At 39.2% G+C, this 144,179-nt stretch overlaps 8 protein-coding genes across 22 annotated transcripts; 5 read left to right on the top strand and 3 right to left on the bottom strand.

Annotated features, from left to right (window-relative positions):
* The first annotated feature begins 50,694 nt into the window (after positions 1-50,694).
* penkb (proenkephalin b) lies at positions 50,695-54,454 on the top strand. Its single transcript, XM_079438320.1, has 3 exons — positions 50,695-50,788; positions 50,948-51,088; positions 53,291-54,454. Exons 1-3 carry the CDS (start codon positions 50,783-50,785, stop codon positions 53,924-53,926), a joined length of 783 nt encoding a protein of 260 aa, XP_079294446.1. The 5' UTR covers positions 50,695-50,782; the 3' UTR covers positions 53,927-54,454.
* An 889-nt stretch (positions 54,455-55,343) lies between these two features.
* LOC306882608 (epidermal retinol dehydrogenase 2-like) lies at positions 55,344-61,219 on the top strand. 2 transcript variants are annotated; one of them, XM_079437336.1, is made up of 7 exons: positions 55,344-55,755; positions 56,384-56,725; positions 57,078-57,209; positions 57,407-57,506; positions 57,597-57,741; positions 59,494-59,619; positions 60,150-61,219. In XM_079437336.1, the coding sequence occupies exons 1-7, from the start codon at positions 55,702-55,704 to the stop codon at positions 60,244-60,246; spliced, it is 996 nt and encodes a 331-aa protein (XP_079293462.1). In that variant the 5' UTR covers positions 55,344-55,701; the 3' UTR covers positions 60,247-61,219. The 2 variants fall into 2 exon arrangements, with proteins under 2 accessions (XP_079293462.1, XP_079293463.1); XM_079437337.1 differs by having other exon boundaries at positions 55,344-56,257.
* Positions 61,220-67,023: 5,804 nt separating this feature from the next.
* On the bottom strand, positions 67,024-74,342 carry LOC306887584 (coiled-coil-helix-coiled-coil-helix domain-containing protein 7-like). Of its 14 annotated transcripts, XM_079445426.1 has the most exons (8): positions 74,220-74,329; positions 72,143-72,241; positions 71,921-71,963; positions 71,587-71,628; positions 71,230-71,312; positions 70,519-70,602; positions 69,875-69,973; positions 68,352-68,729 (listed from the first exon to the last, which is right to left on the bottom strand). In XM_079445426.1, the coding sequence occupies exons 6-8, from the start codon at positions 70,576-70,578 to the stop codon at positions 68,625-68,627; spliced, it is 264 nt and encodes an 87-aa protein (XP_079301552.1). In that variant the 5' UTR covers positions 70,579-70,602; positions 71,230-71,312; positions 71,587-71,628; positions 71,921-71,963; positions 72,143-72,241; positions 74,220-74,329; the 3' UTR covers positions 68,352-68,624. The 14 variants fall into 14 exon arrangements, with proteins under 14 accessions (XP_079301560.1, XP_079301562.1, XP_079301557.1 ...); XM_079445434.1 differs by having other exon boundaries at positions 67,024-68,729; positions 71,921-72,241; XM_079445437.1 differs by lacking the exon at positions 71,921-71,963 and having other exon boundaries at positions 74,220-74,342.
* Positions 74,343-74,631: 289 nt separating this feature from the next.
* LOC306880141 (zinc finger protein PLAG1-like) lies at positions 74,632-83,817 on the top strand. Its single transcript, XM_079433470.1, has 3 exons — positions 74,632-74,782; positions 78,299-78,634; positions 80,067-83,817. Exons 2-3 carry the CDS (start codon positions 78,402-78,404, stop codon positions 81,013-81,015), a joined length of 1,182 nt encoding a protein of 393 aa, XP_079289596.1. The 5' UTR covers positions 74,632-74,782; positions 78,299-78,401; the 3' UTR covers positions 81,016-83,817.
* An 807-nt stretch (positions 83,818-84,624) lies between these two features.
* LOC306880664 (small ribosomal subunit protein uS10) lies at positions 84,625-86,314 on the top strand. The gene is made up of 4 exons (XM_079434353.1): positions 84,625-84,767; positions 85,505-85,604; positions 85,793-85,866; positions 86,071-86,314. Exons 1-4 carry the CDS (start codon positions 84,765-84,767, stop codon positions 86,251-86,253), a joined length of 360 nt encoding a protein of 119 aa, XP_079290479.1. The 5' UTR covers positions 84,625-84,764; the 3' UTR covers positions 86,254-86,314.
* A 1,326-nt stretch (positions 86,315-87,640) lies between these two features.
* LOC306878466 (kinesin-like protein KIF20A) lies at positions 87,641-92,221 on the top strand (the record flags this gene model as incomplete). Its single annotated transcript, XM_079430856.1, is given in 18 exon segments — positions 87,641-87,763; positions 87,874-87,969; positions 88,266-88,385; positions 88,488-88,626; positions 88,707-88,891; positions 89,046-89,136; positions 89,217-89,393; positions 89,482-89,593; positions 89,748-89,810; positions 89,883-90,029; positions 90,117-90,282; positions 90,467-90,643; positions 90,756-90,895; positions 90,989-91,154; positions 91,388-91,519; positions 91,664-91,726; positions 91,800-91,919; positions 91,988-92,221. Coding segments are annotated over 18 exon segments (2,451 nt in total).
* A 14,248-nt stretch (positions 92,222-106,469) lies between these two features.
* Positions 106,470-119,078, bottom strand: LOC306887285 (uncharacterized protein). The gene is made up of 4 exons (XM_079444911.1): positions 118,965-119,078; positions 117,403-118,072; positions 112,845-112,995; positions 106,470-112,420 (listed from the first exon to the last, which is right to left on the bottom strand). Exons 2-4 carry the CDS (start codon positions 118,057-118,059, stop codon positions 107,454-107,456), a joined length of 5,775 nt encoding a protein of 1,924 aa, XP_079301037.1. The 5' UTR covers positions 118,060-118,072; positions 118,965-119,078; the 3' UTR covers positions 106,470-107,453.
* Positions 119,079-138,241: 19,163 nt separating this feature from the next.
* LOC306885117 (transcription factor Sox-17-alpha-A-like) lies at positions 138,242-140,942 on the bottom strand. Its single transcript, XM_079441461.1, has 2 exons — positions 140,543-140,942; positions 138,242-139,483 (listed from the first exon to the last, which is right to left on the bottom strand). The coding sequence occupies exons 1-2, from the start codon at positions 140,832-140,834 to the stop codon at positions 138,471-138,473; spliced, it is 1,305 nt and encodes a 434-aa protein (XP_079297587.1). The 5' UTR covers positions 140,835-140,942; the 3' UTR covers positions 138,242-138,470.
* Positions 140,943-144,179: the final 3,237 nt, after the last annotated feature.

The raw sequence follows: 144,179 nt of genomic DNA, 5'->3' as shown, positions 1-144,179 counted from the left end.
ATCTGCAAGCCACTCGAAACTGAATGGGAGCCAGAGAGCTCCATGCATGATAGGTCTCAGAATTCAGCAATCTCAGAATTCAATCATCAGAGTAGAAAAATAAATAAATAATTAGAACAACAATTTCCAGACTGAACCAAACTATATTGAATGTGCTAAGCTATATTGAATAAATTAACTTAGCCAGTAGCAAAAGAACCTAATGACCTTGTAGGGACAACCCGTTAACCCTCTGGGGTCTGAGGTAAAGGTCTTCTCGAGTCCTAAAATCCATACCAGAGCCAAATCGACTCGAATCACTTCTTACCCGAACCCGACGTGCATAAATAATTTTTTTTTAAAAAATAAACCTGACCCGAAACGGACCTGATGAAATTAGACTCGAGTCCGACCCAACTGCATTTATTTTCAAACCCGGCTGGATCCGAACGTAAATGGCATTGATGTGTGCACAGCTTGCAGCCCCGCATCGGTTGGGAAAAATCCCAGGGTCCTGCTGACTGATTTGGCCGCTGCTCCATTACTTTCAATTTTTATTTACTTATTTATTCAAATTTTATTTACTTATTTATTGGCCTATTACTTTATATTTTTGCCTGCCTGATGGATACATGTTATTTCAGAGTTTGGCTTTCAATTGTAACCACTTAACATGAAAGCACAAGTAGGCTAATCAGGGTCTAATCAGGTCCATTTGGGAAAAGCCCATTTATTTTAATTACCCAAAACCCGAGGCAGCTAATACCGAACCCGACCCCTGTCCGAGTAGGAGTTTTGGACCTCGGGTTTTTGGATCCAAGTGGACCCGTATAGACCTCTAGTCTGAGGGGGTTTTGGGGCCAAGTTTTGACATGCCCTGACATTTGTGCTTTTTTCAGTATCTTAAAAACATATTAATGCCTAAACTCTGATCACACTGTATTCAGCACAAATGTCTTGGGTTACTTATGTAAGCCCAGTTCCTCGAGGGAACGAGACGCTGCGTCAAACGACGCTTTGGGGAATGCCTACAGCGTAACCGGCTCTGAATACCAATCAAATCTGTCCAGAAATGGGAAGGGACGTCACAGGCGAGGTGACGTAATGACCAGCTGGTATAAAAGCATGTGTGGTGAAACCGGCATTAGCTTCTAGAATGAAGCAAGCGCTGGCAGGAATGCCGGAAGTGTGGCCCCGTGACGCAGCGTATCGTTCCCTCGAGGAACTGGGGTTACATAAGTAACCCAAGACGTTCCTCTTCAGGAGCTCGAGCTGCGTCAAACGACGCTTTGGGGAACAAGATACCAATGGCTCCAGACTTCCGCACCCCTGCCCTGTGTGTCCAAAAGAGGCGCACAGCTAGGGCAAGAGAACAGAAGAACCTGGAGTGGCTCGCATGTCCAGGCCAAGAATCTGATGAAGGTCAGAGGCGTGGACCAACCCGCAGCGTTGCAGATGTCCTGAATAGGGACACCAGCGAGAAAGGCCTTGGAAGCCCCCACACTCCTAGTGGAATGAGCCCTGACTCCCATCAGCGAGGGGAGGTCAGAAGACTCATAAGCCATGTGAATGGCATCCACAATCCACCGACCACCTCAGTGCACCACGGCGGAAACATGTAACTAGGGGTTGTGCGCCCACTGTCAATCCACCAAGAGGGGTGTGGTAAGCAGAAATTGCCGCCACATAGACCTTCAAGGTGGAGTGGGCTAACCCTGCAGAGAGTCGAGCCTGCAGGAACTCCAGCACTGTACCTACTGGGTTGTTAACTGGGTCGAGCTGGCGATCTCCGCACCATGAAGTGAAGAGTCTCCACTTCAGGGCGTACAGTTTCCTCGTAGAGGGAGCTCTGGACTGGAGAATGGTCTCAACAACCTCGGTTGAGAGACCGGAAGCTATCAGCTGTGCCCCCTCGGAGCTGGATGACGTAGAGAGTACCAGAGGGGACATTGCGCTGCCTGAGTAGCGAAGAGGTCCACCTGAGCCTGGCCAACACTCTCTAGATCTGCTTCACCACCTCGGTGTGAAGCATTCATTCCCCGGATAACAGCCCCTGCCTCGACAGGGTGTCTGCTCCCCATTGAGATACTAACTCAGATGCTCAGAAGGGAGCGGCATGCTCAAGGTGACCCTCAAAGTTGAGGGGAACAGTGCCAGCTCGACCAACAGGAGAGCCGGGAGGGAGCAGCATGCTCGTAGGTGACCTCATAGTGAGGAGAGCAATGCTAGCTCTACCAAGGCAGAGCTCTGGAGAGCGGAGCACTTAACTCTCTGCATGAGAGGGAACTCAGATGCTCAGAAGGGAGCGGCATGCTCAAGGTGACCCTCAAAGTTGAGGGAGCAATGCCAGCTCGGCCAACCAGGAGAGCTCGGCCTCATAGCCCACACAAGGATCTGGTGCGCCAGCCTGTACAGGGGGCGCGAACCGCAGACCTCCTTGGTGGTTGCTATAAGAGACCACCGATGTGTTGTCGGTGCGAACTAACACATGGCAACCTCTTAGGTCTGGGAGAAAGTATTTCAGAGCCCGGCCAGCATCTCGAGCCTGTTGATATGCCAGGCGAGATGATGACCCCTCCACCGACCGTGGGCAGGGTGGCCACTCATGACCGCTCCCCAACCGGTGAGGGATGCGTCCGTCGCTAGCGTACGCGGCGACAAGGAGCTCCCAACACCAGGCCCTGGGACAAGAACCAAGGCTGTCTCCACATGTCCAAGGCACGTAGGCACCGCCGCGTGACCTTGATCATGCGAAGCGGGTTTCCCCTCGGGGAGAACCCCTTGGTCTTGAGCCACCCCTGTAGGGGTCTCATTTACAGCAGGCCAAAAGGTATCCCGTTGGATGCAGCTGCCACCAGACCCAGCAGTATCTAAAACTGCTTGACAGTGAGTGACTGGCCTTCTTTCACCCTCCTGACTTTCGTGAGGATTGACTCGAACCGAGCAGGAGACATACGTGCCTGCAACGTGGTCAAATCCCCACCACCCCCAGATAAGTGGTTCTCTGTAATGGAGAAAGCACACTTTCCTTGGGGATCAGTCTTAACCCCAACACTTTTAAGTGAACGAGAACAACACCTCAATGTTGAGCCGCCCTCCGCTCTGATAGAGCAAGAATCAACCAAAGGTCGATGTAATTGAGTATGCGGGCGCCCCGTAGCTAACGCGGCGCCCACACACTCGTAAAAGTGTGGGGTGAGAGTGCTAGGCCGAAGGGAAGTACCCGATATTGGTAAGCTTTTGCCCCCAAAAGCAAACCTCAGGAACTTCCTGTGAGTGGGAAGGATGGAGACATGGAAGTATGCATCTTTTAGATCTACATGTCAAACCAGTCCTCAGACTTGATCGGAGATACTTACCTGCTATCAGACCAGTCCTCGGACTTGATCTGAGTACTTACCTGAGCATCTTGAACTTCAGTCTTGCAGACTGAGCGGTTCAATTGATGCAGATCTAAAAAGGGACGCAAACCTCCATCCTCCTTGGAACTATGAAGTACCGGCTGTAGTACCCGGACTCTCTTCGTAAGGAAGACCCACCTCGATGGCATCTTTCCTTAAGAGAGTATCTACCTCTTGTTCCAGTACCAGAGCCTGCTCGGGGCCCACAACCTGGAATTCACCCCATTGAATTGAGGCGGACGAGAATCTAACTGGATTCTGTAGCCTCTCTCTACAGTGCGCAGGACCCATCGAGACACATTTGGCAGTAGTATCCACGCTGCGAAATAGTCTACTAAGGGAACCAGTCTCTCGAGACTGGCCTCTGGTGTAACCCAGAGCGGCTAGTTCGGTGCCCGAAGGGGTGGCGAGCATCTCAGCTCCACTACGATACCGGGCGGAAGAGACTGAGATATGCGCTCGCTGGAGACCGCTGCGCCCTGAAGCACCATAGGTGGCAGGGTTGGCAGAACGATCTCCTGAGGGCGCTGGGGGGCTGTACCCCAGCGGGGGCTACCCTCATAAGCCCTGATCCCACTCACATCAGGGCTTCTTGGCCGAAGACCTCTTCGCCTGCTTGGCTGGGAGGTCTTTGACCGCACACCCTTCTTACCGCCCCAACCCGCTCCCGCGGGGGCAAGCTTGCCTATACGAGGAGCCAGCACACGGCAGGGGCTGCTCTCACCCAGCAGCCCCGTGAGCTAGAGAGCGGCGAGGGATGTGCTCCGCACTAATCCCCTGCCCTCATCCAACTCCTTGAGCAGGTCAGCCTGGCATGCCACCATGATGTGCAAACATAAGCCAGCCCGACCTGCTGTCGCGTACCCCTTGCCTTCAGAGACGACATAGCGTCAGGGGACAGATAGCTCGCAAGCGTCTGTTCCACCCGCGGCATCGCTCTGTAACCGCGCTCACTCGTCCCCATCACACTACCGAAGTAATAGAATGAGGGGATGAAGAGGCGGGCCGAAATATTTTCCCTACAACCTCGACACCTCAATATGGAGGTCGGGGAAAAAAAGGCAGGCTCAGATGTTGAGGTGAGTCTGAAACCGCAGAGAACGCTAGTATAACCCTCTCTGCGGTTCGACAAGACACTCCACAGGCTCCTCATATGGGGCGACAGAGTGGGTGCAACATGCTCGACGCCTCCCATGTCAACCTCCTCGGAGGAAGACGCGAGAAGCGCCAATGCCGATGCCGCTGCCCGAGGGGAAGAATCCGCCACGCGTGCTTCCGGACTCGGGGAGCGGTTGCGGGATCCGGCAGGTGCGGATGGAGAAAGAGACTCGCTCGTCTCCGATCCCTCTGCCAGATCCCGTTGCGAACCCCACGAACGCCGTCTCCGCTCCGCCTCACCGGAAGCGGGTCCAGTGGCGTAGGTAACGCTAGTGAAAGAGCCCTCACTGGAGAAAAGAGCCTTTCGGGAGCGAAGCAGTGCGGACAGAAAACCCTCGCAGTGCAGACAGTCAGCCCCCTCGAGGGGTGCCTCTGCATGCCTCGCTCCCAAGCAAGGCACACACAGACTGTGTGTATCCTCCTCACACAAATAACGTTTGCATGGAGGAACACACAGCCCGCATTGCGCCTCAATCCTTTTCCCACTTCGCTTTGACATGTTTACAAACAGACAGACAACGGTAAATAGGACTCACAAGACACAGAGCGCTTAGCTGAATGACAGAAAGCTGATGCCGGTTTCACCGCACGTGCTTTTATACCAGCTGGTCATTACGTCACCTCGCCCGTGGCGTCCCTTCCCATTTCTGGACAGATTTGATTGGTATTCAGAGCCGGTTACGCTGTAGGCGTTCCCCAAAGCGTCGTTTGAAGCAGCTCGAGTTCCTGAAGAGGAACTGGGCTATGTATGAAATGTACAAGTTTTTGTTTTTGAGAAAACAATGTTTATGTGTGGTTAGTGAAAGACAAAAACATTTAAAATCACTGAAATAAGGCCATAAAACACATACAGAACATTTGTTCACAAGACTTTTGAGAACTGGATATGCGGTTTTACAATAAAATGTGAAAATCATCCTGCTTTTTCACAGAAACAATATATTGGTTTAGCTTTTGAAAGACATGCTTTGTGTTAGAAACGCCGTATGCAAGGGAGAGACAATTACCCTGAATATTTAGTGAGTCACACCTGAGAGACAAAGGGCCCTCCCCTAATGGGCCATCAGTGATTATGACTGTGAAGCAAGTAAGAAAGTATATGAGGATATTAAAATAATGGGGTTTTTGATTATTTGTATTTTGTGCCATTCCTGAAAACAGATCCTGTTCAACGGTTAAAACAAGTAAACCATCAGGATATCATTAGCAACTATATTATTACATTAGCAATCACTAATATTACCCCCTCATGACTATTAAAAAACATGATGTTGTAGTCATAAACACAAGCATGCTTTGTATGTGTTAAATTATATCATGCTCTCTGCCAAATGTTTCTTCGAGTTTACCTCAGTCTGCAGTCCCTCCTCCCTTCTCACTCCTTTTCTTCTGTCTCGCTCCCTCCTCCCTTCGGTGTTCTCTCTCTATTTTCTCGATGTCTGTGCTCTCTTATAAATGTGTAAGGTCCACACATTTGGCCCAAAGAAGGTATCCAATGGTGGCTGAAGATTTCCTGCATGTTTGGTCTTTTCAATGCGCAAAGTTCTTTAATTTAAGTTAAACTCTGACTCCATTTTATTATGACCTTGAATTTAGGTTGAAATGCAAATTGGTTGTTTGTCTATTTCTAGTTAGTATTCTTCTGATATTTGATTATTCTGGTTAACTCTTTACTTTATATTTACTCGTTCATTTGGGTGCTCATTTCTCTAACAAGGATACAATGTAATCTACTAGAGTCAATAATTACAGAGTAAAACAGAATAAGATCAAATGTAACCATTTATTATCAGTCAGGTAAATACTGTATATATTATGCCAATTACATAGCCAATTCAGAGATATTAAATCATATCAATACAAAACATAAAATTCACAAAGATAAATCTACGAGTAAAAGATGCATACCTGACTTTATAGAAATACATAGTGTGAAGTATAGAGACACACCACACTACAGTCTTCTGGCTACAGAATCGCCCCGATCCTCTTGTAACTTTCCTTAAGTAATTCAGCCCAAGACCCAACACCCCCCGAGATGGAGACAGGAGCTAACAATTGGAATTTGCATTGATCGAGTTAACACCTTTTGGGACAAAAGGTAATTTTGCATGAAAACCACTGGGAACTGACCCGCCCTCTACAGTGTGCAAAATATCACTGAACTCTTAGGATCTGTATTACCTTTTAGTTTACTTCTTATAAGAATGAGTCCATTGTACCAGTCGCCCTGAGGCAATTCAAATGATACCAAACATGACTGTAAATATCACTTGCATTAATGTAGAACATTACATTCTGCTATTGACCATTCTGAGTGAGTTGAGTGAGGGGAAGGAAGGGGATAAAAAGGAACCGATGTATATGTGAGAGAGGCATTTTCCCGCATTTTCTCTCAGTGGGATGTAGAGACAGATGTCAGTATGTTAATACACTGTGTGTGTGTTGTCCATCTCAGAAGTTCAACGTGTCTGAGGTTCTGCAATTCTTACAAATGTATATCTCCAAATGGTGAAATAGTGGAGGGGGTCTGAAGTGCTACAGGTTATTGAATTTAGACTGCCCGAACTGTATAGTTCAGTTGAGAAAAGGTATCCTTGGCCAAGTGTACGCCTAATATGTCCAGAACGTCTTGGCCATAATTCCATTTTATATAACGTATATTTCTTGGCCTGTGTACCACACAGATGTAATGGATATTCTCATTGGATATACCACTGCACCACCCCTTGCAATGCAACTATATAATGTATGGATGGACTTTGAAGAAGTTTGTGAACCGACAATTGGCTTCATGTTCATAACTCTTTCCATGGGCCCATGTCTTCATGAATGATAAGGAACTGAGTATGTTTAGGTGGCGACGAAATATAACAGGGTTAATTAATTAACAGTATGTATTATACAATACAAAAACCTTTTATATCTGAGAAACTAAATTATTATTGTTAAGCACAATATGAACATCTACATATATTCGTAAACAGAATATTTCACAGTAAACATTGGTCTAAACATTCTTAGACTCTAACATTCATAGTGTTACAGTGCAAACACTCATATTACTTTTACGTATATTGTATTGTTTTATATTTTATAGGACATTAAAAAGTGAAAAGGGCATGAAAAGTCATGCCACTATAACACAATAACAACAAATGCAAGCAATAAAAAATGACTTGCTGTCGGCGCTGATGGCCTTGTGGGCAGCGCGCCGACATGTAACGCCATTGTGCTTCGGGCATCCTGAGTTCGAGTCCTGGCTTGCGGACCTTTCCCGATCCCACCCCCCTCTCGCTCACCCACTTCGCTTCCTGTCGACCTACTGTCCTATCTAAATAAAAGGCATAAAATGCCCCCAAAAAATAAATTATTTGCTCATCAGAATGGTATCCTTCAAGCCTTCTCTTTTTCTACAACTTGCAAATGTGTGAGTGTGTGTGCGTCTATGTGTTAGATTAGTTTATGTGCATCTACCATTCCACCCAGTCTCTTATTCTTCTGGTTTCACCCTAGTCTAATTTGCCACTGCCTCCATCATCTGTATTATAACTCACGTTCAACTGTTGCAATCTTCAAAGAAGACACCAGCATCTACAGTTAGGTCCATATATATTTGGACACTGACACAATCTTCATAATTTCGGCTCTGTATGTGTCACAGAATGGCCCGTCTTCCCCGTCACTCATCACTATCACCTGTGTATCTCCAATCATCACCGGCACCTGCACCTCGTTATCACCAGCCACATAAAAGCACTTCCCTCAGCTCACTTCATTGTCCGATCTTGATGTAACAGGATTACTCCATGGACCATCTCTGCTGCTTTACAAAGCTGAAGTAGCGACACCTCAAGGACCGACGCTCTCAACTAGCTCTACAGTCTGAGTATCCTACCTGAAGTTACTTACCTGTTGTTTTGCTCCTTGTCATCCTCTCAGCTCCTGAAATATTTCTGTGAAGAATCCCGGGACGCTCTCCTTCGCCTCTTGGACCCAGGAACCTTGGAGACCTGTGAGAAGGAGAAGCATAGGATCAGTCCTTTGTGCACGGAGCACTATTGTCACGAATGAACTGTTCCTCACCTGTCTTCAAGACGATCCTTCACCTGACACCTTGCACGAGCTTGAATAAACTCTTTATCTTTTACTCCCCTTCCGTGTCTGACTAGTTCCGTTACAGTATGTCACCAGAACAGAATTAATAATAAAACAATCAAGATGAAATTGAACTGCAGACTATAAGTTTTAATTCAAGGGGTTGAACAAAAATATACCATAAAATGCTTAGGAATTACAACCATTTTTATACACGGTCCTCCCATTTTCAGAGACTCAAATATAATTGGACAAATAAATCTAATCATAAATAAAATGTTCATTTTTAACATTTTGTTGAGAATCCTTTGCAGGCAATGACTGCCTTAAGCCTGAAACTCATGGTTTCGTCTGTGATGCTTTGGCATGCCTTTACTGCAGCTGACTTCAGTTGTTATTTGTTTGTGGGTCTTTCTGCCTTTAGTTTTTGTCTTCAGCAAGTGAAATGCCTGCTCAATCGAGTTGAAATCAGTAGACTGACTTGGCCGTTGCAGAATATTCCACTTGTTTACCTTCAAAAACTCCTGGGTTGCTTTTGCTGTATGTTTTGGGTCATCTTCCATTTGTACTATGAAGCGCTGCCCAATCAACTTTGCTGCATTTGGCTGAATCTGGGCAGAGAATATCCTTATACACTTCAGAATTCTTCCAGCTGCTTCTGTCTTCTGTCACGTCATCAATAAACACCAGTAAGCCAGTGCTACTGAAAGCCATGCAGCTCATGCCATCACACTCCTCCACCATGTTTCACAGATGATGTTATTTGCTTTGGATCATGAGCTATAGTAGACAAAGGTTTGCTACATTTTGATTGCTGATGTTAGTCCGCCAAGATCCAAACTGTCCAACGGCATCAGATAAAGATGCCAGGACAATGGCCAGACACCTCTGATGGGGCAAGAAGACCTTTGGTACAAAGCCCCAGAAGGACAGGACTTCTCATTGGTCAAAATGCAGTTTCTGCCCTTCACCCACCAATAGACTGATTCCTAAGGTTTTGGCCTGTGACCGCCATAACAATTCCTTAGGACCTCTGGATGCAGCAGCAGTGGGTGAAACAAAGAGCTCACAGAGATTCATCCAAATCCATTAATAACTATGTTCTCAAACCTTAAACTGATGCAAACTACAACACACACATCATATACTTATTCAGAGAAATAAGTATTCTCAGTGACAGCGACATGTAGTACAACATCTTATACAAACTCAGCTGTTAATGGACAAATGAATGGATGTATGACAGTTCAATCATCTTCCATCATGTTTGGACTTAATGTGTTCGTAACATTGCCAAAGACATTCTGGTTGTGGTTTGGTAAGTGGTATGATGCATTGGTAAAACTTTACTGACACTTTTCTGAATGTGTGTTTGGACTGCCACACCGTGTCCCCCCACTCTGATGGAAACAGCCAGTCACACCCTGGAAATGGAGAAGCGCCAGATTGCAATCTCCTCCTCATCGGAAAGAGATAAAGGTACCTTCCCAAAAGACACTCCTTGTTCGGAGTCTCCGGCCTGCAAGGATGAGACACGAACAGATAAACCATTTCGGAGTCTGAGCCCTGCAAGGGTGAGACAATAGCAGATCAACCTCCGTCCTGTTACTGGGAAGGCAGCAACAGAAACAACCTGTTCTGAGACTGAGTCCTGAAAGGGAGAGACACTAACAGAAACACCAAAACCTCTGGCCGTGAGGGAAGAGGCAGCAACAGATATGACCAAGTTCTGAGCCTCCAGCCTGCGAAGAAAGAGATAATCTATGTTCAGACTTCAGAGTCTTCGTCCAGCGATACAACAACAGATGCAGCACGTCCCGAGTCTCCATCCTAGAGAGACAAAGAGGATTGACCAGATTCTGACATTTGCAACAAGGTTAAGCTCTGGCGAGCAAACCTTCACTCCAAGGTACCCTTTGCTTGCGTGTTCCAGGCTAAGGACCTTCTGCACCTACTCAAGGGCCACCTAAATCTGCATGTTCCAGATTTTAGGACCCTTTGGTGCTCCAGGTGATCAGCATCCTCCAGCCTTCGTGTTCAAGGCTGTCGAAACGGATTCCTGCTCCTTTCCCACTGCATTGTTACCAGCACAACCAGTGGATGAAGTCACCGCCACCGGACTGCTCACTCAACCACAGAGAACATAGCTATCACCTATCCAAACCTCTTCCAGAGACCTTGGCATTGTTGTGTATTATCAGTATATGATTTTTCTAATTGACATTAGATGTTATATAGCTGATTGCGGTTGATAACAAATAATCTTTCAGGTATTTGTTTGATGCAAAATAAGGTTCTTCACCTTGTTTCAGAGTAGCAGCAGTTTATCTTTCCAGATAACATAGCTCTGACATAGCCAACACAATCACTTGCATTTTATGTATCTTATGCACTTTACTCATTTCCTCTCATGGTATTCATTTAGTAGTTGTTGATTACTCTTGTCTATCTTTTGTTAATAAAATCTATTTTATTAAACTTGTCTTCCTTGTGTTGATAATGCAGTAAAGGTTCTACAAGTTAGGTATCCCACCAATCTTTCTTATATGATATACTCATAACCACACCTTAAGTGACACGTGATCCAAAATCATAACGTCACTACACTATTTAGCCTCCTTAGGTTGGCGAAAGCAAAATTCACTACATATATTACTGCAATATTAATATTATTATTTAATATCTTTTAAACAATGTACAGAAGTCAACATTTGAAGCGGATCAAAACCTTTGATCAAAGTTGTGCTAAAACCAAAATGTGTTCTTGTCTTAGGACAACTTTGATTAACTTTTTTGATCCACTTCAAATGTTGACTACTATATAAAGCACTATAGAGATAAAGGTGACGTCGATTGACTTTATGTGCCATAGAGATTCAAGTACAATTTATGTCCTACTAATGATATTGTTTTTAGATGCACAGCGATAGTTTGTAGTTTACATGCATATATATATATACGTACATATACAAGTCTTACATTTATAATAATAATACATTTTATTTATAAAGAACTTTACGTTTTGAAAAAAAAAAAATCTCAAAGGGCTACAAAAGGGTCATAATAAAATGAAATTGTTTCAACAATTAAGAAACTCAGTTAAAAACAACTACCAACTAAGATTAACACAATTTAAGCACTAAAAAAACTAAAATTGAAAGACCCTTTTTTTAAAAACCATCAGTCATTTGTGAAGCCCTCAAATCTTCAGGGAGGGCATTCCACAAACAAGGGGCGCCGACACAAAAGACTCTGTCCCCAATTGTGCAGGTCTTGGTCCTTGGAGGAAGGAGCCGGTGAGTGTTCGTAGAACGGAGAGAACGTGCTGCGATCTGTGGAGTAAGGAGTTCTTTAAGGTAGAAGGGTGCATTTCCATGGATACAATGATGTGTGAGGAGAAAGACTTTATATTCGATCCGGGCAGAAATGTGAAGCCAATGTAGAGATTGAAGAATTGGAGTGATGTGTTACGCACCCTCATCAGGATCCTGGTGGCATTGTTCTGTATATGCTGGAGCTTCTGGATGCTCTTGTCAGGAATCCCAATGAGAAGAGCATTGCAGTAGTCCAGTCTGGAGGAGACAAAGGTGTGGACGAGTTTTTCAGCATCATGTATGGTCAGTGAGGGACGGAGTCTGGCTATATTCCTAAGGTGATGAAAAGATGTTTTGCAGAGATGTTTGATATGGGCCTCAAAGTTTAGATGAGGGTCAAACCTGACACCGAGATTTGTGACTAACGTTGATAGGGGAATGTCCTGCCCTGGAAATGTAATACAGTTTATGGTGGATGTTCTGGTCTGGTGAGGGGAACCAATGAGAATAGCTTCTGTTTTTGAACTGTTCAACTGGAGAAAGTTTTGATTCATCCACTCCCTTATCTCCTCCAGACAGGCAGTGAGTGTGGTTAGAATTGTTGAAGATGATGACGACGATGATGGATGAATATCAGTTTTCATGTATAATTGTGTATCATCAGCGTAACAATGAAAAGAAATTCCCAAGCGGCTGATGACTTTACCAAGGGGAAGCATGTAGAGAATAAATAAAATAGGTCCAAGAAATGACCCTTGTGGAACCCCGCAATCAACAGCATATGAACGGGACCTTGAGCTTCCCATCGCCACAGATTCAGATCTTTCTGTGAGGTATGACTCAAACCAGCGCAGAACGGTGTTATTAAGTCCAATAGAATGGTGTAGCCATTTGAGAAGTATACCGTGGTCAAAGGTGTCGAACGCTGCAGAAAGGTCCAAAAGGACAAGGAGGGATGGTGAACCAGCATCAGCTGTCATCAGCAGGTCATTTGTAACTCTCACTAAGGCTGTTTCCATGCTATGGGCGGAGTGGAAACCAGACTGAAACTTTTCAAAAATGTTGTTGTATTTGAGATGGTCCTGAAGGTGCCTGGTAACAACTTTCTCCAGAACCTTGGAAAGAAATGGCAGGTTGGGTATGGGCCTATAATTAGCAAGGGTTTGAGGATCAAGGGTAGGTTTCTTGAGTAGTGGTCTGATTATTGGCATTTTTAAGGCAGATGGTACATGACCAGATTGAAGAGATTGGTTTATTATCATGGTAATGTGGGGATTGATGGCAGAAATATATTTCACCAAAGCTGTAGGAAAGGGGTCGAGGGCACAAGAAGAGGATCCCCCTGATAGTATCTTCAACCTCAAGTTGAGTGACTTCTGGAAAATAGCAGAGCAGCCTCGAAATACCAGACTGCGGATCAGCAGTTGGGACAGAGGAGGAGGGGGGGACAGAAAGGGAGGAGCAAATTTTTGCAATTTTTGTTCTAAAAAAAGTCGTAAAATTATTACATTGTTCTTCCGTGGCTCCTGTGAGCAGAGCAACTTGAGGTTTAAGCAGGTGATTTATAGTGGAGAACAACCGTTTAGAATTGCCAGGACTAATTACCATGCATGTACGACTGTTAAGTACAGCCGTGTTTCTTATTTGTTGCCATGTACATACACTTCAGGTAAGTACCTTGTGTTATCACTCATTTGCCTGTAGGTACAAGATATTTACCATGTATGTACCAGGGAAATACACGTACTGTAAAATAAAGTGCTACCCAAACTCGTATCGGCAGCTCATCAGTTTTTCGCAAGCATGTCGAAGTCCAAACTGTTTTCTTAGTTCAGTGTACTGGTGACTTGAAAACTGTAACCATTAACCAGCTAAAGACGATGTTATATAGATAAAGACAGGTGATATATTTCAAATTTTTTTGTTGTACTTCATGCTTTAACATAAGTACATCAGAAATGTACATTTTACCCCCTTTATGAAATTGTCACTAGTCAGTTCTTAGCATGTTGGTTCTGTTCTCAGTTTAGAGAACTGTTGGAGTGACTGGAGCGCTGAATGAGTTGGCAAAAATGTGCATCATATTATATATGTGGGTATATTGGCTTGAGTTGGAGTGACCGTTGGGCACATCCAAAAGTGAGTTCTGACTGAGCAACTTTTTGATCTGTACTGATTTGAGTCACAAACTATTTCAGCCACAAACTGGTTCAGTCCAATTTGGTGAACTTGTTCATCCAGTCCACTGAAAAGAACTGGTTCTGAATATGCTCAGGGCTGTTTGCCTGAAGCTATATTAATAATGTTCAGTTTCTTTTTCAGTTTTGCTTTGTAAGGCCTTAATTGAGTCTGAATACCAGAGGCATTATATCACAGATGATTATAGTCATATGGCTCAGTGAGAACATTACTGTTTTATCAGCATGCTCTATTCAAACACATAATGCCATAGCTTTGTCATATATTCACCACACATTATGATAACACACTAGAAACATACTATTGCAAACAGTTGCATAAGTTACTGATTATTTATTATAATAACTAAGTTGAAAGAAGTTCACGCTACTGTGTTTTGGTGATTAAGCCAAATGTTCTCATTACATCAAAATTATAATGTGTTTTCAAACAATGCTTATGTGACAGGAAACATACGACTAAAACTAATTCATTAAAAAAAACCTCTGACATGGCATTTTCCTTTAACAAAAGCATGTTTGTTCTGAAGGTAAATTTGTTATCACTGTGGAAAGAAACATTACCTCAAACCTTTTATATTTTATTGTCTGCTATTGGCCACGATGTACACACACCTTAAAATGTTTTTATTTATTTTTTATTTTTTGTAATGTTCAATTTGTTAAGGGAATGGCTTTTCAAAACCAATATGTGCTTTCTATTGACAGCTGTTATTTCAACCTTTATGTTTTCAGTCTTCTTTAGGGACAATGTTTACTGCAATCATTTTCTGAAAGAAGTACTTTCAGGTTCTATACCCTAATTTTACCCCACAACACTTAGACTTAAAAACGGTTTCCAATAAAACAGCCATTCAACATACTCAAACACACAATTAAACTGTGCAACTTCAGCGAACCGTATATGACAGAAGTGAATTCATGATATCACAAAAACTTACATTTAGGAATGTTCTCAACAATTGGAATTGGCTGCATTAAAGGCTGGGAAAAGTATTTCAAAGGATGAGACCAAGAGTCTGGTGATGTCTATGGGTCAAAGACTCACTGCTGTGATTGTGCGCAAGGGATCTGCAATTAAATAATAGCTTTTAATCTTTTATATCTGCCTTATGTTCAACTGTCCCAATACTTATGCTCACATCAATGAGTGGGATGAACTCTAAAAGTGCTGTTCTTCTTATTTGGTAAAACACGTATGTGTTGAAACAGCTAATAATAAAATGTGACATTTGTAGATTTGTCTCATATTCATCTTTTAATCATATTTGCAAATGTCTTGACTCCACAGCCAACAGAGCAATTTTGTCTTTATTGTTCCTATACTTATGGAGGGCACTGTATATATATATATATATACAGTGCCCAGGGCCATCTTAGGCATGTTCTAATTCATGCAGCGCTGCAAAGACCGGCTGCTGCCTGACAAAAGCAATGCATTCTGGTTAGAAAATTTGTCCAACTTTGATCAACGCTGCAGCCGCCTTTTGAGCCGCCTTATGATCACACGTGCCATCAAAGTATTGCGAGAGCAAAAGGAGACCAGCCGCCAAGGTCAGGTGCTGGAGTTGCTCAAAATCGGCTGCGAAAGCCTTGATGATGACACACTTTATTCTCATTGGTTAGATTCTGCGATGACAAGCACGACATGTGTTGTGCGTTTATTCTACCAATTCAATTCCAATGATGCTCACGAATCTGTATTATATAACAGTAAAAACTTTTTATTGTAGTCACACTGTTATTTTGAGTCATGTTTATAAAAAAAAAACCCACTGATAAAAGCATATATACCCCCTAAGCGATTTCTAGAAGCCAATGTTGATATTTGAAATCACCAAAACAAACATGCCCCTACCCCAAAAGTGTCTCGCCCCTATTTTGATAGCTCCGCCCCACACATACGGAATATACGCAACCTAGGCAACGATTAGTTCTGTGAAACAAAGCAAAAGGATGTGTTTAAAGAGAATAAAAAATAATATAAAAAAGATCGGTCCTGTCTGTTGTTTATTAATTTAAGCGGCGATGTTCTACAATGTAGTCAATTGACGCTGTACGTAATCATGTCACTGAAATTCGAGGGATCACTGTCCCAACGAGCAGTGAGTCAGGAAACTTACCAGTGACCGAATTCGTGTATACGATCAACTGAGTCATGAGATCGGGAGCTAGGGAGCTGAATGAGACGCACCCCCATGTCTACACTGGATGCTGTGCGGCATGACAAATCTCCGACAGAGAACTGCTGCTGCATTCTGTTTATGACATACTGACACAAATTTCAAATGATTTTCAGCGGTCGCTTTTTCGCGTCCAGTGTAGGCAGACTTTAGCTGTTTTGTCGCGGCGTGTCCGGTGTAGACACAGTGTTACTCACCTATCGAGAAGAACCAAAGCAACCTCAGCATCCGATCGCAGGCCTTCTGCTCCTTGACTTCTCTCCAGTGCTGGAAAGCTGATCCGGTATTTACATGGGTCCTACTTCTTGCCTTATTGTTCTGCAGACATTTTCCACTTTTGTTTTTTATCCACCATCTCTATCTTTCTGGGGCAGTCATGGCCTAATGGATAGAGAGTTGGACTTGTAACCCGAAGGTCATGGTTTCGAGTCTCAGGTCCGGCAGGGATTGTAGATGGGGGGAGTGAATAACCAATACTCTCTCCACCCTCAATACCACGACTGAGGTGAGACCCTTGAGACCCTGCTCCCCGGGTGCTGCAACAATGGCTGCCCACTGCTCCGGATGTATGTTTGCAACTGTGTGTACACTTGGATGGGTTAAATGCAGAGAACAAATTCCGAGCATGGGTCACCATACTTGGCCACACACCACTTCCCTTCCCTTTCTGTCACTCGGCTTGGCTGTTCACTGAACACTCTCTCCTTCATATCATGAATAGACTGCTTACTGCAGATTGGCAACAAGTTTGTTTTGGTACTCGGCCCCGACTCAGTTTTCTAACTCATGTTGAACTTTAATCATGTACAGATGGCGCTGTGTTAAGCAGTATATAAAACGTGTTTCTCTTGCTCATGAAAACGTTTGTGAAACGTCTGTGTATTTGACAAATATTGCATTTAATTCACTTTGTCTGTGATGGATTTTTATTATTATAATTATTATTATCTGTGATTCACTGGTACTTTACAGTGGAAAACACCTAAGACTCACATAATTATCATCATATTGATCAGTCTGTTAATTATTGTTATAGACATACTGTCAGTCCTTGTCTTGTGTTTCCCCTCCTTCCGTGCCCATATTTGGCCTTCCTGTTCCTGTCCTCGTTTGTCTTCATTAGTTTAATTAGTCCCTAGCCCTGTGTTTTGATTAGTCCACACCTGTTCCTTATTTCCCTGTGTTTATAAGCCCTGTGTTTCCTAGCCCCTGTGTCCGGTCTATCGTCAGTGATGTTCGTCTCTCCCCAAGCTCCTCGTCTCAGTGTTTGTTCAATAAATGTGATTATTGGAACTCCTACGTCTCCTCGCTCCTTGTATCCCGAGAGGGAACGTGACAGAAGACCGGACCTACAACAACACTATGGCTGAAGACAGGCTTTGGTGTCTGCGGCAGGATGGTCGGGAGTTGGTAGAGTATGTTGAGGAGTTTCTTGAGCTTTCCAACGAGGTGAGCTGGATTGACGCCTCGCTCGGTGTGTGTTTTCGGTTTGGGTTGGACAAAGATGTCATCAGCTGCGATATCCCCACGTCCAGTTTTTCCCTTATCGGGCTGATAAATTATGTCCTCAATGTACATGGCATTGATTTCGAAGTCGAAGAATGTCAAACCGATCTTCGTCCAACCCAACCCGAGAACAACCCGGCCTCACCAGCTCACCGCTCGCCAGGACCCTCCACATGCCCTGCCAAATGTTCCGTCCACCCAACTCTTCCCAGCACTGCTGCTGTCCTCAGCCCAGAGCACCCCCGCAACCCCGCGCTTCAAGAGCGCCCTCCTGAGTTCCCGCTGGTTCCGTCCAGCCCTCCTGAGTTCCCGCTGGTTCCGTCCAGCCCTCCTGAGTTCCCGCTGGTTCCGTCCAGCCCTCCTGAGTTCCCGCTGGTTCCGTCCGGCCCTCCTGAGTTCCCGCTGGTTCCGTCCGGCCCTCCTGAGTTCCCGCTGGTTCCGTCCGGCCCTCCTGAGTTCCCGCTGGTTCCGTCCGGCCCTCCTGAGTTCCCGCTGGTTCCGTCCGGCCCTCCTGAGTTCCCGCTGGTTCCGTCCGGCCCTCCTGAGTCTCCGCTGGTTCCGTCCGGCCCTCCTGAGTTCCCGCTGGTTCCGTCCAGCCCTCCTGAGTTCCCGCTGGTTCCGTCCAGCCCTCCTGAGTTCCCGCTGGTTCCGTCCAGCCCTCCTGAGTTCCCGCTGGTTCCGTCCAGCCCTCCTGAGTTCCCGCTGGTTCCGTCCAGCCCTCCTGAGTTCCCGCTGGTTCCGTCCAGCCCTCCTGAGTTCCCGCTGGTTCCGTCCAGCCCTCCTGAGTTCCCGCTGGTTCCGTCCAGCCCTCCTGAGTTCCCGCTGGTTCCGTCCAGCCCTCCTGAGTTCCCGCTGGTTCCGTCCGGCTCTCCTTCGTCTCCGCTGGTTCCATCCAGCCCCGCGCCTCCCGAGCGCCCCCAAGTGTCCGCGCCTCCCGAGCGCCCCCAAGTGTCCGCGCTTCCCGAGCGCCCCCAAGTGTCCGCGCTTCCCGAGCGCCCCCCAGTGCCGGCTCCACGCACGTGCCCTCCAGTGCCGGCTCCACGCACGTGCCCTCCAGTGCCGGCTCCACGCACGTGCCCTCCAGTGCCGGCTCCACGCACGTGCCCTCCCGTGCCGGCTCCACGCACGTGCCCTCCTGAGTTCCCGCTGGTTCCGTCCAGCCCTCCTGAGTTCCCGCTGGTTCCGTCCAGCCCTCCTGAGTTCCCGCTGGTTCCGTCCAGCCCTCCTGAGTTCCCGCTGGTTCCGTCCAGCCCTCCTGAGTTCCCGCTGGTTCCGTCCAGCCCCGCGCTGCAAGAGCGCCCGACAGAGTCCGCGCTGCAAGAGCGCCCGACAGAGTCCGCGCTGCAAGAGCGCCCGACAGAGTCCGCGCTGCAAGAGCGCCCGACAGAGTCCGCGCTGCAAGAGCGCCCGACAGAGTCCGCGCTGCAAGAGCGCCCGACAGAGTCCGCGCTGCAAGAGCGCCCGACAGAGTCCGCGCTGCAAGAGCGCCCGACAGAGTCCGCGCTGCAAGAGCGCCCGACAGAGTCCGCGCTGCAAGAGCGCCCGACAGAGTCCGCTCCTCTGTGGCTCCCAGGGGGGAGCTTCCCCAAGAAAATTTTGGGGGGGGGGTAAGAGGGCCAAGGCCACACGACCCGAAAAAAATAGGCCGTGGCTTCCCGAGTCCCCTGACCCGCCCTGGCCTCCCGAGTCCCCTGACCCGCCCTGGCCTCCCGAGTCCCCTGACCCGCCCTGGCCTCCCGAGTCCCCTGACCCGCCCTGGCCTCCCGAGTCCCCTGACCCGCCATGGCCTCCCGAGTCTCCAGATCCGCCATGGCCTCCCGAGTCTCCTGACCCGCCATGGCCTCCCGAGTCCCCTGACCTGCCATGGCCCCTGGAACGGGCACCGCCCTGGAGGCCTCCAGAGCGCCCACCCCCCCTCCCCATTGGATGGTGTTAGGCGTGAGGACACGCCTTCCGGAGGGGGGCGTAATGTCAGTCCTTGTCTTGTGTTTCCCCTCCTCCCGTGCCCATATTTGGCCTTCCTGTTCCTGTCCTCGTTTGTCTTCATTAGTTTAATTAGTCCCTAGCCCTGTGTTTTGATTAGTCCACACCTGTTCCTTATTTCCCTGTGTTTATAAGCCCTGTGTTTCCTAGCCCCTGTGTCCGGTCTATCGTCAGTGATGTTCGTCTCTCCCCAAGCTCCTCGTCTCAGTGTTTGTTCAATAAATGTGATTATTGGAACTCCTACGTCTCCTCGCTCCTTGTATCCCGAGAGGGAACGTGACACATACATTTTGAGTAAAATATCACAGCAAAACCTGTTTCAAATTACCATAATATTAATGAATACTGGCTGAACATTTAAACTGATGAAGCAGAATCAACAAGTGATGTCTTGCAGTATGGTATTCATCAGACACTGGAATGTAGCTGTGACATTTTTAGCCCAAAAGGAAGAATAAAATCATATTGGACCCTTTTCATGACAAAAGCAGTCTTTGCAATGTTGTCCTCATCCACACACAATTGTCCATATCATGTCCACAAATCCAATGTACTAAACAGTGTTGCTCCATGCTGAATCCGATTTTACCAAGTGCGACATGTTCCTGGATCAACATCTTTGTTGACCCTGGAACAACATTGTGATTAACCAATCATATTTGAAGAACCAGTTTATAGTTTTTGTGAAGTTTAGGTTTACAATCAGTGTTTGGTGCTTGTACATCATTCCCTCTGATTTTAGAGATTGCTCATGGTTAAGGTTAGGTTTAGGTGTAGGGATATGGTCAATACAAAATTTTTGGATTAAAATGTTGTTCCAGGGTTAGCAAAATATTTTGACCTAGGAATACATCTAACTCAGGAAAATCATGACGTGCATTGAATCGTAGTGGGATTGTAAGAATATATTGGACTTGTGACATTGGGAATCCATCAAGTAGGGTCTTTGTGTTTAAAGTTCTATAATCAACACAAAATCTTAGACTCTGTAGCATTTGGACCAATCAGACACACAATTTTTCATTTGATTTAACAAATCAATTAGTTATTAGATTAACATATAATCACAGACACCTCACCCAATATACATACTGGGTGCCCGAATGTCTATGGATGACTCCAGGCCCCCGGTTCCTTGGCAACCCGTCTGATAACACTAGTTTATTGCTCAAAGGAATGCGGGCAGAGCAACTCACTTCATTTCCCCTTAGGAAAGAGACATTATGCCATAAAAATGGACTCTTCTCTAATTAATTAATTGAAAAACTTTCTTTGAATGAACACACATATCTTCAGGTCATTGTGAATATTATTACTGTTCTTATATATGTTCTTGTGTATTGTATACGGTTTTATGCATGCTTACGATAGATCACTAGTTAATATCACCCCACTTATCCCATGTTTGGTCTCTATCAATTCATCTTCGGATGATCTAATTGAGAGTGAACATTACATGTTGATACCTATGCAACATATTAGTGTCCTAAGAATCTTTATTAGTTTGTGCATAACCCCAGGCAAATTATCTATGCTAATTATCATGTTCAGAGACAAAGTGTCATAAAAGTTTCCCTCCAAAAGTACAAGACATCATTGGCTCTTTGACACCCCAGAGGTGTGACCTCTATAACAGATAAAGCTCTCACATCGGTGACACCCTGCCAGTATGCGGTTTTGTTAGATCCTAAGAGGATGAGGAGGATATAAGCTAGAACTCTTCTGGACCCTTACGTTTTTGTGCCAGGCCTTGCAGCCTTAACCAAGGATCCTCGGATCTAAGCAGATCACTTTCTTAGCTCTTTTTCCCTTTCTACCTGGGAAGAAACTCCCAATGACCACCGAGCCAGAATAACATCTTTTGGAGTTCATCAACCTTCAAACCCGGAAGAACGTAAAGAACTCCAACACCACCAAACCTTCAAGCCATCAGAACTTTCATCCGAGACTGCATCCGGACACTCGTTCAACGACCAAAAGGCAATGCAAATATCGTACATTTAACTAAACGAAACAGAGGTTTAGTATAAGTTATGGTTTTAGCTGATGGTTTTATTGATTTTATGGTTTTTATACTCTTTTCATAGCTTCATTCTCTGGTTTCCTGATGGTTTCATCCATCAACTCTCATTTGCCCTTTCCCCATGTATGAGTGATTGTGTGTTTGTTTGTTAGTTAGACTAGTTTGCGTTAGTGTTTAGTTAATAGTAAAACTCTTGTACACAAATTACATGAGTTTCTGATTCTGATAATGTCCCTTTACGATTTTTGATCCTTACTACATGCTCTAATGTATTAATACTTAGGAAAGTATTTTCTGTGGCCAAGAAAATATCCTTTCTTAAAGTTGATATGAACTTACACTGAATGTTTGCTGGACGAACAGTTTAGTTGACAGCAATTTATTTCTGCTAAAGTTTTTTTTTTTTCATTTATATGTTTACTATTGAAATGTTGTATGCATTTGTCAATTTTATTTACTTTCTGTATTTTCTTAAATGTGTGTGTATAGAGTATTTACAGAGTGTTAACTTTTAGTTTTAGTTACTTTTTCTTATTTGTAAGTTGCTTTGGATAAAAGCGTCTGCTAAATGACTAAAAGTAAAGAGTGTAAAGACCATCAACTCTACCGTGCGACTCCACCGGGCTGGGACACCAGCAAAGGATATAAGTATTGCTTTTTATTTTTATTTTATTTTTATTTATTTATTTTAATTTTTTCATTTATATGTTTACTATTAAAATGTTGTTGTATGTATTTGTCAATTTTATTTAATTTCTGTATTTTCTTAAATGTGTGTGTATAGAGTATTTACAGAGTGTTAACTTTTAGTTTTAGTTACTTTTTCTTATTTGTAAGTCGCTTTGGATAAAAGCGTCTGCTAAATGACTAAAAGTAAAAAGTAAAGAGTGTAAAGACCATCAACTCTACCGTGCGACTCCACCGGGCTGGGACACCAGCAAAGGATATAAGTATCGCTTTTTATTTTATATATATATATTTTTTTCATTTATATGATTACTATTGAAATGTTGCTGTATGCATTTGTCAATTTTATTTAATTTCTGTATTTTCTTAAATGTGTGTGTATAGAGCATTTACAGTGTTAACTTTTAGTTTTAGTTACTCTTTCTTATTTGTAAGTCGCTTTGGATAAAAGCGTCTGCTAAATGACTAAAAGTAAAAGTAAGTAAAAAGTACAGTTATTACTGTCAGCCCGATATAAATAATTGTAATTAATCATAATTAATTGTAATTATTTATATTCAATTCCGTTTTGAGCTAATTTGCTACAACTCCCATCCTTTTTTGGTGTAGGACAACAGGTGCAGTCCATGGAGTTGCAGATGGCTGAATAATGGCCTTTCTAGCATTTTTACAACTTCACTATCTGCCTGCTGTTTGTGCACAGGTGTTTATAAGCTTTCTGTTTTACCTAATCACTGGTGCTAATGCAATGATAGTTAATAATGGCAGTTTTCTCTCAAGTCTCAATAGCAAACTCTCAAGTTGATGCTCAAGTCAGAATCAGAATCAGAAAGAGCTTTGTTGCCAAGTGTGTACACAAGGAATTTGTCTTGGTGTTAGGAGCATCCGGTACACAAGTACAAACATAGTGCAGACAAAATATAATTAAGGTAATAAAAACAATAATAAAGAAGAGAATAGCCAATAAATTATAAATAACAATAATAATAATAAAAATAAAAATAAACAGAGAAGAAAAAATGTCCTTAGACAGAACTGTGAATGTGCATATGTCCTATGTACGGATGAAGGTTTGATGAGTTATTTACAGATGTACAGTACTGGGGTTTGTTACAGTATGTGTTGTTCAGGTGGGATATGGCCTGGGGGAAAAACTGTTCTTGTGTCTGGCTGTTTTGGTGCTCATTGATCTGTAGAGGGCAACAGTTCAAAGAGAAAGTGAGCTGGGTGTGAGGGGTCCAGAGTGACTTTCTTAGCCCTTTTCCTCACTCTGGAGATATAAAGATCTTGGAGGTTGGGTAGAGGGGCACCGATAATCCTCTCAGCAGTCCGGACTGTCCATTGTAATCTTCTGATATCTGTTTTGGTAGCTGAGCCAAACCAAACCATTATAGATGAACACAGAACAGACTCGATGATGGCAGAGTAGAACTGTTTCAGCAGCTCCTGTGGCAGGTTGAACTTCCTTAGCTGGCGGAGGAAATACAGCCTCTGCTGGGCCTTTTTCACAATAGAGTCAATGTGAATATCCCAGTTCAGGTCCTGGGAGATGGTGGTGCCCAGGAACCTGAATGACTCTACTGCAGCCACAGTGCTGTCCATGATGGTGAGTGGGGGAAGTGCAGGGGGGTTCCTCCTGAAGTCTATTATCATCTCCACTGTTTTGAGCGTGTTGAGCTCCAAGTTGTTGTGACTGCACCAGACAGCCAGCTGCTCAACCTTCTGTCTGTAAGCAGATTCGTCTCTATCCTTGATGAGGCCGATTACTGTAGTGTCATCTGCAAATTTTAGGAGCTTGGTATCAGCCAGGCTGACCTATTCTTTTATTTTTACTCTAGTGGATTCTAGTGGATATTTGAATAGTTAGTAGTCCTAAATGTAACCTTGTGACAAATGAATTGATATTGGCTACCTTAGAGTTGGATGAGACAGGAAAATGTTATTTTAACCCTCCCTCTTCAGGTCAGGCATCAACGCATTCTAACTCTCAACTCGTCACATATTGATACTTGGTCAGGACCCTTTGGAGTCACTTTTTGACGTCCCTTTGACATGCAGGGTGTTTAATTGCTTTAAATAACAAACCTTTGGTGTCAATATGCAGACGCAAAAGCACTGGGATGTTTTTATTGTCGTGATTAAATGATATATATTGGGTAATAATTTTGCCATTATTGCATATATGTTGGGGTGTGATTTTTTTCAATGTAAACAGTCACAACAATGTTATTTACATTACACTATTTACACATTTCAGTGCATAACTCAACCCCTGCCCCTAAACTTAACATTTGTCTATAAGGCAGATAAAATTACAGTCATAATTTATTTTAAAAATATTAATATTCCAAGTCTTCTGAGGCTAAACAATTGATTTGTGAGACGAATAAGCATGGTTACCGTCTCCATCCATCGTAAAGCTCAGATCCTATGTGCAGTCTGTGCACAAATTAAAAAATTGCCACCAGAAGAAGCCTTATATCAGCTTTGGTTGTGAAATGCCATTGGCTTTTGTGTGTCTTGTGACCGATTGCATCATGCTAATATTTGGGAGTACCTTTTTGAATGAAATGTGAATGCTTTGAGGGAGCGGGATCATTTTCAGCAATTAAAACTTTGTGATTTACTCTTTTCTTCACGTAAAGTTATCATATGGCTTCAGAAGACTTGGAATGTAGCAGAAAACTGTTTGTAATACTTTTATAGTGCTTTTTTTGTGGTCAAGTTTTTCAATAAATTATGTGTTTTATATTGTTCAGAAGTGGGTAGGTTTAGGGTAGGGGTGGGTTACATTCTCCAAATTAATATATACATTTATATAAAATGATTTCTAATTTTACAAATGCATGCAAACCATGCATACATTAAGGCAAATAACTTAAAGCAATGGAGTAGCCAGCATGTTGAAAAGGGACGCTAAAGGTGTACCCTGTGACTTAAAAGAAATATGCTAAAGGGTCAAAAAGCAACACCAAGGGGTCATGGGAATGAAGTCCAGCTTAATTCTTGAAGAGTTCAAAAACTCAAGTCACAGAATTACTGGAAATTCAGATCACAATCTCTCATTACACAGGCTCTGAACAATTAAACATAGTGTTTATTACACAATAAGCGCTTATGTTCAGTCAATGAAGATCGAATGTAATTCTTTCTTTGTGAACGGGGAAGTGTTCCATTAATAGGCTCTGGTGTCATGGCCATATTACCACTTCGGGTATGCATTATTCCTCTAATAGGCCTAATTTTAACGGCCTGGAGTCACAACCACCTCAAGACATTGTTCAGATGATTTATTTCTGTCATCTTTCCATCCTGAAATCTCGTGTGTGTTGAAGTAATTTCTTAAGTTTCTCATCCCAAACCTTCCATTGCAAATTCCAGAACATCACTTGACTTGCGCTATTGATGTGCAGGCTAATGCAGTTATTAGAGAGAGAGAGACAGAGAGAGAGAGAGATTAAGTGGGTGTAAATACCTGCATCTGTGCGTCTCTCAGCTGTGTTCAGCAGCAGTGTCTACTAATAGCGAATCTTTAAGTTGAACTGCTTCAAGAACCTCGCTAAGAAATGTCATGTGGCTTTTCAGCTGCAAAATTATTTTATTGATCAGTTTGCAGGGCAGCGCTGACAACAAATCTCTGTCTGCGTCTCCTCATGTCTACGTCTGTGTGTGTGCATCTAAGAATAAGAACAGGAGAAAGAAAGCGCAATTTCCGTGTGTAAAAAGGTGGAAAACATGGAAATACTTTGTCATTTTTACCCTATTGTTTGTTATATTTGTGTTCTAGGGTTTTTGTTCTTTACTGTTGCAGATTTCACTGCTGGTTATACTCTGTATAATTGTGTATGTGACAAATAAAATCTTGAATCTTGAATAGTTTAAAAAAATATATTATATATCTCTCTTCATTGTGTTTGGGCCCCCTCTGGACGAGTGAGCATAGGCATGTGCCTAGAATGCCTATGCATAAATCTGGCCCTGGAGTGACCGAAGGAAGACAATTGGTCCGCGTTTTTACTTGCCAAAAGCACAGCAGCACTATATGCCGGTGCACTGCCCACGAGGCTATCGGCACCAAGCCATACACTTTCCTGAGTGGGTCCTCCCCATCAAGGCTGACGAATTTTGGAAATTCTTATTTGACAGGAGCTTTAAAATGTACTGGTTAAGAAAAGTTAAGAGGGGTTAAGAGGGGTTGAATCTAATGTTTGAGTTTCGAGATGACAATATGTGACGTTCTACTAGGTGCTGTTCACACCCTTGGACCTTTCAGAACTATAGCACTATCAATGCCTAAACATAACACTTAATGAATCTGAGGCAGTCAAGTGGTACAGAAAATTCCCAGTTCACAAGTTGTAAGTCCGAGTTCTACAAGGATGTGAACAATTTTTACAAGTTGGTATCTTGTAATCACAGTAATTATGATTATGGTGTGAATGCACCTTAATAGTAGTAGCCATATTTGGCATGGAATGAAACATAGTCTTTAATTGGTCATCCCACTGTTTCATACAATCCATCAGTCTACTCTAGAGTTTGAATGTTTTCATCTAACTCTCTCTTGAATTTTTGATATTCACTTCAATAATAGTTATACAATAGAGTTTCTGCTAGCTTTTGCTGAGCTGCTTTGGGCTTTGATGACATTGTAATGTGTGTAATTTTACATTTCTAACTCACCCACCTTATTTTATATTTAATTTACTCCCACTAAGTCAGATAATGAGGAAGAACCAAATTGCCTATCACAGCTATGCTGATGATACCCAGATTTACCTAGCCTTATCTCCAAATGACTACAGCCCCATTGACTCCCTCTGCCAATGCATTGATGAAATTAACAGTTGGATGTGCCAGAACGTTCTTCAGTTAAACAAGGAGAAAACTGAAGTCATTGCATTTGGAAACAAAGATGAAGTTCTCAAGGTGAATGCATACCTTGACTCTAGGGGTCAAACAACTAAAAATCAAGTCAGAAATCTTGGGGTGATTCTGGAGACAGACCTTAGTTTCAGTAGTCATGTCAAAGCAGTAACTAAATCAGCATACTATCATCTCAAAAACATTGCAAGAATTAGATGTTTTGTTTCCAGTCAAGACTTGGAGAAACTTGTTCATGCCTTTATCACCAGCAGGGTGGATTACTGTAATGGTCTCCTCACCGGCCTTCCCAATAAGACCATTAGACAGCTGCAGCTCATCCAGAATGCTGCTGCCAGGATTCTGACTAGAACCAGAAAATCTAAGCATATCACACCAGTCCTCAGGTCCTTACACTGGCTTCCAGTTACATTTAGGATTGATTTTAAAGTACTTTTACTTGTTTATAAGTCACTCAATGGCCCAGGACCTAAATATATTGCTGATATGCTCACTGAATATAAACCTAACAGACCACTCAGATCATTAGGATCGAGTCAGTTAGAAATACCAAGGGTTCACACAAAACAAGGGCAGTCTGCTTTTAGCTATTATGCAGCCCGCAGTTGGAACCAGCTTCCAGAAGAGATCAGATGTGCTAAAACATTAGCCACATTTAAATCAAGACTCAAAACTCATCTGTTTAACTGTGCATTTGTTGAATGAGCACTGTGCTATATGTCCGAACTGACTGCAATGAATTTTAAGTATAATCATTTTCTTTAAATTTATTTTAAATCAATTTCTATATCATTTTAAAATTCCTTGTTTTTATTATTTTTATTTCCATGTTTTTATTGATTTTTAATGTCTATTTCACTTTATTTTATGTAAAGCACTTTGAATTACCACTGTGTATGAAATGTGCTATATAAATAAACTTGCCTTGCCTTGCCTTGCCTTACTCTAGTGGTAATAACCATGGAATTCAAACTTTTGATTTCCTCAGGTAGTGACAGAGGTCTCTTGGCCAGCCTCTTCATCTTCTACTTCTGATTCCAAGTATAGTCTATTGAGTGGTTGGATCGACCTTTGCATGGGCTCACAGCGAAGAAGAAACGCTTTAGAATTAAAGTTTGACTCTCCTGGGTACTCTCTCACTGTACATAAATGAATGGGAGGGTCATCTTCCCAAACTTATTTGGATGTGTTATTGAATACCCATAGGAAAGAGAAATCAAAAGTGAGATCTCTTTAACATCTCAAATATTTATCCTAGACAGAAATGAGGCTACTTAAAGATCGAATGAAGAGTCTCTCACAACACTCACAATGGTCTCCTTTAAAGCTTTAAAAGAGATCTCAACAACATCACACGCTTTGCTCAAATATTTCTCCTAGTCTAAAGACTCTGATGGTCTCACATTTATCTCCTTTAAAGCTTTAAAAGAGATCTCAACAACATTACACACTGTCTCAGATTTTTCTCCTTAGCTAGAGACTCTGGATCTCTCACATTTTTCTCCTCAAAAGTTTATAAAAGTGTGCACCAAGTACTTGAAAGGCACTAAATAAAGGGGGAGGGGGGTCATACATTCAGATTTAAAGGCTATATTGAGAGAATTTTTTTTGCAGAAATAAGGATACTGTTACTTTTTGTAGGGCAATGTACTTAGGAACATAATTTGTTGTTGGAAATAGTAATGTACCGGATGCCTTAATTAAAACTGATTTACAGAAACTGTAACCCTGGAGCTTGTAACGGTGGTGGCCGTCCTAGCTTAGATAAGCTCTAAAGGAAATGTTCGGGTTCCAGTCAGGATTAATCCTGACAAAATTTAAATTAACCCAGGATAGCAAAAAACAAAGACCACCTGTTACAATATTAATTTACAAAAAACAGCCAAAGAAAGAACACTGTTTACAAGGTGAAGATTTATTCCACGATGTACATGAGAGAAAAAAAAAAAAACAAGAAAAAAAACAAACAAAAAAAACAGTTCAGCACTTCGGATCATTTTTCAACTTTGAAATCCATGCAGAAATTGTGTCACGCTAATTCAAATTCCCAACACAGGCAGATTCGCGTCCACAAAGTGTGTATTGGCGGCTTAGAGGTACTGACCAAGTTTAAAGTCATAAAGGAAACTGGGGAGTGTTGCGGGTTTTGTCAGACACCAGGACAGGTATGGCAAGCCGTTTTGACTTTTATTCCTTCTCAGGATATGAATTCTTGATATCAACAATTCAGTTTTTTATTACGGGATTTAGTGGTTGTAGTAACAATAAATAAAGGATCACGAGAACGAAGTTCCCTCACTGCATTCAAGCATTTCAGTGGGCTTAAACAGATCACCCTTTACAGCAGATGTAGTTCACATACAACTGACAATTTTGACCTAAATATGATTTTCAGTTATAATAATTAATCTTTAAATTCGACATTAGTAACTTACTTTTTGTCAGTTTGTTCGTGAATCAGACACCGCTTCTGCGTCTCAGAGCACGTGATATATTATAAGGAGTAATGACGTGTTTTATTAAATGTACTGAAAGTAAAAAGTTTGGATCTTATGCTTTGGAATGTAGTGAAGTAAAAGTAAAAGTTACTCAAAATAAAACTCAAAAATATACTTGAAAAATGTACTTAAGTACAGTAACGAATAAAGCTACTTCATTACTGACCCCCACTGTCAGCGCTTGCTTACCATTTTGAGTATCAGTAATGTTGATAACTTTAATCATTTTAAGCGGCTCATGTTGTTATGAAAACATTCGCATATTAGAAGAATTGGGAAAGATCGCGTAACATTTATACAGCCTTCTGTCTTTAGAGCATTCATTTATGTGCTTGTTTTCATCACTTTCGCTGTAATTCTTGGGCACTGACTAAACTAAACATCCAATCAGAGTTCTCCCTCTTGCCGACGGCCCCGATGGCCCCGATGTTGAATCGGGCAAACTGCCACCAACTTGGGCCTGACAAGAGCCAACGAGTGGAACACACCAAACAAACTAGCCCAACCGTCGCTCGCCGTCAGCCCAACGTTGGTGTGTCCTGGCCTTTAGAGTTTTTGTCTCAGGAGACAAGTTTGAAGACTCAAACAAAAGTTTCCATTCAATCTTAAAGTAACCTTATTTCTGTCTTGGATAAATATTTGAAATGTTAAAGAGATCTCTTTTTATTTAGTTTTTCCTCCCTTTGGTTAGCTTCAATGTCATGTATCCACACCATTTCAATCAAAGACACATGCATTGTATGCATGTCATATCTGAAGTTGTTTTATGTAGACAGTGTTTTATTGCACAATGATTTAACAGAGGAAACCATTGCCTATATTTACATAAATGCAAAAATGGGCTGTACAAGACAAAATTTTAATGCTAAACAAAGCAAAAAAAAAAAGGTATTGCTCATATACTAAACATCTTGCACTTGTAAGTCCTTTCTAGTGTGTTTGGAAAATGTGGTGTATATATATATAATGCTGGAGATTGAAGATAAATGTAAACATTTAAAAGTAGAAATATAATACAATTTATACATTTAAAATTTTAATGAAATCAATAATTAAACAATAAATAAACAATAATATGGTGGCCAGAGGAGAACTGGCCCCCCCGACTGAGCCTGGTTTCTCCCAAGGTTTTTTTCCCCATTCTGTCACAGGGAGTTTTGGTTCCTTGCTACTGTCGCCTCTGGCTTGTTCAGTTGTGGATACTTGATTTCTAGCGCTTATCGTCAATTTGATTTCACAGATACTATTTAAACTAAACTGAGCTAGACAATGACATCACTGAATTCAATAATGAAATGCCTTTAACTGAAAATTGAGTGTTTAATCTTATTATTATACATTACTGACACTCTATCCTCCAATTTGATACTGTTAAGTCCTTTGACACAATCTGTATTGTTAAAATATATAAATAAAGGTGACTTGACTTGACATTTAAACTAGTAACCTAGTAACTAGTAAAGTTTTAGTATTTACGATATTAGTAAAGGTTTTGTTAGGGTGCGCGGGGAACGAAGGAGCGAGGAGCCGTAGGAATTCTTTAGAAACACAAATCTTTAATATCAAACGTAGAAAACATTCAAGGAAGACATTTAACAGCAGACAGGGAACAAAGGAAGAACACAGGACTTATAAACAGGGAACGTAATCAGGAAGAACAGAAACAGGTGGAGTAATTAATCAGAAACCATGGAAACTAATAATCAAAATGGGGACAGGAACTAACCAAATAAGGGCAAAACAGAACAAACTCGTGACAGATCACCCCCCTCCCAGTAGGCACGTGCCACGCCGTAACAGTTCTACCGGGGAGGGCGCCCTGGAGGCCGGTGCAGGACAGGGTACTGGAGAGGTCTCCAGGGCGGATCAGGGGGTTTGGGCGGCCATGGCAGAGCAGGGAGTTCCGTGACCTTGGCCCTTGGCCCGGCCACTATGGCCATGACTGTATGCCCCCCCAAAAAAAATTTATTGGGGAAGTTCACCTCAGGGGGCGTTCTGAAGGCACGAGCTCTGTAGGGGACTCTTGGGGACGCTCTAGAAGCGCGGACTCTTGGGGGCGCTCTGGAAGCGCGGACTCTTGGAGGCGCTCTGGAAGCGCAGAACTGGACGGGACCAGCGGAGACGTAGGAGACAAAGGAGAGCTGGACGGGACCAGTGGAGACATAGGAGGCGACGGAGAGCTGGACGAGAACAGCGGAGACGTAGGAGGAGACTGAGAGCTGGACAGGACCAGCGGAGATGAAGGAGGGCTAGATGGGACCAGCGGAGACATAGGAGGGCTCTTGCTAGGAGCTGGCACTGGAGGGCATTTGCGAGGAGCAGGCACTGGAGGGCAAGACATCCCTTCATATATCACAAATAATCCAATAGGCACCCTTGTGGCTGTCATTTCGGGAAGGGATTCTGGCAGGTTTGCCATATTCTCTGCAGGTGGGCTTGCCATACTCTGCAGGCGTGCTAGGGTGAGCCGCGGACGGCGGCATCGATCTCCCGCGAATGGCGGGCTTGGGAGAGCTGCGGATGGTGGCGTCGATCTCCCACGAACGGCAGATTTGGGTGAGCCGCTAATGGCGGCCGGGATTTCCCCGCGAACGGTGGGCTTGGGTGAGCGAGAGTGACGACTTCCATGTCGCGGAGAGGGCAAAAAGGCAAACAAAAAACTTGAAAACAACGGCGAAAACAAAACGGGGGAAGGGCGCCACTCACTTCTTTTGTAGGTCTGCTGTTCTCTCAGGGTGTGCGGGGAACAAAGGAGCGAGGAGACGTAGGAATTCTTTAGAAACACAAATCTTTAATATCAAACGTAGAAGAAATTCAAGGCAGACATTTAACAGCAGACAGGGAACCAAGGAAGAATACAGGAATTATAAACAGGGAACGTAATCAGGAAGAACAGAAACAGGTGGAGTAATTAATCAGAAACCATGGAAACTAATAATCAAAATGGGGACAGGAACTAACCAAATAAGGGCAAAATAGGACAGGTGACAGGTTTAACCTTTCTCCTAAAATAAAATTGAAGACATCTAAAGACAAAGCTGATATCTCTATGGCCACGTACACACTACAAGTTTCAAGAGTGACAACCGCATTTAAATGCGGGGGTGAGTCCCGCAAATTATCGTTCCATGTGTGTACGGAACAACAGTCACTCCTGCATTTGTAACCATAGCAACATTCTGTCATCTTGTGGGAGTGAATAAAAGTTTAACCGTTTGTTATGTGCCATTTTTTTGACTAAAGACTCTTTTTGTCCGTTGATTTTAACTAAACTACCGCTGATAGACGTGCAGTGTTGTGTTTATGCTCTGGAGGCTTAGAGAGCTCTGTCTTGCAGTTGTCATGTCCTGATATTTACAAGCGCTTTTAGGCATGTTGTTTGGTCTCATCTCATAAAGATACTACCTGTATTTTTTGGGAGTTAATGCGGTTGTGGAATGCGGTTGTCACTCCCGTATTTTAGTGAATTATGTGTGTACAGAACGCGATTAAGGAGTAAAAGGTGAACTGACAACCGAATTTAGCTGCAGTGTGTACGTGGCCATTGAGACATATAAGATAATCATTCCTTAGTGTCCTGAACGTAGACTAACCTCTGTCAGAGCCATAGCCTTGTGGGCAGCACATCAACGTGAAGGCACAGCAGTACTTCACACAGCTTGGGTTTGAATCCCAGTTAAATGTACTTTCCCCCTCCTGTCCAATTGACCTATCGGTAAGCCCCGCTCCCCTTAGTTACTGTTGCTCCCTCAGACAAACAAACAGAGTTGCTCACTGTCTTACAATGACAGTTGCACTGTGTTTCCCTTGTCCCACAATTTTGGACACAGAAGGCCACCAAATAGAAATTAAATATTCTATGGAGGGATTTATAAAATATTTAAAAATAAATATGATGGGTAACTCGAAGCGAGGGTTTACAGATCACAATGCAAGTGGGAAAAGTCTCATATTATGGTCGGTCATCACGATCGTGGATGACAACATGCAGGATCAACACTGTTCACGTATCGCAGGGTACGATTAAATTAATGTACATTTAACTAGTTTAATATGGAGAGGCACTGAAATGTAGACCTTCTGTAGGTCAAAAACACTGAAAGGTGTTTTTGACCTACACTGTACAAGACGCGAGAACAGTCCGCTATTTAGGTTTATACATTAGCATGGACTCACTAACTTTAACGTTAGCTAGTTTTAGCCAGAGATACCTTGCTAAAGCACAAGATAACATTAACGTTCTGCTTGAGCAGATGAAAATTGTAACTTAATGAGTGTATTACAACCAGAAAATGAAAGATTTTGTCTTCATTTGTATTGTGGTTGAATACTTAGGGACATTTTGCTCTGTTTTGTTTGGATTCAGGAAATGTAATAAAATAAATTATATTGCCCATCCTCTCAGGATACCTGGAATCAGTGTTACAAGTACTCCAGGCACATCGTTTTTCCATTTTTGAAGCATAAACCCCATACAACTGATGCAAGTGTCAGATCTTCCAATGTTTCTCTATGGCGCTGAAACCTAAATATGTCACTCCCCATTGGCTAGTCTGTGTTCGAGGGGAGGGGCTTACCGATAGGTCAGTTGTTTCCTGTCTCCCACTTCCCTGACCATTAAAGGTGAAAAACCCCATTGCAATAAAAAGCAACCTTTTTGGGAGAAACATCTAAGACACTGTTCAGACCAAAATAAGAAATACATGAGAATCTCATCTAAGTCTCCTGAGTTTAGGAAGAGAAACCACTGAGCAGTAAATTTTTCCTATGGGTAGCAAAGTTATGATGCAATATATGTAAAATCAAGCATATTAAGTTTTCTCCCTGCCCCTCTCCCCACAACATTACATAATACTCAATCTCAACAAAGTAAGCAAGACAAAACAGCTGGGGAATAACAATTAAAACCCATGGACCAGGTATGATGAACAAAGACCAGGAGTCATAGATGCAATTAATTAAAGAAAAATTTACTGAAGAAAATAGTTTGCAGTTTCATCAGCAGAAGACCGCTTCAACACTCCGTAGGACGCTCTGCTTTACAATACAAAAATCACCACAGTTATACCCTGACAGAGGTTGCTAATTGCATCGATGCATAAGTCAGCAAAATTCTGATTGGTTCCAAAACCTAGATAAATTTAGACAATTTCTATGGACGCAAGCTTGAAGCATATCTTCTGATGACTATTTTGGTGACAAGTGATGAGAGGTCAGACGCAGTACGTCTCTCCAAAGACATATATCTGATACGCTGGACATTAGCAGTTGAACGTTTGTCCTGGGACTGTCTGAGCTTCTCCCTGTACAGACAGATACTAACACAAATACGCAGAGAAACAGTTATCTTACTTCAAGGTTGCCTCAGCCCTAAACCTTATCGGGCATGGTCTCCCACACAATGAGATCAGCTTCTTAGAGAGTAAAAAGGCAGACTAAAGCCATATTCACCTTATTCTCTAACATGCATAAATGTAACTTTGATTAATAATTATTCAAGAAATATTATAATTAATATTATTATGAAGGCCATTGTAGATCTGTGATCCACGCCTTCAAAACTCAACAGCAAAACTCAAAATGGAACCTATAATACATGATTTGTGTGCTTAGTGTCCAACTTTCGTTGCCCACAATGTCCATCAAATAAATACACTGGTATTGATGTTTAGTCCCAATGACTGAAAAACAAATAATCCATAATAGTTTATGTATAATCCAATATAGACCCCAGTCGAATGACGGTCATTTGAATAATCAATAAGTAATCCACATGCAGAACAGGTCGGAATCCATTAATACAGTCCATGGGGAATCAGCATGATTCAGGACTGCACACAAACTAACTATGGTCAATGAGCCCAGAGAAACACAGGTGAGAAAAAAAAAAAAACACAGTGTTCTACCTCACTTTATTTCGATAGTCCACTTTAGACACTCTGCTAACAGTAAGTAATGTTGCAACTACATGTCAACTAGCAGTCATTAGATTATTATTAGACTGTCTGCTTAATATCTTCTAACACTTTATTTCGATGGGTCCACAACATACGACATGCTGGCTATGAGAAACTTTGCAAGTATATGGCAACATATTCTACTAACCCTAAACCAACCCTAACAGTCTACTCTGAGAGTTAGTAGACATGTAGTTTCAAATTACTTTCCTCCTCCTGTTCAATCCTCACCTGTCCAATTCACCTATTGGTAAGCCCCGCCCACCTTAGTTACTGTTGCTCCCTCGGACACAGTTGCTCACTGTCCTACAATGTCAGCTGCAGTGTGGAAATCTTATCCCACAGTGTTTTTGCACAATTTTGGACACAGAAGGCCACCAAATGGGAATTAAATATTCCATGGAGGGATTTATAAAATATTTAAAAATAAACACAATGGGTAACTTGAATCAGAATCAGAATCAGAATCAGAAACTTTATTGCCATTGTCTGCAAACACAATTCACAAACTAGGAACTTGCTTCGGTGACAGAGTGCAACATAAAAACACTGAATAATAATAATAATAATAATTTACGAAGTAGAAATTTTCCTATTTTAAAAAGCATATAAAAAATGTAAAAAATTACTTATTTAAAGTGACTAATGTTATAAAAGTGACCAACTGATGCAAATGTTATAAAATGTCCAGCTCAGTACAGATGTTATGTAGTGTCCAGCTCAATACAATTGTTATAAAGTGTTCATGAGACCAACGGCAGAGGGGAAGAAACTGTTCTTATGGCGAGAGGTTCTGGTCCGAATGGACCGTAACCTTCTGCCAGAGGGAAGTGGCTCAAATAGTCCATGTCCAGGGTGAGAAGAGTCAGCTGCTATCCGGCCTGCTCGCCCCCGAGTCCTGGAGACGTACAGGTCCTTGAGAGATGGAAGGCTGCAGCCGATTACCTTCTCAGCAGAGCGCACAATGCGCTGCAGTCTCTGTTTGTCCCTGGCAGTGGCCCCAGCATACCACACGGTGATGGAAGAGGTGAGGATGGACTCAATGATGGCCGTGTAGAACTGCACCATCATCTGGACTGGCAGCTTGGCTTTCCTCAGCTGCCGCAGGAAGTACATCCTCTGCTGGGCCTTCTTGATAAGGGAGTTGATGGTCAGCTCCCACTTGAGGTCATGGGTGATGTGGGTGCCCAGGAAGCAGAAAGAGACCATAGTGGTGATGGGGGTGTCTGTCAGGGCAAGGGGAGGCAGGGGGGCTGTGACTTTCCTGAAGTCCACAATCATCTCCACTGTTTTTTGGGCATTAAGCTCCAGGTTGTTGCTGTTACACCAGGACACCAGCCGCTCCACCTCTCTCCTGTAGGCAGACTCATCACCATCCGAGATGAGCCCGATAAGAGTGGTGTCATCCGCAAACTTAACCAACTTCACGGAGTCATGGCTGGAGGTGCAGCAGTTGGTGTACAAGGAGAAGAGCAGAGGAGAAAGTACACAGCCCTGTGGAGAACCTGTGCTGATAGTTTGAATGTCCGAGACATTCTTCCCCAGCCGCACGCACTGCCTCCGGTCCGTTAGGAAGTCAGTGATCCACCTACAGGTGGAATCAGGCACGTTGAGCTGAGCGAGCTTGTCCTGGAGCAGAACCGGAAGGATGGTATTGAATGCAGAGCTGAAGTCCACAAACAGGATCCTGGCATAGGTTCCTGGAGAGTCCAGATGCTGAAGGATGAAGTGGAGGGCCAGGTTGATGGCGTCGTCTACAGACCGATTAGCTCTGTATGCAAACTGCAGAGGGTCCAGGAAGGGGAAGATGAAAGACTTGAGGTGGGCAAAACCAGGCGCTCAAATGACTTCATGACTACAGACGTGAGCGCCACAGGCCTGTAGTCATTTAGTCGAGTAATCCTGGGCTTCTTGGGTACGGGAACGATAGTAGACAGCTTGAAACAGGCTGGGACGTGGTATAACTCCAGGGAGGTGTTAAAGATGTCTGTGAAGACAGGAGCCAGTTCGTTAGCACAGTGTCTCAGGGTGGAAGGAGAGACACCGTCCGGGCCTGGGGCTTTTCGAGGGTTTTGCATTTTAAAAGTGTTAGTCACATCCTGCATGGAGAGTGTGAGGGCAGTGGGGGAGGAGGAGGGGTCCGGGGTGAGCTTAGCTGCAATGTCCATTGTAAACAGTGGGGTGGGGGAGTGGTGTGAGGCCTCAAACCTTGCATAAAAGGTGTTGAGCCTTTCCGCTAATTGTCGGTCGTCCACAGCAGGGGGGGCTTTGGGCCTGTAGTTTGTGATCTCCCTCAAACCTCTCCAGACAGAGACAGAGTCATTGGACCAAAATTGTTCCTTCAGACGTGTATTGTACTTCAACTTAGCCTTCTCCACTTCCTTGCTAAATGTGTACTTACTCTGTCTGTACGAGTGAGGGTCTTTACTTCTGTGCGCTATTTCTTTCTCCTTCCTTAGCTGCCTCAGTCTGGGTGTGAACCAGGGTTTATCGTTATTAAAAGTCACCCTGGTGCGAGATGGAATAATGCTGTCCTCACAGAATTGAATGTATGACGTCACGGTGTCCGTATACTCATCCAGACTATCTGTGGTAGCTTTGAACACATCCCAGTCAGTCATGTCCAAACATGTGCGAAGCTCCTCCACAGCCTCGCTGGTCCACTTTTTAGAAGTCCTCACAGTAGGTTTTGAGAGCTTCAGCCGTTGTTTATATGCAGGGATGAGGTGAACCATGACATGATCAGAAAAACCGAGAGCAGCGCGGGACACGCTTCTATAAGCTCCACTAACTGTTGTGTAACAATGATCCAGCGTGTTCTGCTCTCTCGTCGGGCATTTAATGAACTGTTTGTACTTTGGCAGTTCCTGGCTCAAGTTCCTTTTGTTAAAATCGCCAAGGATAATAAGTAAAGAGTCCGGGAAGGTCTGTTCCACATCCAGTATCTGTTCAGCGAGTGCGCGTTGAGCCTCATGCGCGTCCGCGCATGGCGGAATGTAAACAGCAGCCAGAATGAATGAAGCAAACTGAAGTGAGGGTTAGATTAAATTATCATTAGATTATTAGTAGACTGTCTGCTTAATATCTTCTAACACTTTATTTCGAGAGTTAGTAGACATGTAGTTGCAAATTAATGAGAATTAGTTGACATGTAGTAACTTATAGTTAATAGAAATGTCTTAAGTAGAATGTCATAATACAGAGTAATTACCTAGTTAAGTACTTAGTAGTAGCCCTTGTTATTACATTAAATAAAATGTACTTACCATGTAACTAAGTTTTGAAACAGCCTGTAATTACAGTTTGTAATTATGTACATGTAATAGGCAGCTACAGTTACACATATGTAACAGACCGAGTCTGTACTGTATGTACATAAGCTACATAAAATAAAGTGTATCAAGCTTGTACTTAAGTGTACTTCATGTGTATCTATAATGTACACCTTATTCAGCTGCACCTTAGTTTGATTTAACTCACCAGTACAACGCTTAAAACATGTAATTCATTTCTAATTACATAATATTACACAGGCATAAGCTACTTAAAATAAAGTGTATCAAGATTGTACTTAAGTGTACTTCATGTGTATCTATACTGTAAACCTTATCCATCAGCACTTTAGTTTGATTTAACCCACCAGTATACAGCTTAAATACACGTAATACCTTTCCAATTACATTAAAATTAGAGAATATTACACAGGCATAAGCTACTTAAAATAGAGTGTATCAAGATTGAATTTAAAGCTGCAGTCCGAAAAATTGTCCTCTTTGTCGCCATCTATGTTTGAAAACCTGGAATTGCAGTTACTTGCGGAATTACCTTGCTTGCGTGGGGTTGTACTCTGGCACAGCTCCAGCGTGCATGAATCTAATGTTTTGAGGTGACTGTGTAGCTGTCAATCACCACATCGGTATGGATATTTACTTTACTTCTCAATCACAGATTAGTCTACATCTTGGAATATAGCAGAAGCACAAAACTGGAATATAATTTAATATAGTTTCATAAACACATAATACTTTCTGGATTGCAATCCGCCATCAAAATGCTAAATTTAATTATTCCAGCTGCTGTGATAAAATGTTGTGGTGACATATAGTGGAACGAAATGTCGTGCCTTGCAGGACCACAGTGCTACATAAATACAGACATACAACAATGAAGTAAAAAACACTGTAAATTGGGGGTCCATGTTACAGGAGGTAGGGGTTTGCATGGGGTTTCAGAGGGTGGCGGGGTGATTTGAGTTCAGGGCTCTCACAGCCTGGGGGAAAAAGCTGTTGAGCAGTCTGGCGGAGCGGGCTCTGATGCTCCGATACCGTCTTCCTGATGGTAGGAGCTGGAAGAGACTGTGGGAGGGATGGGTGGAGTCCTTCACGATGCTGTTGGTTTTGCTGGAGCATCGTGTAAGGAAAATGTCCAGGATGGAGGGGAGAGGGGCACCGATGATCTTAGCAGCTGTGTTCACTGTCCGCTGGAGGGTCTTGCGGTCAGCAGCACTGCAGTTCCCGAACCAGACAGTGATGCAGCTGGTCAGCACACTCTCAATGGTGCCTCTGTAGAATGTGGTGAGGATGGGTGCAGGGAGACTTGCTCTTTGACATGGTGTTGGTGGTCCAGGTGAGATCCTCTGTGATGTGCACCCCCAGGAATTTAGTGCTGCTGACTCTCTCCACAGTCGAGCTGTCGATGGTCAGTGGGGGGTGGTCAACGGAGTTTCTCCTGAAGTCCATCACAACCTCCTTTGTCTTCTCCACATTGAGGGACAGATTGTTTGTGCCACACCAATCAACCAGCTGTGCCACTTCCTCTCTGTAGTGCGTTTCATCATTGTTGCTGATGAGACCTACCACTGTTGTGTCATCAGCAAACTTGATGATGTGGTTGGAGCTGAACTTGGCAGTGCAGTCGTGGGTCAGCAGTGTGAAGAGCAGCAGGCTGAGCACACAGCCTTGTGGGGACTGACTGAGGTCTTCCAGTTAGAAAGTCCAGGATCCAGTTACACAGGGAATTGTTAAGGCCCAGCAGGTTTAGTTTATTTATGAGCTGTTGTGGGATTATTGTGTTGAATGCCGAGCTGAAGTCAATGAACAGCATTCTAACATAGGAGTCTTTGTTTACTAGGTGGGTAAGAGCCAGGTGGAGGGTGGAGGAAATTGCATCGTCCGTAGAGCGGTTTGGACGGTATGCAAACTGGAGCGGGTCGAGTGTGTTGGGGTTTTGATGTTAGGCATTACTAGCCTCTCAAAGCACTTCATCATGATTGGAGTCAGTGCTATGGGACGGTAGTCATGGAGACAGGACACAGGTGATTTCTTTGGTACCGGTATGATTGTTGTGGATTTGAGACATGTGGGGACGACTGTCTGGCTCAGCGAGGTGTTGAAGATATCTGTTAGCACATCTGTCAGCTGTGCAGCACAGTCTCTCAGAACACGGGCAGGTATGTTGTCAGGACCCGCAGCCTTGCGTGGGTTAATCCTAGATAGGGTCTTCCTTACATCGGCTGAAGACAGACAGAGCGCCCGGTCGTTGGGAGGTGTGGGCAGTTTTTGTGCAGGTGTGTCATTCTGCATTTTAAACCGTGAATAAAAGTGGTTGAGTGCATCGGGGAGGGATGTGTCCTCATCACAGGCCTGTGGCGGGGGCTTGTAGTCAGTGATGGTCTGAATGGCTTGCCACAGGCTCCATGTGTCTCTGCTGTCTGTGAAGTGGTTGTTATTTTTTGAGCATATGACCGTTTTGCATTTTTGATGCCACAGGACAGATTGGCTCTTGCTGTTTTGAGGGCTGCTTTATCTCCTGATCTGAATGCTTCATCTCTGGTCTTTAGCAGCCCATGAACCTCTGCTGTCATCCATGGCTTCTGGTTGGCACGTGTGGTGATGGTCTTGGTGACTGTGACATTATCAGTGCACTTTTTGATGTAAGCAGTCACGGTTTCAGTGTACTCATTCAGGTCTGTGTGGTTGTTGTAGGTGGCTGCCTCTTTAAACATGTTCCAGTCTATGTCCTGGAAGCAGTCCTGTAGTGCTGAGGTGGCATTGTCTGGCCATACTGTGATCTGCTTTTGAACCGGTTTGGTGAGTTTGAGAAGTGGTCTATATGCTGGGATTAGCATAAAAGAGATGTGGTCTGAGTACCCGAGGTGGGGGCGGGGTTCAGCCTTGTAAGCGTTCTTTACTGTTGTGTAAACAAAGTCCAGTGTGTTGTTTCCCCTTGTTGCAAAGTTCACATGTTGGTAGAACTTTGGCAAAACTTTCTTTAAGTTTGCGTGGTTGAAGTCACCGGCTATGATGAAAAAGCCGTCGGGGTTTTTTGTTTGTTGTTCACTGATGGTGCTATACAGTTCACGAAGCGCGTCTTTAGCGTTTGCACACGGGGGGGATGTAAACCGCTACAATAACAATGTCCGTGAACTCCCGCGGCAGATAGAACGGTCGACACTTCACAAACATAAACTCCTCCAGCGATGAACAGTGTTTTGAAATGCAGTGTATGCGATGATCCGCACGTGCTATAGCCTAATAGCTGGGAAAACTTCTTTATGTTTACAGACGTGACGTAATGACGCAGTGCCATGCTTGAATTTCCCGCGAAAACCTACCAGTACCACTCAAATTAGAAAACATTATTATAAGCTAACCATCGTAAGAACATTTTGGTTCATATAAGTACAACGGCTACTACTAAGTACTTAATTAGATAATAACTCTGTATTATCACACCTTAAAATAAAGTGATACCGAATGTCTAAAGTGGACTATCAAAATAAAGTGTAACCGGGTTTTTAAATTCTGTTCAAGTGTTTAGAAAATACACAAAGTCAAAGTTGGTATCAGCTTTATTATTATTATTATTATTTGGTTCACATATTTTCATAAGGGACACCAGTTGAGACTGTTTTGCAGAATGAACTGGATGATTTTTGGTGGATTTTTCGAGGACTACATGTAAATTTTTCAGTGAATGTGCACCCCTTATCATTGATGGATTAATACAGTACCCAAGAGCATAATTGCATATTGCACTTTTTATACTCCATAGTTATATGAAATAGTTTGTAGTTATTGCTGTCAGACCGACAAAAACTAATCTCTGATTTTTCTTTCTAAATGGACAGCGTGTGAATGTCAGTGAGTGTGCACATGTCTGCGTGTCAGTAATATTACTGAAGAGCTTTCATAAGCTTTAAGAGGAGCACCAGTCACTCACTGTTCATCTGTCTGCTGATCATCATGCATAAATAAATGCAAAAACATGAATTATGCAGCTGTTTAAAAGAGCACCACTTCATATGACAAACAAAGAATGAACAAACAAATAACACTGTCACAGAGAAACAATGAAAAATGAGTCAGAGTTGGGGGGATGGGGAGCGTAATAGGGTATCTGTGTGTATAGTATGCCTGCTGGAAAATCCAGCTGAAACCAGCTTTTTACTGTAGTTTTCATAATAATTATATCTGGTCCAAGCTGAATGGGGATTAGCTGATTCAAGCTAGACTAGATGGTTGGACTGCAAACTGGTGGGGCTGAGATTGACGTGTTAGAACCTCTTGGTCAAACTATTTAGGGATGGAAGTTCATTCCAAGAATATTGCAAAAATCCTTTGAGTATGGTGAGTTCACACCATTCTCTCTAATCCACATTAAATGGCTAAAGGTTGTGAAGTCTCTGTACTGATTAGTCACTGTAGCAGTTCAGATGTAGCCAACTGTACTAGGAGAAGGATTAGGGAGGAGTCTGCACTCTCAAAGTCAGGATGTGGTAGTTGTCACATTGCATCATTATGCATTTGCATAAAGTTGAACTCTGCTTAACTGTATTATATCATCAAGACTCTGCTACTCATGTCGCCATCTGTCATACAAAAGAAAGAAGTAATGAAAGAAGTGACACAGAAAAGAACAAACTTTCAGTCTTTAATCAATGTAACACTTACAAATCTATTAAGGAGGTCATCCATTTTATTTTTATTTGTCCTATACACCCAGTCATCTTCCAAACACATACTGCAACATGCCACTCCATAACTTTTTTATTTCTTTATTTGTCCCCATCACTCAAATGTCCACATATTGCATATACTCCACTCACCCTCCTCTCAGCTGCAAACCTGCAAAGTCTATATTCCCTATCTTTAGCGAAAAACAGACTGCCGTTGCATCAAATATGATCATCTAAATTTTTTGAATTTCAGTCTGAGATCATTCCAAGAATATTACAACAATCCTTTGTGTATGGTGAGTTTCCACAATGTTAGGGTGTTGTGGGTTGTTGCAGGAGCTTTGTCTGGCTGTTCTGAGTGGATGCTAGGGCATTTGCTAGGGTGTTTTGAGGCGGGTGTATGATTATTTAATATACATAGAATTATTTCAAATGTATTTTGTACTTGATTAATTATGTAATGCTGACCCACTAATTTCAGAAACAGACAGTTCCACACATGTTATTCTCTGAGGTCTATTTGCAAGAGACAGGACAACATTCCCTTGAGCAAAACTGCACATTAATATCAAAATAAACATAATACATCAGAAGCCCTCAGTGTAATGAGCACTAGAATGAAATTAAATTATGTCCACCCCCGACTCATCACACACACACGTGCACAAACACACAGTTAGGATGACATGCTTTGAAGATTAAATTTTAGTGTGTCCCACACACCAAGGCTGTATCCGAAATCGCCCCCTATACCCTCATTCACTATTCCCTACATTAGTCCACTCATATAGTTCACTTGAAGGAGTGAATGAAAACGAGTGAGTGAATTCGGACACTAAGTGCACCGGAAGGACTGCCGCTTTTGCATAGTTTGCTTCCTGTTAAATAATAATTTGATACGGGCAGCTCCAATAGTAAGATTGAAGGATTTATCTAGAACTCAGTCACGGAAATTATGTATAAACCCTAATAGTCAATTTACAATTAATTTGTACCTGTGTTGTATTACGCCGTGGACGAGCGCTTCTAAAATTAATGGATGGATGATTCAGCTGTGGGCGCCATCTTCTGGTGAGACGCGGGAATTCATTCGGCGCGCGACTCTCTCAATGCATTCCGGGGATTCTCTAGCCGTTGAGTGTACATCGCTTGTACACTCGTTTTTGCGGTGCATTGTGGGATTGAATGAGTGCACTCGAGAACATCCACTATGGTTTCGAACACCACTTAAAATGGCTGTCCCCTCAAATAGTGCACTATTTGAGGGTATAGGGGGCGATTTCGGATACAGCTCATGTCATTGGCAATGCTCTAATCCAGGGGTAGCAAACTCCAGTCCTGAAGAGCCACAGCCCTGCAGAGTTCAGCTCCAACCCTAATTAAAACTCACCTGCCTGTAGCTTTCTAGTAACCCTTCAGACCTTGATTATCTTGTTCAGGTGTGTTTGATTAAGGTTGAAGCAAAACTCTGCAGGGCTGCGGCTCTCTAGGACCAATGTTCACCACCCCTGCTCTAATCAGTTATTAAACAACAGAGAATTAGCATGTTTCCAGAATACAATACGTGATCTGACTGGCATCGTCATTTTACCTACAGATGCACAGGATGTGTCATGAGCTGGGTTTGACTCTAGTTTTGAATTATGGGGATTTTCCTTTTCCTTTTATTTCTTGCGCTGCTTTCCTAGACTCAGCTGTTCGCAATCACAATCAGCGCTCACGCGGACGGCACCTGTTTCTTTTTGACACTGATTTGCTCCTCTATTTCTCTCTGCGTGTTACTAGGCGTCTTTGCCAGATTATTGTGCTTCGTGGCCAGTCTGCCAGCTCTCTTTCTAATACTTCTGTAGCTCTGTTGTGTCAAGTCAAGTACTGTCCTGTCTAGTCAAGTCGAATCCTGTCAAGTCTTTTACCAGATTTCTGCCCAGTCTCCTAGTTACCTGCTGCCAGTGGTTCATTCGCCTCCGGGCATAGCCCTCCAGACTGTACAGCCTTCTGTGATAGTCGCCACTCGCCTTTCTGGCCGGGACTGCACTCCCTCACGCACAAGTCAAGTCTACTTCTACGTTCCAGTTTCTCCTGAGTTATTTTCCAGCATATGCCTGATCCGGCTAGCGAACAGCAGACTGCCTGAGTTCGTTTTGTGGACAATAAATTCTCTGTTTGACTTGCCTTTGGGTCCCTTTTGTTGTGACAGAATAATCTGGCCAAAGCATGTATCCGGCAAAGGAGACTCCCATTCGATCTGCAGTGGAAGTGCAGGGCGCAATGCTGGGCCGACATGAAGAGGAGCGCGCTGCCGCCAAGTACGCCATGGAGAGCCTGTCCGCCCAGGTTACGGAGTTAACCAGTCAGCTACAGAATCTGCGTCCTGCCCAATCTGCTATGCCTCAGCCACATAGTCTTCCCGAACCAAGTATTAACAACCCTCCTTGTTATTCCGGACAGCCTACTGAATTCCGAGCCTTTTTGACGCAGTGTGAAGTGTTTTTTTTTTTTTTTTACTGCAACCCACAACCTATGCCGAGGACCGCTCCAAGGTAGCTTTTGTGCTTTCTCTCCTGACTGGGCGGGCACGTGACTGGGGAGCAGCAGTGTGGGAATTGGAGGCCAGGTGCTGTGAACAGTTTTCTTTATTTAAGGAGGAGATGATTAAGATTTTCGACCGCTCTGTCTATAGACATGAGGCATCTCGGCAACTTGTGACACTTCGCCAGGGGAGGTGGTCTGCTGCTGATTATGCAATGGAGTTCCGCACCTTAGCGGCCACTTGTGAATGGAACGAGCTGGCTCTGACTGCTCAATTTTTGGAGGCTCTCTCTGGGGAGATCAAGTAGGAGATCTGCCAACCCGCTTGGACCAACTGGTAGAACTGGCCATCCGCCTCGACAAGCGTTTTGAGTTGTGCCATCGTGCTCGCACCTCCATGCCCGAGCTACCTCCAGGCTCGTTGCACATCCTTTTAATTGTTATTAAAGTGAAATTACTGAACCTAAACATAACAACCTGAAATGATTTTAAAATAAAAAAAAATGTCAGATGGACAGAGGTATTTGCATCTGACATGTATGGGGTAGAGTTGCTGGACTAGTGCTTCCCCGTTTCTGCTTTCTCTTAATGAACAATTCAGTAGAGCAATTTTCAAACTGTTCACTATGTCCATTAGGAGTTAAACTTTTTTTGGAACGGTTTTCTCAGTGGCTGCTGGTTGACTGCTTACTGAAATTTGTGTGTACCTGAATTTATCTTTGTGTTTTTATGTGCTACATTGAAATCTATCTTTAAGAGATAGTTGGTGAGTTGGTGTCAATAGAATGTTGTTGGCAGTAGTAATGTCAGTAAAATCAATAGCCTTTGCTAGGGGGAAGAGTGGTCAATAATTACCACTGAAAAGACACATAAAAGCAGTGCAAATCCAGTTGAAAAGAATGAATAACCAGCATTCTATCAATACCCCTCTCACTCGCTCTCTGTCTGTGTGTGTGTATGAAGCAGGGCAGCTGTAACAGGGGGAAGGTCAGGATGATTCCAAGGGCTTTGATCAGAAAAGGGGCTAATCATGATAAAAGAGGGACCCAATCAAATCTGGTCCATTCCAGAACTGAACCAAAACAGTATCTTGTGTAGTTATATGTATTCTGTAAAGAGCTGATGGCCCTTAAGTGGCCCATTTGTGGCTGTTAGGGCAAGGTATTATTCAACCATACAGACCAATTTGGAGTAGACATCACATTTACATCACTTGCAGCTGTGTGCACATTGTGGTGTCAGAAAAACACTGGGAACGAATGGAGGGAAACGGTTAAAATCCATGGAATAAGAGAAAAAATGTATTGCTGTGCCTTTGGATGACAGAATCGGAATACAAATCCGAAGAACAATTTTTAAAGAATACTATCGTCAAAGACTCCATTTGAAGCTAAAGGCAGGCGTTTAAAAGGACAGACTATGGATGAAACCTGCTATGATGATTTTACTTTTAAAGCATAAATTTGATTTAAACAATAGGTCTACATAATATTCACATATGCAGATAGGGGACATATTTCATTAGTCCTGCAGTTACAGCATGAAATACTATTTAAACCTATAACATTTCACATAACATTTACCTATTTATCTCACAATTCTGACTATTTTTTTTTTTAAATGCAAGTTTATATCTCCTAGTTCTGAATTTATAACTCAACAATAGTGAGTTTGTCAATTCTGAGGAAAAAAGCCAGAAGTGTGGGATATTAACTCATCATTCTGAGCCGAGGAGAAAAGAGAGAATGACGAGTTGGTTTTTCTTATCAGAATTGTGATATACAAATTTACCTTTTTTAATTATGTTGCTTAATTATATGGCTTCCACATACTGCTGCTTAAAAACTGTTCCTTTCTGCCATCAGACTCTGCCTACAAAAACGTCATCACGTTTGCAAACACCAATATTGGTCTATTTACACCACACTATGCTGAGGTGCCCCTCTCGATTTCAACTGAGAAATAACTGCCCTACCCCCAGTGATTTCAGCCACTGCCCACCCCCCTAGTTTTGTTCACTGAGAAAATGTTCCTCTTTTGACGGACTCCTCTCAAAGACTGAAAAATAAAGGCAGTTCATTATACAGATTATCAGAGAGAAACACAATCTGTTTCTAGTTTCTGTGGCTGAAGCACATGTTGAATTGTCATCGTGATCTAGATCAGATCGCAATTTTTCAAAGATTGGTTCTCATCAGCAGCATTGTAATGTAACTTTTATACATTTATTTACTGCATTTATTTTTTGGCGTTTTATGCCTTTATTTTCGATTGGACATTAAGTGGACAGGAAGCGAAGCAGGAGAGAGAGAAGGGGACGGGATCGGGAAGGGTCTGCGAGCCGAGACCTGAACTTGGGACACCTGAAACCCAACGGTGCTACATGTGAGCGGGCTGCCCGCAAGGCTATTGGCACAATTAAACATAGTTTAACATTTTAAGACTAACAACACTGTTCTGTGTTCTCGTTTTTAACCTAATTCACAGTTTACTAATGGTTTTGTATAATTATTAATTACATGCTGTTATGGTCATTAAGACTTCGATTTCAACTTTGTTGAGCACACGCCAAACGTAGTCCAATCTCAGCAAAATTTGGTTTGTTTCCATTTCTCATTAAGGAGAGTTGACTGGGAGGGTGAGAGCAGAAGATTTCAAAAGTCCAAAAATAAGGGTCACCCTAACCTGGGCCCATTACAGTTTGTATACCGGTACAGCAAGTTCACAGATGATGCCATCAACCATACCCTACACACTGCCCTCTCTCACCTGGATTTGAGGAAAGGGAAATATGTGTGAATTCTGTTTGTGGATTATATCTTCACCTTTCAACAGCATCTTCTCTTCACATCAAAAATTTCCAGAACATAAGGCTGAAGCCTTTCATCTGCCACCCTCAGCTTTACTCCCACTATGGCGACTACACAGCCAAAAACAGCTGCAAAAAACTGATGTAGTTTGCTGACAACACAGTGGTGGTAGGCCTTGTATGTACTTAGAGAAACTGGACATCCTCTATGGTGTCGCATTAACAGTCACTCCCTGAATGTTACCATCTCACAGAAGATCTCGCCTAAAAAACATCTATACTCAGCCATGCAGGATCAGGCATTCAACACCCACGACAAAATTGCTTCTGAGTGCTCTCATCAGGTAAGTTCTGCTGGATCCTGAAGACAAATAAAGACTAAGGAGGAGTTCGTAACCTCAGGCAATCCGGTTACTGAACAATGACAATTGAAGAGTCTGCATACACAGACACATACAGAAATTGCACTAAATATATACAATTCAGCTTCTGTATACATTGTAGAGTTTTTATACATTTTGAAGAAAAAAAAATTATACTGTATTCTTATTTCTACCATATTCTATTTTCCACTTGACAGACAGACACATGCAGAAACTGCACTATACTGTAGGACTACAGCTTTTGTTTACACTGTATAGTGTTTTGAGGGGGGTGTGTATATATATATATATATATATATATATACTTCTTCTATCTACTATCTTCCATATATTCTGTTTTCTTTTTATTGTTTTCTTCTTTCTTTTACTTTTACATTTTATTATTATTTTTATCATCATCATCATGTATGTGAATGTCCTTAATTCATTGTTGTTTCTATTTGTTGTTGCACTGTCAGATGAGGAATTAAGGAAAAAAAAAATAACCACATAAGACATCTATGTAATATATATATGACCATTTAAGAATTCTTCATATTTCCCCAACTGAAACATTTGGTGCAGGATTTGCTGCTAAAAGGAGGATAGAAGTCACTAAATTCAAGGGTTCGATTAATGTGAAAAGTATAAAATAATAATATGAAAATGTTTGTATTATTAGTGGAGTCTAATTATATTTGTTTATTTGTGAGCTTAATTGAACACATTTTATTAGTAATCAATGCAGAAATATTGAGGATATTTTCACAACCACCAAGAACAATCTGACCTGCAGACATAAATGTGCTTTATGAAGATAAATAAACCGTTGTCAAACAATGCACATTGTGCATGCATAATCTTGAGAAAAAAATGCCATAAGGGTTTAGTTCAGCATTTGCACATCAGTTAACAATAAATTTAATGCGGTTGTACACTATAACAGTCGAAAAAACATAAAACATTACTGCGTAACTCCCACAGTCAATTGTTGTTTTCACGCATAATATTGTTTTGTCAGGAACTATATCTTCTAGTGTAAGAATTTCACTGAATAAATTGTCTTATTTTTGTGTAGTGCTTATATTGGGTTTGTGAGCTGATTCAGTATCCTGATTCATATGCCGCTATACTCTCTCTCTCTCTCTCTCTCTCTCTCTCTCCAAACACGCACTCTAGGGAGTAACGCGCACTTGTACATTTAGTATTGACGACATTTTACATGCACCAAACAGACTGGACTAACTTGCGCCGTCATGAAGGTTAGTAAACCTGCTTAAATACAAAATGCTTTTTGGTATTTCCAGTTATATGAATTGGGAAACATTGTTAATTGTTGTTTGTTTTCATGGCACTAATTTGAATACATTTTTAGGAAGCATTACACTGAGTGCAATCTGTTATGATCTTTTCCGATACAGATACTAACAGTTCCCGTAAGCTCCAGATGGACACTGTTGCTGAGCGCGTATCTGACGCTGACTGCGAGCGCGAACTGTGGCGAAGACTGCGCGTACTGCTCACAGCAACTGCCTCTTCAACTCATAAAAATACACTCAATAGTAAGTCTACTGTTTAATGTACGTACAAACAGTAAATAAAACCACGCATATGTGAAGAAAACGGGATGAAAGTAAGCTACTTGTTTGGAATTCAATCCCGTAAAAATACAAAATTATATAGGCTATTCAAAATATCCATGTCTGATATTTTGCTGAAGTATTACCTACTATTAATTTTTATTTAAGCTATTTGCATACATGTTATCATAAGTCTTTTTTATATTTGTTTAATTAAAACAAACAAACTGTGATTTCATTAATTATTGCAACACTCTGGAGAAGCTAAATTAACAGATTGTAAACCATTATTAAATTAGCTAATTTATTAAGTAATTCGTCTATAATGACTTATTCGAAAAAAAGCTGGAAGATGATACGCATCAACTCTTGCTTAGAAAAAGTCGAATAAACATTTTAAAATATATATTTTTTCTAAGAACAGTTCATATAGGTACTGTAGGGTCTATGATTATTTATTTTCAGAAGTGGCAACAAATATTGTGAATATAAAATTATGATTTACATGGCCAGGATAGAAATTTCTGGATTTTACAGCCATGTAGGCTATTAAAGTGATCAAGAACTGATCTGAGAAATAAAAAGTCTGAAATCGTGAAACGCACCAGACTGTTTGTGAGACAGACCACCACTAGGCTGCGCTAATTTACCCCAAAGCCTACCTTAAAGAACAGCGAGCTGAGTCAAAATTGCGTAGTCGGAACAGAAAGATATTCTCCGCTGTTAATATTAATCACCCAATGGCTCAAACGAATAATGGCGTGATCAAGTAATTTAAATTTTATAGCAGAATCTTATACATCTTAAAAGAGCTATAGACCTACAACAGTTCATAAGATCTTACACTTTCTGTTAATAATTTTCATCTAAATAATTCTGGAACTCTGACATTCATGCAGAACAATTAAGTGTTAAATGCTCAAATAAATATCAGCAATTGTAACATTTTGCCAAAATAAATTAATATAAAACTCTGACATCATCTTTAGGCTGTTTTTATTGAGTGATGCGCACACGCATGCACACACACACAAACACATTTACATTTACATTTATACATTTAGCAGACGCTTTTATCCAAAGCGACTTACATTGCATTCAAGTTATAGTTTTTACATTTTATCAGCTCTTGCTTTCCCTGGGAACACAAAGATTTTAGAAAAAAAAATGCATGAGGGAGTGAAAATAACATATTTTCAATTTTGGTTGAACATCATGGATGTGTTCTTGTCAATGTGTGAAAATGTAATGTAAACAAAGTCATACATGTGTTGTCCTGTTTTTTGTGCTTGTGTTATGGACATTTAGTGTTTAGTTTCATCATTCATAATTGGAAGACCTGACCAATAATGAATGCAGCAGATGAACTCATGAGCTTTCGAGAAGGTATGAACACCATCGTGGCCTACACTGAATCGTTCTGTGGTCTGGCAGGCTATGTGAACTTGCCATGGTGGTCTCTGGCTTTGCTGTGGTGTTCTGGTCTCCTGCTCCCCTGTGGTCTCCAGTTCCTCCACTGCCGTAGAGCCCAGGCCCACGTTCACCTCAAAATCCCGGACCATCGTCTTGTCATCCATTGGCTGAAATTTGATTGTTGTTTTGTTGTCCTTTGGCATGACAAGTGCTATCCCTGGTATATACAGTATATGCTTTATATAAGCCCTTGTGTTTACTTTGTTTCTGTGTCAGGACTTGTTCTTACGTGGAGGTTAAGTTTTGGCTCTGTTTTGTTTTATACGTTTCCTGGTTCCAGTCTTTTGTATACTTTTGTTATTTTATTATAACATTAAATAATGGGCAACTGGATCCTGCTCTCTCCATGTTTCTGAGTTCACTAAATGTTCTATCATTTAAAAATTGATGTTTGTGTGTTGGAGAGTCTAGGGTATTGGTGTATTTTGTTCAAATTCAGTATGTCACTCTGTATTAGTGTTTCCATGGTTTCCCACAAGCTTAGCACACACTCTACACCTACTCATCCCCATATCACCCAAAACACACTCACTCATTTGCATATTGCCCAGTTATGAATTGGGAGATGAAGGCTGAGGGAGGAAAAAAAAGTATGTTTGAGCAATTGTTTCATATCCTCTTTTAACGTTAGTGTCTGGGCAAAAGAGACATCCATTATTTTATAAGAATTTTCTGTATGTCTCATTGACTATATTTTCACGTTTTTCACAGGAATGCGTGGCGGAGTGTGAGGAGCATCTGAGTGCAGGCAGCTCTTGGAGTTTGTGCAAACGTTTTATGCAGAATGCTGATAACACTCCTGAGGGTAACCGAGCATCCACAGAAATGGAACACTTGGACACCCAACAGCACCCAGTAGACAAAAAATATGGTGGCTTCATGAAGCGGTATGGGGGTTTTATGAAGCGTTATGGAGGCTTCATGAAGCGTTATGGAGGATTCATGAAGAAGACTGCTGAGCTCTATGGACTGGAGCCAGAGGACGTTGACCATGGCAGAGAGATCCTGACTAATCATGATGTTGAAATGTTGGCCAATCAAGTTGAGTCTGATGGCAAGAGGGAGGAGGAGGCTCTGACAGACGTCCTTGATTCAAATGGAGAAGCACAGGGTGTAAAGGGTATGGCAAAACGTTATGGGGGCTTTATGAAGAGGGGACAACTTTATGACTTGGAAAGTGGGGTTAAGGCACTACAAAAACGATATGGGGGCTTCATGAGACGTGTAGGTCGACCACAGTGGTGGCAGGAGTCTAAACGCTATGGAGGCTTCTTAAAACGCTCCCAAGAGGAAGATGAAAATTCATCAGAGATACAAAAGAGGTATGGTGGATTCATGGGATATTAAGATGGTCTTTTCTCCTGTGCCCTAGTCCACTTCCTCTTTAGCCCTTTAGATACCACCTGAGATCCGAAAGAGGAGACACGCTTTAAATGTTGCTCATAAGTTTTAATGTGTTAATGTCTTTATTGTGGTGATATGATTTCATGTGAATAAGACCTATTAAAGACCTCAAATACCATGAATATATTGTCTTAACATTACATATTGAATTTGAATTCAAAATTAGATTTACAAGTTGTGTAGCAGATTTTAGTAATCAGGATGACCTACTACAAATGCTGTATCACAACCATTTTCCTTTTATAATCAACACTACAATTCTGGTTTGCATGAGACTTTCATTCAGTCTTAAAAGAAGAACATTTTAGAGAAAACAAGAATGACATTTACTTCTCCATTATATGGTGATTATTTCTTCATGACACTTGTCTTTTACACAGATGTATATTTTTTTGGGTACCAGTCTGAATATTGTCATTTGCTGTATAGCTTGAATAAACTGCTCGGAACTGCACTAGAATGTGCGTCTTGAATAGAAATGCCTCTTTTTTTTGTGCACAAGACATCAGCATTTTCTGTCTGAGGTTTGTGCCTCAGCAGCCTTTTGTTAGTGAGTAAAAGCAAGTTGCATTACCTTTTCTGAATTGTGCTGAGCTTATTATTCGGACCAAACACGCTTATTTGAAGTGGTAGTGTAATTGCATGTTTTATGATGTGAGTTAGAAGTGAAAAGCACTTCTACCAATGGCATGACTATCATGGAGCTCATACAATCAAGACAAAAGTTAGTACACTTTCAGGGGGATTTGAATTTGTGAAGCAGTTTTCAAAAATAGTATCCTGTATGGAAAATTCACCATGCAAGGTCTTTATTATACAGATTAATCACCAGTGTGAAGAAGCAATAAATACAGCATGTTATCACTATCTCTAGCCTATTTGAATGTGTTTTACACGTGGCATATCTAAGCCAGATGTCTCTTACCTTTGATCCTTAGCATAACCGTGTGATTGCTAAACAAGAGTTCTGCCATGCATTAATTAAAAGTCTTATGCATTTTGGGTATCTTAAACGGCATATAAAATCAAAGGGTTATCAAGAACACTGTAGGCTATAGGTTCTCCAATAGTTCACTCAGTAATATCAGTAATAATTATTATTATTATTATATCAGTAATGGGAATTCATAGTAGATGTATTCTTCCCAAATCCCACTTTAATTGCATTGATAGTCACTTAAGGTCCGTTCACACCAAGCACGACAACTATAAAGATAACTATATTAGCGTCCACACCAGCGAACGATATCATCTGTTTATCGCACGCGCGTCTGCCGCTTTAAATTCTGGAGCTCTTTATAGCAGGATGGATTCTGATTGGATATCAACGTTTGTATCGTTCATCAGCTGGAAAAAAATCATTCAGAGAGTGATTCCAACGGTATCGTTTCACTGTGCCTTTATCGTTAGTCGTGGTGTGGACTCTGCTATTCTTTATTGAGAACGCTTTTTAGAACTATATCTTTATCGTTATCTTTGTAGTTATCGGGCCTTTAAGGGCTATGCAAGGAAATGGTTTCAAGACAAGATCTAACCTTTGTTCTGTGAATGTGAGAAGTCTCATGCTATTCACAAGTATCTTTTTTTCATACACTGTTTATTTGGAGTGCAACCTAATAACTAAATGGTTGTTCAAACCAAGGATGATAGCCTAACTGTAACGAAATAACTAGCCTATATTAACATCCACATAACAGACGAAAACATTCAGTTTATTTATGTGCTGCAGTTCTGTTTTTAGCCAATCATTCATCAGCTGGACAAAATTCACAGTAAGTGATCTCGATTATATTGTTAGGCTACTAGTGATATCGTCTGCTCTCTCTTTCTCTCTCTGGTAAACTATATGGTTATTGTTATGATTATGGCTATCAATGTTTTCTTGAGCAGACCTTAGAACAAGATTTAGAAAAGATTGGTAAATGTCGCATAGCTTAATTCCATCATCATAATAAAATGAGCTGTAATTCACTTCATGAATTTATTCAAGGCAAATGATAAAGGTTTAATTCAATAGTCAGCCAGTTTATTTTCTCATATGCGCGTTAAGGAAACTCGGGGCCGTCAAATGGTTAAACATATGCCGCGCCCATCACATCCTGTCCCGTTAGGCTTCTCTTGCTACACAAATACAGAACTTTGTCTTTCGGCAAACACGAAGTGTAATAATTGGACAGCCAGAGCGAAGGTCGATCATCCATCCACTCGGTTAGATTCTAAATGAATGGAACAAACCTGCTGTTTTATTAGTGAGCGCTAATCGAAAAGAGTGAGGTAAGACAAAGAGTAAATACGACTACATGATCATTTTCGCTAAATTATTAATTTGTGATGCCATCGTAAATTTACTATTGTTAAAAATGTCAATAAACTTGCTAAACGTATAACCATTGTCTCTAGGATCTATTCATCATCATCATCATGAACTTTCTCTTGGAGACTCTCCAGGTGCTTTTGATGTCACTGGTCTACAGCTTAGAAGCATTCGTTAGGTTTTTTATACCGCCTCGAAAGAAGAATGTGACCGAGGAGATCGTGTTGCTGACCGGGGCGGGCAGCGGCATAGGTCGCCTCATGGCCCTGGAGTTCGCGCGCCTGGGCGCTCGCCTTGTGCTGTGGGATATTAATGAGGACGGTAATAAAGAGACTTCTCGTATGATTAAAGAAACGCACGGAGCGCGAGCGTACACATATACCTGTGACTGCAGCGACCGCGAGGAAGTGTACAGAATCGCAAACCAGGTAGAATACCTGGAAAAGAATGTCATTGTGTGCAACAGGACCAACACAAGTGCCAAATTTGTAATGACCATAAACATTATGACTATAAACATCCACTCTTTTGCTTAAACGTTTATTTTCAATACACTGTGTAAAACGTTTATCATTATAACAGTGTCTATTAATCATTTTTAATGGTTTCAGATTGATTTTCTTAATTAGTATGTATAATCAAAATGAACTGCTGTAACTAGTTCAACTTTGGCACCTCTTTGATACTTTCAACTTTAGGACAGGAATTTTAGTCAGTTTACATTTTGACAGTCTAATAAGATCTTGCGTAATTCACGTTCAATCCCTTTGTTTTATTAAGGTAAAACGTGAGGTTGGTGATATCACAATTTTGATAAATAATGCAGGAATCGTTACTGGGAAGAAGTTCATGGAATCTCCTGATTCACTCATAGAGAAGTCTATGGAGGTCAATAGTCTGGCACATTTCTGGGTATGTATACTATCTATCTATCTATCTATCTATCTATCTATCTATCTATCTATCTATCTATCTATCTATCTATCTATCTATCTATCTATCTATCTATCTGTCTGTCTGTCTGTCTGTCTGTCTGTCTGTCTGTCTGTCTATTTGCCTCTAAATGATGCTAAAACAAAGCATGCATGATAGCCTATATCTCCTCTTAGATGTACAAGGCATTTCTGCCAGCAATGATTGCTGCTAATCATGGCCATTTGGTCAGTATTGCAAGCTCCGCTGGACTTATTGGAGTAAATGGACTGGCAGGTAGATGTTCTCAGTTAACAATGTAAATATCTCACTTAGAAATAAGTACACATTTCATGTGACAATTGTGCTTTTGAATGTTTTGTACAGATTATTGTGCAAGTAAGTTTGCTGCAGTTGGCTTTGCTGAGTCTATGGCACTAGAGCTGCTGGCCATGGGCTGTGATGGAGTGAAGACCACCATAGTCTGCCCATTTTTCATTAACACTGGCATGTTTGATGGTGCCAACACAAAGTAAGAAACATACTGTTTCTAAAAAATAAACATAACCTACTTTTCCTGCCTACTTAACCAAACAGTTTCTGTATTGCTCAGCACAATGTTTTTTTATTTGTATTTTTTTATGATAAACCTGTGGACATGGCTGCATAATTTATGAATGCTAGATCTGTGACGATGTAGCATGTACAATCTGTACCAGTACATTGGAGAAGCATGTACATTAACATTTATTAATTTCTGTCATGAAAACTCTCAGAGAGTTTAGCATGATAATATGCATGCCAATGTTAATGTGTTTGGTCTCGGCGGAATAGATCTACTACACTGCTGCAGCAGAGCAAGTACTACTGCCAGTACGTCCAAAGACATGCTGCTGTGAGCATGTAAAAAATACTGCTGCTGCACATATATGTGAAATAACCCCCATATGTAACATGCATAAAATTAACCTGTAGCAGATCTATACAGGTGGAGCTGGGGAAGGTGGAGGGTTTCTGAGCGTGCTGCAACTGCTACAGCAAGCACTAGCCAAGTATTTAAATGTTGAGCAGCAAGCTCATTGGCTTATATGAAAAGAAACTATAAGAGTACATGCTAGAACAATCAACAATGTAACATCAACAGGATAATGTCATGTTCTTATGGCAGTTTTTTAAACATTTCTTGAATATTATAAAGGAATCATAAGAGCATTCTACCAGTGAGGAACAATGTACATGAAATTTGTGAATACATGGGAAAGTGATAATGTGTCTTTCTGTGGTGGTATGAGTCACAGCTCACTTTATAACTGTAGGGTTTTGGAGGGGATGTAAATTTGTATGAGTGGAGGTAAGAGAGTGCAGAGCCAGTGGCTGTTCTGCACACAAACATCAAACATACAGTGCACTTAAACATGTATTACATTGTTATATAATATGATGAAAAACAGAAACAGTTTTATCCAGAGTTTCTGCATATCTATTTGCATTAAGCAATTTTAATTATCAACTGGATTATGATGAAATAAGAGTAACGGTGAGTTTGCTTGAGAAAGAGACACTCGTGTAGGACAGACATAATATGACAAGAGGTTGTGTAATTCACCAAGTGCTCTCTAAGATGTGTGTGTGAGTGTGTGTGTTTTTCTCTTATTCTCAACATGGAAGAGTGTTTGTTTGTTTGGAATTTATTGCTGGTTGAAGTGGGTCACAACCCAAAGATGGATTACAGGTATGTTTGCAGACAATAGGGAAAAAGCAATGCTAAATGCACTAGGAACTATTGTCTAACATTTCTCACAACCAAAATGTGGGCTGCAGGTGGGTTCAGTGCATGAAAACACTTAAATTCAATAGTCAGTTTTCTCATTCAACCTATATCATGTTAATAATTTTGCAAATTGTAGAGTCTGTGTAGTTCTCTGTAATATTAATATATTTCATTGTTTGATTCTAAGGAGGTTTTTGATTACATTTGTTTAATTCAAATTAAAACTAAATGTGTTCAGCAAAGAGTGCTAAAGTATTATTGGTAACTACAAGTATTTTCAAGTTAGATAAAATACTTTATAGATAGACAGAAGGAGCTAGAGAACATGTAGAATGTTTTTGAAAGATGGATATGCGAATATTTTGGAACTGAATGTAGGAAGTTAATTGCCACTTGTGAGTAATATTTGGGTTTGTTGGGATGCCTTATTATTCCTGTAGTTCCTCTTATCTGCTTTGTAAATGTCTTCAAAGACAAAGTGCTTATACTGGTGTGTATGTGTGTTTTTTACAGATGGCCCAGAATCATGCCTATTCTTGAGCCGGAGTATGCGTGTAGAAAAATTGTGGATGCTGTTAGAAGGGAACAGGTTTATGTTTATATGCCTCGAAGCATCTACATTGCCATCGTTTTGAAGAAGTAAGTCATGCTGGACCTCAGTGTTAAAGATCTAGTTTAATTTCATGTTTATCTATTATAATAACAGCATTTTAAGCCGTTATAAAATAGCTACTATGCTAAAGCTATACAACTTAAAGTGTGGTATCACCGTTAGCACAATTGGGTTTTAATAAAATTTAGCTATATATACAGTAAAAAGGTGCTTTTTTTCTTATTGTGCTCTGACAATAAACCTGGATAATCTCAGTGCAGGTACCACTGAGAAAGAGTATGCATTGTTCATTTACAACAATGTGAGAATACAAAGCAAACTTTAAACTCTTTGATCTGGGGTAGTCTTTCACCTGTCTCTTCACAAACAGTATGACAGACACATGCAAGATTACTAAAGTCTTTTTCTCAGTGAAGCCAAAATCTAACGCTGCTTTCTGGTTGATGTGCAAGAGATGTAATTGAGAAATGTATATGGTTTCATTTGTGTGTGTGTTTTTCTTTCAGTTTGCATGTTTAACATTTTCCATGTCTGTCTTGCTTTTACTCTGTCACAGTCTTTTGCCCACTAAAATGGGTGTGCTGCTTGGTGAATATCTAGGAGCGTTCAACTTCATGGCTAAGTTCAAAGGCCATGGAAAAAAGAGCAAATAATTTCCACCACCAGAGGAATTCAGAACCAACCAGTGGACCAGATGGACAAGAGAGATGTTTGAGGAAACAAAACAGTGTTCTGCCACAAAGTACCTAGAGAATGAATGGAATAGTTATACATAAAATAAGCATAAAAGCACTTCTTACATTCAGCACTGTTTTAACCATTACAATTAACCATTTTTTTTTTGTTGTTGTTTTTTATTATTATTTTTGAACAACAGCGATAAACTCATCTTGAGCCATTTGCACATAATTTACACCCAATAAAACATTTTGATGAAGAAAAAGACTCTTTGGCTTTAGAGGTTACATACTGTAGACAGTTATTTCTGTTGATTTTATATATATAATGTTGATTTTATATATATATAATGTTATGTATTTTTAACCAGAACCAAACTACTTTCTATTTTTTTTTTTTTTTTTAATGATTGACTGATTGTATTATGGAAGCAGTTGACTTGGTTTATTATTTTGGCTCCTTAATAAATGTATAATACTAATAATGGTGTCACAAATCATCAGTTATACGACTCTTATTTTGTGCATTGTTCATATTTTGTTTTGTTCTTATGTTCATTGCTTTCCATTGTCCCTATGTTCTCAGTTTTTGTGCTTACTTTCTGTGTCCTTGGTGACTAGTGTTCCTTTGTTGGTTTCCATAGTTAATCATTTGCTGTGTTTGAAATTGCCCCCTATACCCTCATTCACTATTCCCTACATTAGTCCACTAATATAGTCTACTTGAAGGAGTGAATGAAAACAAGTGCGCAAATTCTGACACTGAGTGCACTGGAAGGGCTGCCACTTTTGTATAGTTTGTGGTTGCAGTTTATAATCATAACTTATCAACCGGCAGCTCCAGTAAAAAAGATGTATCTCAAACTCTGTCATGGAAACTAGCATTGGTAAACTTTAATTAAACTATTTAATAATTTATTAAAGGGGAAGTTTGTACTTGTATGATATTATCCCTGGTTGATTCCTTTGTTGGCTGATGATTGTCTTACTGATTATCTGCTAAGCAGATCTGTTACACTTTTGCCTATTTTTTGATACATATGACTTAAATTATTTTCATTTATTTATTTATTTTTGATTTATTAAATTATTTATTTATTTTTGATTTATTAAATTATTTATTTATTTTTGATTTATTTTATTAAATAAACTGAGATGAACAGTTTATTCATTTCAGACTGTGCTTAGTATAAAACAAACAAACAAAAATAATAAATAAGGTATTCTTTTTCTTCTAACTTCTAAGATGTAGAAATAGCCGAAATCTCCACCATGTCCTTTATCTTATGTCTATTGTAACTTTGACAGACAGTGCCTCGGTTATAAATCTGGGGCTGTATGCATGTCAAAGAGGTTCATAATTTTAAGACTATATCTCAGCTCCTAAATTAGCTGATTTAAGATGATTTAAGGTATCCTAACCTAGTTGGGAGTAACAAGATGGCAGTAAGGTGTCGAACACCATGCACTTTCTATTAAAGAAAGAATGTGTTGGAAATATATGATGACACAGAGTTGCTAAAATGATACAGATTGTGAAGGTATTCTTTTTGTTACTGACCTTGTAAGAAATTCCGTAACTTCTCCAACTCTATGAAACAATGCTCTGACTGCAGAAAGTTATAATGACTCAATGACTTTTTTTCTGTCTTTATGGCAGTTCATTGACTTCCCAACTGACCTTTAAATCATACAGCAAAAGCAAGCCTCTTTTCTGAGGATTGTGGACTTCCCTAAAGTTGTTGGAGCCATCGATAGCACTCATGTAATGTAATACAAGATGGTGGCGTGGACAGATGCAACTACTATTCTAGGGCCCTATGAAATCTGTTTTCATTTTTCCCAAATTCTGTTTTTTTTTTTTTCATAAAAATTTTTTTAATGGATAAATTTAATTTTATTTTATTTATCAAAAAGCATGTCTAATTGAAACATACTTATAATCATGAAACAATTTAACATCAATTTATTAAGTTTAACAAAAATGACATGTTTAGGGCCCTATGAAATGTTTTATTTATCAAATGAAACATGAAATTTAGTTTTTAATTAATGAATATTAAACAAATAAAATGTTTTGGCAAATACACATTAAAACACTGAATAAATATTGTATGATTATTCCTTCAGAAATAAGGTTTTAATAATTTTAGTGGTAGCAGTAGTATTACGTACATACTGAACAATACCTGTATTTCTGCCACAATAGGTGCATCCCAAATTGCGTACTTATACACCATTCGATGACGTTTTGTAGTAAAATAATGCGAGTAGTGCGTTCATGCTGAAAATTGCAAAAAGAAAAAGTGCACTTTGAATAACTTAAAATTAATTGCGGAATGATGGACACTTCATGCACACAACTGTCGCAGCTTTAATTACGTTGCGAAGGGGGAGGGACTATCAGACTCTGATTATTAATGACAAAATAACCTTATAAAATTCATACAACTACATGGTTGAGTACATAGTGCATAAGTACATACGTGCATAGTGCATCATTTGGTACGTAGTTAATGTCTTAGAGTTAAACCAAACTTATTTTGACAAGTTGCCATGAATTTACATTTCTGTGTGTATATGATATGAATATAATGCTAGTTTTACTCAAATTCAACAGTAAAATGCTCATAAAGTGACTCTCAGAGCAGTTCTGGAGATGTAATGACCTTTTGATTAATTCAGCCAAACTTTGACAAATTCTGTGAAATCCTGCGTTGAACTGTAAATTCTGTTTTTATAACTGGATTCTGTGATTCCGTCCATGTTTTCCGCATCGCATAAATCATAGGGGCCTACTACTCTGGGTCCTAAAGATGGTGCTTTTATGTCATTTATTCTCAAACTATCAGAAAACTACACTGCAACATGTCTATACATGTATACCGTACCTCGTATGTACTGCATGTATATCGTACCTCGCCGATGACTACTGAGGAGCAACAAGGACTTTGTTTATTGCAGAAGCCACACCCTGAGACCTCAGCCTTGGTCACTAATGCTACCTGCTCAAGGAGACACCACAAGAGGTGTGAGGGGGACATAAATGTTGAGTCATACAAGCTAGGCTAAAGGCAAATCCCACAAGATATACGGTTTGCCGAGGCCGTTTGTGTTGCTATATCAACATGGTGAAACAATGCTATCATAGGCTCCAAACACTGTTCGTCACTGATAGAGTTCATGTTTGTAAAGTGTTGACACTCCTATCTGCTGAGGGAGTTCTCAGCCATTGTTATTGTCATTGTGTATATACCCCATGTGCTAACGCTTCACATACTGTACAGCTCTATCAGCAAGCAACAAACCAAAAACCGTGATGGCATTTTCATTGTAACTGGTGACATCAACCAAGTAAAGACAGTTTTGCAGAAGTTCTACCAACATGCTAACTTTGCAAAAAGGCGAACACATTGGACCTGGTGTACACAACCAAAAAATAAAGGCCAAATACTGCATACAAAGCTCTCCCCCGCCCCCACCTCAAATACTCGGATTACATCTTTGTCATGCTAATTCCAGCATACAGACCACTTCTCAAACTCGGCAAACTGGTTCAAAAGCATATAACAGTATGGCCAGATGATGCTCCCTCAGCACTACAGGACTGCTTCCAGGACACAAACTGTAACGTTTAAAGACAAAACCTACAACCATCACACAAACCTGCAAGAGTACACTGAATCAGTGACTGCTTACATCAAAAAGTTGATAATGTGACAGTCACCAAGACCATCACCATATGCCAACCAGAGGCCATGGCTGACAGCAGATGCCCATGGGCTGCTTAAGACCTGGGATGATGCATTCACATCAGGATATAAAGCTGCCCTCAAAACAGCAAGAACCAATCTGAGACACATGGAGCCTGTGGCAGGCAATTCAGACCATCACCGACTATGATGATGACACATCCTTCCCATATGCACTCAACCAGTCCTATTCACGGTTTTAAGTTCATTGACAAGCTAAACTTGCTGGGCCTCATCATGTCCCTCTGTAATTAGATCCTAGAAGACCCCAGCCAAAAGGGATTCAAGATTCAACGCTCCCCTGAGCATGCTAGACATATTATTATGGCTAGAGGCATTTCACACAGTATCTGAAAAGCTTGCAACCTTCCGCTGGGTGATGATGATGATCATTATTACTTTTGATGAGAATGATGAAGATACTTCCGACCACAGATTACTGAGTGTTTCTGGAAAAGCATCGATATGGGACTGCTTTGCTAGCTTTTTGCTTGCTTAGCTTTTTGAACTTGTTGACAATACGTAACAATACATCAAATTTGTTACCATATTTTATTTACTCAAAACGTACAATCATTGCGTGTTTAATCTCATCAGTTTTAGTATGTAATATCAATATTCATATTGAATTTCCAGAAACTTTATTTGCAATTTGAGACTTTTAAGAGATGTTTGCCTACTAAACAAAAACTGGCTCTGCACCTGTTTACCTAAGTTCACTACTTCAGACTTATGTGCCTTCCAGAAGCTTGTGCTCTGCAATGAACAGCACATTATTGTGCCATCGCAAAAAAGCACGAAATCAACTTTCACAGACTTTTACCTTAACTGTTCCCTGCTGATGGAATGACCATGGAAGCAATCAAAATCAACAAAAGAGCAATGATATGCAAGTGCTATGACAAGTCTCAGTTAGCCTAACGCAGTACACACAGCAGGGTTCTTTTTTAAATTATATAATAAATAAAAAGAAAACAGATCAAATAGAAAAAAGAGCAAGCTAGTGTTAGAGGCATGTTTTGCTTTTTGTTAATTGCATAATAAATAAAAAATAAATCAAATAGTTAGAATACAAAAAGAATAGAGAAGCTAGTGTTATTTTTTTAAGAAAACAAGCAATTAGTAAATTAATCGTGTCTTTAAGTCTTTAAGAAGTTTTCTTTTTATTTATTATAAAAACTTATACTAATACTCTTTATTCTATTTCAATTGTACCTACTTGTTTTCTTTTATTAAAAAAAATACTTGACTCTCTAACACTATTATGTTTCTATTCTATATACTTTTTATTATTTTTATTTATATAAACCTTGATACATATATTATATGAACCTTGATACATGCTTTAGACTAACCGGGACTTGTCGTAGCATTTACATATTGTTTCTCTTTTGCTGGCATGATTATTTATATTGTCCTCATTTGTATGTTACTTTGGATAAAAGCATCTGCTAAATGATTAAATGTACATGTAATATAATCCATCCATCCTGATGATCCGACGATAGCTGCTCGCATCTCAGCATGTCTAACAGACATTTCTTGCTGGATGAAGGGCCATCACCTTCAACTCAGCTAAGACAGAACTGCTTGTAGTTTCAGCAAACCCATCACTTCATCACAATTTCACCTTCCAGTTAGGCTCATCAACCATAACTCCTTCAAAAACAGCCAGAAACCTTGGAGTTGTGATTGATGATAAGCTGAATTTCTCAGACCACATTGCTAAAACTGCCTGGTCCTGCAGATTTGCATTATACAATATTAAGAAGATCAGGCCCTTTCTCTCAGAACATGCAACACAACTCCTTGGTCAGGCTCTTGTTCTGTCCAGACTTGACTATTGCACTACTCTCTTGGCAGGTCTTCCAGCCAATTCCATCAAACCTCTACAAATAATCCAAAATGCCACTGCAAGATTAATCTTTAACGAGCCGAAAAGAGCGCACGTCTCACCTCTGTTCATCAACTTGCACTGGCTACCAATAGCTGCTCGCATTAAATTCAAGGCATTAATGTTTGCCTACAGAACCACCACTGGCTCTGCACTGGCACCCCTTTACCCTTTACCTACTTCAGACTTATGTGCCCTCTAGAAGCTTGCGTTCTGCAAGTGAACGACGCATTATTGTGCCATCCCAAAGACGCACAAAATCACTTTCACTGACTTTTTCATTAACTGTTCCCACCTGGTGGAATGACATGCCCAACTCAATCCGAGCAGCTGAATCTTTACCCATCTTCAAGAAACAGCTAAAACACATTATTTGACCCTCTAACTCTAGCAATTTCTATTCTAATTTTATTTTATCCGTCTTCTTTTTATTTAAAAAACAAACAAACAAACAAACAAACACACATTTGACCCTCTATCAATTGCATATTTATTCTCTAACTGCTATCTTTTCTTGTAAAACTAACACTTTTTTCTATTCTATCTACTTGTTTCTTATTAAAAAAAAAAAAAAAAAAAAAAACCCACTAGGTTTCTTTTTCTATATTCTACCTACTCATTTTCTTTAAACAAAAACAAAAACCTTTCTACGTGTACTGCGTTAGGCTAACCAAGACTTGCAATAGCACTTGCATGTTGTTGCTCTTTTGTTGGTTTTGATTGCTTCTAATGTCCTTTAGATGCTTAGTCTGCTAAATGACTGAATGTAAATATATACTGTATACATGTAGAATACACCTGTTATCCACATCAATATTTTGATATGATCAAATTATTCAGTAACCACGGTGATTAACAAATGGTGGGAAAACAGAGAAACAAAAGTGGCCAATTAGATAACCAAGGTAGACAAAACATAAACTGAACACAATGAAAAATAAATTAAAACAGAACATAATTGTTACAGCGCTCTGTGCAACCCCTGTATCTTGTGAGGCAAAAGGCACATTTGGAAGACACAGGGCGACATCTAGTGATGATACAGGATATGCATTAGATGGACCGCCTCCATCATCATCCACCACATTCATATGCGAACAACATTAAACAGTGAAAACAAGTTTATTCAGTGTCATTGTTTTTTTTTTTTTTTTTTTTTTTGCATGATTTGCAGGAATATTCAGGAAATGCAGGAACATTCCCAGTATTTCCATTACAATCTCAGGAATCTTAGAAGATTATTACATAGAGGGATGGCCTCCTATACTATATATACCATCAAACCAAAAATTATTCAGACACCAGATATCATTTTTGATACTATTTTTAGAGGGTGCAGGACACTATAGTTAATTTAAGTGAGGATAGCAAAATAAAGTGAACTGTGACAATATTATACCCAAAAATTCTTCATGCAGTGGAGTACCAGTAAAATTGAAGAAGAAAAAATAAAATAAAAATTTGGACCAAACATTATTCAGAAACTTTGACCTGACCGAATCTTATGCTAATGCAACCTTTTTACACCAGACTGAACAAAACTAAGCATTGCTCGGTAATTGGTTGACCTAAGTTGGTCTTGAATTTAACAGCTGAATAATTTTTGGTGGATTGTAATACATTACATACATTTCTATCAAAGTTATCTAACATTATCAAGATGAATATGTTCTGACACAGTCGAGTTTTTGTCATATTTTATTACCATTTTCTTAACTATAAGGAATAAACGTGATAATGTGAGAAATGTTGAAGGTGTCTGAATAAACTTAGGTTTGACCGTGTACACACACACACACATATAAATAAATATGACAGAATATTTCTGTGCAATTACAGTGACACATTGAATATGCTAATTAGCACATGCAATCATTAGTGCAATTTAGTGACTTAGGCTTTAGCTACTTTACACTATGCCCTAAAAGTATGTATACTGTTTGTAAATAAAGAACTTTTGAGTGAGTAAAATATTAGACCTAGGCAAGCTCTTAACTATGTCATGAAATTGCATTGTCACATACCTGCATTCCGTCACTGAAAAGTTATCTTATGCAGAGAAAACAAGTAGCATGTTGATTTGCCAGTTGTGGGTTATAAATTGTTATAAATGTAAGGAAACCTTACAGATTTCCATATCACCGCAGACTGAATTAACTCCCACTTGCAAATTGAAATATATCCAACTTCATCTGCTTACAATCAGTATACTCACATAAAGCAACATATACGATATAACAAAATCACTGCTTAACTGTTTATATCCTAAAATATGTAAACATTCCTATCACCCATCTCTCAACTGCCAAAATGAGGACATTTAGTCATTATGGTATAACATTAACATTATGAATTTCTGTAAAACTGCTTTGATACAATGTATATTGTGAAAAGCGCTATACAAATAAAACAGATATGACACAACACCCACACATATAAACAATGTGTTCTATTTTTAATAACTGAATACATTAAATTAGGCTGCAATAGCCTGTCATTGACAGTATCATACATACAAACACAGCATTAGTTGTTACATAACTACATAATTGCTGAAATTATGCAAGTACACATTTAATCTCTTTCCCCACAGGACTGAAATACATTTTCATAAATCCAGAAGGATAGATTGGAAGTGCGTCTCCTCTGCAAGAAATTTCTGTTTTACGGAGTCCAAACACACTTATGTTCTAACTGCTACTGTGCCGTTAGTAGGGCTTCCCTCCAAGGGCTGTGATGATCTGCTCTCGCTCCTCAGCAGTTGGCATATCAGGCTTCACTCCATCACGCCTACGCTGCAGCATCACACCATGCTGAGAATGTGAAATACAGGGGGGGGGGGGGGGGACAAAGTGACTGTGGTAAGGGGAAAAATGGAGATGAACCAAACTCAGCTAGGGGAGCCCATACTCCTCAAAATAACAAAAGAGTTTGAGAGTTTACTGTGGTCTTTCACTTTTGGTAAACTACATACAATTTTATTATATTATTATTTTTTAATCCAATAATAATGCTCTCAAGTAGCAAATCTGGGTCAATAGCAATAAGTCAGGGTTTGGTTGATCAGCCCCTGCTGGTAGATGCCATAACAACAACATCAGGCAGAAAAAGAACATGGTCACCATTGACAAGGGGGAGAGAAGACAGTAACAAATTAGCTTTAAATCTACAAGACTGTTCAGGGAACATATAAGAGCCATTTCTAAAGACATTGTTTAGTTTAGTCTTGTAGTTAGTCATGGTTCCTAATTGGTAAAAGCCAAATGAAAATATTTAATATTGAATTTAATAAGTTTGTTTACTTAACAACAACTATAAATTAACCCATCATTAAATGTATGTAAAGTATGCACCAAGTATTGGATTGGGACTAGGTCTCAGCAGGATGGAGATCAGATGGGGATCGGGGTAGTCCTGGACGGTATGACCAAAATCATTATCATGATATTTCATATCGCTCAATATGAATACTCGGCTCTTGTTGTTGACTCTGTTGCGGAGTCCAAAATTGCTCAATTGTTCACCAATAAAATATGTTTTTTTTTTTTATTAATTTTATTATTGTTACTATTGCCTTCTGTGAGACTTATAACTACAAACTGAGCCTCAAAAAAAAAGAAAAAAAAAAAAGAACAACCACAATTGAATCTTCCATGTCATTTTTGAAGAACTTTAACCTCTGATCAGGTGAGTACTTCAAGGTTTAGGCTAGATTTGACTATCTTTACCTAGAAGTTTATGCAGAAATCTATGGTAAACCCAGGGATTCACAAACATAAACCATTTTAGCCCTAGAAGAATCTTACATTTAGAGAATCCCATGCAAGGCAAATTTTTGTATACACTTTTTTCTTTTTTCAAAATGGTACATTTCTCTACGGAATATGGTTATGAACTATCAGATTAGTAAATTAGTCCCCCCCCCACCCCCAGAGTCCCAGTGTATCTGTATACTTACCCAGTACTTCCTGCAGTTTTTATACCTCATGAAGAATGCAGAACACATGCTCTTATCATAGTTGTATGCATCCAAACATTTTTGAGAACCATCACTCTCCTATGCCAATGCAAACACAGAGGAAATAAAGTTTTTTCAAATACAAATCTCATTTTACAACATGTCATGATATACCTGGCAATGTAGTTAATTTAAAAAAAAAATCTTATTATAATTACAATACTACAATTGCTACCTCTTCACTTACGTGGCACTGAGCACAAAATTTCACATCAATTTTAAATATATTTAGACAAAAAATAAAATACATATAGGAAAGGGAAGTGGTGTGTGGCCAAGTATGGTGACCCATACTCAGAATTTGTGCTCTGCATTTAACCCATCCAAGTGTACACACAGTAGTGAACATACACCCGGAGCAGTGGGCAGCCAATGGGGGTTTTGGTGCCTTGCTCAAGGGTCTCACCTCAGTCGTGGTATTGAGGGTGGAGAGAGTGTTGGTTATTTACTCCCCCACCTACAATCCCTGCCGGACCTGAGACTCGAACCCACAACCTTAGGGTTACAAGTCCAACTCTCTAGATTTAATATATAGATTACATTAAATTGAACATGTTATTTAGCCACACACTCCACTGACTGACCTCAATGCATGGGTTGATATCCACATTCCGAACTTTGCATGCACTTGATTTGCCAGCCATTCTCCAACTGCATCTGTGTCACAGCTGGAATGTCAGAGAGCTCCAGTTACATAAGAAATCAGGGATGGGCATTTCTTGTTTTTCCTTTTGAATACATGTCAGATCTGTAAAACATTTACTTAACTACTGGGATGTGCAAGTCACAATGATAATGAGGCCATTTTAATTAAAACATACTTTTGACAATTGTGGAGAGAAAAGTATTACTACTAGATTATTAAAAATGCATAATTTTTTTTTTTTAAATAAACATATAAAAAGGAATGTCACGGTTTTAAATAAATCATGATTGTCCAATCCTTCTCCGGGAGGGCCAGCGTCCTGCCAAGTATAAGTCCAACCAGTTCCAACACACTAACCTGGAAGGTCCTAGTCACCCCTATACCTTTATTCACTATTTCCTTCATTAGTCCACTAATGTAGTCCAGTTGAAAGAGTGAATGAAAACACAAGTGAGCGAATTCTGACTCCGAGTTTGCCGGAAGGGCTGCTGCTTTTGCATAGTTTGTGCTTGCTGTTTAATAATAATTTTAATCTTAGCAAACTGGTAGCTCCACTAGTAATGAAAAGACTTATCTTGAACTCTGTCATGAAAACTAGAATGTATAAACCTTAATTAAAATATAAAATCAATTAAAAAGAAATTTATACCTGTATGACATTACGCTGTACCCTCATTGGACAAGCAGGATGGAAAACGGATGGAAGGATGGTTCAGCTGCAGGCGCCATCTTCTGGTGAGACGTGGGAACTCATTTAGCATGACCCTCACAGTGCATTATGGGTGCTATGGTTAACATTGGTTGTACACTCATTATTGTGGTCCATTGCGGGATTGAATGAGTGCACTTGATAATGTCCACTATGGTTTCAGACCCCACTACATATTGCTGTCTCCTCAAATAGTGCCCTATTTAAGTGTATAGTGGGTGATTTCGGACACAGCCTGGTAATCCTTAACGCCTTGATGATCTGCTTCAGGTGGGTTTAATTAGGGTTGGAGCTAACCTCAGCAGGACAGTGGCCCTTCGGGAACAGGTTTGGACTCCCCTGAAATAAATCAATCATAATCAATGTTGTGCAATACCATTTGACACTGCATAAGTGAAAGTTAGTGAAAGTTAGTGAACCCTGAAGTGAAAGTAAACTGAAGTGCTTTGCTAGCAGATTAATAAACTCAAACCTATATGGGATAAATCAGATCGATAAAGAACTCCTTTAACCACCACGTTTCACCCCACAAGTGACAGCTCTGTGTCAAGAAAACATCTTGAATTTTCTCAAAACTACTTTTCTGGAAAAAAAATTAAAATAGACTAATATGACATTAACATAAGGTTACCATATTCATGTGCCATGGCATTTACATGGTACATCTGCACTGTCTGTGGTACAGTCCAAAAAAACAAAAACAACAAGGTATAGAGTGGTGGCCAAAATTATTAGAACAGTAGTATTTTCACCAGCTAAAAAAATGGTTTTAAGTCAGTTATTTCTATTTTTTGTTGTAGTGTGTCGGTAGGAAATATCAGTTTACGTTTCCCAACGTTCATTTTTACATTACTTGTAATAATCCAGTGAGATTTTTTTTTTTTTTTGCACAAAGAGTCTGACAGCAGCCAGTGCTCCACACAGAGATCTGATCTCCTCACCATCAGTCTGTCTGGAATGAGAAGAAACAGAACAAACTGAGACAGAGTAAATAAAGAAGAATTGTGTGACCACTTCTGAAAAAGCATTCTTTGGACTGCTGAAATTAAGATTTATTTGAATTTATTTGTCCAATTACATTTGAGACCCTGAAAATGGGGGGTGGGACTGTGTATAAAAATGGTTGTAATTTCTAAACATTTTATGTTATATTTTTGTTCAGCCCCTGGCATTAAAGCTTAAAGTCTGCACTATTATTTCATCTTGATTGTTTCATATTAATTCTAATCTGGTGGCATACGGAGCCAAAATGATGAAAATTGTGTCAGTGCCCAAATATATATGGACCTGACTGTGTATTATTATTTTATATTTTGCAGGGTTTCTGAGGGTAATTTTAAAACTTTAAGACCTTTTTAAGACCAAGTAAAAATAAATAATAAAATAATAAACTAAAGGGAACCCAGTATGTCAACATGTTTTCTCTAGATGTAATATATCAGGAGCACTTAAAAGTCAGTAAATACAACTTTCAACAGATCTCCATTATTAAACCCTGGTTTGTATTGTGTTATAATTTTGTCAAGCCATTTATCAATGCATTGCGAGCATGAACTTTTGCTACATTTTTGCTAAATATTTTTGCGTATTCATTGAATAAATCCAAAATACGGAACATATGATTGCTGACATGTTGATTTGAGTGTTGATTAAAACAGACAAACAACAACAAAAATGTAGTTGAAAATGTGATGGGGATAGCATGTGATGTTGTTGGTTTCTGCTTAGGTGCATGTTTATAGGTTTTGTAGGCAAATCTAAATTGTGCATATGTTTTTTAGGGGAAGTCGTGGCCTAATGGTTAGAGAGTCGGACTCGTAACCCAAAGGTTGCAAGTTCGAGTCTCAGTGTCCGGCAGGAATTGTAGGTGGGTACAGTGCTCTCTCCACAACTGAGGTGCCCTTGAGCAAGGCACCGAACCCCCAACTGCTCCCCGGGTGCCGCAGCATAAATGGCTGCCCACTGCTCCGGGTGTGTGTTCACGGTGTGTGTGTGCACTTGGATGGGTTAAATGCAGAGCACAAATTCCGAGTATGGGTCACCATACTTCGCCACATGTCACTTTCACTATTATTATTCATTAATTATTATTCATTAAATAGGAGGTGTTAGAGGTGTTATATATATAGCTGATAGTGAAAGAAAAATAGGAAAAGTTTTCAACAGTACAGTATTAGGGGTCAATAAGGTTTAAACCTAGAATTTTAGACAGACAGACAGACAGACAGACAGATAGACAGATAGATAGATAGATAGATAGATAGATAGATAGATAGATAGATAGATAGATAGATATTTACTTATTTTTTAAATGGCACTGATAGTTCTAATCATCCCTTACGAAAATGAACCATGGTTTTATTACAAATTAAACAAAACAAAAACATGGTTACTAGTTAATCCATGATAACCACAAATTAACCATGGTGTTGCTACACTAACCATAGTTTAACCATAGTATTTGTAGTAAAATTGTGGTTATACAAATGGTAGGCTAATCAATACGCCACAAAACCATGGTTACTACACTAAAACCATGGTTACTACACTTTTACTACACTAAACACTAAAACCATGGTTACTACACTTTTACTACACTAAAATGGTTAATTTTCGTAAGGGTATCTTTGCTAGTATTGTCGCGTAATGCAAACGAATTTAAGTTTGATCTCCACGACCTTCATCACACAACTGGATCAGTTTATCAGAGGCTATTGCAAACTAAACGCCTCAAAGGGGAATTCAAATAACATAACGAGCACCTAGTCGTACCTTAAGTCACTTTTAAACAAAGCACGATAGCATGGAAAACGACCAGAATTCTGCCATTTTAATTAGAGGACAGAAGACCGGTGACTGTAACCTAGCCGAATGCACTGCGACGTACACTTCTACAAATTATGTAAAAAACACAAATAAACTGTGCTTACCACTGAACAATAATTTACGGGTCGCATATGAACACTCAACCTTCCCTCGTCAAGTCAAAACAGAGGGTATGTTACAACACAACACTACACAACGTAACTTATTTGTAGGTGATTGACAGGCATGAAGGGCCAATCAAACAGCAAGTTGACATCCGTCACCAGTAACGGGTGCATGATTTGTCACCTTTTTCAGCCAATGATAACTGTTTTACCCTCCTGTTGACTAAACCGAAATTAAACGAAGTCGTACCGATTGACAGAATTACCGACGAGTCCTAAATGTCAGATTTTCTTAGAGGGAAGTCAGTGGCAGTAAAATCTTAAAATGACAGTTTATTACACAAATCACAGGAGCGAGGAAGGAGGGTTTGGTGGTGGGCGTGTCCAAATCTTGGTTCGGTTGCATCGCAGCGCATACACAATGGCTGCTGGAAAGAGGGGAAAGCAAACAATTTTTAGGCCCGTCCCGTCCAGCAAAAAATATGAGAAAAAAATTATTAAAAATCCGGAAAATAGTTGAAAGTCAAGAAAAATACCATAGAAAGGATGTTAACGCTCCCACGGTGAGTTTTATGCATATTTAGAAAATTGTTACGACGTTCTTTAATTAAAATATCGGGGTTATTCAAATTATGAGAGAGGGGTGAGCTAGAGAAAAAAGTTTTGGGTTAATCAGCGCCTAGTTTGGGACCTGACAGAATAGCAACAAAAGACTGAATTATATAGAAAATCTAACATAATTCTGTTATTAGTTTCTGTCAAGTCAGGTTGCGCTCGAGCGAATGTCAATAAACAGAGAAACGCGTGAAGTTGTAAAAAGTTGAAAAAAAGTTTTTGAAAAAATTGTTTTGAGATTTTCTCTAAATATACAGCAGCGACATGGCTACGGTGATAGCCGTAGCAAACTCATGAGTATGTAAATATTTAAAAAGCACGCTGCATACATGGTGCGAATTTTTTGACACAAACATGCACGCGAATCAAACGCAAACACGAGTTTGTGATAGAAGCACCTTTCCATGTTCGTAATCACATTTAAACGCTAAATGTAATGAATAAGCGGCATAATTCTGCTCAGTTTTGGCACAATTTACAAAGTTAGTTGTTTGAGAGTCACAGACTGTGACTAGGCTATATTAGGGGTGTCAATGAGTTATACAAAGTTGCACTATGGGTCATTATAGCAAGAGAAAGCTGCTTGTCAATATCAAAAACAACCAAAATGGTGGGAAAAGTGAGGGGGGACTAATTAGGAGATGCTGAGCAGAGCTCGTCGTCAGTGTTCATCTGTCTAGATTCTACTCCGAGAGAAAGTCCCATTTAGGACCAGGATGAGTGATTGATCTTAAATCTTAAATGGCAGAATCCAATAGTTAGATTTTTCTCTAAGAATAAGAATAGCAGAGTTGTTGGTTGCTACTACACGGGGTGTGGTGAGTTTCTGTAGAATGTCAGTGTAAATTTATTTTATAGTTTGCAATCAGATTTCACATGAAACGTGCATGTGATGGCGCTGCGTGTGGTAACGCAAGAGCATCAGTGGCATTGTGCGCAAAATACATTGTAGAGCTGTTCAAATCGGCGCTTTAAGAGCACGCGCGCGTGTGTGTGTGTGTGTGTGTTTGCAATTAGAGATAAGGTTTAGCCTAATAAACATGTAGCCTATACACGGCACATGGTCAGATGCGGTGGAAGGTTAAGATTCTTCATCTGGGCTACGAAGCACCTCCATACTTAGCCACTGCTCCTGGATTTTCTTTAAAAAAAAAAAAAAAAGGAGAATGGGGTCATCGGGTTTACCGCGCAGTTGTTGTGAATGTGAAGTTCGGAGTCAACTCAAACCACGTCAACCCCTCCAGTGTAGCCCACTGTATTAGCGAACTGCGTGGATCAGTTTCGCAGAAAAAAAGGCAAAGATTTAGAATACAGGAAATGTAGTATTTGTAGCTATGGACTATTTAGACCTCGTAATTTATTTCGGTAGTCAAAAAGCTCAAATAATTGTTGGACCGCGTAATGAAGTTGTAAGATTAGGTGCATGCATGCAGCGAGCATTGTGAAATACGATTTTGAAATATGAATAACTGAATAATTTAAACATTTTTCTGCAAAACTGGTTCATGCAGTTCGCACTCGTAATAGCCTATAAGATGCTTCACGGGAAATGTTTATGTTTTTGTAGACTTCGTGCAGCTCAAACAGAGTTAGGAACACAAAGGCCATGGGTTTGATTCCCAGGGAAAGCTAGAGCCTTTACCTCCATAAAATGTGTGCCCTGAATGCAATATAAGTCGCTTTGGATAAGCGTTTGCCAAATTAAATGTATTATGTAGCCTATATTAATTTTGAAGGAATGAATAAAGTTTATTTCATCAGAGTAGAATATTGTATGCTTTATTTTTTGTTTGTTTAGGCTACATGTTTTATTTGTTTTCATAGTCTTGACTGTATAGGCTTAAAACTGTCACAATTTAACCAAGTAATGAATTATTGGATATAGATGGTGCTTTATGTTTTCTTGCATTAAAATAGGCTATGTCTTACTGAACTGCATTAAAATATGTAATAAAGTATATAGCCTAACTAATGAAACGCTGCAGACATTAGTCATTTGTCTTGCCAAGGAGACTACAATTACAATATTTGTTATTTTTTCCTCATAAGATTTTGTTTAATACTAAACAATATTTGTTTAATGCCCTTCTTCTTCTTTAAAAAAACTGAACTTACTTGTAAGAATATATTGGACATAGCCTAGCATTTCAGTTTTGTGCTGGTACAATTATAAAAAGTTTATATGTTTTGTGTTTTGCCATTTAATTAGTAATTACTACAATGCTAGAAAAATCTTGATGACAAAAAAAGTGTATGCAATTCTAAGTAACAAACTAATAGTAACTGTAAGTAACTAAATAATAGCCTAATTGTAATATATTTTAATAAATCATAGAAGATGGGGCATAGTAGAATAAGTTAACTGGTTTAACTTTTTTATTTTATTTTATTTTCTTTGTTTGCTGTTTTTGTTTTAATGCTTAAAGAGTTGTTGAATGGTAGTCTTTAATGTAGCCAGTATGGAAAAGACAATGTGAGAGAAAACATTTAGAATTTTAACTTAATTAAAAAAAAAAAAAAAAAAGCAATTGTGACAACCTTTTAGCTTTAAATTTGGAATGGAACACACATGGAATGGCCTGAGGGGATTGTATAGCACTGAAAAAAAAAAAAAAAAATTAAACAGGATATATAGTTGGTCAAACTTTTTTGAGTTTGTGAAATAAATTAAAGAAAAATAAGTAAAAGAGAGACAAGTGAAGAAGTGATGTTGGCAGGGTTACTGTCTTTGAAAATAGGAAGGCGAGTGGATACCAGTGCAAAACACAAAGCAAAGAAGAGCAGCTGAAGTTATTAAAGAGTTTTACTAAAGTTTATAGAGTCTGGACTTCTGTGTTTGAAATATGTTTGGTGAATCTTGCCCTTTTACACAATTCTTTCAACAATCTGCATATCCTGTAATTTTTGTATGCCAATAAGTATAGTTTGCTACTTTGTATTTATTGCATGTTTTCTATATTTTTATATGTATGCAGTGTGCCTTGATTACACACAGTATTTACACTGTAAAATTAGCCTAAATCAACCTACAAGTGGCTTATGTGACACTGCATATGATGGAATGGCCGTAAATGAAAGTATTTTATTAAAGGAAAGCAAGTATTTTATTACTTAGTAAGGTTTTAGCTAAAGTTTTTCATTAAGTGTTCATCATTTTGCCTGGATACAGATTATTGTATCATGTTATCCTTGTCTAGTCTAGTGTTCTCAAAGTGTGGTATGAACATCATCAGTGTTCATCAAGGTAATCTGTAATCAATTACATATTTGAAAACAGTAATTTATTATTATTATTTATGAATTAATTTGTTTGTTTGTTTATTAATTCTTTGGGCTTCAGAAATATTTCAACACCTGTACAAGCTGTGAAGGTGCTATTGCAATGTTTTTTACTGACACAGTACTACATAAAAAGTAGTCAGTTCATTCATCTATCAATTCACGGTTTGCTGTATTTTTCTTAGGGCCTTGCGTCTCTGCTGTGTTGAAGATTTGGGCTGTCACACTCTCTCTGTGCTAGGACATATCACTCGTGTCCACCACATGGCTTGCTGTCACTAAGTTGCCATGGCAACGGTATCTCCAAATGACTGCCCCACCACGGCAGAACACTGTCGAGTGCGGAAGAGGAGAGTAGAGGGTAAAGTGAGGAAGAACTTCTCCTGTCAGTTGTGTGAGAAAGCCTTCAACAGCTTGGAGAAGCTGAAGGTACACTCGTACTCACACACAGGGGAAAGGCCGTATCACTGCACACACACTGACTGCACCAAGGCCTTTGTCTCCAAGTATAAACTCTTACGGTAGGTACTTTCACAAACCATTCCATGGCAATCATATGTCTCTGATGCAAACCTACTGTTTTTGTTTCAGTCAAAACTTGCAAATAGGTGAGTGGTCTGAAATCATATGGTAATTGCTATTTTGCAAAAAAAGGTGTTCTTAGTTCAGTGGTCTTGGAACAACATTCTTACCTACATCTTAATCTTGGCCATTAACCCATTTAATCCCACAATAGTGACCGTAAAAAAGGTTTCCATTTATAAAGCTCTAAAAACCTTACTGACTGATGTTTTAGTGCACTTCCTGCAAATCTAGAAAAAATAAAGGGTCTCAATTAAATATGTGTCGTTTCACATGGTGCAAATTGTCACATGACCAGAGCAGTTTATTTCCTGTTTGCACCTTAAGAAGATGATGGCTGCATCAAAGCTTCAAAACAAAAGCCTAGTAAAGTATGTTAACATAAAAAATATGACAAAGATTCTTGGTACACATTATCAAACCAAACATCTCGATGGTCACAATAGTGACCGGTGGACCGCGTTAAAATTTAAGTTAAAATTACAATACAATGTTGCAATGACAAAATATTGCACTAAATTAAAAGTTCAGATGTTACAAATAAGTTACAATATTGATGTTGTAATACTGGTAGCACTAATATAAAAATTTGATGATGCATTTTACAAAAAATTGAAATATTTTGATGCTTGTATTTTTTTAGCCTTTTATCTCAGTATTCCTATTAATGTCGTATAAGGTTTTTTTATGCATAATAGTAACCCTAGAATGTGATCAAACAGTTTAAAATAGCTGGGCTAAGATATATAAAAAAAATTTTGACTGCAGAAATATGTAATTTCAGTACTCCCCTTATCCCACCCGTCACAATTGTGACCGACCATAAAACACAATTTTTCACATACTTTTCCAAAACATTTTCAAAAAATAATTATTAATTATTTCAAAGGGTTACTAATGACACATCATTTGGATATTGTCATGTCTGGGAAAGATTTGGGATTAAACGGGATAAAAGGATAGATCAATTAAAATTAAACATTCTCTCAATTACTCTCTCTCTCTTGTGGTTTCAAACGGTATTTCTGAATGGGGTCGAAACCACATCACCAAACTTGTGGATAAACTTTTTATCCTTTAACTACCACAAGATTCAGAGGTAAATAAATGTATTACATTGTTGAAGCCCTAATCCCAATTTACACCTAATATCAGAAGGTAATACTGATTAAAAGGAATGTTAAAGCCCCAAACTCCACCTTCTAATCTGAAACCAAAAATCTGATTGATTGACTGATTGATAAGAATGTTGGTCCCGTAACTTGAAAGTCATATTAACCAAGACCAGATATACTTAGGTTTGTTATTTGACATTTGGACATTAATAGTTTCTAGTCTGGTCAATGTATGCTAATGCGTTTGTGTCCATAGGCACATGGCCACACACTCTCCAGAAAAGACACACAAGTGCAGCTACTGCGAGAAGATGTTCCACCGTAAAGATCACCTGAAGAACCACCTCCACACACACGACCCCAACAAGGAGGCTTTCAGCTGCACAGAATGCGGCAAGAGCTACAATACCAAATTAGGCTTTCGAAGGCACCAAGCCCTTCATGCCGCACACCGTGGAGACCTCACCTGCCAGGTGTGTCTACAGTCATACCCAAGCACTCCCCTGCTGCTGGAGCACCTACGTGGGCATGCAGGGAAAAGCGCTACCGCAACTAAGGAAAAGCGACATCAGTGTGAGCACTGTGAAAGGCGTTTTTACACCCGTAAGGATGTGCGACGCCATTTGGTTGTGCATACAGGACGCAAGGACTTCCTTTGCCAGTACTGCGCTCAGCGATTCGGCCGTAAGGACCACCTTACCCGGCATGTTAAGAAAAGTCACGCTCATGAGCTGCTGAGGGTTAAGGCAGAGCCCGTAGATTTGATGGAGTCACAATCCTCGCCAACATCTGGGCCTCTCTCTCTAAGGTATCCAATAGGTCATGCTTCTTACTCACCACCGCCGCCACTGAGGGCGGAGCTTGAAAGCTATCTCTTAGAGTTACAGGCTGAAGATACGCCCAAGCTGAGTGCTTCTGCAACGGTGACTGGAGAGACAACATCGTCCCTGGACTTTCTGTCTCCATTGTTTAATTTTCTTCCTTACAACCAAGGGGCAGGGCCTACTTTGGGAGTGGCCTACAGCCAGGAGGAGGGGCTACTGACCACCCCCATGCAAGACACCCCAGAGCCTCTTAGCCTCCTTCACACAATCACACATTCACACACACTGTCACAAACCAATGCACTCACTCCGAGTTATACACATCCACCATCTCTGAATACAACCACCACCCTGCCTCGCTTCCACCAAGCCTTCCAGTAACCCAAATACTTTCACACACTTACAATTTTTGTAGCACTTATTAAAACACTCTTATGTTTATTATCAACTTAGCCCTTATTCAGATTCATACAAGCATAGAGTCTCTGAAATCCCGCCAAGGCAACAATCTGCTTCCTCAAGCCAGTATCACATTTTTAAGCAAAGTCTTGAGGACAGTATCACACTTTTGGTCATTCAAGAAGTTGAAAATGCAATGCTCATTGTATTTTCCGTCTAGAGGTGTTTGGGCAATCATTTTAACAATGGATGATACCAATCACCTGACAAATATAACTGAACATTAAATACATGGTTATGCGATTTATAAGAGCAGAGTTCAGTTTGCAGTGACTTTTCACTTTCAAAATGTTGAAAGAGGAAGAGAGATAGATTAACACTTTTAACTCATTAACACTTTAAACTTCTAGCGGTGTTGAAGTTCCATCAAAGCTAAAATATATTTAGTCAAATGTTGTTTCCATCTTGTTTTTTAATATATAGCTCATAACTGTTGGGTAATGAACTGCCACCGTTTTAGTGACTATGCCACAACTATTTACAGCCAAAGGCAACCAAAACCTTCATATCTAAAAAATAAATAAAACGAAGGTTCATCTCTTTATGTTTTTTTTTTTTATGGCTGTTTGCCATCATGCTGCTGCTCGTTGTAAGGGCCTTAAAGGATGCCAGTGCAGGAATGCTTCACAGTTCACATCAACAAAGGGAAAGAAAGACGAAGACTCTCTCTCTCACCCACATACACGCTCACATCATTTTACTCTCTTACTTCATTCAACCTCATCCACCAGAATGCTGGCTAATGCACTGATCAAAGCTGTCAATGAAAGAAACATTCGTATCAAGTTTTTGCTGTCTCGGTTTCAGCTCACAGCTTATATAACTAAAAGACAAAATACAGTCTGTGACAGAGTTTGTCATTATATTGACTTCTCTACAGTTTACCTGAATATAAGCTGAGGATGTAGTTGATCTCGGTATCAAATCCATTTAAGTTTGCATTGAACATAAAGGTTATTCACATTGACAGTGATTTGCAAAGCAACCATTTGTAATTTATTTTTAATTAGAGTTGGCAATCTGAGGCGACACAAGTGATAGAGACCTCAACTTTATGCAAATGGCCAGTGAAGTAATGTGTTGGTTACTAAAGGAAGTCTGCACACATATGATGAGATCACTCATATGATCTGTCACTGAATAAAGAAGTTGAGTAGGAATACCTGCTAGTAACCCACAGTACAGCAAGTGGTTGATCTCCAGCAATGTAACGGCTGTCAGTGTGAATGCATCTTCCTCTATAAAGATGATCTGTGTGTGTGTTTATAGGTATTTGGACAGAGTGTTGGCTAAATGTCTGTTTGATGGGTTTTGATTTACTTCTGCGGAAGCTGAAGGTTGTTAAAAGCTTAAACATTCAGAGAACCTCCATTTGGGGCATATATTTCATAATAGCACTTTCAGAAACAAAAATATGCCTTTTTTTGTGAAAGTAAATAGTATAGATGTCATAAGTAGCTTTTAGAAGATTTTAAGCATACATACACAATGCTATATGTGTGATATTTTTACAGGTACACTTAATACAGTGTTTTGGTTATTGTTGTTTTGCTTTATTGCACAAAATATCTAATTGTCAGTGTCTCTCGATTGAGGCTTCAGCCAAACAAAGAAAAAAGGTCAATTCCAGCAAGATTCCTTTAGCATGTACTTACGATATTTAAGGTTTCTGGTAGCTTCAGTATTGACAAAATTGTGTAGATCTAGGTGGCCTCTTACCATGAGGTCATCTGAATGAGTGATGTCATTCATTTATAATGCTGCTGAATCATGGACATATTGTTAAGCTATAGGATTACTCGAAAAGAAAACTTTATCATTGGGAGCCACAGACTCTCATGTTCATTGTCATTGGTACAATCACAACACAGAGTGTGTGAGCGACACTCCTGCAATAAATCTGATGGATAATGCTGCTAATGGACAGTGTATAGCCCCTGGTGGTGCAACCGACTTTCTCTCCTCTTTTTACCCCCCAACATTTCAAACTGTGTTTTAAAATAGGTGTGTGTGTGTGTGTGTGTGTGTGTGAGAGAGAGAGAGTGTGTGTGTGTGTGTGTGTGTGTGTGTGTGTGTGTGTGTGTGTGTGTGTGTCATGGGTTGGGGGTTACGTGAGCCATATTGTTAATGTGTTTGTAATATGGTGCATATGACACAAACCATTTAGAGGATGGATGACACCACAGCATGGGGAAGGCCGTGGAGGTACTGACCTATGATCCAAGATAGATGATATGGATAGATGAAAAGGACAGACAGCATTCCAGCCATAATTATGTGTGTCATTGTGTTCTTTTTGTTTTAATGCCATTCTGTGTTAATGGCCTGCTATTGCTAATCATGCATATTTTACTTTAATGTATTTTACAAACTACTGTTGTACATGTATAGCCTAAGACAGACAGAATCTTATATATCTATGTATGAATGTGTGTTATGCATTTGTCTCCGTCATGAATGCCTGCTGCCACAGCTGACAATTAATTTGTCTCCTAACTGATAACATCATCCAAAGAGACAGTTATTTATTCACTGACTACCTGAGTCAGGTGTGTGTTAAGGAAGGCAGGCTGTTGGCAGTTGTGCATGTTTCTGATGAAAAGTGTGTTTTTTCTGTGTATGTTCAGACGACCTTTGCTGCTATGTGAGGAGAGGAGAGATTTGGTCCAGTGTTAATACTGTCCACAGTAATGAGTGATCAATAAACACAAGAAAGACTCACTCAACCAGGTGTTTGTGTAAATGCACGCGCACACACACTGCTTTCCATTTTTATTGGGACATTCCATAAATGTTATGATTTTTATACTTTACAATCTGTATTTTCTACTCCTTTACCCTATCCCTAAACCTATCCCTCATGAAATATTTTAATATAAAAAAACAACAACAACAACAAAAACAATCTGTATGATAAATAAGCTTCCTCATGGGGTCCAAACAAATGTCTCCACAAAGTCAAAATGTACTGGCATTACAGTAATTGTGGGGATATTTTGTGCTGTAATGTAGGGAACCAGGACATACACTCTCTTTTTAAAAACCCTTTTACTTTACAGGACATACTTCTCACATTTGTACGTTGCTCAAAACAAAACAAAAAATGTACACACTGCCCCATAATGAAAAAAAAGCAAGTAATTAGCAAAGATTTTCACATCATACCCAAAAAGTCCCAACAAAGTAGTAAAGGGTATATTTTTGTCAAAGTGTGTGTTGTTTTTCTGTCATCTTTTTTTTTTTTAATAACATAAATTTTTTTTTCGTGGAAATATCTTATTATTTAGACATTGTTCATTGTTCAAATTTAAAACATGATGGTAGCTAGTTTTATGAATGTTTTTTTTTATCATTATCATTCAGTTTCATTTTAATTGCAACATTTATTATATATATATATATATAAAAAAATCCACGTTAATTTTTTATTCGTTGTATCTGCCATAATCCCCAGTGATCGGCAAAAATCCAGCAAAATGCGTTTTGTTCCGGCGGAAATGTTGACACGGTGTTGTCACACAGTACCCGGATGCATCATATAAATGAACGAGCAGGCCTTCAGACCTTCCTTTCTCTAAGCACCGGAGCGAGGTCCTGTTGTGCGCTTCCTGACTCACCGCTGTTCGCGTTTCAACCATTTCCACGAATAAGTCGGTCAGGAATTAGTAACCATGGTAATTTGAAGTTTTACTAATATTGTATTAACACAGAGAAACAGTCTTTATTGTCTTGTGTGTCTGTATTTAGGTGTTAACCATCTCGTGTAAAACACGTGCCGCTGAATCATGTTTTGCAGGCAGGAATTGTGAAAATCATGTTATGCCAAGAGAGTGCTTATAATCTTCTGTTAATAAATTATGACACTGTTTACTTTGTTTTATATTGTAAATTGGTATATGCTTGTGAGCATAGATATATACACCTATGGTTGTAAGCGTACACATGTTGTCTTCCATCTTTTTGAATGAGCAGTTGTGAGTAAAGCAAAAAATAAAAATGTTGTATTTCCTAGAAGCCCCATTGGTGTATTCAAGGTTATAAAAGTGAGGTGTTTGATGTATAGTCACATTAATAACAAAATACTGTTGCAGTTAAATGTGTTCCTTAGACTGCTTAAGTAAAATAACTTCATACAGGAGGTATTTTGACATTTGTATGGGTTTGTTCTGAATTAATATACAGGTTTCATTTTATTTGTGCAGGTCCTAGTTTATATTTTTGTAGAAACTCTGCTGTTACCCTGACTAGCCTAGTTTCACCTGTTTAAATTTAGTGGGTATGTCAGCCCCTCTGGGTTATAACATAAAAGTGATTTTAAAAAAAAAAAAAAAAAAGCAAGTATTTAGTGAGTATCAGAATTGCAGAGTGCACACTTTAAAAAGTTTATTAACAGCACATGTATGTTTTGCAGGCATTCAAAGACACTGGTAAGGCTCCTGTTGAGGCCGAGGTGGCAATTCACCGTATCCGCATCACTCTAACCAGCCGCAATGTCAAATCTCTGGAAAAAGGTGAGTTTGTGCCCTAGTGGTCTGGTGGTACTAAATTGATGGCAGTGAGGATAATAATATGTGAATGACATAAACATGAACTATATCATACGCTATTCTGAGCCTTTTTTTCACAAAACTCTGATTTGTGTCTGAATGGGTCAGGCATGTTGTCATTGAAACACTATTTTTTTTTTTTTCCTCTTTAGTGTGTGCTGATTTGATCCGAGGTGCCAAGGAGAAGAGTCTGAAGGTGAAGGGACCTGTGCGTATGCCCACCAAGGTGAGTACCAATTTTGAATTATTTTATTTTTTGTCTTTATCTTCTCCTATTTGAACAAATGTAGGTTTCAAAGGACTTCAATTAAAGACTCTTAGTCATAGGCAGACATTTGCCAAGAGAATGTCCCAATGTTTAAGATGCTTGTTATCAGGCTGTCATTCTGAATTTGATTCTATTTTCTTATTCTCTCTCCCTGACAAAAAGACTCTTCGTATCACTACTCGCAAGACACCATGTGGTGAAGGTTCCAAGACCTGGGACAGATTCCAGATGCGGATTCACAAGCGCCTCATTGATCTACACAGTCCATCTGAGATCGTCAAGCAGATCACCAGCATCAGCATTGAGCCTGGTGTTGAGGTGGAGGTCACCATTGCAGATGCATAATTGCTTCCCACTTAATCAACTGTGTGTTTGCTGTCAGCTCAATAAAATTGAGATTTTTGGATTTCTTGTCCATTTTCTTTTTCTTTTCCCCACTGACCTCAGACTGGGTCTCCCATAAAATTAATTTCTTGTCTACTCTTTCATGTTGCTAGAAGCCTGTATGCATTTTTCATTGTGTGGAGCATTTACATTTATGCATTTAGCAGACGCTTTTATCCAAAGCGACTTACATTGCATTTAAGTTACTTTTTTTTTAAACATTTTATCAGTTCTTGTTTTCCCTGGGAATCGAACCCGTGACCTTGGCGTTGCTAGTGCCATGCTGTACTATTTGAGCTAGAGGAAAGCCTAGTGATGTTTAAAAAGGACAAAATTTGCTATCCAACGTTCTTAAATGTTGTCTTTTGTGTTCTGCAAAAGAAACAAAAGCGTACAGGCTTGCAACTACATGAGGGTGTGTCAGAAGAATGAGTACTCTGAAACATTAAAATATGTGAAGTTAAATTACTACAGGTCTTTTGCAGTGCCATTGCTAAACTACCTAAAAAATACTGAAGCAGTCTTTGTCATTAATAGACAAATATTTTTTTTACTGAAGTGTGTACAGCTTATTCACATGAACTGGAAAAGTTCAATGTTTATTGAAATTAAGAAACAAGTAAATATGGTGCCCCTAACAGCAACTAAAATGTGAAATTATACAAATATTTTATTACGTTTTCCCCTGGTTTCACAGACGAGGCCTAAGCCTAGTCCTAGACTAAAATGTAAGTCTGAGCTGTTTCAACTGAAATAAACTTGCACTGACTGATCTTAAAATATCTCAGTGCCTTTATTTTGTCTCATGATGCACCCAAGTAATGTTTCTCGCATGTTTATAAAAATTACTTAAATGTCCTAAATTGAACTATGGCCTAATCCTGGTTTAGTCTAACCCCTGTCTGTGAAACCGGGCCATTATGTTTAGGCAACACTTTGGTCTTGATGTTGAATGAATATACATATGTATATATAAAACTTATTTTGGTCAGGACTAATTAAAAATTAAAACTATGAACAAGATGTCATCTCAAATTGCACCTGTAATTTTTGATTGCACCACAGTGAATATACATCCTGAAAAGCATTTACAGGTGCGCTGAATGTCTTTTAGGCTCTGATCGTTAAGTACTGATTGGTGAGCAGGTGTGACAAATGCATTTTGGGTAAGATCTTATCTTGACCGTGTTATCAAAGCAATTGTTTAAAATAGTTTTAGTTGCTGCAAGTTATATCAGTTTGCTTTTGCGGTCTTGTCTAAATCTCTGACCCATGCTAATGTCAAGTTGAAGACTTTAAAATTTAACTCATTGTTTTAAGCACAGACTTGTATTATTACCGTATAATCATGACAACAGTTATTGACATGACAAATGAGGACACTGTGTTAGTGGCTATGGAGTCAACTGCTTGTGAACCTCATCATGCAGCTCTACCTGAACTTTCTGGAGTTTCTTCCATAACATCACAGGTCATAAGACTGCAAGTACTAATGTTGTCATGAGCTCTTTTAATAACGTAGTGTATTCTTGTTTTATGTATGTAGTATAGCACTTTGTATGGTGTCTTTGCTATGTGCAGAGTGAGACTGGTGAAATCTCTGAAAAACAGCAATTTCAAGTTTACTTGAAGGTGCGCCCTTTCAGTGAAGAGGAGCTCAAAAGCGATGAAGATCAGGTATTGTAGAACTTAGTGTAAGGGTGATGAGACACGGGGGCAATTTTTATTTAACAGTGTTGCGTGAGTTATTTCCAACTGAGAATGGGTAACAAAGTTCTATCTGGATACTTTACATTGGTTTTTGGGCCCACCTGGTTTGTCTCACCCGGTTGCACGTTGACCGCAACATTAACCAAAGTTGCCTGGCAACATTGCTGAAAAAGTTGCCCCGTGTATCATCAGCCAAATGTTAATCAAGTTTTGGGTTTGCTTTAGGAAATGTTGGACTTATATGAACATCCTTTTAATTCCAGGGTTGTGTTGTATTGGAAGACTCTGAGACCATTGCCCTTCATGCTCCTAAAGGATCTGCCACCATGAAAAGCAGCGAGAAAGGAATTGGTCAACAGGTTTATAAATTTAGCTTTACCCAGGTAAAATGCTATTTAAAAACAGAATTTGGACAAATCTTAAATCTACAAATATTGATTTTTTTTTTTTTTTTTTTTTTTTTTTTTTTTTGTAATGAAATGAAGATCTTTGGGCCAACATGTACTCAGGCAGAGTTTTTTGAAGGCACAATCAGTTCACAGGTGCATGACTTTGTTCATGGCAAAAATGCATTGGTGTTCAGTTATGGTGTGACCAATGCTGGAAAAACATACACCATACAAGGTGAACTTAACATAGACATTCACACGGGATATGCATCCTATGATATACCGTCTGTTACATGTGAAATGATCTGTTTTAAGGTTCCCCGAAAGAACCTGGCATTTTGCCACGTGCTTTAGAGGTTGTGTTTAAGCACATTGCTGGGTGCCAGTATGAGCATATGGACCTAAAGCCATATTTGAGCTCGGATGTGCAAAAATTGGACTCTGAGCAGCTAAAAGTAGAGAAGAATGCCAAGGCAGCACTCTTCAGTTTGCTAAAAGAGGTAAGACTGGTCTGCACATGACATTAAGTTTTGGCTTAATAGTCATTCTTTGACATAGCTGCCTGTAGTTTGCTGACAACAGATTCCAGTGAGAGAAATATGTTTGTACGGTTTACGAAAGTCATTGTTAAATCTTGAATATCTCTCTTTTCAGGAGCCCGAACCCACAAAATCCAGTAGGAATAGAAGCTCAACATCCTCAGTCAGTAGTTTGTCATTTTCCAGCGTTTCATATGACCACACAGGTAAGCATTATGATCACTAAAATGTGTGGAAAAGACAATGTGTAAGGACCTTGTTTCAGATTTATGCCAATGTCTTTCAGCCGACAGTGTTGATGGGATGGTTGAAGGGCAATGTCTGTACTCTGTTTGGGTGGCATTTTATGAAATCTACAATGAGCACGTGTATGACCTGCTTCAGCTAGCCCACACCAGCAAAACCAAAAGACGTCTTGCACTGCGGGTTTGTGAGGACAGCACAGGGTGCTCTTACATTAGAGGTATAGTTTAATTAAAAGAAAAGCAAATGAGAACGTTTATTTGTTGCTTAATGCTTTTTTTTGTAAAGGTAGTTGGTGTCTTTTGTAGAGTTAAGATGGGTTAATGTGCAGAATGCAGAGGAGGCTAGTAAGATCCTACGTGTGGGCAATAAGAACCGAAGTGCAGCAGCAACCAAGATGAACCAGTCATCCAGCAGAAGGTCATTTATCATCCGTTTACCTATTTAAAAAAAAAAAAAAGGCTTGTGTATTCCAAGTATAAAGGTGCTTAATACAGTATACGCATTGCAATTTAGTGCAGCCAATTTAAAGCAAATGAAGCTGCCAAAAAAAAACACTTTGGTCTGTTTGCAGTCATAGCATCTTCACCATCAAACTGATACGCACGGAGGGAGGGCATGTTCAGGGACTGTCAGAGTAAGTGAAATCCTAAGGTTTGGAAATGCATGTTGTTTTGAAAGTGTAACGCCCCTTCTTTTCTTGCATAAGCCTTTCACTTTGTGACCTAGCTGGCTCTGAAAGGTGCAACAAAACCAAAACATTTGGAGAGCGTCTGAAAGAAGCTGGTAATATAAACAATTCATTACTGATTCTAGGCAAGTGTATTGCCGCACTCCGGAATAACCAAGGTTGCAGGTACATGCAAATACTAACTAGATGGTTAAGAGTGTCTGGTTTATATGTGCTGTGTCTTCAAAACTGTGTTTCTGTTTGCTTCTCTAGGATGAAGATGAGTTACATCCCATTTCGAGAAAGCAAACTGACAAGGCTCTTTCAGGGAATGTTTTGTGGCCGTGGCAGGGCTTCCATGATTGTGAATATTAATCAGTGTGCCTCAACTTACGATGAGACCCTCCATGTGATGAAGTTCTCTGCTGTTGCCAGACAGGTTTGTGAGGACTGTTTGTGTTGTGTGGGGTTTTTTTTTATTTATTTTTTTTTTATTTTTTTTGTAATGTGAATTTTGCAATCGGCTGAATCAAATGAGAGATTCTATTCATCATGGTTTTGATGGTTGCATATGACCACACAGCTCACTCAAGTGTGCCATCTGAGGTCTGCTTGTATATTAGGTATTACAGGTTATACCTCAAAGATCTCTTGAGTCTCTGGCACCACGTCTCGTTGGTCTGGATGGGAAGCCATTGCTGAAAAATGGAGTTATTGATGAACAGGCTGTGGATGACTACTTGTCAGAGGAAGAGCTGCTGGATGGAGATGAGGCAGATATGTCAATATTGCCTCAAGAGGTGACATTGCTTTTGTTGAATACTTGCATCAGCTGTGACACTGCTTCACAGAAACCTTTTTACAGAAACCTTTGCAATATGTTCACTGACTTGGCTTTTTTTTTTTTGATAGGAGTTGGTAAGCTTGGTGGAAAGCTTGCGCATAAAGCTGTTGGCTGAGCGCAGAAAAAATCTGCTGCAGGAGATTCAGATACGAAAGGAGATGGGAGATGCAATGTTGCAACAAATCATGGAGGCAGAGGAACTGCACAGGTATGTTCTTGTGAATGCAGAAGCAACAAAGGCATCTCACAGTAACATGGACTTGTGAAAGGTTTGCTTTTTTTTTTTTTTTTTTTTTTAAAGTCGTCAGATGGTGGACCTAAAGGAGAGTTATGAAGAGAAGATGGACAGCACATTTGAGATGTATAAAGAGGCGTTGAAAGAGCATGCATACCAATGCGCTCTGGAGAGACTAGAAGAGGATTACATCCCTATAGAGGAATACAATGAAGAGCAAGCGAGAGTCGAGGTATACGCAACTGTTCAAGTGTAATTAACCCCCAACCATTTAGTATGTAACAGCACAGCCTACATTTGTCTGTGTATATAATTATCCATATCTAGGTATGACAATATAATAGGCCAGCAGTCTAGCATTATAACTGCACAATGTCAGCCTTGCTGCCTTTTTATTTTAACAAATTGATTTGCTAAAATCAGGTGGTTTATGTATAGTATGTTAGTATAATGTTTTTAATATAGGAGCTAGAGAAGCTTGTTTGGGAGTTGGAACAGAAATGCCAGCATTGCGGTCCTCCACCACTCATGCAGGACAACTCCATGCAAACAAATCCAGTTCCTGCCACAGAAGAGTCAGGTATCATCTATTTGGTGTGTGTGACTGGACATGGCTATCTGTGAGTTGTGGTGGAGCTCCACTTTTATTTTGACTGAAATGTAAATTCAGCAAGGTGTGTGGTGGGGATTAGTTTTTGTTAGGTTTGTACATTCGTGTGTACTCATCCATCCATTGCAGAAAGGTTCAAAATGCTGTACAAGGAAAAGTGTGCAGTGGAGAATCTATGTGTTGAGAAGCAAGAGGTAAATGGACAACTGAAAGTTTCTGTATCCGTTTCATGTTTTGTTCTGAGGTTTTTTGTTTTGTTTTTTTAAGTTGATTGTGTCTTTCGAGCAGCGGATCAGTGAGTTGAATGAGACTCTGCAGGAAGCTGGGGAGAGCTACATGGAAAAACTTGCAGAGATCCAAAATCTACAAAACCGGCTCTCAAATCAGGTAAGAGCACACGGATGAAACCTACTGTATGGCCATGTGCTCATTATGAAAGCTTTTTTTGTTAACAGGAGCAAAAAATGGAGCGTTTACAAAGTGATGTTGTGGCCAAAGATCAGGAGATAAACTGTTTGCGGCAGGACATTGCAAAGCTGGCTAATGATTCTGTAGGACAGCCTCGTCCAAGGTGTGGTCTGCTGGTCAACATTAAAGAATCAATGATGCCACAATCTACAGGAAGTCTATGTCGCACCATTAAAAAGTCTGTAAGGGCAACAACATCTCTAAGGAAAAAGCCGAGCTGATTACATGCTTTGAAGCGCTATTGTAGCACTATTTGTTGAATGTGTTTTTATCTTTTTATTTTTGTAATAAAAGTCTATTTTAAACCCTGGAGTCTCTTGGAGTTCTATCAATGATTGTGATTTAATATGCTTTGACCCTGATATAACATTCCTTGCCCAGATGGTTCTGAAATTTGCAAAGTGTCTGCTTATTTCAAAAACCAGTTAACTGTCTTTTTAAATGGGTCATGGCATGAGAAGTCAAATTTGCCTTGATCTTTTGACACATGGGTGGGGTTTATGCCACTAAAATATCCTGCGTGTTTCATATTAATCTCACTTATGAACGGAGCATTATTTAACCAAGCTCCAGACACTGCTTAATTGGACAATGCGGAATTGCTAACATGAGAAAATACATTTGCATATGAAGATACTTATCAAATTCTCCCTTTTCGTAGACCGGTGTTAGTTTTTTTTTTTTTTTTTTTTTTTTTAAACCAACAATCAAAATGGTTCAATCTATAATTTAGTTCTTAAGCATGCAATTCCTGTTGCTCTAAAATAAGAGTTTGCAATTGTGGCTGATGCAGGGGTATGTTAAAATCTCATGCTTTTTCTTTTCCATCGTTTCGTCACTCTGGATCTTTGTAACAAAATGCTTCCCAGGTGAAAAAATGCTTTAAAATGCACAATTTCAGTAATCTTTAATGCTGTACTTAATATAATAAAAATTGTAACAAGCACTAGACAATATATCCAGTATTGATCCTTATTGTAATTTGTTCACGTAAAACAACTGACTGTTTACTTCAAGCATGTCCAGGCTTTATTTGTTTTTATCGCTGCTTTATCATTTTCTCAGCATGTCAAAAATTAATCAGTCCTGTGAAACTATTGTCATATTGCCTAGTCCTATACTCAAGAGCAGGGATCCTCAAATCTGGACCATTCCTGCAGAGTTTAGCTCTAACACTAATCAAACACACCTGAGCATGCTAATCAGAGTCTTCAAGATCATTAGAAAATCACAGGTAGGTGAGTTTGATCAGGGTTGGAGCTAAACTCTGCAGAAGATTGGACCTCCAGGGAAGGATTTGAGGAACCCTGCTCTAGAGGATGGCTCAAGCTATTTCACTTTCAACAGTAAAGATTACTCCTAAAATTGATATTTAGCTGTTAAAGGGCTCTATGTAGAATTAAGAAACTCTTGTTATTAGCGACAGTGGTGACTGTTAACTAAGTGAGTTGTGGCCAGCAACTTATTGCTCACGCTTTTGCACACACTCCATAGTAATGCAAGCGAGCGATGACCGATGTGATTCACCAACATGTCGCCAGAGGAGGTTCTTTAAATAACACTGTTATGATAGTTTCCCTTGGATTTTCCCTGAGTTCTTTACATAAAAATTAGTCTACAGGCTCTAATTTTTTTTCTCACAGGCTCTCAAAACCCTTTAAAAATGTCATTTTGTCCATAGAAAAAGTAGCTCCCTTTAGCTAGAAAGCTAACTTCACTCAGCTAGCCAGCAAAGTTGTAGATCAGCACTTTTCTGTCCTGTAATAACATTCAGCAGTGGTGGGCCGTCAGGTGCTGGCCTAAACACTATCAGAATCACTGACTTAGTTTTAATGTATTTTTCCATCAGTGTGTATTAAATTATTTCCAATAGTCTATTAATTTCATAGCTTTTCTCTTGGTTGGTGTATGTTTTTATTAGAGCTTTTATCCAATCATATTTCAGCAATCCTGTTGCCAGGGTCAAGAAATCTGCTCTAAAGCCTTCAGAATCAACAGTGCAGGCGTCTGTCGCTTAAAATCAATGGTTGTTTTAAACAATCAGATTTCGAGTTGGCAGCACCCCAAGTAGATATCGCGGCAGCCGAGAGACCAGCAAGAGGGAGTAGCTTATGCCGCAAGTAGGGTGGATTTCATCGTAGTTTAAAATTATATAAATATAATGCATTTTCATAGTAGTTTAAACTGAAATTCTTAGTTTTATCATTATTGTGTGTATCCAATACCATTCACTGTCAACACTGAAATCATGTCTTTACACCTTTTGGATTGCTTCGTGGTGTCATTTTAAATCCTTTAACTGTAGTAATTTAAGCATATTTCTGGATATTACATTTTACTTCTACAATTCTTCTACAGTAGCCTACCAAGGAACATTAAAGTGAGATGCAATTGCACTTAGGAGGTAAATGTGTGACACACAAAGAAAATGTTGAGTACTGTTAAGAAAATGTAGTTACAATTTGCCTGTACTGCACATTTTTTATTTTGCATATTTTTTTTTATTATTTAAATCAAATTACAGCAAATGACAGACTAATGTTCTTCAGAACATGTTACACAAATCAGTGTAATAACTTGAAATCTCAGGGTGGGTAAATGATTTTATTTCTGATGAATTCATTCAGCACAATAGACTTGCATGCAGTGGACACTGCAAAGGGACGACATTAGGCCAAGTAAATTAGACTTTATTACTATTTTTAAACAAAGTATTCCTTTTAAAAACCACTAGACAAAACGCTAGTTTATTCAGCATTAATTTACACAAAACTGATTATTGATTATTATTAGTATTAAATATATTTTTTATTTAAACCATGTTTTAATTATATTACATTGTGGATTAGGAGGTTAGGAGATGTGTTCTAATACTTTTGAAAATGTACCTTATTCTTTAGAAAATGACACTGTAAAAAGTGAACAGTTGGATCAACTTTAAAATAAAAACACTTCAATTGGAAAAAATTATTTATATTTAAAATAAAATATTTTTTAGATTTATTTTTTTAAGTTTTTTAAGTTTAACTTTTTCAAATTCAAATTTTATTTGTCACATACACAGTCATACACAGTACGATATGCAGTGAAATGCTTGTACGGCAGCCAGTGACCTTAAAAAATATTAATAAGAAGAAATACAAAAGAAAATAAATTTAACTAGTAAATAAACTACAAATAAGGGCATATATATATATAAAAATTTTAAAGTGGCAATGCAAAAGTGACTTATGAAACGTTAATGTGACTTATGAAGTGAAGTGTCATGTGCAATGGTTCAGATATATAAATATGTATTGCATGAATGTGTCCATGATTGTCCAGTCAATGTCAATGTTTCAAGGATATTACTCCTGTGTGATGGTGTGATTGAGAGACCTTATCGCCTGCGGGAAGAAGCTCCTCCTCAGTCTCTCTGTGTTGGTCTTCAGGGAGCGGAATCGCTTCCCAGACCGCAACAGAGAGAACAGTCCATTGTTGGGATGGCTGAGGTCCTTTACGATCTTCCTGGCCTTGGTCCAGCACCGCTTGCTGTAGATTGAGTGCAGGTCAGGGAGTTCGGTGCGGATGATGCGCTCAGCTGATCGCACCACCCTCTGTAGAGCTCGTCTGTCCTGCATGGTGCTGTTTCCAAACCAGGTCGTGATGTTTCCCATCAGGATGCTCTCTATGGTACAGGAGTAGAAATTCCTGAGCACTTTAGAGGGCAGTCTGAAGTCTCTCAAGCGTCTGAGGTGGTAGAGACGTTGCCGGGTCTTTTTCACCACGGTGTTGATGTGACAGGACCATGACAGGTCCTGCGTGATGTGAACACCGAGGTATCGGAAGCTGTCCACTCTCTCCACTGGGCTCCTGTTGATGATGGGGGTCTGGTAGTTCCTCTCCTGCTTTGTACTAAAGTCCACTATCAGCTCCTTTGTCTTGCTGACGTTCAGGAGGAGATTGTTCCTCTGGCACCAGTTCTCCAGATTTACAATCTCCTCTAGGTAGGCCGACTCATCATTGTTGGTGATCAGGCCCATCACGACAGTGTCGTCAGCAAACTTGATGATGACGGTGGAGTTGGTAGTGGCCACGCAGTCGTGGGTGTACAAAGAGTACAGCAGGGGGCTCAGAACACAACCCTGGGGGGCTCCAGTGCTGAGAGTGAGTGAGGCTGAGACATGTCCGCCCATCCTTACTGCCTGTGGTCTGCCAGTCAGAAAATTGGAGATCCACTGACACATTGATGAGCTGAGTCCCAGGTGCTCCAGCTTGGTGGTGAGTGTGGAGGGAATTATGGTATTAAATGCAGAGCTGTAGTCGATGAAGAGCATTTTAACATAATTCCCTTTCCTAATGTCCAGGTGAGTAAGTGATGTGTGGAGGAGATGTGAGATTGCATCGTCTGTGGAACGGTTCTGGCGGTATGCAAACTGTAGTGGGTCGAGTGTGTCCGGTAGTGAAGAAATGATGAAGTCTCTGACCAGGCGTTCAAAGCACTTCATCACTACTGAGGTGAGGGCTACAGGGCGATAGTCATTGAGAGAAGCAGGATGAGGTTTCTTCGGGACAGGAACAATGATGGACTCTTTGAAGCATGTGGGGATCACCGACTGAGATAAAGAGATGTTGAATATCTCTGTGAACACAGGTGCTAGCTGGTCTGCGCAGGCTCTGAGAATACCACCTGAGATGCCGTCTTTTTAAGTTTAACTTTTTATAGTGTATCTATCACAGACTGTATACAATTGTGTTATTTATAACACAATGAACACCATATTAAATCTACTTTTACACTGATAATGGGACTATATATCTTGACATTATTTATGATCTGCATAGTATCTTACTACAGTACATCTTGTAAGTGGTTACGTGTGGAGTATTATTTGAGTGTTCCCTGTGAGGCTAATATTATATTATTATATAATATATATATTATTTTGATGTGAGCTAGTTAATAATTTAAACTGAAAAAAAACAATGTTTATGTTAGGTTACATTTTATTTTGATGTCCCCTTATAGTCTATTGACTAAGCAACTTTGCAACTACATGTCAACTAACTTGCATTAGAGTATCAGTAGGCTTAGGTTAAGGTTAGTGTTGGTAGAATGTTGATGTACTCGCAAAGTTGCTTATAGTCAGTTTGTCTGTTGGGGAACCATCAAAATCAATGTGTTAGCATATATTTAGCAGACATACTACTAATACTCCAATGACTGCTAGTTGACATGTAGCTGCAGAGTTACTTATCAACAGCTGTCTAAAGGGTACCATCAAACTGATATTAAAATAAAAATAGTTTTCTGAAAAAGCAGTCTGGTCTGATATCTGATCTTATGGCTGTTTGAGAGAAAAAAAAAATATTACTATTATTATTACTATACTTATAAGTGGTCATTGATGGCTTTAAGTAAATTAGCATAAGAAAGGTGGCAAGATATGAGACTTATAATACATTATAACTATGAGAAATGTAATCCATTGCAACTTAAGTGGATGCAATCTGTTCACTGTGTGTTATAAATCATCATACACTTAAAAGCTATAACCACTAATAAGTAAATATTACAATACATTAAAACTGTTCTTATGGATATTCATAAGATGATATAACATATTAGAAGTTTTTTTTTATAATGCATTATGCATTCATTATAATGCCTTAACTGAAAATTGAGTGTTTAATCTTATTATTATACATTACTGACACTCTATCCTCAAATTTGATACTGTTAAGTGCTTTGACACAATCTGTATTGTTAAAAGCGCTATATAAATAAAGGTGACTTGACTGGACTTGACATGATTTGAGTCAGGATGATGTCTGGTCTTTGACTGGACTGATGCAACTGCGACTGTTTTCCCCTTGATTCTTTTCTTTTCACCCATTCTGTATTAGATTTGCTGATGTGCTTTGGGGGGACCCAATTTTAGTCCAACTATAGCTGTCGGAAGGATGGCCTCACATTAGACTCTAGAATACCTTGGTATACAGAGGAGTTCATGGTTGATTCAATGACTGTGAGATGCCCAGGCCCTGTGGCTTCAAAACAAGCCCAAAATCATCAGCACTCCACCAGGGTGTGTGACTTTTGGTATGAGGTGTTTGTGCTGATGTGCTCTTTAGGTTTTCACCAAACATGCCACTACATTATGGCCAAACATATCCACTTTGGTCTCATCAGTTCAAAGGACATTGTTCTAGAAGTCTTATGATTTGTTCAGATGCAACTTTGCAAGCCTAAACTGTGCTGCCATATTCTTTATAGAGGGAAGAGGCTTTCTTCTGACAACTCTTCCATACATGCCATACTTGTCTTGCTATAGGTCTTGCTATACTTGAAACTTCCAGGCAGGTGTGTTGAGGCAAGTTAGAGCTAAACACTGCAGGACACCGGCCCTTCAGGATCAAGTTTGTTGACCCCTGCTCTACTGGTTTGGAATAAGTAATTTCTTTGCGCCACCTATTGATGGAATGTGGAGCGTCAGTGTGGAGTAAATAAAAGAGGGGATAGATTCATTGCCTATAAACAATCAAGTAAAACCTTAGAAAATTATAGGGAATTTCTTAGTAAATTCTTAAGTGACAAACCATTTTAAAACTTATTTCATATATTGACCTCACATTTTTATATCTGATACACTATCGTAAAACATGTTCCACTGTCTCTGGTGTACATGTGCTACAGAATGTTTTCCAGTGATACGTAACAATTTATTGACTGCTGTTTGACCTATATGGAGACAAGAAATAACCAAATCTTCCCTTCTATTATCACAAACAGCTCTTATATATCTTCCCATTCTCTGTGCCTAGCAGTCCATCAAAAGCTTTCAAACTTCAAATATTCATGTTCCTATCATTTCTCCATTTGTTTGTTTTTTAACTGGGTGCTTATTTTATGACCTTTTAACCAGTCCGATAAGGTCAAATAAACCTCAGTTGCAATGTTTTTAACTCAAGTTGTATTTCCCCGATTTCTACGTGTAAAGATATTACTGTATATAGACTAGTTGCACCACAACATATTCTTCATGCCTGAGTTTGAATGCCAGTCTTTTTCTTCAGTGACAATGATGCTGAATTATAAGGCTGCCTAGTTCTGCCAATTGTAGATCTAATCAGAACACAATATACTCTCTAAAAGTAGGCTATCACCCCAGTCTTATTATATTAATATCCTTCTTGTATTTGTCAAATATTGTTTTGAATATGGATGCCAAATGTCAATTTTGAATCCATCCACAATCTTACCACATATACCTGCTCTAACAACTGATTATAGATCTTTAATTTAACTTTAGGTCTTTGTCTCTTTCTTGAAAAACATATTACCTGCATTTTAAACAATTCAAATCTGTCCTTTATAGCCCTATCTTGGATTTTCCTTTCTACATAGTTTACATATCTTTATCTCTTCCATCATCCATGTACATCTTGATCTTCCTATCTCAGGTTGTATTTTATAAAAAAAAATACATTATTATTATTATTATTTTATATTTAGACACTACACTCACCATGTTGTCATTATCATGTGACCTACCAACATCAGTTGCATTGCTTTACTGTCATTCACAAATACTCTCCTGGGATAATAAAGTGTCCCTCACATGCACACTTTAGAATCTCGCCCAGAAATAGTGGGTCATCCAGCTATTTTTTACCTACCCATTTATGAGTATTGTGAATTTAGACATACTACTTTTGTCACTTTCTGTTTTTGATCTACTATATAGTAGGGACGTGTGCAATTTTAGATATAGCCAAATTAAGCGCTGTATCTTATTTTACTGGAGAGCATCCAGGAGGGCTGCATCACTGTCTTGCACTACAGCACCACATTGGTCAAACCATGTTATTGCAGGACTTTACTTGTCGACAATTTTTATTGTTGCCTTTGTTGATAATGTTGATTAATCATTTCAGCCATAGCAAAGGTTGAGATATGCAAGTTGAAATGTCCCACTTCTGACCTCAATGTGTCAATCACACCACAAGATGGCACCATGACTCAACAAAAACGTTTTGTGTTCTGCAAAGTCAGATGACCGAGTTGGGCTGCGTTTTTTAAGCCCTTCACATGCTAATTCTGTATGTCATTGATTACGTTGCACAAGGGCCCACTACTGGCAGAACCCTTGCAATGGACTAAATTGGATGCACCTAAGCCCTTGATTACTTGGAATCTCTAAAGGAGTTCAATTATTATTAAAAATTTTTCACCTTACAAATTAGTTTGATGCAGCATTCTATATATATATACACACACACACACAGTGTATATACATATACATACATATACATACATATACAAACACACACACACACACACACACACATACAGTGGGGATCGAAAGTTTGGGAACCCCTTGCAGAATCTGTGAAAATGTGGATAATTTTACCAAAATAAGAGAGATCATACAAAATGCATGTTATTTTTTATTTAGTACTGTCCTGAGTAAGATATTTTCCATAAAAGATGTTTACATATAGTCCACAAGACAAAAAAATAGCTGAAATTATTAAAATAACCACATTCAAACGTTTGGGAACCCTTGGTTCTTAATACTGTGTGTGGTTACCTGGATGACCTACGACTGTTTTTTTGTTTTGTGATGGTTGTTCATGAGTCCCTTGTTTGTTCTGAACAGTTCAACTGAGCACTGTTCTTCAGAAAAGTCCTCCAGGTCCTGCAGAATCTTCAGTTTTCCAGCATCTTTTGCATATTTGAACCCTTTCCAGCAGTAACTGTATGATTTTGAGATCCACCTTTTCACGCTGAGGATGATTGAGGGACTCAAACACAACTATTAAAAAAGGTTCAAACATTCACTGATGTTCCTGAAGGAAACACGATGCATTAAGAGCCGGGGGTGAAAACTTTTTGAATTTGAAGATCAAGGTAAATTGTACTTCATTTGTCTTCCAGGAAACATGCAAGTATCTTCTGTCGCGTCAGAAGGGCAGTACTAAATGGAAAAATATGATATTTCAACAAAATAAGAAAAATTTGGACATCTTCATCCTGTTCAAAAGTTTTGAGTAAAGTGAACTCATTGTCATGTTCAAGAAACCAGTCTGAGATGATTTGAGCTTTATGACATGGTGCATTATCCTGCTGGAAGTAGACATCAGAAGATGGGTACACTGCAGTCATAAAGAGATGAACATGGTCAGCAACAATACTCAAGTAGGCTGTGGCGTTTAAACAATGCTCAATTGGTACTAAGGGGCCCAAAGTGTGCCAAGAAAATATCCCCCATACCATTACATCACCACCACCAGCCTGAACCGTTGAGACAAGGCAGGATGGATCCATGCTTTTATGTTCTTTACGCCAAATTCTGACCCTACCATCTGAATGTCGCAGCAGAAATCGAGACTCATCAGACCAGGCAACGTTTTTCCAATCTTCTATTGTCCAATTTTGGTGAACCTGTGCGAATTGTAGCCTCCGTTTCCTGATCTTAGCTGTCAGGAGCAGCTCCCGTTGTGGTCTTCTGCTGCTGTAGCCCATCTGCTTCAGGGTTGTATACATTGCCACTTTCAAGGCTTCCCAGGAGAAGGAGACAGTCTACACAGCTGTCAGACTATGTAAAAAACTTTGCTTTTTCTAACATACTGTCTAACATACATATTTTTTTGCCACAGGTAGGCTCCACCCACAAACTACATCATTGTTTTGCAAACACCAAAATGGTCTTAAAATATCATGAGTAAATGTACAGTGAATGTGTCGGTGCCGATAGCCTTGTGGGCAGTGTGCCGACATACAGCGCTGTTGTGCTCCAGGCATCCGTTCCAGGACCGTTCCTGATCCTGCATATCTCTCTCTCGCTTTGCTTCCTCTCAGTTGTGACCCCCCCCCCCCCCCCCCCCCCAAAAAAAAAATCATTTAAATTCAGTCAAATAATTTGAATCACTTGTCTATAGCAATCTCTCTTAGTGGATGTGATTTTATTTGCTAATAGTTTTACTCCTTGTTTTTCAAGATAAAAGAGGTTGTGAAAGATTCTTCTAATGATTAAAGCCAAGGTTTAGATCCATACCTTTGTTTTTATTTGTGCATATGCTCCAACTCTACCAACGAAAGTATGGTGTTTTTAGACAGTCTGTGTACAACTTTGGATAAATGCAATAGTGAAGATAATTTATTTCTAGGTGGATATTTTAACTGTTTGGAAAGTAATATGGACAAAAATAATGTAGAACCTCAATTGCTTTCTCGTAAATGACTAATTCAGATGATTGAATAAATGATTCATGCAACATCTGGAGGACTTTAAAACTATAGAATCTATCTAGTCTTGCTAAAGGCAATGTTGCCACCAGCATGTGCCTATGTGTACTGCTTCTAGAATACACAATCTTAGTATTTTTAAGAACTGTGCCATTTATTAGACGTGTTTTGTCTGACCTACAACGAATGAAAGCAGGTTAGATGAATGTATCATAAAAATTATTTTTCAGTCTGGAAAAAAAATTATCTTTCCCTTTTGAAAGTTTTTTTTTATCACATACTTTTATCAGACCGCCTTGTCTGTCCCGTCTGTGTTTAATGTTTTTTTTGTTGTTGTTTGTGTTGTGTCTGAGTACATGGCTCTATCTTTGTAGTTGTTTGCCATGTGCTCCTTGCCTCCTTGTTACCCGTTACCACGCCCCCTTGTTTAGTCCTCGTTTGTCTGAGTGTTGTCACCTGTTCCTCATGTTCTCCGCTTCTTTATATTGTGCTCCTTTCCTCTCGTGTTGCCAGTTTTTCTGACTATAATCCAGATTTTTTTCTGTGGTTTTCGCTGTCTATTTTGTCTGTAGAGTTTAGTGTCTAGTAGTTGCTTGTAGGTATGTGCCGAACGAAGCTTCTGAAGCAGAGAGGCTTTTACAACAAACTGCGTTGATGCGTCGAAACTTTTGACACAGTGCTCTCCTGCGCCACCTGGTGGTCAATAACAATTCCTACACCAACTGTTATTCAGACGATTTGTTCGTTGGGATGTCGTTGTAAGGTTTATTTGTATATTAATAATTAGCAAGATGGTGGCGCCTGTGTGTGCAGTGATAGAGTTTCCTAATATTATTGTTTTATGCACTATATAAAGACTTTCTGTTCTTCATATGTACTCACATCAAACTTGTGTATTTTTATTAACTTTTATTAACAATAATACTCGTAAAAGTAAAATAATAATAAAAAAAATACATACGTATAGGCATGACATGATGTATAATTATTATATTAATATAAATGGATCAATCGACGTGCTTTGTGTTTGAGCCCAGCAGTGAGGTAACGAAGCCAAAGACTATAGAATACCCAAGATCTGTCACTCGTATAGTTTTTAAAGGGGAAAAATGCAACAAATGGCCACTCAATCGCAGGAAGCCCCGCCTTCTGAATGAAAGTGCCAATCGCTAATCGGCAAAGTCAGCGCGTCACTGCAGCTGCCGTTAGAAGTCCCGGTTGCTATAGATTTACTGTTTGCTTTTTTTACAGTCTATTGAATTTACCAGTAAAGTCGTTCCGGTAATTTTACGGCAATTTACTGGTATTACTGTGTGAAAGGGGCTTATGTTAGAAACAGTCAGCGCTCTGAGACGCGCGCTCAGGATTGGGCACTGGCTGATCTAGCCTGAGAAATCTAAGCTTTTTATAAAGCTATTTGAGCAAAAGAAACAACATTTATGATACAGTTGTTGTCCGATATCATTGGTGATTTCAAATATGAAATTTAATCGTAAGCTTAGTGAAAAGTTTTGGAGAATTTGATGTTCCTCATAAGTGATAGGAGCTGCACTTGGATGCCCAAGAGGCGTTTCAAAGATGGCCGCCGAGTGACATGGCTTGTCTTAAAGAGACTTTGACGAAGCTTCATTCACACAGGTCACATGACAGCCTCATTTCAAGCAATGCTCCGGAACACTAGCTGTGTCTCATATAGAAGGATGCATCCTCCGAAGGTCTCATTTGAAGGGTGCATACGTCATCGAGGCTGTCTCATTTCAGAAAAGCAAGTAGGACACTAATGCGTCCTTCTTTCACAGGAATTCGGAGGATGCATCAGGTGTATCATTTGCTGCTACAGATAACCCACAATTCTTTGTGTCGCCATGAACAACAGTCGTTAATATGAAAAATGCCGGCGCCGGCAGATGTACACATGAGCAGAGATGTGGTGTTTTCAACTTAACTTAAAGTGTCTCTTGTAAAAACGTATAAACTTTGTTCTTAATATCCTTCTTTTTTTCTCTAACAGATGTCTGTTGTATGTACGCTGCAGCTCCTCAAACATTGAGCAAAATAAAATGTTTTTTTTTTTTCTCAAATTACTTTCCAAATTTTTAAATAATTTTCCATAATTTAAGTAGTGTGAGAGCACAATGATCATAGATATATGGCAACGATACTCTAAATGTATTGGCAAATTAACGTGATATTTCCTGTTTCCTTTTCTGCCTGTCCTATGAAGGCCGTCTCGTTTAATTGTAGGTTGAGGACACTTCGATACGTTACGCATCCTACAGAGGATGCACCCTCCAGAGGATTCGACCTCAGGAGGACGCAGTCTTCTAAATGAGACACAGCTACTGTTTCAAAGCACTAGTGTGTCGAAAACTCTCAATATGCGTTCTTTTCTGTATTTGTGTTCTTGTGGACTTGTGAAATGTCATCAGTAGTCGCCCAAGTACTGTTCCAATTCAAAGTTCACATCGAGCCAAGTACAGTTCAAATCCGCGGATGTGTTCTTGCTCCGCCCCTTTTATCAAGGATGCATGCAGAGGTGACTTGAGCGAACTTGAGGCAGCGAGGTATCCCAGAATGCATTTCGCACCAATTAGCGAGCGTTAATGGCGCAAAAGGGAAAACGCGCAATATTTTCAAAATATTACTGTTATTGTGTCATGAAATCCCGTTCTAAGAGTATTTCAGGCGAGAATGTAGTTGTCTAAAGCTCAAATCTGCGGTTTATTTTAAGAGAGCACCTATTTGAAAATTATTTATTAATTGTAATACAGCGCTGACTTTAAGGTTACATACATTTGACTGAATTGTTTGCTTTTGTCTTTATTTCCTATTAAGTCTCTTATATTTTATACTTATACTTTTATAATGAATAGTATTGTTCATTAAAACTGACATTTAACCAAAAAGGCAGAGTTGTGCGTGTCATATTTCATTTTATTATACATACAGTGAAGATAATCAGAGTATATATGTGCACATTACCTAAACCACATATTAATGTTTTATATTTTTAAAATGAAAACGAAAAGAGGGTTTTGTTTTATATTTTGAAGAAAACGAAAAGGCAGTGGTGTTTGATATTTAATTTTATTGTAATGCGTGTACGCATTGCATGAACCACATTTTTGTGGCTATTAATATTTTAAATGAAATGTTTAATATAATTTTCGTTTCACTAATGTATGTACGTTCCCTGAAATACATTTTTGCAGCTATTAATACGTTTACATGAAAACAAAAAGAGGCAGTGGTGTTTGATATCGTATTGCGTCGTATTGTAATACAGTGTAGATGACTGACGTTATCAAGTATGCTGCTGTTCCATTTGCAGAATTACTGGACTTGTGTCCTCCCGACCTCAGGAGTTTGCACTCCCTAGTCAAACTTGCAAAGTCCGAACTTCCGAGGACGCAAGTCCAAACTTTGCGTACTTGGTATTGAGAAACGGCCAAGGTGTCGATCTACCCATCCCTAGTTGCTTGCAGTTCTTCCTTTTTATTCTAGTCTCGTCTTGTGGTATCTCTTGTCTGGTTTTTATTCTGTTTTGTATACTGAGCTTCGCTGGTTGTTCTTTGTGCCTGCCAAGCAGCAAGACCTGTCATGGTCAGTATTCAAAAAAAAAAAAAAAAAGTATGAATACAATATGTAACATTTTTGTTAATTAAAACACATGCATAATAATTAAAGAATAGGCCAAAAATAGTGTAAGTTAAAAAAAAAAAAAAAAAAAAAAAAATTATTGTTTAAAACAATCACATTTCAGTACTTAGTTTTTATGTATGGGTGGGTAAAAATTAAAGTAATGTGAAGTGTGATGAACAAAATAAAAACCACAGGTATGTAGACAAAATGTAAACAAGGGCACGATGAATACATCAACTTGTTCTTTATGTAAAGATTTTTATAGAAACTTCTGCTGCCACTATGTGGATTTAGTGTGCTATGGAAGTACAAATAAAGGTACAGTATGATAGTGGTCAGTCTGACTTCCATTGGTAAATACATGTTGAGAAATAAATAGTTCATTAAAAATAGGAAACAAACAATATGTTTAACTCAAATTCTTACATTTGATTTCAGAAACATTAATAACATATCAGCTGCCATTGATAAAAAAGATGCATTTTGACAAAACAGTCCATTTTTTTGTGGTGTGCCACCCTCTTTTCTTTTCTTTTCTTTTCTTTTCTTTTCTTTTCTTTTCTTTTCTTTTCTTTTCTTTTCTTTTTGTTGCTAGGTCAAAAAAAAAAAAGTTTGCCAGATTTGTTTTTCTGTTTTTATTATAGACTTCATTTGGCACCACTCTTACTTTATTTAGAATATTTTATGTATAACTGTTCTACTTCATATATGTACATTTAGCCATCATAATTAAAACTCTGTCACACTGTAAACTATGCACAGTTATTAAAGGGATAGTTCACTCAAAAATGAAAATTCTGTCATTAATTACTTACCCTCATGTCGTTCCAAATCTGTAAGACCTTCGTTCATTTTTGGAACACAAATTAAAATATTTCTGATGCATTCCAAGAGCTCTCTGACCCTCCCATAGACAGCAAGGATCCTTACATGATCAAGGCTCAGAAACGTAGCAAGGAGATCATTAAAATAATCTATGTGACATCAGTGATTCAACCGTAACTTTATGAAGCTACGAGAATATTTTTGTGTGGAATTTTTTAATATTTTAACGATTTCATTGCTACGTTTCTGAGCCTTGATCGTGTAAGGATCCTTGCTGTTTATGGGAGGGTAAGAAAGCTCTCGGAATGCATCAAAAATATCTTAATTTCTATTTCGAAAATGAACGAAGGTCTTACAGATTTGGAACGACATGAGGGTAAGTAATTAATGACAGAATTTTCATTGTTTTGGGTGAACTATACCTTTAAGTAAAGTCAGACAAAAATTCTGAAACGTTTTATAACCTGATGACTGCAAGTCCCACCTACTAGAAGAAACACTATAGTGTTGCCTTACGTTCTATTGCTTCTTTTAAATAGTTTTTCTATATACATGTCCTATACAGACGTAATTGTGCCACATATCACTGCTGCTCACTGGACAGCAGGAATACTGTACTTTATATACATTTTAATAACACGGCACAGTGTTTTTAAATGGTGTGCTGAGTTGTTCAATATTTAAAAATACATCTTGAGTCATTTTCAAAAAATAATTAATGGCATACACATGATATTTTAAAATGCTAAGCAAGTTTAAAGAATGGGGCAATGCTGTCCACAAAACATGTATAGAATCTCCAGTGCGTCAGGTTCTACAGAGTGTCTTGCGACTTCTGCACTTTGTCCTTTGGTTGGCTGTGTAATTACAGGAGGTGTAGTTTCTATCATTGGATGCACCTTATTAGCTGCTTTTTTGATGTCCATTGGTGTAAAGACAGTTACAATGCTGTATTTCTCAGCCCAACATTTTGGAGGCTCTGTTAAAGGAGTCACTTTGTTTTCTGTTTTCCTTTTTGAAGTGTCAGTTTTTTGGTCATCTGGCTGTATCTCAGAATCATTGGCATTTGGAAGGTGAAAGTAGGTGATTGCCCTCCCTGGGCACTCTTCTTCTTGTTCTGTGAAAGAAGGATCCTTGTGAGGCATCATAGAAGAATGGCCAAATAAGGAATATGGAATATCCTCTTTTCCAAAATCCTGCTCTGACTCAGCCAACACATCCTTGTCTTCTATATTCTTGGATGTGTCTTCATTCTCCAAACAAGAGTTCAGACTCATTTGATTTTCCTTAAGTGACCAGCGACCCTTATCAATTAAGACTGCATCCTTGGGTCCCACCCTGGCATTCAAAGTGACACAGTTCATTGGCTCATTTAAATCTACTGAGCTTGTAGCATTAAAGTATGACAAATCTAGAATGGCATTTGTGTGAACTTCATGGAGGGAGGGAAGACTTGAGGTATTTGTACATCTAAGACCTTCTCTCTTCTCAGCTTTTTCAGTTGAAGGAGATCTCTTCTCATCGGAACTACATCCTTTAGAGTCTTTTCCATAAAGCTGCTCAATAGTTCTTTTTACATAACCCTTTGCAATGGACAACCTGCATGTGTTTTTCTCTTCTCTTGACACCTCTGAGGATGTTAATAATTGGTATTCTTTTCTGTGAGAAGATTCAAGTTGGTAATTTGACAGTTCAGAGCTTGGGCTTCTCAGCTGTGCCTGTCCATGCTGTGCAATATCTGTATTGCTCTTGGCAAGAAACATGTCTCTGATGGATTTCACTCTGTTGGTCTGATTGTGTGTCTCTGAATCTTTTGCCAAATCACTGTTTTTGGAATCATAACTGAATGCTAATGATGATGAGACAGAATCCACTGATCCACTTTCTGTGGTCTTGGTAATCTTTGATGCCTCTTGATTAGTTACACTGTGGTTCATGAGCCTTTTGCCAGTTGTCTGTTCTGTATTATAAGGTCTCTTACCCACTGATTTTTCCTGGTCTTGTAGACTACCGCTAGGCTTTGCAACAGTACTTCCTCTTGCCTCCTCAAAATTATTCTCATTTTCTTCATGCTCAATGATTTCATTGGGAATCTCCACACAGTTCTCCTGATAGATGGTGTAGCATTCTGGTGCTTCTAGGATTACATGCTCCTCCTCAGAATAAGTCCTACTTTCCATACAGAAGTCTTGGTGTGTTGTTGAATGTTGTATTTCATCCACTTCTATAATTGATTGAAAGATACTTTGCACCTCAGGTAAAACAATATCCCTCTCTGGTCTTTTTGTTTTATTGTGTAATTGATCTTGAGTTTGAATTGCCTGAAACTCATTTTGCCAATGTCCTGATATTGTCTCCTTTGAACATATCTGTTTTGCTCCATCATTTGGGTCAGCACTTTTCACATTAATATTATTTTCTTTACTGAAATACTTATCTTTAGGAAATGTCTCATCACTATATCTTCCATTCTCCTCCTGTTGGTTGACCTTTTCTTTTGCAGAGAAATTGGATTTTCCTATACAGGAAACAAGTGATTCTGATACTTTAGACCCTTCCTCTTCAACTGTGTTTCTGTCTTTTTCTATCTCATTTACCACTTTTCTTATCAACTCTTCTTTTTTAAATACTGTCTTAAGAGATTCAGAATTCTCCCATTTAGAACTGTTTTCTTTGCATGTGCCTCTTCCCTCAGTAATTTCCTTTTGCCTTTCTACTCTGCTCATCTCTTCTACTTCTTCCTGATGTTTCTTGAAAGTTTCTCCTACTTTCTCCAACTCTCTGTACATTTTAGCCTCAAAGCTAGATTCACCAGGTGGCATATGCTTGCAGATATCAGAAACAGGTATGGCATCCCCTTTAATTTTTTTCTTTGTGTTGCAAAAGTAGTCATTTCTCAAATCCTGTTGGTATCTATCTTCAATCACAAGATCCTTTTCAGGTCTTTCCAGACTATCCTTAAGGTGTGCAGTTATAGCTCTATCAATAACTGAATTAACATACATGTTCACACAATCTTCCAGCACAAAATCTGATAAACTATCCATCTTGTCTTTAGAGTGGAGCTCTGAAAATCCATTCATTTTCATTGCTGGGAATGAATCACTAACTTTGTCAGTGTCTTCTATCTGATTGCATATGCTCTCATTTAAATGGCTAAGGGCTGCCAACTCCTCTCTGACTCTCTCTGGAACACCTAAATGTTCCATCAGCACTTGGATAGCATGTTCTTCCTCCTCTGAACTTGAACTTTGATTAGACTCACTCACAGTGATCTCTGGTGTGGCACTGATACACATTGCTTTATTGATCTGTACTTGGAAGCCCTTCCAGCTCTGTAACAGCTGAACAGATGCTGAGTTGTGAAGGTGGGATAGACTTAGCCTAAGATGCTCTGCATCTTCTATTGCTGCCAATTCTTTTAGAGATTGCATCATGTGCATAGCCTCAGAACAGCTTAGGTTGGCATCAGCCTGACCATATGAAGTTAAATGGCTTAAGCCATCCTTTAAAGTCATAACACAAAGAAAGGCAAGAAGGACCCTAGAGGAAGAGCTAAATGTAGATTCCACATGTGAAGAAAAATCTGGCACAGATTTAGACATTTTCGAGCATGACCATTTGTGTTGTGTGATCTCACGAAGTGACTCAATGAAATAACAAAGCTGATCAAGTACTGGCTTCATATCTGGGCTTACAGACATTTTTACTGTGTAGAATTTTTGTGCTTGCAAATCTATCAGTTCTATTTGAGGCTTTTTTTGGATAACAAGTGGTTTCCTCAACAGAGTATTTTCTGTGTCATATGAGTCGGCCTTTCTTATTAGCTTAGGTGTCTGTTGATTTTCCCTTGTTTTTGTTAAGTGATCACTGTTTATGTGTTCAGGCTTTTTTGTCGTTGGTGAATATACACAAATCTCTTTCTCTTCAAAAGCTTCATTTATTGATGGTTGTATTGTATTACAAGATTGATGATTGAACAGAGATGCTTTTACCATTGTGTTATTTTTGGGTATAGCTTCTAAAGAGAGCTGGTTAAGCAGTGGTGGTTTTACCTTTTTACTTCTCTGTAGCCAGAGTTCAACATATTCTGATGTTTGCTGTCTCAACGTGCCTTTGAATAATGCTTTTTGCATTTTTGTCTTTGGCAAAGTGTAACTACCAGCTTGCACTAGGATGTTGTTTTGATCTTTTTCAACTAAAAAAGAGCTTAGGTCATCTGTTTTCAGTTGAACACACTCTAACTGCTTTGTTTGGGGGTTTAGAGGCACATTTCCATTATTATTTATCCTTTTCAGTAGTTTTTGAGCAGCTTTTTTTGTGGAATTTTTGTTTAGTTTCATAGCTCCTTTCTGGCTTGATACATCAAGTCTTTTTTTGTTTCTTTCCTCCAGAATGTCAGCTTTATTAGCCCTTTGTTTTCTTTTTGGAATAGCAGACTTAAACAAGTGATTTTTCTTTACTACTACTCTAACTGTCTTCCTCTTTGTGGTCGTACCAAGAGTAAGCACTCTTTTAGATACTGAGGCTTTTGAGGATGCGGTAACTGGTGTCACTGCCACCTTGGCCCTCTTTGTTATGGTGGTGTTTGTTTTGTCAGTGGAAGTACAAGGTTTAGAAATTGGGGAGAGTATACCTTGTTTCCCAACTGACTGACATTTGATGGTTGCCAAATTCTCAGATTTTATATCTTCATTAAAGGAATGGAAGATTGTATCTGAGGATGCTGGAAAAGTGGTGTCAGAAGATGCTACATAGTCATGAGGTGAACTGCCAAAGAATTGAAAATTATGTTGCGTTTTGCCTGAGAAGTTCTCTTGACAAGTCTGCTTTTCATAAATATGTAAAGGTGTCTCACACATCTTTTTCTGATTGTCCTGAAACTGGAGATTCTCTGAACATCTATAGTTGCTCAATTGTAGCCGTGTTCTTGTGTGAATTTCAGAGGCTAGGGTACATCGAGGCTTGGGTACAGGGTGGTTACAATGCTGTACCATACAGTATTCCTGCTTCACATCTCCACTGTCCAGCTCTTCCATGTCAGAGTATGAATGGTTCTTATGAAATTCTGTATCACTTACAGTCTTGATGCTCTCAATGGATTCTTGTTTGTGTTGTACCTTGTGCAACCCTGGAAAGTGAGAAAGCGGTGAGGGTAGTCGCTCTAACTCCATGCTTGCAGCACCTCCGCTTATCTCAGTCTCCTCATTTACCTTACAGCCATCCTCAGGGCAGAAATGGTTGCTGTCATTAGGGTCACTCTCGCTGACCTCTGTAGTAAGAGTATCACTTTGAGGAGGTAAGTTGTCAGGTAAATTAGCATCCAAGTCAGGACAGGAAATAGTGGCTGCTTTAAATTGATTGTACACACTGGAGCGACTGACTGTGGTTGTCCAATGAATTGTTTCCTCTTCTTTAATAGTGAGGCGTACCTTCATTTCTACAGTCATACTTCCATCTTGATTGACTCTGAAAGCTTTCTCAATGTCATCATCAGAAGGCATGTGTGTGCCATCCTCTTTCTCAAAATCCCGACTGGTAATTAGTTCTGTTTCAGCAGCTGACTCAAGATGTTGTCCAGGCTCTACTTCCACAGAGCCATTTGGGTTGCTTGGAAAATCATACATACTTCCTGACATACTGTTTTGTATTTGATTCACAAAGTATTGTTCAGAGGCTGGGGAGAAGGGACGGGATTTGGTGCTGCTGGACTTCTTTTTTCCTTTAGAATGTTGGTGATATGTAGATAAAATAGGATTTCACAGTGTGGTGATAGATGTAGATGTTCATTAAGACCAGAAGTTTTGTGGTCAAGTCAGGACAGCAGAAAAGCATTGCAAGGGAGAAAAATAAAGAGCATACTGAAACAGATTAGAGAGAGAATGTATGCTATAATCCATATTGAAGGATGTAGGTCACTGTAGGTATTACAGTAGATATGGATGTCTCAGCACTTGCTTAAGTCTCAGTAATAGATTATCCTGAGATGTAGTGTAATGTATAAAGCATTTTTAAATAGGAATCTATCAAGAATATTTAACAGATGTCTTACATTTGCAAACAATTATTGAATTTATATTATTTTGTCCTCATTATTATAGTAGTTGAGCTCAGTACTAGAGTAAAAGTAAAATGAATAAACTTACGGGCTATTGGATGTCGCCGTCCCAGTCTTTTAACTGGCAGCCACTTTGATGGAGATGACTTCTTAACATCATAGTTTGTTTTTTTGAAAGGTTCCCGGCCAGCAGCCACCAATACCCCAGAGCACAATATCAATGCAGGAAGCCCATCCACCTATGATAAAGTGAAAACATCTTTATAGTGTATCTAAAAATATTAGGATATTTACATTTGAGTTTCATTAAATGACCATCCCTACAGTATAAATTCCGGTAATATTCCGCTAAACTTTTCCACGATATTCTATTTTTTTTTTAAATGCACCTGTATGTGTCTGCAGGCATGAGCTGTGGTGCATGATGGAATCATCCTGCCAGATTTGAGGTCTAGGTGATTTACGGTCTCTGACCATCATACATTTAACTTTGACAATGAGTTTATATAAAAACTGTTTGATGTATCAAACAGATTTGAATAGCTTTTTGCCAGCATGGTCTGATGGTGATCTGTTCTAGGTTTTAGGTTTTTGACCTAAATCAAAATGGCTAACTGTTGAAAAACATATACCAGTTGGATTGTGTAGCACCCAAGTAAAATACAGAGGTGAGATTCATGGCAATCAGGCAAAATTCACAAAAGCTGTACGAATATGTAAAATTTGTTATATCTTGTATTTGGGTGCTGGCCCACAACTTCATAGGTTGTGTCAGGACATGGTGCCAAAGACACAAAAAAGTGTTGTAATGTATGCCAATGTGTTCGTAAAATAGAATATTTTAATACAAAATGAATAATTGTAGACACCCAAAATGGCCAACACAAGAAACTACTATGCCACGCTTGAAACTAAAGAGTCACATGATTTTGTTTGGTCAAACAATTGCAAATTTTCATATCTATTAAGCAGTAAGTGGCACTGTGACAAAATTGATATGGTGCATTCGGCGTGGGATGACAATGGCACAAAAAAGTTTGGTGTCAATTTTCCGAAGCCTTAAAGAGATATGGCCTTAAAATAATTGTTCCATCATGCAGTCAATTTTGTTAAACGTTAATGACGTATATAAACACAAAATCCATAACTTCTTTATGACATTATCTGAAGATGATCTCAATCAGATTTGGTGAAAAACAGGCCAATGGTCTAGGAAAAGTTAAAAAAATTGGTATCATTGTTCTCAGTCTGACTCAAGGAATCTATCAAGACCAGTTTCACTACAATAGGAAAAATTAATGAAACGATTTTAGCAATTTTTGATATTTCATTATAATGCGTGCCCCAAAACATTTTGAGTACCTTTAAGGGATTGTGTTGAAGACATGTACCAAGTGTCAGAATGATAAGCCAGTGTGTATCATTTTATAATTTAGAGACTATCAATTAAATAAACATAATTTTTTTTTTATTATTATTTATATAGCACTGTATAAATACAACTAAGTTGCCAAAAGTGCTTCACAAAATAGACACAATCATACCTCAACATAATGATAGTACAAACATTAAAACTAATAATTAAAACATAATCCATTTTAAAATGCCACGGAAAGTAAATTATTTTTTAACTTGGATCTAAAAATAGCCAGAATTGGTGCCATTCTAATCGCTAGTAGCAACTTATTCCACAGATTTGGACCGATCACCCTTGTACTTGGATCTAGTTCTGGGCACTGTTAAGAGTGCCAGATCACTGGATCTAAGTGATCTAGAGGGAACATGTCTTACAAGGAGGTCTGTCAGATAAGATGGAGTGCGGTTATTAATAGACTTAAATACCATTACCAGGATTTTGAACTCAATTTTATATGTTACTGGTAACCAGTTTAACGAGACCAGAATGGGAGTGATATTTTCATATTTTTGTGTCCAGGTCAGGAGTCTAGCAGCAGAATTCTGGACTAGTTGTAGCCGATCCAGAATTTACTTATTAATACCGCAGTACAATATTAATATTACATTAGTCTAAACAGGAGAATATCAGGGTGTGGATGATTTTCTGAGTATCTGAAAAGTGTAAAAATGGTTTAACTTTTGCAATTTGACATAAATGAAAAAAAAAAACAAGAATAAACCACAGAATTAAGTTGTTTATCCATTTTAAGCTCGGCCAATTCGGATGCCCAGATTTTTGACACAAGATCTCATGTTCGGTTCGAACATTTTTAGTTTTGTTTTAAGCATTGCCGTAGCAGATGTTGACCCAAAAAGAATGATTTCCGTCTTGGATTCATTAAGATGTAAAACATTTGAAGACGTCCACTTTGTAAGATCTTGAAGACAGGCTGTCAGGATTTCTAGGGCATTTGTATTTCCTTTTTTAATCAGCATGTATAGTTGCGTGTCGTCAGGGTAGCAATGAAACAATATTCCATGTTTCGCAAGGATATCGCATAATGGGAGCATATATAAAGAGAATAAGGTTGGAGCTAAAATAGATCCTTGCGGAACTCCGCAGGCGAGAGGCGCCGTGGGAGAAGTGAAGTTGGCAATATTAACTGAGAAAGATCGGTTAGTCAAATAATCTATAAACCATTTTAGAACATTTCCCTGCAGTGTTCTAAATGGGAAATGAGAATAAAGTGATTAATAGTGTCAAACGCTGCTGATAGATCAAAAAGTATGCGAACCACAGAATCGCCAGAATCGACCGATAAATAGATATCATTTAATACTTTCAGAGGTGCTGTTTCAGTACTATGCTGAACCCTAAAGCCAGACTGAAATGTATTAAGAATAGAATTAGTACTCAAAAAGTCATATAATTGTGTAGAGATAACTTTTTCTAAAATTTTTGCAATAAAAGGCAGATTTGAAATAGGTCTAAAGTTGAACAATATAGCTGAATAGACCCATTACCATTAAACATAAAGAAACAACAGAAACATTAAAAAGAACAAGTTTGTGATCAGAAAAGTTAGTGTCATATACTACAGTATCATTTACACATAATCCATAACATTAAACCAGATCTAAAATATGACCATTAGTGTGTGTGGGTACAGTGACTACTTGTTTAAGATCAAAAGAGTGCACAAGACTTAAAAAGTGTGTGTGTATCAGTTCAATTTAGAGACTCCAACTACGATTAATTTTCCGACTGTTCTCTATCTGTGTGCCAAATTTCAACATTTTGGTGAGCCACAAATGGTGATTACTGGGGTCCAATCACCAACAGCACATGTACACAAAATATGTGTTAAAACTGCCATATATATTTCCATATTTTTCCCCCAAGAGATACAGCCTCAGAATCTTGAATAATAAATTAATAAAAGTGGTTTTGTCTTTTTGCTGGCATGGTCTGAAGATGATCTGAGTCAAATTTGGTGAAAATCAGATAAAAGCTCTAGAACGAGTAAGTTTTCAAAGTAGGCTTTCAAAGAAAATCAAAATGGAGGATTCCATAATTCATATTCAAGTAATCAGCATTAAGCAATCAACCAAGACCATTTTAATTACAACAGAGAAAATTAATCAAAAGTTATTACATTTTTTGTAAATTTTATTATAATTTTTGACCACAAGATGGCACTGCCCCAGAAAGTTGAGAGCCTTCAGGGAATGATGCCTAAGACACATAATGAATGTTGTAATGATAACCCAATGTGTTTGTAAAATACAGATATAGACATATAGAGGCAAATACAGAGACTATGTGGAGATAATAGCATCACATCTCCTTTGGTGTGCCTGTCATCAAAATCGGTTTGCATATTATTTGAGAACAGTTTTGATAATCAACTTGAATTTTAATTCAACTTAATTCAACTAGAACCTTTGGTGCTTGGGCCCTAATTATGCTTAACAGAACAGTTAATGTTAACATTATTAATAAAGCTTGTTTGGTGGTCTAAATTACATGTCTCCGATTCCCATCTCTATGTCCTATCCCAGATTGCAGTGCAGTATAATAGGATGAAATAGTAAAGAGGCTTAGTGCCACTGGGCAGCATGTCTTCCTCAATCTGTAAATGCTATTTATGCTCACTCAAACACTGGGTCAGCTTGCTTACACCAGAGACACAACTGACATGGTCACAACTCTAATCTCTAAAATATAATACTCTGAAAATATGGTAATGGTTTTGTTTTGGTTCTTGCTTGATGTGAAGTTGGCATGTCAAAACAAGTGAGCATGTGTTTTTGTAGTTTGATGTTTCATCCTGTTGTGTATAAACCTGTAAATTGTGGTAAAGTGAAAATGTATACAATTGAATGAATTGAACTTCATAATTGAAGAACTTTACACAGTTAACAATTAACTGACTTTAACTGAAAAATTCAGTTTATTGTTTACTATTGTCCTTATTTTAGAGCTGCTTTAATACAGAATTGAATTGTTTACATCATTGCATCATCATCATGTTTAACACTGTAAAACTGTTTTGACACAGTCCATGCCCTATATAAATAAAGCTGACTAGACTTGACTAAAGTATAGGGAGAAAAGGTGTGTGAGTGTGGGCATGTAATGAACTAAATTAAAATGAAATGTAATTAAAATGCTTAAGCAGAATAATTAAATTAAAAATAAAATATTGTAACTGAAAATGAATGTGATTTGGGGACAAAATTCTTACCCTTCTTCCATCAGGTGTATGTAACCTGAGCACCGGGAAGTGCATTACTTCTGACATGCGATCTAACAGTGCATCAAATGAGTATGTTGTTCTTCTCTGCAGCATCAGGGTGTGCTTCACTTCTGGCTCTCCATTACGAAACAGTACTAGCCGCTTTGGTGTGTGTAACAAGATGGCATGCTCATTCCGTCTTCCGCTACTGGTTCCATGTTGAGCAGAGTTATGTGTATACCAAGCCAAGCACCGGGCACTAACAGGACGAGCGTGATACCAGGGAGGCAGTTTCCGGCGTGCTCGTTCCAAGTCAATAGGCTTGACAGTTCGACGATCAGAGCAAATGTAGGAGTGACCATGATGTAACTGATCAAGAGACTGAACCGCCGTATGACCACGAGGAGTTGTAATAGTGCGCACACCAAATGGCAGTGGCACACGCTTAGATAGGCTATCCAGGAGGGCCTCAAAAGTTTTAAAGGTGCGGCTGTTGATAATCACAGGCAGACCGCTGAACTGAGAATCACCACTTTTATAAAAGCACACACGTTTGGAGGCAGTTGGCTCGGTGATGTGTAGTGGCCGTGATGTCATCTGAGTGTGACCACTAGCAGTAGACTGGGCCTGTGGAATAGCCTTCCGCACTACTGGAGCTTCACTCATGATCACAATTTACCTGCATCGTACATGAAAGGCAGGCATGATGAGGGAGAAGGAAATAACTCAAACAATTCAATTTAACCAATAGATATAATGTCACTGATTATGGCCAACACAAAATATTAACAAACCATATCAATCTGCACATCCCTGAGGCTTCAAAAATCATGCTTTCGACCAAAAACACACTCAAGTGAACCCATTCCTTTTTTTAACATGATCAATATTTCTTAAACATCATGAATGTCTTTTAGAAATGCTTATTATAAACACATACTGATTGACCACTAGTCTGAATATCGGAGAGGCAGTAGGTTACAGACTCTACATCACCGTTAATGGCAGATGTTGTTTACTGTTTAACAGGCCTGGATTTAACAATCACTACAACTGCTCCAATCAAATCATCATTCAGCAACTGAATTTAGTTTAATACCTCTATATTAATTAAGATCATTTTCAGGCAACAAGCTTTAAATGGTAAAGAATGTCTCAAAAAATTTTTTTATAGATTATATAATAATCTTTATTTAATTACTGTCAATAATCATTATAATGATTATATAATGATTGAACACAATTAACACACTTAATTTTATCTTTTTGAAAGTCAGAAGGGCTATTATGAACAGCATTATATTCTATCACAAGGTTACCATAACTAATGTTGTAGTTTTTTTTTTCATTATGAACAGCATTACATTCCATCATAAGGTTAGCATAAAGACATTTAATTTTTTTCATACAAAAGAAAATAATAATTATTTTCTATATCCCTTTATGCTCTAAGTATAGCTTCATACAAAGAAGATTTGTTCGATGACAACTACAGACAATTTAAGCAAACACGTTACAAGACTTTAAATAACAAACTCCATGTACAGTCATAAAGTTTGAAAAATACTCACTGTGTTCCTCATTTTGAGCAGGATTTAAGTTAACGTAAACATTTTATTGCACCGAAGCACTGTCATATGCTGCACAGAGCAGCTCTACGATGGAGACTAGATGTTATTTTGGGCAACTGCCTCAGACTTAATTTGCCTAATCTTTGCTCACTTGTAATCTCACCAATCAGGGACAGCATTACACATGCAGCCCAGCTTTAAGAGTGTGTAAGCTGTGCTTGCTATATCTACCCTGTTGATCTACAGCCTTCAGGTTTCTCTATTTTAGCACCATCACACAAGCCTACTAACTATAGGCAATGCCTTATGTAAGAATAAATACTTTTAAGAAAATACAATCAGTGACAATGGAAAATAAATAAATGCTATTCATGTAATTTAAATAAATAATTAATAGCCTATTAGTAGTGTTATTCAGTTTCAGCACATACCCCACCCTCCCCGTCCCCCTCAGATGATATTAGTGCAGCAAGCTCTGTTCTAAGTGACCAGACCTCTTTGTTTTTCTGGGACAGTCTCGATTTTTTGTTGTCTTGTCCCCGACTGGAAGCAGGATTTATACTTTTGCCCAGCTCCGCTCAAAGATATTTAAATTTTAGTTTTGTTTTTGAGTTTGGCCAGCAGTTATGAAAACATAAATGATCATTTCTTTTAATGTGGTGCGCTGTCACCCTCTCTACATAAAAATCAGTCAAATTATGTAATGTGAATGTAGTACAGTCTCTTGCTCGAGACTAAAAAAACGAGTTGAAAGCATACCGAGCCGCGGAAGAGATATATTTCTCAAGCACTTTCCGTGAGCGCGATTAGAGACTGAGAAACACAATCAAATTTTCATCCACTCTTTCGTCCCAAACATATTAAAAGGCCAAATTCAGTAAATACGTTATTGATGATATATATTTTGTACACGCAAGAAGATGAAGCCAGAATATAAACGCAATGTGCAAAGTTTCACATTAAATGGCTTCCCATAGAAAACCATTAGAAGGAAAACACTGAAGCATTGGATTGCGTTCATATTCCGGCCTCATCTGCTTGTCTTTGTAAACTATGCATCATTAATATGGTGAATGCTGAATTTGATCTTTTAACATTTCCTGTTACCCATCACCCCCCATTTGGGGCCTCACAGGTGAAAATAACCTACCTAAATTAAAATGGTAACAGTTCCTGACAAAGTGTGCTACACAAAAAAATTAGGTATCTTTGGAAAGAAGAGTTTACTATCTTTACTATCCATCATCCAGAGTTGATAATGCTCAAAAAGATAAAAAGTTATAGGCACTGACGTGCCTTGAAAAATGTTTTTCCACACTGAATGTTTTTTGATTTCATATACAAATACATGAAATAAGTCCTGGAGCAATCAAGAAAAGTAATGGATTGAAAGCCACGTGTCTCATGAGTTTATATTTCAAATTTGAAGAAGATACCATGAAAAATGAGATTCCTGCAATATTTTTTCTGAAACTATTTATAGTCCTCCCAGCCCCCTGTTTGAGGAAAAATAACCACCAAATGTATTGCAGAATTATACAAACTATTTTAGTCATTATACATATTCCTGCATAGTTTTTCAATTATAGAATAATAGACAGAATTTTAGACATCATATAAGTGATTTATTTGAGCACTAAAAAATACAAAAATAATTATTTGAGTAATAAAAAAGGAAAAAAAATAGCTTTGTATATAGTATGTATACAGAAGTATTCTGATTGCCAGACAAGAAGTGATATTGGCAGACATGGTCATTAATACAAGTCAGTAATCATATATTACAATGTTTTGTTGCACTGTTTATGATTGGAATATTGCCGCGGGTGCTTAATATGGATTACAAATGGCCTAAACTTGCATTTTGTTCAGAAATACCTTTGTGTTATTCTTTTGAGAGGTGATCAAAATATTTGCAGCTGGGAAACAGATGAAAAATGTATACGCTTGTGCTGCAGTTCTATGGATGTTTTGCCCTCCAAATCTTCGAGCCGGTCACATGACTTAAAGCTATAGGGAGGGTCTGTAAATACTATTGGAGAAAGCGTAACGGCTAACTCTGACAACGTGTCCGTTAATAACCAATCACATTACAGCCTTGACGTAATTTAATTTCAGTCAGAGTTGTGCAACACTCGATCGCCATTTACAATCGTCTCAATCGTCTCTAATAGACCATTTCAAGGACGTAAACAATAACAAAGTCGTTGGAAGCTATTGCGCATGTCTGGTCCTGAAGCATTTCTGGTAGCGCCATTTTTAAATCTCAGATCTATCAAAACCTACAGCGCCAAACATATTATAGCACAGTACAAATATACACGGATAGCTCTAAAGATCCTGAATCTGGAATAACAGCAGTTTACATACCCAAATTCAAAGTCAAAATATCAAAAAGAATATCAGATCGTATATCTGTTTTTACTACAGAGATTATAGCAATGTATCCAGCTCTTCAGTGGATAGAAGAAGTACAACCAATAAGATTAGTAATTTGTACAGTCTCCCTTTCAATTTTAAATAGCTTGTTAAGTGGAATTGCAATAGCAAGACAAGATAGGATATTTGAAGTGATGCAGACTTTATTTAGAATAAGACAATCTGGACTTACAGTAAACTTCATGTGGGTACCATCCCATATGGGTGTGGAAGGAAATGAGGAGGCAGACCATCTGGCTAAACAGACTTTAAAACATGCACAGATTGACATTAAAGTGTCAATGAGTAAAACAGAAGTAAAAGGGATAATTGCAAAAGAAATAAGAAATACATGGCAGAAGGAGTGGCATAGTGGAATAAAAGGTAGACACTTATATCACATTCAAGAGAAGGTAGGTCAAGAAAGAAGAAAGTTTGGCAATAGAAAAGATGACGTTTTAATGTCAAGAATGCGTATTGGACACTGTTGAATCAGTGTCTGTATAGAATGGGGAAGCATGAAAATGGAAATTGTGATAGATGTGGTCATGCTGAATCAATAGAACATGTAAATAGTCATAAGGTAAATATTTCATTTAAAAAATATATATGTAGGCTACTACAAACATTTTCAAGAAATAAGTAATTTGTACATTTACATTATTGATAAGGGAAAAATACATTGTGTAACTGTGTTTACAAACCATGAATAAAAATTTTCGTAAACAGTATAGGGATTCGTGTAGCCTATTTCATTCATTCACCGGACCTAAAACATATGTAAGTTTCAAATTCATTGGCTCAAGTTAACATTTATAGTAATAATGGCAGTGTAGATCTTATTTGCATTTGAAGTGATATTATAAAGCCTGTAAACATATATAGAAGGTAATATTTTGATTTCTCCGGTTCTCTGCACTGGCACTTACACAACCGGAAGTATCTATGCACACACTCACTAGACCGGAAATCCAAGATGGCGGAGATATGCAACTAGCCCATTACTCGTCAGCAGCGATGCTAAAGCTACAGCAAAAATGGAAGTTCCAATACAGAATTCTAAATATGGCAGCAGGCTTGTTTCTCTGGCGCACAAGGTCTATACATCTAAATTGTACATTTCAGCATAAATCAAAACGTACAAAAATTTACATTTTATACCTGTAAATATTACGTACTAATACCTAGGCTATGTATTAAACAACGGCTGCCATTTCAGAAATCTGGTCGCCAAGCAAATACACACAACCTGATTCACATTTAAACTGTTTACTTTAATTGTAACGAACTGATTACTTTGGCCTTATAATGCAGTTCTCTGTTCACAACATAAGTGTAAAAAATAAATGCTTATGAGGACTGCAAAGGAAACTGGTTACTGTTTGATCCATGATCATAAACATGCCTCTTACTAAATATGATTAACTTAAATCAAATTTTGTAACTTTACATAAGGCATTATAGGAAGAAACTACATGCATTATAAAAGCATAATATTGTAATATAAAAAATACATACACTCAAGTCATGTCAAGTCACCTTTATTTATATAGTGTAAAATTGCTTTGACACAGTAAATTGTGTCAAAGCAACTGCACAATATCAAAAAAGGAAAATAGTGTGTCAATAATGTAAAATGAAAAGATTAAAAAAAGATTTTCAGTTAAAGGCATTTCATTATTGAATTCAGTGATGTCATCATCCAGCTCTGATCAGTTTAAATAGTGTCTTTGCAATCAGGTCAACGATATCGCTGGAAATGAAGCGTCCCCAACTAAGCAAGCCAGAGGCGACAGTGGCAAGGAACCAAAACTCCATCGGTGACAGAATGGAGAAATAAACCTTGGGAGAAACCAGGCTCAGTCGGGGGGGGGGGCAGTTCTCCTCTGGCCAAACGAACCAGCAGTTCAATTCCAAGTGCAGCAAAGTCAGATTGTAAGGGCTCAACTGGTTCCAGTGGTCTTTCCCGATGGCTGTCTAAGTGGTGGGGTCCTCACTGGGGATCTGTCTCTGGCGCTCATCTCGGTGTCCTGGTCTCCGCTGACGTTCAGGGCTGTAGAGGTCGTCTCTGGGTGCTGATCCACCATCTGATCCGGACATGGACTGAGAAAGAGAATAGAAACAAACAAATATTAGCGTAGATGCCACTCCTGAACCAAATCTTAAGACCGGGGGAAACATTACAAGTATTCGCATTTCGCACTTGTTGATCATAACGAGGTTGTAAGTACTGCTTCAAAATGCCAAAAGAAGAAACAAGAGCAAGAGACAAAAAGTAGAGAATAGGCAATTTATTGAAAATTGCATTTAAACTCAAACAGGCTGTTCAACAACTGATTAAAAGTTTAAGACCATAGACTTAAAAAGTTAAAATCTGCACAAACAAGTGGTAGACCCAAAAATAACATCAGGGGAACACGCAGGATGGTCCAAAAGAGTGATGTTATTCTCCTGGAAGAGGTCCTTTTTTTTCAGTAAACATAATTACATAAATGATACGCCAACAAAAATGATGGCATAAAGGCAGATTGCTGATAAAAGTTTAGAATATATAGATATTTTGATATTTTAGGATCACACCTCATATATAAATATATTGTGTGTGTGTGTCTATAAAGGCACGTGCCATATTTACAAGTGACACAATCATACTTAATATAACTCCCTTTAATTACAGTAATTTGTAGCAGCAGCTATTGTTTAACCAGCATTCTTAATCAACTCTACTTCCATCTGCGGTCCTCATCACTGTATGCTGAAATATCTGGCTGGAATGTGTGTCTCTATATTTAACCCTTTGTATTAGTTTAGACGCTGGCTTCAGATCATAGAGCGAGCAGGCTTATGCTTGGAAACTATCCAAGACATGTTTAGGATAAACATAGAATTTGCACTCTTTTAGTGAATGGCTAAGGTGAAAGTATGGAGGTATTCTGTCTGTCGCTCTCCTAGTGCAATGGCTAGTCTGTGTTCACTGAGCCTGTACTTGGTAAGGATCTGTCTCTGCTTTGTGTCTTTGACACTGGAGATATTCTTCTAATTCATAATTTAATTTTATAGTTCAATAGAGTTGTAATTTACTTTGTGTTTTGGTTTCTTGATCCCAATGTTCCAGATATATATTTTTAGATTGTTTGATAATTTGATTTATTTTGATGTTTGGCTGAGAAGCAGTGCTGGTCTGAGACTGGTTAGTGTTAGTACTGTTAGTCAGGTTAGTAAGTCTCAGAACCAGCTGACTGAGTGGACACTTTACGGGGTTCAGTTCTTAGGTTTGTAGTGCTCCAGAGCGCCCCCTAATGCCCGCTCCTCCAGAGGGCCCTCAAGTGTCCACTCCTCCAGAGGGGGAGCATCCCCAAAACTCCGCCATGGCCTCCAGAGTCTCCAGTCCCACAATGGTTCCTGGAATCCCCTGGTCCACCATGGCTCCTGGAATCCCCAGACCCGCCCTACCCTGCACCAGCCTCCAGGGCGCCCATCCCCCCTCCCCGGTGTTACTATTACGGCACGGGACACGCCTTCTGGGAGGGGGAGGGAATGTTAAGAGTCTGTGGCCGTGTCCAAATTCAGGGTCTGCATCCTTCGGAGTACTCATTTGAAGGATGTTACGTCACAGCGCCGCGACGAAGGCTGTCCAAATTCGTAGGATCCTTCAAATGCGGCCCACAAATACGTCCTCCTTTTCCCCGAATTGGAAGGATGGGTGTGGTGGATCCTTTCCCGTCCTACCTATCCCATAATTCTTTTCGGCAGAGCGTAATGGCGGACGAAGCGAGCGGTAGCGGAGTGGGAGAGGAGTTTCTCTGACAAAACAAGCTAAAGTTTATGCTTCGGCTCAATGAATTTGTAGGAGAAATTAGTAGAATACTTAAAAACAAATAAAAATAGGCTATAATGGCTTACCTGGATGTGACTGTCTTGTAGTCTGATATAAAAAACTCTCCGACAACGAGCAAAGAAAGTATTTAATTTAATTGCTTTATTTCTTCCAAAATAATTAAAATGAGGAGAATAACTCTTTGTTTGTCCATTTTATCGCTTCTTGCTTGGCGCTGTCACGGTTGCTAGGCAACAGGATATGAGCAACGGGTAAGGGAGGGAACTGAAAGAAGGGTAGGCTGTCCAAATTCACAAACACCGACTTCCGGGTTTTGCGGACGTCGGAGGATCCCTCCTCCTTCAACCGGGTAGGAAGGATCCTAAGGAGGATGCAGACCCTGAATTTGGACACAGCCTGTCTGTCCCTCTCCCTCTCTAATCACAACGCACGCCCTCACCTGGAATCACCTGATTAGTAATTCAAGCCACCTGCACCTCATCAGCACCTAATCACCCCAGCACTACTTAAACACACACCCTATTCCAGTCAGTTGTCAGATCTCGCTTACACAATGTGGACTCTCATAGCTCTTCGCTGCGATTTACCTGTAAGACTTCTTACCTCTTGCTCCTCTCCATTGTTGGTTCCTTGTGTATACCTCTTGAGTGGAGAAGGGGTGGTGGAGGAGGGATGCTGATTAACCGTCAAATTAATAGAGGTATGTCAGCTGTATTTACATCCCTGCGTTGATTTAACTTGAGTGCGAACCTCCTGTGTTAAGTATCTGACGCGCTCCTCCTGAACTTTGTTAATAAAACATCATGTACAGGCCTGAGGCTCGGCAGAGCTGCACTAATTCTCTACCGTTTTTATTTACAGTTTGGTCGATTTGTTTCTTGGTGGGAGGTTTTTTTGTGAGACTCAGTGGGTTTTGGCCAAATACATGTTCATTGCCCTTAGGATCTATGTTATCAGGTTCAGATCTAGTTCTTGCATAGTCTCCACACAGCAGTTGTGTCGCTGTTTCCCTGGGCCTGCAAATGGCTGATCTCTGTGTAGATGTTCAGATATTCCTCATCGTGGTAAGGGAATTCTGCTGGATGAATGTAGATGGCACAAATATAAGTGTCAGTGGTTGAAATGCCAATTTGATAGTTTAGTTTTAACCAACAATGAAATTTACTTAGTGTAATAATATAAATGTGTTTGGCCAGAGCTTCCCTGTACCACACCAAAATTTCTCCCGAGTCTCGTCCACGGTGGACTGTGGGTAGTTTAACTGAGGGTACAATTACTTAGCCTGAGGGACAGTAGGTAAGCGCATCCTTTCGACACCAGGTTTCAGTGAGTGGTAATGATATTGATAATGTCAGCATCTGGGTCTGTGCTTTTAGGACCAAAATTCGAAGAATGAAGACCCTCAATATTCCAACAACTTATATGAAATGAACGCATTAGTATTTTAGTAATATTTGGGGTGAATGGACTGGTGGTATTGTGGAGTTGGTAACAGGTGTCTCGGTGATGCTGGACTGCGACTCAGGGCTGCATCTTTTTAGAGTCTTTGCAAAAATACGGACTCTGTCTTTGTATAGGTGAAGTCCATCATACAGGTGTTGGAGGCCGATGTGGTGGGCAAGGTGTACATTGGGGAGCGCAGAACAGCCATGGGAAATTTCAGCATTGCTGTAGATGACGTGTGGTGGTGTCGTGTCTTGGGAAAAGCGTGGAGATTATGATTCGGGACTCTGGGAACTTTTTGCTGGAGATTTCTGCCATTTTCCTCACTGCATCAGAAGTACTGTTGCGCAGCGAGTGAAGGTCATACGTCCCAGTGTGAATGATAATACAGGAGGGGTGTCCTGTGAAGTCTCTGATGAATATGGTGGGTGTGGCCTGTTGTGCTACATCGCTTTCCAGTGACTTTTTGTTGTGGAAAGAGCTTCTGAGGGTCCAGGAATTTTCCATTAGAGTCCATGAAGAGGAGAACATCTGGATCAGGTTCTGGGGTCTGGGCAGGTGAGGCCTGTGTTGCTGCAGTTGTCTGTGTGTTTGTCGTAGGCACTCATTCTGTGTTTGTGTAGTTTGGTTTGTCTGGAGCTGTATTGTAGTGAAGTGTATTGTCTTTTGTGTTTTTCTGTAACTTCTCATTTCTCGCAGCTGTCTGGAAAAGTTCACTTCCTTTTTTTCTGTGTCCTCCTCTAGTTTGTATAACTGTAAGTGGAGAGTTCGGTTTTCTTCTTGAAGTTCTCTGAGAGCTCTTGTAAATTCAGTGATGGAGGAGCTGGTGTTTTTCTTCAGCTGCTGGAGTTCATCTTTGAGCTCCTGGATGTGTGTGTGTGTGTGTGTGTGTGTGTGAGAGAGAGTTTGGCCTGAGTGTGTTCTCTGAATTCAGTGAAGGGCTTCTGTAATTTTTCAGGAGCTCATTCTTAGAGTTTCTGCCTCTACTCTCCTCGTCAGCTGGTGAAATTAATGTTCAATCGGATTTAAATCTGGAGATTGACTTGGGCAATCTAAGACTTTCCATTCCTTTGCCCTTATAAATTCCTTGACTGAACTGGCAGGGTGTTTTGGGTCATTGTCCTGATGCAATATGAAACACTTCCCAATTAATCTGGTGGCATTTCCTTGAATATTTGTAGGCAAGATGGTTTTGTACCCTTCCAAACTCCTTCTGCTACTGTCATCATACATTAAGTCATCAGTAAAATTGAGAGGGCTTGTTCCAGAGACAGCCATACATGCCCATGCCATGACACCACCTCCACCGTGCTTTACAGATGAGGCTGTATGCTTGGGATCATTGCAGTTCACCTTTTTCTTTTCTAATTTTTTGCTTTCCCATCACTTAGATAAAGGTTCATCTTTGTCTCATTGGTCCATAAACACAGTTGCAAAACTCTTCTGGCTCACCTTTGTGGTTTTTTGCAAACTCTAATCTTGTCTTTCTATTTTTGGAGTGGAGTGGTCAGAGGTTTGCATCTTGCTGTGTAGCATCTGTAATTCTGTGTCAGTCTCCTGAGGACAGTAGATTGTCAGAGCATCACCCCAGCTTTCTGGAAGTTGTTGGTGATTTTACAGACACGTCTTTTAGGGTTCATTTTCACAGCTTTTGATTTTGTCTGTCATCAACTACTGTTGTTTTCTCAGCTGATCAGGTTGCTGGTGTCGCTGGTGGTTTCCAAACTCTTGATTTCTCCATGCCCTTTATTTATGCTATAGCTCTAACTGACTACTTTTCTTTTAGCATCCACATTGCTTGTTTTTCTCTCAAAGTCAGCTCCCTCATCTTCATCCTGGTTTGTGTCGTCATCATCAAATGCAAGATTCAGAAGTAATGGATATAACTCATACAACACATTCCCTGCTTTCAATATCTGAAGAATTAACGCAAAACACACAGCCGATCACTTAGAAAGACCTGTGAGGCAACTGTTCCAATACTTATGCTCACATCAGATAGGGGGATGAAACTGTAAAAGCGCTGAACTTCTTAGCTGGTAAAACATCTGTTGAATTGCCCAATAATAAAATGCGACATTCTGTAGTTTTGTCTCATATTCATCTTTTAATCATATTTGTAAATGTCTTGACTCCACAGCCAACAGAGAAATTTTGTCATTACTGTTTCAGTACTTTTGGAGGGCTATTATTTATATATATATATATATATATATATATATATATATATATATATATATATATATATATATATATATATATATATAATCTATAACAACATAAGGTTTGCTTTGTCTCCCAGCACAGTCTCAAGAGCATGGAGCAGATTCCAGTGGCCTGTAGCACGAAGCCAGTTTCACGTTTTCCCAAGGCAAGTTTGAATTTAGTTTGAGCAAACTCTTGAGTTTTCGGACTCCGGAAGATGGGTTGGTTTTGTCACCATGGTAACTTATGCTACACACCTACCCTTCTCCAGAGCAGGTTTTATTCTGGTTAAGAGATCGCAAACTCAAACTGGACCAATCAGCTGTGAGCAAAGTGACATCTGATGCAATGAAGCCACTCCCCCATATCTCTAGCTCCAAATGAAAGCTTTGGTTACAATTTTAGTCAAAATTGACGGACTTTTGCGGCTACTTATTTATTATAGTTATATTAAATATAATTGTTTACAATTCATATAATATATTCCTATAATTATTTTATGAAGTGGCTATTCATTTTACGCTATGCATTTACATTCAATTACATATAGATACATACAGACGCTTCAATATTCAGCTTTTAAAGTTACTAAATTTTTTTTTTTTTTTTTTTTTTTTCCCTTTTGAGCTCTGTATATAAATTAAATTCAGTAGATTCCTTTTGCATTGCCATTTTCTTTCTTCTCAAAATATTGTTGCAGCAGAAGTGTTTATTCCTGCCTTGTAAATGCATATAAATTTTATTTTTAATAACATCTCTTAATCTTCAGCAGAAAAGTGAATCCAACTGACGCTCTGCTGATGCTCTCCACGCTCCGTGTGATTGACTGTTTTCTGCACGTCACACTTTCAGGTTCGCGTGCTCCAGAGTTAATCACAAAGTCTGGTTCAAACTCTGAGTTGACAGAACGTTTATATCGAGCTTTGTGAGCCTGTTGATCCTGATCTAAACCAGGGCTGCGTTTAGCCCTGAAAAGAAACGGTGCAAAACATTTATTAAACTGAAACGGTGATGCGTTGAACATCCTGTTCTGATGACGCAAGTGTTGCAACTATGGCAGCTGAGATAGATCACTCTGTGTGTTGTTTTTGAAGAATTTTCAGAGCCTGATAAAATAAAAATATTTTTTTTACGGTATAAATTTTAAATACTGCAAAATACGCTCTGTTACAGTCACTGCCCTTGCCGTCCAGAATAAAAGAGAACATCCCTATATCGAGTGAAGGGATTTGTGGAAACTGTGGTTCCTAATTATTGGGATCCAACATTTGCCTCGCATTTCAGGATGAAAATAAATTTCAGGTGAAAGATAATCCACTTCTTACCGAAACTGTTATGATCTATATGACCTTATTATTTTTATTGTGAGTATTAGGCTTATTATTATTGCTGATCACTGTTGTTGTGTATTGATATTGTAATATTTACTATTATATAATCAGAGGAGCATAGAAAAGTTTATGAAAGTGTCACTCCACAATACAATAGCAAAATATATAAATATGTATAGTATTTTTGTTACATTAGTTTCTAGCACACCTTCCTGAGGAAAGGATATGGACCAGAAGACATTGTAATTACTACATATTTAGACAGACTTAAAGAAGTTCCAGATCTATACTTGTGCTCTTATTTCAGTTATTTTGCCTTTATGTAAATAAACATGTGCAAACAATATACTTGCTCTTGTGAATTTATTTAGATGTTAATTATTTATTTAGAAATTCATTATCATCATGTTGATATGCTATGTTACTATAAAACTCTTACGACAAACATGCCTTCTAATATCTTCAGTTAATGACTTCACTTGGACCCATTGTGCGATCGGTCTCTTTAATACCGCGTGGTTTATATACACGTTGCTGCAGATTGGGCTGACTTTTTTTTGACACCCACCAAACAAGAGAAAACTTCTCAAACCCCGTTGCACACCGTTTCCAGGAAACATGTCATTCAACCCGGAAACCGTAGCAAAACGTTGGGCACCGGTGTGAACCTGAATGTGCCCCAGGTTGGATTTGTTTGGTTTTGTCAACTCTAAACCTACTCTGAGTATGTTCATCTCGCTTCGTGCTGGAGACAGGCAGTTACTCTAGGAGAGCTAGACAGGGCTGTAGGTCCTTAACCCATCAGCAGGACCGGTATCTGGTCCTCTGTGGGTTTCAAATTCAGTTCCTGGAGGGCCGCAGCCCTGTAGAGTTTAGTTCCAACCCTGCTCCAACTCTCTTACCATGTAGTTTTCAAATAAGCCTTAATGACTTGATTAGCTGGATCAGGTGTGTTTAATTAGGGTTGCATCTAAACTGTGCTGGGCTATGGCCCTCCAGGAACTGAGTTTGACACCCCTGCTTTAGATTAAAACCCGCAAAGAACTATGCAAGTATACTGAATTTACAGTGTACGTTTCTGTAATTATAGCGTACCTTTAAAGAATGTACGTGTAGGTATAAGGGAACAATGTGTTATGTTTGGGTAATAAGGGGTAACAACCAGATATGCAACCTGCAAAGAACAGCGTAAGTAAACTGAAGTTACTGCATAACTTTTTTTTGTAATTATAGTGTACCTCCATGTAGGTATAGGGGAATAATATGGCGACGTTTGGGGAATAAAGGGGTAGCAACCTGTAAAATTGCAAATCATTTATACTGTAAGCATTTTGAAACTTTGGGGTACCTATTCTAATATAACATGGTATGGCCTAAACCAGGTGTGCCCAACTCTGTTCCTGAGATCTACCTTCCTGCAGAGTTCAGCGCCAACCCTGATTAAACACAACTGAACCAACTAATTAGGATCTGAAGGAGCTCTTGATAATTAAAGACCGGTGTGTTTGATCCGGGTTGGAACTGAACTTTGCAGGAAGGTAGATCTCCAGGAACAGGGTTGGGCACCCCTGGCCTAAACAATCTTATGTTTGGGAGTGATTTAGAAAGATGATGATTTTTATACTGGTATTTTATTATAGGCCTATTTTTAAACATTCTATTATTAAAGGAAACAGGATTGAGATTACTGAACAACACAACTGGACATCTAGTGAAATGAGTTAATGCGTTTCAGCTATGATTTATAATTCACGAGTCGGCTTACCTTATGAAAGCTTATTCGTTGATCTCAGCAACTTCCCAACACCATTATCACCAAATAACTTTGCATGATATACCATCAAGGTTCCATGCAACTTAAAACAAGCTTCCCTCTTTCCAGCTGTTCGCAGAAAAAAAAAAAACCTTATACAACATTTGTATTTCAGTGGATGTATACTGTGTTTTCATAGCAAAAAAAAATATATAGAAAAAAAGAAAAGGGGGTTTAATTTTGTCACGGATCTGTCTGTCCTCCAACTATCACAACACACGCACCTGATTTCACCTGAGCCTTAATCAAGCACACCTGCACGTCATCAGATCCTCATTAACACGCACCATAAAAGCTCACACCTCACATCAGTCAAGTGTCCGGTCTCATTTATGTCAAGACGTTTATAATACACATTTATGGATCAGAGTTAATGCGAAGTGGACTGCTAAAGATATCTCTACGAATTGCCTGCTACTTACCTCCTTGTGTACTTACCTCCAGTGTTCTCTCCAGCGTGTGTTCCCCAGTCTGTCTGCTCCAGTGATCGGTTCCAGAAGTCTGCTACTGCATCTGCGTACGGTGTATGTTCAGCTCCTAATTTCTAGAATTCCTGTCAAGACAAAGATTCCAAGTTACCGTCTCATCACACTCAAACTGGTCAATCGTATTTCTCAATCACGATATCCTCATCCATCTGCTCTGCTGTTTACCAATAAACACCTGTTATTCACTAATATCTGTTTGAGTCCTGCTTTCCGTAACAAATTTGGCCATCAAACAACTAAAACTAGTGCAATATTTTTCTTTGTAGTTACTGTGAAAATATACGCTTGTTCTGTGTTTAAGTCCAACTTGTTCGTCCCTTATTCCATGTAGTTACAGGGTAAATACAACATTTGCGGATTGTAAATTTAAAGTGGTGCTTGTTCCCCCGCTTATTCCATGTAGTTACAGGGTAAGTGGCTGAAATGAATTGTTCTAAAACGATTGTTTATATAGTAGGTCATACATTATATATCAGGTAATATATTAATAAATGTGAATGTTTTATTTAATTCAAATATTATTTGAAATTTGTGTTTTTAAATTAAAATCACACACCATGACAACAGTAATAACACAGGCAACCGATAATAAAAGACAAATTATTACACCAGTTCAGAAAAAACCCTAAGCTAAGAAACTAAATTCTTATATAGCTTATACAGTTAAACCAAATTCTTTTGAAAAGCTTAAGAACAAATTTAAGATCTTGTTCAATTTTCTCAAGTTTTTCATCCATTGACGAAGTTGAACCATTATGGCCAAACCAATCACGTCAATAAACACACAGTAATAAACACTGAAAGTCAAGAACTATAGCGAACTGACAGGATTTTATCGTCTTTGATTTTACCGTTTTGATCCATGTCCTCAAGCACCATTTTGACTAGTTCACAGTTCCCGGTTTCAATCGCCACTCAAAGTGTGAGAACGTGGACAAAGCCCATTCCAGTCAGTTTCAAAAATCTCTCTCCGCTTTGATTAGTTTTCTTGTATTTTTGACACGTATTCCTGTCATGAGCGCCGCAGACACAGATAGACTCGTCTCAAGTGCCAATCAAGCTGTTTCCAGTTTGAACACACAAACACACACCAGGCAGTTTCAAAGTTGACCCTCATGCGCTTGGATTATTTTTTTCTATTTTCCACACGTTTCCATCTTAAGCCCTAAATACACTGCTCGATTTTTGGCTGTCCCAGATGAAAGATTGGCATCTTGAAACAATCGTGGCTCCTAATCGGTCGTCCTGTGTAGTACAGTGAGAGAGGTTCAAAGACGGCCGTTGTCACGGTCTTGTGACCAAAGACAGCCACTAAAAATGCGACATGAAATCAATGCCACATGGTGCTAAAACATAAAACAGCTTGCCTCAAGCTCTTATCCATTCCTCTTTTGCCGCTTCCACTTTTTCAGCACATAAATAATACAACTGCTAAAGTGTGATTTATCATGCTCTTTTTGTTTACAGTAACGTGCATTGTAGTGTATGAGTCAATAGGTGTCATCATCGTACAGTCTACACACAAGTCATGGCCAAGTTTATTAGATCCATATCGCACAGTGTGACATGCAGTGATCTTATAGGATTGCTAAAATCATGCAGTGTGTTTTGGCCTTTAAGCACAGCAGACACGGATTTTGTCGCACTCAGAACCGTTTGCATTTGGAGCGCCACATTCCTAAATTCCAGGGTTGCCAGGTTTTCACAACAAAACCCGCCCAATTGCAACTCAAAACTAGTCCAATCGTGTTTCGATGGGGGTTCCCCGGTAAAAATTCCCAGGGAAAACCGCGGACTTGGCAACACTGTTCCTAACCCAGGACCGTTGGGTTACTTATTACTGATATCAACCCAAATTGGGTCAAATCAAGTCAGCTTCCTAACCCAACACTCTGGATCGTTTGGATTGAAACAATCCAGCGTGTTTTAAAAAGTAGGCACACAAGGTGTATGTTTTTGCTAAATCGCTTGCAAATATAAGATTGTTGTATAGCCTACATACCACATAATATTAGAATAGGTACCTCTTAGTTTCATAGAACTTACAGTAGAAATAATTTGTAATTTTACAGGTTTTATTCCCCAAACTTCACATATTATTCCCTTATACCTACACGGATGTACTGAATACACTATAATTGCAAAAAAGTTACACTGTAAATTCTGTTTACTTACGCAGTACGTTGCGGGTTGTAATCGAAAGCGTTACAGTAGAATATGGCAACATGAGAATGAGAGATTTTTGAATGAACTATCCCTTTAGAGGAATACATCTTTATCAAGACGCAATACTCGTTCCGTATCTCAGGGAACCAAGGTTACGATAGTAACCAAGTAAATTTTATACATTAGCAACTACACCAAAGCAAAGTTTCAAACTTTGAATAAAGAGGTCCACAATTAAATTTTAATATAAGCTGAATTAGATCCTGTATTGACCTTTTAATATGGGCGTTCAATCCTTCGCATGGAGGGCCTACATCCTGCAGATATAGTCTCCTGTATGCCCCAACACACCTGCCTCGATATTTTTGGTAGTCATGAAAAACTTGATTAGCTTCTGTTAGAACTGGAGTTAAAGCTTCACTCTGCATTTTATCTATTTTAATTTTTTTCTATTTGTTTAAAAAAAAAAAAAAAATCTTGCTACGTGTACTGTGTTGTAACTGGGACTTGTCACAGCACTTACATATCATTGTCCTTTTGTCGGTTTAATTTCTTCTATTGTCCTAATTTATAAGTCGCTTTGCATAAACGTTTTTGCTAAATCATTAGATGTAAATAAAATATTAGAGATATAGCATTAGATAACAGTTGAATTAAGCTTCTGTCATGTCTGATTAGTCTTTTGTTCACATTTCTTGTTTTTATGGTTTTGCGTTTTCATGTATTTATGTTGGAAATTGTCATGTGAGTCCCTGTTAACCTCACTTTAGATGTGGCTCCGAACAGATTGATCTTTAGATGTGGCTCCGAACAGATTGATCAGTATATGACATAAAAATAGCACAACAGTGACTCAAGCCATCTGCATTCTAATCGCTCTTGCGGTACTTTGATGTCATACACCGATTAGTCTGCGTGGAGCTGCTTCATGTTGAACATACCTTATGTCCATACCAACCATATTATGTGTCATGTTCTCATTGGCTATGATCAATGTGTATTGTAAATGTTCCCTTAGTCTCAGGTTGTTCATGTAACCTACTTTTGATGAGTTTTTGCTAAGTCTGTTTATGTTCAAGTTCAAGTCTTTTCAAGTTTATTCTGTATCTGTTTATTTGGTTTGTTTTTTAATAAAACTGCATTTGGGTTAGCAACTTAGCTTTAATGGATAACCTTTACAGGTTCATTCTACCCTTGAATAAGTTTGTGTCCCACATGGGCTACCCCAGTCAAAAATCCTGGAGGTGATACTGCTTGTGAGATGGATTTTAGACATTTGACTCAAATTCTTCCTGATACAGCATACCGGTAGTTTGTACAGATACTGAAAGGCCTCATTGTGGTCTTAGCTCTATATCACCAGCTAAGACCACAACACAGACCGAAACAACTCAAAAACTGTAGCGCAGACACCCATTAATAAGATTTCTGCTCCTCTACTTTTTTCCTTTTGTTCTTGCTTAGTGGGTGCTTAAAGACAATATTCAGTAAAATTTATTAATTTAGTTGTACTTGAACTATTGAAAGAGATTTACTGAATAATTAACCTTAATTATGCTATCTTCTGCAGAGCTGTTTTATATTTATATTAAATTTGTAATTATAACCGGATTTATTGATTCCTGAAATAAAGAACTTTATGACACTGATGCTGTTTTTTTCCTGTTTATTACTGTAAAGCTGCTTAAAAGGATTCTGTATAGCTTGTATAGTCACGTGATTTTGATGACACATGAAATTCAGCTAGAGGGTAGGAAGTGACGAGCAGAATGGACGAGATGGAGGAAAGTCTGTACTGTACTGGTTTAGATACTATTACAAGAGAAAGGTATAAACAGAAAATCACAAGATATGTTGGACGTGATCCTAATGTTATGATTCAGAAGCATACTTAAGCGATGCCTCTGACATGGGCTTACCTTTCTGAAAACCATGGTTAACTGTCGGATCCCAGTCTACAGCCTCAACTTAATACTTAACATAATTAGAATTTAACCAAAACAAGTGGCCCATGGCTGGGCACCCCTGGTCTAGACATTTGACACTGAAAAAATAGGCACAGGACACTAACATTGAAAAACTAAAATACTTAGAGGGGCATGCATATAGAAAATCAGGCTTGTTTTAGTTGGGACAATTAATTAAGTTGATGTATAAATAAACAGAAAAACAGATTTCACAATAAGACTTCTGTAAAGTTTGTTTTAATTTGTAATCCTGTTAAAATAGGTTGCATTTAGAGACTTGCTTCAAGTAACAAAACCAGTAACAGAATAATTCATGTGTGTCAAATATATTTATACTTCTAAGGGTCATATCAGTGAAAAATAGCTTATTGTGTCATTGCATAGAGCTACTATGCAGTGTGAATCTATATTTAGAAGCAGCACAACTGGAATGGGTTTGGGAAAGCCGTGCCTATGAAAGTGATAAGGCCAGGGAGGAGACACATATTTCAAGGATTATAAATTCCTGTCACACAAACACACACACATAAAGGCACATTCCTTGTCAGACAGAAGACATCCCATCGATTGCAGCTGCTTCTCGTAGACATTGTGCCTCTCTGCCTTAAAACTTGAATTAAGTTTTTTGAAAATTTAATAATGCAGAAAGTTTTGTGTGAGGGGTAGGTTTAGGAGTAGAGTTAGGGGATAAAAAATACAGTTTGAAAAAACATTACGCTTATGGAATGTCCCAATAAAACATTGAAACCTCAGTGAGTGAGTGTGCGTGCGTGTGTGTGTGTGTGTGAATGTCACTGATTCATACATGTTGCTGTCAGACGCATGACATAAAAACACTCAAATGTGTGGCTTTTTGGACTTTGTCCCAACCCCATGGAATTAAAAAAAAAAAAAAAAAAATCTTGCCATTATATGAAATGTTCTTCCTTGTCATCTATTAGATTAAACGGAGATCAAATGGAGACCTGTGCTTTCTATGCTTCCACTGAAGTTTCATAGCAGACTTCAACAATATCCCAATCTGTTCTAAGCTTTGCCAACTACAACAAAGTATGACATCAAAAGTCATGTTTTTATATACATTTTAGGAGAAACATGGAAGACAGAGTTGATACTTTCATGATACATTACAGAGAACTTCATTAAATATTCTAATACCTCTAATCAAGATCACTTTACTAGTAACACACAACTGTATGTGCATATTGTGCATACAGTGCATATTGCTTTCACAGTTCCTATTTTTCGACTGTATTGTGCTTGCATACTTTGAGACTGTTACCTCACATTCTTGCTAGCATTAAAACATTTTTGTTTAGTAAAAGATTCTGATCATATTTAAGTCAATAGAGGGTTGAGCTGTATATAATAATGAGATAAGCAGTGAATGACTGACAAGTTTGCAGTAGTTCCTCGACTGAGACTTTGACTCAAGGGGAAATTGTAATATGCTTTCCTTCCTTCTTTCTTGTTTATCCTCAAAAATGCAATAATAATATAAAAAGTAATAGCTCCTTTGTAAGGGTTTTCTATGCATCTCATTTTATGCTGACAATATATATATACTAGCATATAGATGGCCTCAAAACTAACATGGACTAAAATCTACAAAACTCAAATTATGGTTTAATATTGCCATTTTTAAAGACAGTAAGCAACTACACAAAGTTAAACATTTTATATTTTAAGGCCCCTGAAATTTCAATTAGACAGCTTTATTAGTTAAAGGGGTGTGTCATTAAATTTTCATTGATTGAACATTGAAAATAATCAGTGTCTGAGGTTACAATGAAAATATGTGTGATTCAGGTTTTATCAAAAAGAACATAAAATCTCCTCAGGAATTACTATAGCCACAGTAGTACACAGCAGTGCTAGCATCAGACAGTACAGTTGAGATTAGGTTGGACCCCTGCAAAGGTACACGGGGGATCCCATAAGCGAGGCATTGCTCAAACTCCACTTCATCCACCATTTCACTAGAACCTTGATTCTGAGCTGCTGCAGGGGCCTGAGAGTGTGGCTCAGGAATGCTGTGCTTATATGTGTGATGGTCAACAGGAAGTGACAATTCCTCATAAGGATGCTTCAACTGAGAGTTGGAACTATAATGGTCATCTAAAGTTGAAGGACAGTTCAGGTAATCAGGAGGGATGGCTTGATGAGAAGAAGAGCTTTTGTTAAACATGGTGTGAGATATTGGGTGGGTGAGGGAATTAAGATGAATACTAGAACTGTGACTGGTTTCTGGTCTGGTACTCTCATTAAGAGTTTGCTGTGGGTGAACATTGTTCATTAGATTAAACTGTGTATTGCTGGAAGTCTGTAAGTTAGGATTGGTGTGTGTGTTGATGTTGCAGTGAGTAATGCTGTGAAAATGTGTGTTTGTGAGTGATTTGATGTTAGTTTGACCTTGCATGTTGGTGTGAATGTTTGTGTTTTCCTGAAAGTGGTGCTCTTGGTGGTTATGGTAGCTGTATGCTGACTGATGGTGATTGTCCTGAAGATGGGCAAAAAACTCAGTCGTCCCAGCGTCCATAGGAGAGTGGTCGGGTGTAGGCAAGCTGTAGGGCTCAAACAAAGTCTGGGTCTCACAGTATGGAGGCAGCCTAGCTTGGGGCAGTTCTGAATATCCAACACTCATACCCTTCATGCCCAGAGGGATCTGAGCATCCCCCACCCCATGAAACACAAAGCTAGAGTCCAGTCGTTTATTTCGTTTCACCTGTTTACGACGCCGTGGCCGATATTTGTAGTTTGGGTGGTCTTGCATATGTTTCACTCGGAGACGTTCCGCCTCCTCAACAAATGGACGTTTGTCCACTATTGGTAAAGCTTTCCATGACTTACCTACAAATAATATGAAAGAGAATAGAATATAAATTATTAAATGAATTCAACACATTCAAGAGACAGAACATTTATAAAAACTATTTTGTAAATACATTTTGGACTGCACACTGAGCATTTTATATAGTAATATCTGACAGCATGCTTGATATTTAAGCATAATATCTATGGATGAATATATCTGATTTATTCTAATGTATTCCATTTATTCTATTCCAGAACTTGTGTATATAAGAGTTCCTTATCACACTTAATGATACATAATTTCATACTACCTGCAAATAACTTTATTTGTACTAATTATTATAAAGCAACAATGGACATAATATAAACCGAACATTTTAGAACAGCAAAAATAAGTTTCTGTTAAATCATAATATAAATATAAATTACTTTAAAGATTATATTATAAAGCTAAATGACAACTTTGTTGTGTGGTTCACTGTCAGCATCGCTTATTCACTTACAATTGCTTTAACTTGTATAACTATAACTATAGATTTTAGCCATTTTATCATAGACAATTCATTCATAGTTTTAAAAAGTACTAAAATGATTCAGATAAACCTGTAACTGAAGTAAAACTGTTGCAAATAGTTGCAGAATTTTTTTATTTATTTATTTATTTATTTTTTTACACATGGAAAAAGCTATAGGCTTTAAACATAGGCTACATGAATGACAATATGACATTAGCGATGCAATGAATCAACTTTTATATCACATTGGCACAATAACTTCCATATGTGTCCGTGTAAAGTCGAGTTCTTATGTATTTGACGCCAATATGCATATTTCCCACATTATTATTATTAATATTATTTTCAAACTGTATTTATAGACTTGATGTTTTATAAGCAATGATTCTTTTGATTTGAATAATTCTGTTAAAAGCTGTTTAATATCTGTCTTTTAAATGAATACATATTACATGACGCAAAACATATAAAACAAGCAAAAATTAAAGAAAACTATAAATAAAAGAAAAATGTATTAAATGCACAGTTAATGTATTATTTTTTGTTAGTTATTATTATTATTTTTTTAATCTCTACTCACCGAGCATTTTACTCAGCTCTGCATTGTGCAGATCTGGGTTTTGCTGCGCAAGCCTCTTGCGTTCATCTTTCGCCCACACCATAAATGCGTTCATCGGCCTGCGGATGCGCGGTTCGCTCTTTCCGCGCCCGGGACCCGCTGAAGAACATGTCTCGTGTTTTGCTTTCGTGTCAGAAGGCGGACTGAGCGGATCCACCCACGCGCACTGCCTCATTCCAGACATCAAGACTGAGCTGGTGCCTCGGGTCTGGCTCGGGTCGTCACTGGCGTAACCCGCATCGGGACTGCTCATCTCCTACACTCACCGGGCGCGTATCCTTGGTGATCCTTCAATTTTTTTTTTTTTTTTGCTCAGTTTCCCTTCGCTAAACGCACACAGTATACTCAACAGTAAGGTCATAAGTGCATAGCGAGTTATCAGGCAGCTTTAAACTCAGCAGCCACCAATCGCAACCCGGGTGGGCGGACCGCGCCGTGAAAGGTGTGAAAGAATCCTTATTCAGAGCCTTTCGCCACACGGGAGACAAGACTGGAAACATTTTCCTTTTCAGGAAGTCAGCTTTAAAAAATAAAATAAAATAAGTTGCCTCACATGTAACATATAATGAAGTTATGGTTTCGACCTAATTTATTCCCAAAATACATTGCATGTATAGCTTTTAATCTAACTTTTAGCTACTGCAGCATTTAGGAAACTTATGAAATGTATTTTCTTCTTAGGCCGCTTATACTATCAAAATACATATTTATAATGAAATAAATTAAAATTAATTTTACAAGCACACATTTATTTTATTTTGTAATTTTTATTGATTTATTTATTTATTTGCAAGACATAATATCCATCTCTAAGTGGTCCTTTGAAACTGCAACTTTTATTTATTTTGCAAAGGTTTTTTTTTTTTTTTTTGGTTGGCAGTATGTCTAAATATTTGTTATACAGATAATATAAAATAAATGCAACGTTTGGATTAGGATTAATATCCTGCCAGCAGATGTAGCCTAACTGAATTTGCAAACAGTAGTAGTAGTAAAGGATTGTCACGCGCTGATAATGGCATGCCAACTGCGCAAGAAGCGAAAGGTGTTATACTGTATTGTATGCAGTGTATTATGTTAAAGGCACTCTCAGTTTCTCATACCGTTGAATTAAATTGTAGTGGGATTTACCATTAGTGTTTGTTGGAGGACTGGCTCTAAACAGTAGTAAATGTAAAGTGTTCTTAAAAATCTTTAGTTTAAAAGTAATAAGAGAAAATAAAGTGTTTTTTTTAGACATCTGTAATGCAATTTATAATAATAATAATTAAATTCATTAAATTAATAAAACTATTTATATAATATTGTGGCAATATTTCTATTACCATGGTAAAGGGATCTCTGTGGTAACAGCACTGTGCTTCTCCTGGCTTATTGCTTTAATGGACAAATGTGCATGTAAATTGAAAAATGTTCATGTTTTGAGAACTAAAAGGTCCCTATCTGCTAATGTGTTACGGGAGCAATTGGGAACTTTACCAAAACCACATCCTGTTTTCGCTTACCTTGATTTGAATTTTTACTCTCTAACTCTTAATGTTAGTTTTGCTACATGTTTGTATGCTTACAGGAGAGCATTTTATTTTTATTTCTTTAGTGAGTCAGAGCTGCACATATGCTAGATAATCAAAACTCTAGATTCACCAAGACACAAAATCACTGTCCCAACAATTCACCCCACCTTATCATACACATAAAAACAACAGTGTGTATTTTCACTGCATTCTGGCACAGAGGCAATGCCCTACATACTGGCACTGTAATATATAATATATTTTACTTCTGAAGAACCAATGGACCACACTTGTGTGTCTGTGTAATGGTGAGTGTGAACACATATATAGCTTTCATCTGACTCATGTAAAGTCCCCCGGCACTCAGGAGCCAATGCTATTGTGTAATTCCCCACAAAGACTTGCCTGGCGACAGTATGTGTGTATATTCATGAGTGTGAGCTTATGTGTGGATCTTTCTGTGAGGGAAAGGGTGTGTGTGTCTGGAGTCGGACAGTATGTGCTCCTGTGCCAAGTACAGGAAGCAGTTTGTGGGGGACAGGAAATGCAGGCGGAAGCACAAGTCTAGATAAGGGTGAGAGACCTCTCCCATACACACACACACACTTTACTTATCCTAACTTACTTATGATTTTTATACACTTTAACTGTTTTTATATACAGCCAGTTATAAATACTAAAACCTAACCCTAACACAAAACTTAAAAAAAAAAAAAAAAAAAAAAAAAAAAAATTAACTTTACTTATTTAATTTGTACACTATGTTTGTCAGGGAGTTTTGTGTTAAGCTCACTCCTGGGTACAAATTTGTTCCCAAAATATGGTTAAATAGGTACACATGCCCATAGACTCACCCCTCGATCCATCCCAGACTCCCCTAGGCCTTACTGGTGCCTCACATACATGTTAACACTCTAAAAAATGGTAGCCAGAATCAGTAGGGACAGACTTGTACTGAGGTCTGGGCAGGCAAAACCAACAAAATGGGCAGATCTTTAGCCGAGGGGATCTTGGGGAGGGGACCACCTTTGGAAAAGTGTTACACCACAGTAAGAATGATCAATTTGACAAGGGATGGGGGAAGGACTGTGATGAAGTTCAGGGCAATGTGTGACCAAGCATGGGAGGGGATGAGGAGGAAGGCTTGTTGGAACATTCATTCTGGGCAAAACATTAGCAGGCAACAACAAATTGATGGACCTCTTCAACAATAGAAGGTCACAACCCCCCTGGCAGATGGATACCAGCATCCTCCTCAATCCTGGATGGCAATCCTCCTCTGGGCATCTCAAGCCATCCAAAAGGGCCTCCATAACCAGAACCTTGATGTCGCCACCACCTATTAAGGCTGGATTGGACAGGGAGTCACTGAGGAGCATGAGAAGTGCCTATTACCAGATAAAAGCACAATTAAGGAGACAATGCAGAGCATAATACAACACCCAGGACTTATTTGAAAACATTCCAAAGATCATGGTAGATCATGGATCCCAGACATATCCACCACTTTCTCCTCTTGTGGAAAAAAAAGCACAGAGCAAGGAGACATGGCAGCACATAAACAATGCTTACGACAGAAATGACAACAAGAAAGAAAGCGCTGAGAGTTGAAGAATGTTCAACTTTGGGTAAAACGCAGCGCTCATCACTGTCACTTTTTAGTCAGCTATCCAATCACAGTGGAAGAGGGGTGGGACTAATATAGACCAACCGTCATACCCTGCTTGTACTACGACTGAACAACAATGGAGAAGTTAATATTTCTTGTCTCCGAGCATTTATGTCTTTACCAGATGGAATTGCCGGACTACCATATTATTGTTATGAAATAATGCTTTGGAGAAACATTTAATTCGTTATGTGTCTGTCATATTACTTCAGCAGATATTCCATATCATAGCAAACACAGCGTCTTGACTGAAAAAATGCTGCACTCCCAAGTGCTCAACAGAGCATCTGGTGTTTTCAGCTAGCTAAAAACATTTTGGTGGACACGTGGCCTCAATGTGGGGATGTGTGATTCACCAGCCCGGGATGACCCTGCATAGTGGAAGCCTGGCGAACTCAAGAACAAAATAGGTAGA

Source organism: Barbus barbus (assembly GCF_936440315.1).
Source record: "Barbus barbus genome assembly, chromosome: 2".
Lineage (NCBI taxonomy): Eukaryota > Metazoa > Chordata > Actinopteri > Cypriniformes > Cyprinidae > Barbus > Barbus barbus.
The sequence above is the reverse complement of the archived record's forward strand: the minus strand, read 5'-3'. Positions and strand labels throughout refer to the sequence as shown.

Bases quoted from the DNA above. Each gene is read 5' to 3' on its own strand.
- penkb (XM_079438320.1), top strand. The intron at 51,089-53,290 runs GTAAGTCTACTG...CGTTTTTCACAG, and splicing joins TCATAAAAATACACTCAATA to GAATGCGTGGCGGAGTGTGA.
- LOC306882608 (XM_079437336.1), top strand. From the start codon at position 55,702: ATGTGCTGCAGTTCTGTTTTTAGCCAATCATTCATCAGCTGGACAAAA. The intron at 57,742-59,493 runs GTAAGAAACATA...TGTTTTTTACAG, and splicing joins TTTGATGGTGCCAACACAAA to ATGGCCCAGAATCATGCCTA. The intron at 59,620-60,149 runs GTAAGTCATGCT...ACTCTGTCACAG, and splicing joins ATTGCCATCGTTTTGAAGAA to TCTTTTGCCCACTAAAATGG.
- LOC306887584 (XM_079445431.1), bottom strand. From the start codon at position 70,578: ATGGCTGGCAAATCAAGTGCATGCAAAGTTCGGAATGTGGATATCAAC. The intron at 69,974-70,518 runs GTCAGTCAGTGG...GCATTGGCATAG, and splicing joins ATATCAACCCATGCATTGAG to GAGAGTGATGGTTCTCAAAA. The intron at 68,730-69,874 runs GTAAGTATACAG...TCACATTCTCAG, and splicing joins AAAACTGCAGGAAGTACTGG to CATGGTGTGATGCTGCAGCG.
- LOC306880141 (XM_079433470.1), top strand. From the start codon at position 78,402: ATGGCAACGGTATCTCCAAATGACTGCCCCACCACGGCAGAACACTGT. The intron at 78,635-80,066 runs GTAGGTACTTTC...TTGTGTCCATAG, and splicing joins TCCAAGTATAAACTCTTACG to GCACATGGCCACACACTCTC.
- LOC306880664 (XM_079434353.1), top strand. The intron at 85,605-85,792 runs GTGAGTTTGTGC...TTTCCTCTTTAG, and splicing joins TGTCAAATCTCTGGAAAAAG to TGTGTGCTGATTTGATCCGA. The intron at 85,867-86,070 runs GTGAGTACCAAT...CCTGACAAAAAG, and splicing joins CTGTGCGTATGCCCACCAAG to ACTCTTCGTATCACTACTCG.
- LOC306887285 (XM_079444911.1), bottom strand. From the start codon at position 118,059: ATGAGTGAAGCTCCAGTAGTGCGGAAGGCTATTCCACAGGCCCAGTCT. The intron at 112,996-117,402 runs GTAAGAATTTTG...ACTTTATCATAG, and splicing joins ATACACCTGATGGAAGAAGG to GTGGATGGGCTTCCTGCATT. The intron at 112,421-112,844 runs GTAAGTTTATTC...AACATTCTAAAG, and splicing joins ACGGCGACATCCAATAGCCC to GAAAAAAGAAGTCCAGCAGC.
- LOC306885117 (XM_079441461.1), bottom strand. From the start codon at position 140,834: ATGAGCAGTCCCGATGCGGGTTACGCCAGTGACGACCCGAGCCAGACC. The intron at 139,484-140,542 runs GTGAGTAGAGAT...TATTATTTGTAG, and splicing joins AGAGCTGAGTAAAATGCTCG to GTAAGTCATGGAAAGCTTTA.